The sequence below is a fragment of the Humulus lupulus genome, chromosome 1 (assembly GCF_963169125.1).
Source record: "Humulus lupulus chromosome 1, drHumLupu1.1, whole genome shotgun sequence".
Lineage (NCBI taxonomy): Eukaryota > Viridiplantae > Streptophyta > Magnoliopsida > Rosales > Cannabaceae > Humulus > Humulus lupulus.
In genome coordinates, this window is record NC_084793.1 from 63,073,424 (window position 1) to 63,217,602 (window position 144,179).

Below are 144,179 nucleotides of genomic sequence, written 5' to 3' on the forward strand. Positions count from 1 at the left end.
TTAATAAGTTCTAATCTTCCTGTTTTATCAGATACTATATTGTGCAGTGACATAATATATCAAGTGACCGATTACACACATGCATAGGCACACACTGACACCTATACTTGGATTGATTGATAAAATCTTATAATTTCATTACTTCCAACATAGAAACCTAGAATTACAACTTTCATGCATTTTTAATTAATACAAGGCAATTTGGTTCTGTTTTTTTTTTTTTATAAAAGCCCTAGAATTACCACTTTAAGTAATTGCTGATGTGATTCCATTATTACACTCGAATATTACAGGTGTGTAGATGTGACTGGAGCTTACAGTGCTCTAAAGACGGAGCTTAACATAAGCTTGACAGCAATAGGCCTTTTGTGGACTACAACTGACTTTATTGCAAAGGGGATTACACATGGACCTGTGGAAGAAAGGGAAACAGGTATATGACAAGTGCACAACAAATGGACTCACAACAAAGACAAGTGCACAAAGGATGATGAATTGAAGGATGGAGCAAGTTTCATGCATGGTTTACTTTTGTGTATCTTGTAATTTTTTGTTTTTCATTTTTGAAGTAAAAAATGTTCAAGATTATAAAACTTTATTATGTTATGCTTTCAAACTTAAGTTAGAACTAAGATCTCATGAAATAGACACATTCGGAGTTTGAATTAGTTATTGTTTAATGTAATACTTATGGTTTATCAATCTATTGAGAATTATATTTTATGATTAATTTTGATTTTTTTTATCAAAATACAATAATGAAAATCTTTTAATTAAAAAAAAAACTTCTAAGTACCATTATCACAATAAAAAACCTTAATATGTTATGATTTAGAAACATATTATAAGTGTAATAAATTGTTATGATTTATATAATATAACAAACTAAAAATGCTATCAAAATAATCAAATGTAACAGTTGAAAAGTGTTATGCAAAAAGTATAAGATTAAACTTCAAATTTATAACCAAATACTCTAACTAAATGTTATTATTTGAATATTATAGCAACTAAAAATGTGTTATTGAATAGTTTAAGATAACGTCGAACATAACATTCGAATACTGTTATAGAAAAGACTGGACTTTTAATAACAGGGGCTATGTTAGCATTTTCAGAAGCGTTATCAATACTCCCGGTTAGCAGTTTTTAAGTGTTATGAATACTGTTTTTTCTTGTAGTGATCCACCATGGGCGAAAAATCGCGTTAATAGTTATAACCTATTTAATTATTTGATTTAAATAATATTTAAAAAGGATAATTAAATAAAAAAATTATTTGAAATTCAAATCCCATGGACAGGAAATATCTTAGTGTGGTGCTACTCACTGTGCAATAAAGTGATTGGCATGAGCGACATTAGGGTTTTCCCTAATTTTCTCAGTTGTTTGTTTAATTAATATTTAAGACAATATATTTATTTCGAAATAAATATCAGTTAATTCGAAATTAACTTTATCTTAAAATATCAATTTTAAATAAATAAATAAATATCTTATTATAAATAAGATAGTTATTAATCTCTTATTATATTAATCAAAACTTGATTAATATTTATTTTAAGATATAATTTTTCAAAATAAAAACTATGTGTTTAAATAATTACCTAATTCATAATTAATCAATGGCCCGTAACTATCACATAATTATTTTCTTTTCCTAGAAAATTCATTCATTTGCAATTAATTCATTCTCTCTACAAATATTTCTTTTGACATCTTTACCATTGACAATGTAGGATATAGGTGATCTGGGGACCATTGACCTATAATACGAAGCTCCAATAAACCAGATTATTAATTAAACTCTTTAATCTAATAATCTTATTAATTAATTCCATGATTACTCCACTATAAATATGAAAATGCACTCTAAGTATTTATAGAATTATATTTACAAATATTTCCCTTGTAGTCCATTGATATAATCAATAAATGTAGTTTTGTCCTCCATTTATTGGTTCGTTAATTAGAGCTGGTCAAGATTACCGTTTTATCTCTTGATCCTTTAGTACAATTAATTCACTAGCGAATAATTAATCTATAATCAAATTATACATTTGAGCTCAATAACTATTTAGCTCTAGAATTAACCCTTAAGGGAACCAATATTAGATCCGTTAGGAAAGTATGGATTCCATTATTGTAAATCATGTTCCCAACCATTCATGATATTAAATCTCAAAAAAAAAGTCATTAGCCTCATCATCTTAAGAAACCTTAACGAGCGAATCAAAAGATCCAATAAACACAAACATGACTTCATGAATACTCAGGGTTTAGACTAATCTACAAATGATCATCTATTATGATAAGAATTAAATCTTTATGTCAAAGGACAAGTTTATAAAGATAATTAATTCTCATCAGTCCTATCATATTTAATCTCTATTATATACAACACATTTACTAAGACGTCTATCCACATCAGTAATCCGAATCTAGATCACTTGCATCTCGTATGCTTAGTAAACCAAACTAGTAACCATTCATTAAAGATTTATGACTTTAATATGGTACTGACTATTTTATTCATTACATATGATCTTAATTCTCTCATACTAATATAAGATCATATTCTCATGAATGAAAAAGAAATTTTCTTATTATCATATAATTAATTCAAACAATAATTATAACATTCAAATATAATAAAATTGTACTTTTATTTTAATCAATAAAATATATTTACATGCTTTTAGGGCAATAAACCTAACAATCTCTTACTTTCCCTCAAAGCAAGTGAGGAATCTCCCTTAATTCCATGTTGCATACAAAACGACTTTGCAGGAAGTGTTTTTGTAAATGAGTCTACCAAGTTCTGTTCCGACGCTATCTTCATAACTGTCAAATCATCTCGGTACGCAATCTCTCTAACCAAATTTTATTTCCTTACTATATGCTTTCCTCTCTTGTGGCTTCTATGTTCTTTGGAGTTAGCTACTACTCCATTGTTGTCACAATACAAGATTAGTGGCGCTTATCCATATCTGGAACTACTTCAAAATCAGTGTAGAACTTCCTCAACCAAGCTGCTTCCTTTGTTGCTTCACAAGCCACTACATATTCGGCATCCATGGTTGAATCTGTTATACTGGATTGTTTAATATTTTTCCAGACTACAACTCCTCCACCAAGAGTGAACACTGACCCAGACGTTGACTTACGACTGTCTTTGTCTGATTGGTTTAATATTTTAAATTTTAATTAGTAATTAAATAAAATAATTTTAATATATTATTTAATTCATAGAAATAAATAATAATTTTTTATAAATTAGTTATTGGGTATTATAATGTAAAGAAGAAAAAATACAATCCTTAAAAATATATTTTTTGTTGTTAATGGTTGAAGTTGAAAAACTTATGGAATCTACACCAAATTAGCAAAAAAAGTTGAGCCAAAATGGTATTGACCCTTTGGAGTAAGTCTAAGGGTCGAGTTATAAAGAAATATTTTAAATTGCCGTGATGAAATTATAAATTTTAAACAACAAATTTGTAAAGTTGTTGTCAGAGATATTCTTTTCAGGGGCTAATTATGAGTGAGTATCCTAGGAAATGGGCGTACTATAATTGTCACACATCTCAAATAATCGCTTTCAATTAAACAAATATAAGGATATGATATTCTCGGATTAAATTAATTAAGAATGTCCAATCGTTATTGAAAAGAATTGAACACGATTAAAGCGAGTGAGTTGATTTAATTATTATACCACTAATAAAAGGAAGCGAAGATGTTAGCATGATTTAATAACATCTTTCTTTGATTTTCTTAAGATTATGTAAAACAAATTAGCCTACATTTGTTTATATAAGTATGGTACGTAAATATTAAAAAGTAATCCACCAAATAAATTATATCCTTCTAGCAATCACTTCCCAAATATAATATAAATTATGATGATTATAAATGCTAGTTTTCTATTATATAAAAATATATGTATACTAGGGAAACAAGACCACATATATATACCATGGCAGTAGAAACACAAAGATATGCTCACATGCAGATCAAATGAAAATGAACAAGAGCAAGCAAGAGTAGATAACTATAAGTATATATTCGGGTTCGTAGAAATGGCTGTAGTGAAACGTGCCATTGAGCTTGGAATAGCTGACTCCATCGAAAGCCATGGACACCCCATATCTCTGTTGGAGTTATCATCAGCCTTAGGCTGTGCTCCTCTAGCCCTTCATCGCATCATGAGGTTTTTAGTAAATCGCAAGATATTCAAAGAGTTTAGAAACGACAATGTTCAAGACTCTCAACCTTGTTTACATGCACAAACAGTCCTTTCTCGACTTCTCCTGAGGTCTGGCGAGAAAAGCATGGTGACCTTCATGTTGATGGAGAGCAGCCCTCCTATGATGGCACCATGGCATGGTTTAAGCGCTAGTGTCAAGGCTATAAAAACTCATAATTCTTTGACGCCATTTGAGGAGGCAAAAGGTAAGGATTTGTGCGGCTACGCGTACGGTGAAGCTAATCCTGGCCACAACCAGCTCTTTAATGAAGCAATGGCATGCAATGCCAAGGTCACAATGGCAGTAATATTGGAAAGGTTGTTCATACATTTTTGATGGGATCAGCACCATCGTTGACGTTGGTGGTGGTAACGGAACTGCTTTGCAGATGTTGGTCAAGGCTTTTCCTTGGATTAGAGGCATCAACTTTGATCTTCCTCATGTTGTACCTGTTGCACTACAGTCTGATGGTGTTGAAAATGTTGGTGGTGACATGTTTAAGTCTGTTCCTAAAGCTGATGTTGCCCTTCTCATAGTATAACTATTAAAACTGTAAATGTTTCGCATTGTATACAGACACATGTTATATTATTTTAAATAATATAATATTAAATAATTTGACAAAATATGATTTGTCACACCATGTAACGTATTATTGAGAGTCACAAAATTGGACACATGTGTGTGCCCAAATGTGACATATTTTGGAGTTACAAATTAGTAACTTCCAAATATTATACCATAATGTGTAGATTGTATGTTACACATTTGATTTGGATTTCATAAAGAAATTATGAAATATCCCTATTGGAGACATGTTTTAACTCACATTAGGTGTATGGAAGATAAAAAATCATGTGGGAAAGGGTTTGGGACGTTTTGGAAAAAAACTCAAATTTTATGCATTGAAAATGGCCTGTGGTTGGGGCCACTATTTATCCCTGACCGTGGCTTGGGGTAGAGAGGCCAGTGGCCGCGACCACTGATACTCCTGGGCGCGGCTTGTGAAGCTGACGACCAATGCCACTTTTCAGTTTTTTCAAATTTGAACGATTCTAACACCACAAGTAACTCCCAAATCTCCATTTTAATTCCATAAACATCCAATTAAACATTGGTAACAACAATGGGGATTGGTGCAATTTGAAATTCAAAGGATATCTCAAACTCTATTAATAGGAGCCTAATGCTCACTTGTAAGACATACGGTTTTCTATCCACATAGCACTTGGCTAGAAAATACACTATAGAGGTTTGATAATTCCAGAGAGCTATTTCCTTGAGAGATCCCTTATTGCTTAGAGAATAGGGGGAAATAAGCTTTTGGACAAAGATTTTGAACCTTGTTCATGTTGGTGATCCCCACTACTGTACACTTTGGTTGTGTGAGAGTTTGTGTTCTTATTTATGTTTTCTTCATTCTTTTGTTCATATTGTTCTTATTTACATGTATTATTATTGTTTTGAGTTTGTGTTCTTCCTCTTCTACATCTTTCTATTTACTTGTATTTTGAGCAATAGAGTCAGAAAACTTGTATATCTATCATCTTGTTTTTTGTAACTTTTTGCATAAACTTGTATTTTGGTTTCTCTATTCCCATTGAATATAATATATTCTCAAACAATCAAAAGCTTATTTTTCTTTTCAATGGAAGGATAAACCATAGAAATCTTGTGAGAATCCAAATTTTAAAAGATGGTGAGATAAGGTAATGTTCTTCTTTGGTTTTCCTAGAAGATCTAATTCCTTTCATATAGTAATAGAAATGAGAAGAAGAAAATTTTATAAATGAGGCTTATTGTTTTCTAATCTCCTTTGTTGTGGCAAATATAGTGGTTATATTAGAAGATACTTCATCTGTTAGGAAAACTTATATAAGATCTTTATTTATTTTCATGTAGATCTAATATTAAACAAGTTAATATGAGACAACAAGGAACATGTTTCTAAAATTGAATTCAAAGAGAAATAATAATAAGAATACTTACATTATATGCAGCGGAATGAATGAGTCATTTCTTCAGTTTCTCTAACCCTTGTATCCTTTGTTGCTGAGTATTACAAGAAACTGAACCGTTCTTCAATTTTCTTCACAGTCTTTCAAAGTATCTTTAGAATCACCTAGACTAGGGTGGGCAATTCTCAACACATGAGATAGATATAGAGTGAAGAAGAGAAAGAACAATGAGGCTTAGAAAAGGACTTATGCGGTAGAGAGAATCTAAAACCTAATAGATCTTCTGATCTTCTCAGAAACTTGTGATTCAACTTATGCAATCAACTTATGTTTTCAACTCTCTCTTAGCATTCCTTTTATATACTCAATTAGGCCATTTATTTAATTAAAAAATCAATAAATAATAGTCATTTAACAGCCCTAGGTCAAAATTATCATGGGCTTTAGGCCCGTGAAATTTCTCATTTGATTATAAGCTTATTGGACTTAAAATCAAGGTCTGTATTGGTTTTTATTGATTTAATTAATTAAATAATTATTCAAATTGTTTATCAAATTAATTATTTATAATTCGAAACTTGATCAAAACTTATTTATTAATTTAGATACAAATTTATCTTAATTAATAAATCTGCCTTAATATCTCTTTTCTTCTCTAGATTGTATAACTCTATGAAACTATCCAAAATTGACCTGGTCAACTTTGATAATTGTAATTGATAATTAAATTAATTAATTGAGACTATCTAGATGATTTTATCCAAGGTATAGTGGGGACCATGGGCCTATGAAATCAAGCTCCAATAAGTTATCATAAATCTAACAAATAAATTTACTAACTTATTAATTCCTCGTCACTCTACTAAAGACTCGGAATTGCACCATTGAATTCATAGACAGCTCTACAAGCAATATAGATGCGTTATTAATTATCCATTGTTACAACCATAATTTTCACTCAATCCTCTATAGACGGTCTACAATGAGATGGGACTAAAATACTGTTTTACCCGTCATTGTATTTTATCCTTCAAACACTTAGTTCCTTGTAAATGATATTTCAGTAAACTAATATTAATTACTGAAATGAGATCTCTATCATTTAGCACCTTGAACCAAACTAAAAGGAAACCATCGTTTCACTTTTTTATCAGAGGCTATAGATGTTCATATATATGATTAACACTCCCACTCAATTATACTACCGAGTTCCCAAGATGTAAGTATGGGCTAATCTGTAGGGTAAGTTGGTAATGAATAAGTCAAAGAACTCAAATAATACAATCAGTTAAATACTAACCACTTAGAATTGAGATTGAATTGACCTATGGTCAACTATATCATTTGACCAAAATAGATAATAACGATATGTTTACTTATCCTATCTACTGTCAATATCGGTCCAGTTCGATGTAACAAATACATCTGATCTTATCTACTTTGCTAATGTTCTGGAAAGAACATAAAATTGCGATGTGTAAGTAGATTATATCGTAGATTGGCAAGTCAGTGTAAATCATGTGCACTGACTAATCTGAGGATTAACTTATATTTGAATATAATATTTATATTACACTGTGACAACGTCACTATAAATACAATTAGCTATATGCTCGGGATTTAATAGAAGTTTATATTAAAAAAAATCATTGAAATAAAACATGTGAGCAAAGTGATTGACCAGGTCAAAAAATGATTTCTATTCTTTTATTGATAATAAATGAGATTACAAAGAAATATGGTTTTAATTAGGGCATAAAACCCAAACAAACGCCCACTTGCACTAATTGAATCCAATGCCTTAATTCTAGTAATCCCATTTCCTTGATATGCTTATCAAATGTACCTTATAGTAATGTCTTTGTGAACAGATCTGAAAGATTGTCTTCAGATGCAATCTTCATAACCTTCACATCTCCCCTGGCCACATATTCTCGAATAATGTGATACTTCCTTTCTATATGCTTACTCCTCTTGTGACTACGAGGTTTTTTCGAGTTGGCTATCGCTCCTGTATTGTCACAGAACAACACAAGCAGTTTATCCTTTTTGAGAATGACACCAAGATCCGAATAGAACTTCTTTAGCCAGACTATTTCCTTAGCTGCTTCTTTGAAAGATGAATTTCATGGCGGGACGGTAAACGTCCTTTCTTGAAATTTGTCATCGAGAAACATTCAACCAATTTATCTATGTCAGCTGCTTGAGATAGAGCTAAGAGTCTGTTCTTTCTATCCCTAATGATCTGGATACGTAGAACATAACTTGCTTCACCCAAATCCTTCATTTGGAATTGAGTGCTTAGCCAATTCTTCACATCTGATAATTTCTTAACATTGTTTCCAATGAGTACATAAAGAACCAGGAATACCAATATTTGATTTTCCTTCAGTTGGTAATCATCAACATTTTGTTCAAAGCCATAGGTTTGATTATTTCATCAAACCTAAGATTCTAGGAACGAGAAGCTTGCTTAAGTCTATAGATGGACCTATTCTACTTGCAAACTTTTCCTTCTTGTCCAGCTACTTTAAAACCTTTTGGCTGATTCATATAAATGACTTCGTCAAGCTTTCCATTAAGAAAGCTGTCTTGATGTCCATTTTCCAGATCTCATAGTCGAGAGCGGCTGCTATGGATAGAAAGATGCAAATAGACTTGAGCATGGCTACCGGACTAAAAGTTTCCACATAGTCCACGCCTTCTCTTTGGGTATAACCCTTTGCTACTAATCGATCTTCACTAGTCTCGATATTTCCATCAACACCTCGTTTCTTCTTGTAGATCCACTTGCACCCAATGGCCCTAAAGTCACTAGGTGCTTCCACAAGATCCCAGATGGAATTTGAGTACATGGACTCCATTTCTTGTTTAATGGCTTAGAGCCATAGTTCCTTTTCAAGGCTAGCCATTGCCTATTTGAAAGACAGTGGACCATCATCACTAGTGTCATCAACAACCATATTGGCTTCACCATCCAAACCATAGCGAACTAGGTTCCTAGAAACCCTCCCACTACGATGAGGCTTCATGACCGTTTGCCCAGGAACAGTGGTACTTTCTTCATTTAAAGCGACTTGCGTCGGTTGGACATGAAGAGTGGGAATTTTTTTCATCAATTTGCGTTGATGATGATGGAACATTGGTTGGAATTAATTCTTTAACCATCTCCTCTAAAACTACTTTGCTACGTGGTTTGAAATTTTGGGCATAGTCATTTTCCAGAAAAGTGGCATTCATAGAAGTAAACACTTTCTTTTCTGAATGACTATAGAAAATTTTGCCCCAAGTATCTTTAGGATAGCCAAAAAACATGCAAACTTTAGTTTGCGGTTCTAGGTTTCCCTCCTTTTTTCTCAGGACGTGGGCGGGACACCTCAAGACTCTATAATGGCATAAACTAGGTTCACGACCATTCCAGCGTTCTAAAGGTCTTTTGGGGATTTATTTAGACAGCACGACATTGAGAATGTCGTTCGCGGTTTCAATTGCATGTCCCCAGAACGAAGTTGGTAGAGTTGAGTAACTAAGCATGCATCTAACCAATTCCACTAAAGTTCTGTTCTAGAGTTCTGCTACACCATTTTGTTGTGGAGTACCCGGGGCAGTAAGTTGTGATAAAATCCCAACTTGGAATTGCATATCCAAATATTCTCCACCCCTATCAGATCGCAAGATTTTTAACATTTTTCCTAATTGGTTCTAAGACATAGCTAAGAATTCTTGAAACTTTGAAAATGTTTCTGATTTCCCATGCATTAGGTAAAGACATGAGTATCTAGAGTAATCGTCAATGAAAGTGACAAAATACTCAAAACCACCCCTGGCTTGTACATTCAAAGGTCCACAAACATATGAATGAACAAGTCCAAGTGGTTCTTTGGCCATATCACCATTTGCAGAGAATGGATGCTTGGTTAGTTTGCCTTCTAGACAAGATTCACAGACAAGCAATTCACCAATGGTGAGTTCCCTCAAAGGCATGTCCTTTGTAAGTCTTTGAATCCTATCATACCCAATGTGGCCTAGTCTCAAATGCCATAAATACGTCATGATGTCATTTTCAGTTTTTTGACGTTTATTGGTCCTATGTTAAGCTAGGTAAAGCTACTTTGAATAAATCATTGTTAAGAGAGAGGGGTTCGTTAGGTCACAGAATATAAAGCCCGTTTTCCAAACATGCAATACACAATTGTGATCGATTGAAAGAAATATATATATATATTAAAACTTGTGAAAGTAATAGCAAATTGTTCTAATTGCAACAAGGAAACTGAAATTAAATTTCTACTAAAATCAATAATAAAAAATACATCATTTAAAATTAAAAATTTATTTATGAACTTTAGACGAGCTTTTCCTCTAGCTTGGACTGCAACGAACGCTCCATTCCTAACTCCAAGCTTTATGCCGCCTTCGTCCACTTCCTCCCCCGATTCAAGAAGTTGCAAAGAGTTAGTAACATGGTTAGTAGATCCAGAATCAACAATCCAAATGGATTTATCATTCTATAAAACACATGTTTCTAATATATATGAACTATAATCATTACCTTTGTTTTTAGCTGCTAGAAACTTGGGGCAATCTTGTTTTCAATGCCTCTTCTCTTTGAAGTGAAAACACTTACCTTTACCTTACTTGTTTTTCTTGTTCTTCCCCTTAGGCATCTGTGCATTTGGTTGTGCACTTGTCTTTGCAGCCTTTGCAAGCTTGGGGTTGTTGTTATGTTTATCTTTCCTCTTGTTTCCAGCTTTCGAAGACGAAACTTGGTTAGCTTTAGCCTTAGTTGGATTAGCAGCAGTAGTAGTAGTTGTCTTCTTTTCTCCTCCCTTAGTTGGTCCACCCATGATAGACTATAAAGTCTAAAGCTCGTTCATGAGCTGCGTCAGACCATAGTTGAGTTTATTCAACACATAATTGGTGGTGAATGGCAGGAAAGCTAAAGAGAGACACTTGAGGACTAAGCCAATTTGAGTTTCCTCATCTATGGTTGCTCCATGCAGTTCAGCTTCCTGAAAGTAGTTTGTCATTTTGATCAGATGATCGCGAACATGTTGAGAAGGTGCCATCCGAGCATTGGCATATTTCTTGGTGGCCTCAAAACGAGTCTGCGCTGACTTGGCACCAATCATGTCTTGGAGCTGATCCATGATTTCGTAGGCCGTCTCAACATTCTTCATCTTTGTCTTGAGAGTGTCGACTACACTATTCAACATGTAGTACTGTGCCTTGTTGTTAGCCGCCTGCCAATGCTCATACTTATCCCTCATAGACTTGGTAGCTCCTTCAGGTGGAACTTTCGGGGATTCCTCGGCCATGAGGAACTTGGAGTTGTCACCAATCAATACAATGTTGATGTTCTGGTTCCATTTAAGGAAGTTTTCTCCAGTGAGTTTCTCCATCGAAAGTTGAGAAAGGATGGGAGTAGACACAACCATACTAAAAACTACTTATTATCAATAAAATAGAAATCAATCACTTTTGCTCAATAAAAATCCTATTCACACAAATTTCAAGAAATAATACAACATATACCAAAATATGTAAGATATGAAAAAAAAATACCAAAAACAATCATATCTCTATTTCTTTAGGTTTTTAACTAATCTATGATATCATTGTCCCGGGTTGCAAGAGTAAAAAATAACACTGTGGATGTTCAAAATTCAACATCGGTAAAGAACCCACATCTCATGCCTAAGGTCCTTGGAAGGTCCAAAGCAACCATGTTTGAAGTCCATTTGAACCCTCAAATTAGTACTCAAAATGACCCTGCTCAAATTGACCACTCCACCTTGGACACTAGTAAAGAGCCCAAGTGTCCCGCACACACAGCGCCGTGCGTGCGCACAGCGCCCCACGTGCACAGCGCCCCTGCGCGCCCCGCGCGTCTCGCGACACCACCAGGAGACAAGCGTCTCGCAGCCTCCAAGATGCCACACGCAACAGTCACGCCGTGGTCCTCGTGGTGGCCTCCTCTCACACACTAGCCTCGTCCTTAGGGGTGTCCACGTGGTGACCATGGAGCACGAAGAGTTAGAATACGGATGGTACGGTGTCCACACCAGGCTGGTAGTGGCAGTAAATGTGGTACCAAGACAAGAGCACTTTTGCAGGCCCCTGACATGTACTAGAGAAGACCACCACTCTTCCAACACCACTACCATTCGTACTGCTATCCTGACAGTGTACTCATGTACTATTTTGTCCTGAGGGACCACTATGTACAAAGGAGCCATTAGAGCTCCAATATAAATAGATGATCACCCCTCCAGAAAAGGGGTTGGAAAATTCATTGTATGCAGAGGCTACGAAGCAATATACATTTTTCACTCCATTGTTCATCTATGTTTATCCTTCCATAAGTTCATTCTAAGTTCTTATCTAAACATCGTGTAAAGAACGCCCTAGACTAATACTTATAAAACATTCGCATAACATACTTTATAAAAGAATACCACTCATAATCAAAGTCTCAATGGGGACTTACTTAAAAACCATGCAAGTTGGCGCCATTAGTTTTAAAAGAAAACATAAATTTTTATGCAAAGTTCAAAGAAACAAAAATAAAATTAAATAACTGAGTCCCACTGATAATTAGGAAAGTCTCTTAAAACAAAACATAATTTAAATGGCGTTCTAAGATGATCGTTTTTCCGTCCATAGGATTACCCCACGCCATACACCCCACGATGATAGAACTCCTCACGTCACCACGCATGCCATAAAGAAACCTTATTTGCTACCTGGAAGGAAAGTAAGCGGGTGAGCTAAAAGCCCAGTAAGGAAGTACAAACAATAAGCAAGTAAGGATACAACAAATACAAACACTAACGTTCAACTAAAACATCATGGCATATTATAACATTTTCGTAACATATCATCATAGCATAACGTAAACGTAACATATCATCATATCACATTCATACAGCACACATGATGAGCATGGACTGCTAGTTTTCCATGTCACCCTAATCATATTCATACAGCATACATGATGAGCATGGATCGCTAGTTGTCCATGTCACCCTAATCATATTCATACAACATACATGATGAGCATGGCTCGCTAGTTGTCCATGTCACCCTATGAGGTAAACAAGAGTCTCTGGTCCTTGAATAACCTCGGTGCGTCCGCCCTAGGAGTTACGTCTTTATCTATAGTAACTCGTTGGATGTATCTAACATCCATAAACATATCATTACATTATGGCATTCATAATTCATAACAATTCATTCATACAACAGTCTTACCATTCATAGCATAAAATCATAGAATCTATCTAACTTCCTTACCTCAGGTCCAAGCTAAGAAATTTTCACAATCTTTCAACGAGCCTATATCATAATCAAAACAACATTTCTTAGGTTCATAAAATTACTATTTTTCTCATCCATACAACTCATGTGTGCATGGGCCATGCACACATAATAACAGTTACACATAACATGCAATTATTCTTAACTACACATAAAACCATGAAAGAATAATGCTCATTTTACCTATTTTACATGCATGATCTTTCTATAAAAACCACATAGTTGAATAATAAACATAATTTTGGACGTAAAAGTGGATTTGCATGTAACATGCATACGTGGGAACATTACGTAATTGCAACGTTTTAAAAACGATAATTCTACATTTCTTACTTTTATTGTTTTAAAATTAATAGACATATAACATGCTTTATTAATTTTTCATAAAATTTCTATGTTGATTAAATTTCTCAAAACATTATTCTATTTTATAAAATAATTTGATTTAGCTTAAAAATAAAATATGTGACAATTTCATTTATTAATCTCAAATTACAAAGAATTAACAAAAAGCTTGGAATTAATTAAAATACCTATGTTTAATATGTTTCTTAGAAAAATAAATTTTAACATTGGTTAATTGTGTTACATAAATGATGTGAGAAAATATATTTTTAAGTGTGGGAAAAATATATTTTTATTTAAATTATTTAAGACTTAGTTTTATGTAACATAAATCCATATGTGACAATTTAAATAATCATTTTTTTAAACATTTTAAACCAAACTTTCAGCCACTATTTAATTTCTTTAAAAATCACAAATGAATAGAATCTAAATATTTTTCTCAATCAAAATAAAGGAAAATCATAACTTATCAAAATATGCATTCATACCATTTTAAAATACTATTTTTCAATATTACCATAACTTAGGATAATAATTTTATTCCAAAAACTCATCAAATTTATTTTAGTGAAACACACTTCACATTTTCTTACAAAAATTCCAGCAACTATTTTATCTTAAAAAAAAATCACCATATTCAATATAAAAACCTCATATTTTTCTAAAAATTCAATAAAAATTCTGTAGGTAATTATTTACACACAATATAATTCCAAAGCATAATTAAACTTCACATTAAATTTCTTAAAACATCAAAACATTTGCAAACTTTATTTGAGCACTCAAAACATTAATCTCATCATGAACAACATCATGAACAACATCAGCAAGCACATTAAATCATAAAATTTATTCCTTTCATTATATTCACAAAATTCATGCTCATTTATGCACAATATTTCAACACAAACCCTAGCATGCTTCTAACCTCTTTATCCATTTTAATCACATCATGAGTATACAATAATTCATCATTCACCTTAGAACTTATTCACAAGTCATGAACAACAACCACCATTGATCTTGTGTTACATATATTCTCAATACATTATTACCATGCAATTATTCCAAAAATCACAACCATCATAACTTCATACAAGATCTTGCCACAACCTATCATGTTTCTAAAATTTTCATTGACATAAAACATAATAAAAATAACCATCATGCTTTTGAAAATCCCTCTAGGCCGAAACACATCCAATAAACAAATAACCTATTCTTTTCATGTATTTCAAATACTCATCATCACTACACATATTCTTATTACACAACCATAAAATCAAACCCAACATCATAAACTCATGCATAAAATAATAAGAAAACACTCCATCAATCCATGAACATCATAACATTAGGGTTATAGATTTGATACCTCTCTTGATTGTAAAATCAAGAATACAAAATGATCAACACCCAAACTTCACCACCCCTTGTTCAAGCCTAGGGTTTTTTGAAAACCACCATGAGGAGGAGAAAGAAATCCAATCACACACAACAATTAAACAAAGTCAAAATCATATAATCAAGAAAAAGAGATTGGACAAACAAAAATACAAGAAAAACATACTCTAGACTTGGTTCCTCTTCACCTTCTTCTTCTTTCTTCCTTTCTTTCTTCTTCTCCCTCTCTCTCTCTCTATCTCTCTCTCTAGGTCACGGCAGCCACACAAGAAAATGCCCTCCTCTTCCTTTCCCTTCCCCTTTATTCAACTCTCTCAATAAAGCCTCACCAACATAAAATGGTAAGTTTCCTATTTCCATTATTCCCATTTAATTTTCTCTTAATTTCTTATTATTTTCTTTTATGATAATAGATATAAAAGAATAAAGGGTGATCACATTCCTATCCCAAAATAGCTAGTGTCTTCCAATTTATGATTTTATTGCCTTAAAAAAATAATCCCTTTCCCACTACACTACACGCCCAACACTTGCCTTTTTTTAATTTTATTTATTTATTTTCCTATTTATTAAAATAAAACTACCCAAAAATATCAATAAATGACAATTATAAAATGTGTAGAAAATCCACACATGTGCACCCTATTACCATATACTAGCATACACTAAAACACTAGGGTGCATCACTGTCTACCATGCACCTTAGTGCATTCAACCAAAACTCTCATAATTACCTCAATTGTCACACTTATTTAAAATGTAACACTAATAGTAAAATAAACATGTTACACAATTATTCACTTATTAAATTAATTAACCAAACAAACAACTAACAAATTTAAATTCAAAAGATTATACCAAACAATTCTAACAATTAAATAAAATAATAAAAATCAAATAAAACAAACAACAACTAAATAAAATAAACAACATTTAAATAAAACAATTCATCACACTTAACATTTAAATAAAATAAATCACAAAATTTAAATAATCTAAAAAAAAAATTGGTATACTACACATCGCCACATTTACCTTTGAGTTTTCCGACCTAATTTCGTTGACGAGATTTCACCGTCAACAAACACTAGTTAAATAAAGTTGTAAACTTATTTAATAATGGACACCATTATTAACAACCTACTATTCAATCAAAATAGGAAAATAAAATCTCTTATTTTATGAGCTAGACCCACAGTTTCGATAATCAATAGATTTAATCCTAGTAGTCACCGTAGGGGTGTGTCTAGTAGAGTTTGACCTATAATTATCTATCTTTCAAAATCTAGCCTTGTCAAAATAACTAATGAGCACCTTCCGTAGGGGGACGAATCAAAGTATCTCAATGCCCCATTAAGATATTGAGCTTGTTAAACTAACGATTGAGATCGAATATTATTCTTACAATAAACCTATTATAAAATTAAAAATTTTATTTTTATTATTTATTTTCGAAAATTAATTACTATGGTTCTCCAAAAAATTGAAAAGATTAAATTCTTAAAACCAAAATCCTATAATTTTCTATTAATTCTAAAGTGTCACATTGAAACTACTTCAGTTAATTTAGAATTAATTTGTTGCTAATCAATATTTAGGTTTTACTAATATAATGAACCTATACAATTAAGTCCAACTCAGGTAAATGGGCCTTAACAATTGGATTTGTATGGAGGAGGGTTGGGTCCAATATGTCGTTCCCACTACAAAGGCCTCCATTCTTCCATACAAGGTCCAACATACAAGAATTTAAATCTTCGTTTTATTAATTGATTAGGTCCACTATAGTCATGCAAAGCAAATGGGCATTCACAAGTGGAACCACCCACAAGAGAGAAATTTAAACTTTACATTTTCAAATTTTCTAATGGACCCGAATCAAACCTAAAATTTTATGAATATTATATTTGGCAAAATCCACCCAAACGGGGTAAAGGAACCAATCCTCGAGCCCATACCGAGCCCTAAAAATAGGACTTGCTGAAGTTGACCTAGCCTTGGGGCGCTGCCCCATGTCAGTGAGACCCATCTCCTTGCTCTGCCTAGCGCTGGGGCGCCAGGAGGGGTGTTGGGGCGCCACCTGCAGCACCAGATTTTTCTTGTCTTCTCCTCTGCGACTTCCCTTAAAAACCATGCTTCCAACCCAACCCCAAACATCATTCAAGCATGTCATTTAACCCCAAAACTTCATCCATACCCCAACCTCATCAAAACCCAAGTAAACTTCCTCAAAAACATCCATTGATTCCCAACTAATCACTTCAAATTTCTTAACTAAAAACCATTAGAAAAACAGAGTATAACTAAAGTTTCATGCATGAATTCTTACCTCAAGCTGGATTTGAGTCCTCTTCAATGGATGAACTAAAGTTATAAGCTCCAAACTTTGATTTCCTAGCTTGGTTCTTCAAATAGGGTTCAAAAATCCAAAGAGAAAATTAAGGAAAAAGATGCACGGGAAAAGGGAAAATCTTGTTCTGTTTTTTATTAAGTTGATGACCTTGTACAGCTTACTAAGGTCATATATATACTTAGGTAAAAAGACATTAATGCCCTTAAGCTTAAAATAAAACCCTTAATAACACCCAAAGGCACAAATGTCATTTCTCCTCTAATCCCGCTAATAATAATTAACGTTCTCCAAAATTCTCAAATACCAAAAATTAATATCTCGTTACCCTTTAATTCACAGCAACTCTCTAATCATCAAAATACCCCGAGACTCACCCCGAGCCTCGAACTTAATCACGTTATGACTGAACCGCTAATCTGCACTCAAAGATCGTCTCATGTCGAATGGCTCGAATAAATCCACATTATAATGTGGCCTCAACAATAAATCACTGGCATGCATACAAATATACAATTACGCCCTCAACGGACCAAATTACCAAAATACCCCTGTGATGAAATGTGGACCCATATGCATGTATTTAACATCATATTATAATATAATTCACATAAACATACATGTAATCATTTAATGGCACAATAAATCAATTATGGCCCTCTCGGTCTACTAATCCAGCCATTAAACCGCATTAGGGATTTTGGGGCATTACATGAATTCTTCTTAAATTTTCTTCATAGTCTTCCAAAGTATCGTTAGAATCACCTAGACTAGTGTGGGTGATTCCCAACACATGAGATAGATACATAGAAAATAAGAGAAAAGAACAATGAGGCTTAGAAAAGGACTTATGCGGTAGAGAGAATCTAAAACCTAATAGATCTTCTCATCTTCTTAGAAACTTGTGATTCAACTTATGTAGTCAACTTATGTTTTCAACTCTCTCTTAGCATTCCTTTTATAGACTAAATTAGGTCATTTATTTAATTAGAAAATGAATAAAATAATTGCCAATTAACAGCCCTGGGTCGAAATTATCATGGGCTTTAGGTCGAAAAAAACCAATCCCCGAGCACCCAAAGTCATCCCGAGCCCTAAAAATAGGACTTGCTAAAGCTGACCTAGCGCTGGGGCACTGCCCCAAGTAAGAGAGACCCATCTCCCTGCTCTGCCTAGTGCTGGGGCGCCAGGAGTGGCGCTAGGGTGCCACTTGCAAGACCAAATCTTTCTAGTCTTCTCCTCTACGACTTCCCCTGAAAACCATGCTTCCAAACCAAGCCCAAACATCATTCAAACATGCCATTTAACCCCAAAACTTCATCCATACCCGAACCTCATCAAAACCCAAGTAAACTTCCTCAAAAACTTCCATTGATACCCAACTAATCACTTCAAATTCCTTAACTAAAAACCATTAGAAAAACAGAGTATAACTAAAGTTTCATGCATGAATTCTTACCTCAAGCTGGATTTGAGTCTTCTTCAATGGGCGAACTAAAGTTATAAGCTCCAAACTTTGATTTCCTAGCTTGGTTCTTCAAATAGGGTTCAAAAATCCAAAGAGAAAATGAAGGAAAAAGATGCATGGGAGAAGGGAAAAACTTGCTCTATTTTTTATTAAGCTGATGACCTTCTACAGCTTGCTAAGGTCATATATATACTTAGGTAAAAAGACATTAATACCCTTAAGCTTAAAATAAAACCCTTAATAACCACCCAGGGCACAAATGTCATTTCCCCTCTAATCCCGCTAATCATAATTAACATTCTACAATTCCTATTATTTCCAAAATTCTCAAATACCAAAAATTCATATCCCGTTACCCTTTAATTCCCAGCAACGCTCTAATCACCAAACTTCCCCGAGACTCTCCATGAGACTCACCCCGAGCCTCGAACTTAATTCCGTTATGACTAAACCGCTAATCTGCAGTCAAAGATCGTCTCATGTCGAATGGCTTGAAAAATTCTACATTATAATGTGGCCTCAGCAATAGATCATCGACATGCATACAAATATACAATTACGCCCTCAACGGGGCAAATTACCAAAATACCCTGTGATGAAATGTGGACCCATATGCATGTATTTAACATCATATTATAATATAATTCACATAAACATTCATGTAATAATTTAATGGCTGAATAAATCAATTATGGCCCTCCCGGTGTACTAATCCAGCCATTAAACCACATTAGGGATTTTGGGTCATTACAACTATCCCCTCCTTACAAAAATTTCGTCCTCAAAATTTACCTGAACAGCTCGACATGCTAACTTCGCATATCTGACTCCACCTCCCAGGTCACTTCCTCGACCTTGTTGTTCCTCCACAATACCTTCACCAACGGTATCGTCTAATTTCTGAGGACCTTGTCCTTTCTGTCAAGTATCTGGACTGGCTGTTCCTCGATCTGCCTCAAACTCTAGATCTTCATAGCTCAAAACATGAGTCACATCAGATACAAACCTCCAAAGAGCTGAAACATGAAACACGTTATGCACGGATGACAATGCCGGAGGTAAGGCCAACCTATAAGCCACCTGACCAATCATCTCCAGGATCTCAAATGGACCGACAAATCTAGGGCTCAGCTTGCCCTTCTTCCCAAATGTAGAGTCCAAGAACTTTACTTAGCTAATTTTTTAGTAGTATTATAGTATGTTTAAGTGTTATCTTTGTTACTATGGATTTTTGGTTCAGACCGGGAGTTATTTGGACACTCATAGTAGTACTTATAGATTTTCTAAGTTTAACCTATAGTTTAAGAATATTAAGTATAACCTAAGGTTTGATTAATGTGTCTGATATTAAGGATTATATTATTATATTATAAGGTTTAGACATCAACCAATAGGATTTTAAGCACATGTTTTGAATGGTAATTAAGGATTAAGTATTTTTGAGGATTAAATTAAATAAGGGTAAAAGTTTGAATGTATAGGGTCAGTCAGCAGCTTTGAGCACGTTGAGGGCTTAGTCAAGGCTGTTTACTCCATTCAAACTCAGCTAAAAATGTGTAAATTCGTGTTTAAATATTCAGCGTATGCCGATATATCGCAGCTATGGGGGGCGATATATCGCAGCACGTAGATACGGAAAACACGAATCGATGCACGGTCGCCTCGGGAACAAAGGTCCAGGCGATATATCGCCTATAGGGGGCGATATATCGCCTCCACCAGCATGTTTTCAAATACATTTGAATTCTTTTCCCTTCAGCCATTCAAACTCCTTCAACAGTCCAGCATCTTCTGAACGAGTCTTCAGCGTCTGCTGAACGATTATTCAAATGATTTTCACCTAAAAAGCCATTATTTTTATTCAAGTAAAATCAAGATATTTTCATTCCCAAACTCTATAAATAGGACCTAGTACCCAGCCATTATTCACAATTTGCTCTAAGTTCAGAGGCTGCTAGTGTTAAGTGAGTGTGAGAGTGTAAACCCTTGGTTTGGGGAAAAAACTATAAGCTTAAACATCATAAGCTTATCAAACACTTGGGAAGTGAGTTCTATAGTATTTCGGTGAAGGTTAGATTGATCTTGCAATCTTTGAGGTAAACCCAAAACTATAGTTCCTTTCTGTATTTTATGTTATTTCCTTTCTCAAAACCTTCTACTCAGTCCCCTAACCTTATTCTTATTTTGGTTAGGGAATCCAAGCTTTTAAGCATATAAGTCGGTAAGTATGTTTTCTATGGTTTAGTCTTTCCATCTCTTTCATTTCATCTCCTTTCTTTATACTTACTCTTTCTTATGGTTTTAGGAGTGTTCCAACAATCCCAACTCAGTCCATAATCTCGGTAACTTTGGTAAGGAAAATAGGCTAGAATCAATATGTTATGTGCTTATGTTATCTATATGTTTTATGTTATTAAAAGTGTTATGATATGTATATGTGTATGTTTGTAGGCTTGGGCATATGACCCATATGACTAACAAGACCCCAAATGGGTTATGGGCATATGACCTACTTAGCTAGTAGGACCCCACTAATCCCATGGGCATATGCTTGTTTAGTCTATGGGACCCCAAGTAATAATGGCCATTATAATAAGTGTATGTTATATGTATTATGTTAAGTCTTTATGTTTTCTTATGAAATTATGTATATGACTTTGTGTTAGATTTTCCTTGCTGGGCATTAGGCTCACTCCTTTCTGTTTATGTGCAGGAAAATAAGTTTAGAGGCGGAAAGATTCGTGACGCTTGGAGAATGTGTATCGATGATGAATGGAGTCAAGGGGCCGAGCGTTATTCGATTCGAGGATATAGTCTCCTTTTATGTTTTTATGGTTTTTATGTGTATTTTCCGCATTATTATGTAATGTCTTTTATTTTAAATCATGTTTTATTTTACAAACAATGGGATCCCATAATCCTTCTTAGTATTCTGTTTATTTGTAAATAACTCTTATTTTTTTCAAGTTACTCAATAAATTATGGTATTTTTGTAAAAATGTAAGTTTTATGTATAGTTTTGATAATGGTCCAATTAGTCTAGATTAGTGGGTCATTACAGTTGGTATCAGAGCAAACGGTTCCTTCGCATGAAGTTCTCCTCGATACACATGCTCAAAGCTTCGAATCGGACCGCCAAGTAAGTATTTAAGTTACAAGTTACAAGTTACAAGTTACTTTGTCTATGTGTATAGCTAACAACTTTAGTGTTTGTGTTTCAGTTAAGAATGAACGGAGCCTTAACCTACCAAGATATCCGAGCCATTAAGGCCTTAAAAAGAATAAGGGAGCCAAGAAACACCGTAGGAGCCCTAGAAAGGATTACTCGAAGGTTGCTCTTGTTTCACCAAGCGATAGGTGGCCTTCAAGAGGATAAACAAATAATGCTAAGATCAACCGAGCAATATGTATTAGTAATTAGGTTGTTTAAGGATTTTCATTCTGTAATAGCAGCCTTAGAAGAAATATGGGAAGAAATGCGTGAGGAGGATGAATTGCCTTTAGCCATGAGATACTATTTCCTCTTAGTTAGGTTTATCGCGAAATTTGAGTTTCAGTTCACAAATGAGCAAAAGAATAGGATTCTCACAAACCTTCTTAGAGGGCATTTTGATGCTCATGATAATGATGACTATGAGGCAATAGATGATGATATGTTAGATGACGGATCGGATGTAGAAGATCCCGATTTTTAGAATAGCTAGTTTTTCATTGTTTGTTTTGTTTATTTCTTTACTTTATGATTGTAATAAGTGAAAATTATTTTTTCCAAATTAATTTCATGTTGTTTTTCTATCATGTATGAGTTTGATTTTATTTTCGCAATCATAATAAGTAATAAATAAAATGAATAATGACTAAGTTCAGTGAGGGTGGATACAAATCAATGAACCAAGTTTCCTTATTGAGAGTTAGGGGGCCTTAGTAGTGGGAACGATTTTACTGATCCCAGCCCTCCCTCAATATAGTTAACTTCGGAACAAAGATAAGTTTCGAGCCTGAGAATTAAGTCATATAGGATGATTAGAAACACACTTAGAAAATAAAGATGACTTGTTTTTTCTAAGTTTAGAAACTCACTCTAATAATAATAAAGACCTATATAATCTTTCATAAGAAGTCATAATAAATAGGTCCGAGATATGTTTGTTTTAGAATAAGTTTTTGCCTTAGAGCCTATTACGAAAAAGTTCTAACATGTTTCTTTTAACTGTTAGAACTCTGCTACGATGTCTCTCCGAAGATCTGCTCGCACCAACGGGAATGCTTCCAACGATGTTCCAGCGACCAATGCGGTCCCTACCGTTCGCCGAAGGGGAGTACGTGCTACTGCTCACCGCAACGCGCCGGCACAGCCAGCTGACAACACTGCAGAGATTGCCAGACTGCGACAACAAGTCGAGGAACTTCTGCAGCAACAACGCCAGCAGGCTCAATCTCAGCCTCAGCCTCCGCCACAGCCGCAGCCACAGCCAATGGCCCCAGCACCCCAACAAGTCGGTCCATATGGGGGATGGCCTATGACGAACTACGCTCCATATCCTGTACAGCATATGGAGCCGGTGTACGAGAGGTTCCGAAAGCAGCACACTCCAAACTTCGAAGGGACTACGGACCCCTTTGAAAAAGAAGAATGGCTAAGGAATGTGGAGCCGATCCTAGCCCACATGAACCTTAGTAATGCAGACCGCATATCCTGCGTCTCATCTTTGCTCAAGAAAGATGCCAGGATATGGTGGGACTTGGTCCAGCAATCCCATGATGCTGCCACCATGACGTGGACCCAATTTGTGGAGCTCTTCCACAAGAAGTACTACAATTCAGCGGTACTTGCTACGAGAGTTGAGGAGTTCACCAATCTGAGGCAAGGGAATTTAACAGTGGCGGAATATGCTCGTCAGTTTGATCGCTTAGCCAAGTTCGCGGCAGAGTTAGTTCCGACCGATTATCTGAGGGTGAACAAATTCGTGAGAGGACTCCAACCAAAGATTGAGATGGGGGTGAAGCTAGCAAACCCGGGAAACACTTCATATGCCGACGTTCTTGAGACGGCAATTGAAGTAGAAAGGTTGCAAGCCAACGTGAGCAAAGAAGAAGCCAGCAAGCCGGAACCTAGGCAGCAGAGCCAACCTCAGGCCAGTCGGAACAACAATCAGTCCAGCAACAGTCAGTCCAACAACAACGGTAACGGACAGAAGAGAAGGCATCCTGACAACAAGCAAGCTGACAAAAATAAAAGGGCACGACCAAATAATGGGGGAAATAGGTCGAGCTACGTGGAATATCCGCCACGTGCCAAATGTCAGAAGAAGCATCCTGGAGAATGCCGTGCCAACACCAAGGAGTGTTTCAACTGTGGTCAAGAAGGGTATCGTAAAAGAGACTGTCCTCAGCAAAAGCCGGAAGGAAAGAAGGACGAAAAGATGGTTCCTGCTCGGGTTTTTGCTTTAACCCAAGGAGAGGCGGATGCTAGCAACAAGGTGGTCACAGGTCAGGTTTCCATCCTCAATAAATTATGTCATGTATTATTTGATTCGGGAGCCACCCATTCGTATATTTCGTTAGGAATGATAGATAAACTAGACAAACCTAGTGAAAGATTTAGAACTAGGTTTGCAACCGAGTTGCCTTCGGGCAAAGTAGTTCTATCATCACGAATTGTACGAGGCGTACCAATCAAGATTGAGGACAAGGAACTAGAAGGAGACCTGATAGAGCTGGTGATCAAAGACTGCGACGTCATACTAGGCATGGATTGGCTAGCACGGCATGGCGCAACGATCGACTGCAGACGCAAGAAAGTTTGTAGAGGGCTTTTCTAAGATAGCCACTCCACTCACCAACCTGACCCGGAAGCAACAAAAGTTTAACTGGAGTGATAAGTGTGAGGAAAGCTTCCAGTTGCTTAAGGATAAGCTTTGCTCAACACCAGTACTTAGTGTCCCAACACCCAACGACAAGTTTGTTGTTTACTGTGATGCACCAAAGTTAGGATTGGGATGCGTACTGATGCAAAATGACAAGGTGATAGCCTACGCCTCACGTCAGTTAAAGGAGTATGAACAACGCTATCCAACTCACGATATGGAGTTGGCAGCAGTGGTCTTTGCGTTAAAAATCTGTCGCCATTATCTTTACGGAGAACGGTGCGAGATTTATACGGACCACAAAAGTTTAAAATACTTCTTACTCAGAAGGAGCTTAACATGAGGCAGCGCCGGTGGTTGGAATTAGTAAAGGATTACGACTGCGAAATCCTATACCACCCGGGGAAGGCAAACGTAGTTGCCGATGCCCTTAGCCGAAAAAGTTATGGGAACTTAGCAGCCTTATCCGGAATAGAAAAGCCACTGCAACAGGAGCTTATCAGTGCCGGAATAGAAGTGGTTGTAGGCAAGCTGGCTAACTTGTCTATCCAATCGAATCTGCTAGAAGACATACGGAATGGTCAGAGACATGATGATTCGCTAGCAACGCACATGGATGCAGTTAGAGAAGGCAAGACTACAGATTTCTCAATATCCAGTCAAGGTTTATTGAGATATAAGGATCGGGTATGCGTGCCAGACGATCAAAGTATTAAGAAGACGATCCTAGAAGAAGCGCACAGCACCCCATACTCGGTTCATCCAGGGTCTACCAAGATGACTCATGACATCTAGGCAGTCTATTGGTGGCCAGGGATGAAGAAGGACATAGCGGAGTATGTATCTAAGTGTCTGGTATGCCAGCAAGTAAAGGCGGAGCATCAGCGGGCTGTAGGTTTATTGCAACCGCTTAGCATACCGGAGTGGAAGTGGGACGATATAGCCATGGACTTCGTGACGGGTCTGCCAAAGACAAATAAGCAGCATGATTCTGCTTGGATAGTCATAGATAGACTAACCAAGTCGGCTCATTTTCTGCCTGTTAAGACTTCTTATACGGCAGACCAATATGCAGACATCTACATCCAAGAGATTGTACGATTGCATGGAATCCCCAAGACGATAGTATCAGATAGAGGATCAGTGTTTACGTCAAGATTTTGGAGAAGCTTACAGCAAGCCATGGGTACTAAGTTAAGTCTTAGTACAGCTTTCCATCCTCAGACAGATGGACAGTCAGAGCGTACGATTCAGATCTTAGAGGATATGCTATGCGCATGTGTACTTGACTTTGGAGGATCGTGGAACAAGTACTTACCGCTGATCGAGTTCTCGTACAACAACAACTACCAGTCGACGATCGAGATGGCACCTTATGAGTTGCTATATGGAAGAAGGTGCCGATCACCGTTGCACTAGGACGAGGTAGGAGAAAGGCAGCTTCTAGGGCCCGAAGCTGTTAGGCAAGCTCAAGAAGCAGTAACGCTTATTAGACAGCGTATGCTTGCTGCTCAAAGCCGTCAGAAGAGCTATGCGGATACCAAGCGACGCGATGTGGAGTTCCAAGTTGGAGATCAAGTCTTCCTGAAGATATCTCCTATGAAGGGTGTCAAGCGGTTCGGGAAGAAAGGCAAGCTCAGTCCCCGATTCATAGGTCCTTTTGAGATATTGGACAAAGTGGGACCAGTTGCGTATAGACTAGCCCTACCGCCAGCACTAGCCGATAGTCACAACGTCTTCCACATCTCGATGTTACGCAAGTATGTGTCAGACCCATCTCACGTCCTCAAGTACGACACCATAGCGCTCCAGAAAGACTTAAGTTACGAGGAACGACCGGTTAGCATCCTAGATAGGGGGATGAAGCAGTTACGGTCCAAGAGCTTTCCTATAGTTAAATTCCTATGGAGCAATAGTTCTGAACCCGAGGCAACGTGGGAGTTGGAAGAGGACATGCAGAGCCGGTATCCGGAGTTATTTGGTAAGTAAATTTCGAGGATGAAATTCTTTTTAGTAGGGGAGAATTGTAGAGTCCAAGAACTTTACTTAGCTAATTGTTTAGTAGTATTATAGTATGTTTAAGTGTTATCTTTGTTACTATGGATTTTTGGTTCAGACCGGGAGTTATTTGGACACTCATAGTAGTACTTATAGATTTTCTAAGTTTAACCTATAGTTTAAGAATATTAAGTATAACCTAAGGTTTGATTAATGTGTCTGATATTAAGGATTATATTATTATATTATAAGGTTTAGACATCAACCAATAGGATTTTAAGCACATGTTTTGAATGGTAATTAAGGATTAAGTATTTTTGAGGATTAAATTAAATAAGGGTAAAAGTTTGAATGTATAGGGTCAGTCAGCAGCTTTGAGCACGTTGAGGGCTTAGTCAAGGCTGTTTACTCCATTCAAACTCAGCTAAAAATGTGTAAATTCGTGTTTAAATATTCAGCGTATGCCGATATATCGCAGCTATAGGGGGCGATATATCGCAGCACGTAGATACGGAAAACACGAATCGATGCACGGTCGCCTCGGGAACAAAGGTCCAGGCGATATATCGCCTATAGGGGGCGATATATCGCCTCCACCAGCATGTTTTCAAATACATTTGAATTCTTTTCCCTTCAGCCATTCAAACTCCTTCAACAGTCCAGCATCTTCTGAACGAGTCTTCAGCCTCTGCTGAACGATTATTCAAATGATTTTCACCTAAAAAGCCATTATTTTTATTCAAGTAAAATCAAGATATTTTCATTCCCAAACTCTATAAATAGGACCTAGTACCCAGCCATTATTCACCATTTGCTCTAAGTTCAGAGGCTGCTAGTGTTAAGTGAGTGTGAGAGTGTAAACACTTGGTTTGGGGAAAAAACTATAAGCTTAAACATCATAAGCTTATCAAACACTTGGGAAGTGAGTTCTATAGTATTTCGGTGAAGGTTAGATTGATCTTGCAATCTTTGAGGTAAACCCAAAACTATAGTTCCTTTCTGTATTTTATGTTATTTCCTTTCTCAAAACCTTCTACTCAGTCCCCTAACCTTATTCTTATTTTGGTTAGGGAATCCAAGCTTTTAAGCATATAAGTCGGTAAGTATGTTTTCTATGGTTTAGTCTTTCCATCTCTTTCATTTCATCTCCTTTCTTTAGACTTACTCTTTCTTATGGTTTTAGGAGTGTTCCAACAATCCCAACTCAGTCCATAATCTCGGTAACTTTGGTAAGGAAAATAGGCTAGAATCAATATGTTATGTGCTTATGTTATCTATATGTTTTATGTTATTAAAAGTGTTATGATATGTATATGTGTATGTTTGTAGGCTTGGGCATATGACCCATATGACTAACAAGACCCCAAATGGGTTATGGGCATATGACCTACTTAGCTAGTAGGATCCCACTAATCCCATGGGCATATGCTTGTTTAGTCTATGGGACCCCAAGTAATAATGGCCATTATAATAAGTGTATGTTATATGTATTATGTTAAGTCTTTATGTTTTCTTATGAAATTATGTATATGACTTTGTGTTAGATTTTCCTTGCTGGGCATTAGGCTCACTCCTTTCTGTTTATGTGCAGGAAAATAAGTTTAGAGGTGGAAAGATTCGTGACGCTTGGAGAATATGTATCGATGATGAATGGAGTCAAGGGGCCGAGCGTTATTCGATTCGAGGATATAGTCTCCTTTTATGTTTTTATGGTTTTTATGTGTATTTTCCGCATTATTATGTAATTTCTTTTATTTTAAATCATGTTTTTTTTTACAAACAATGGGATCCCATAATCCTTCTTAGTATTCTGTTTCTTTGTAAATAACTCTTATTTTTTTCAAGTTACTCAATAAATTATGGTATTTTTGTAAAAATGTAAGTTTTATGTATAGTTTTGATAATGGTCCAATTAGTCTAGATTAGTGGGTCATTACACCAAATCTTTTAACCCCTTTCCATAGCGAGACTCTAAGAAAGACGTAGTCTCCCACTTGAAACTCCATGTTCCTACGCTTGGGATCTGCATAACTTTTCTATCTGCTTTGAGAAGCGAGCATCTGAGCTCTAATCTTCTCAATGGCCTCACTGGTCCTCTGAACTGTCTCAGGACCCAAGTATTTCCTTTCACCTGTCTCATCCCAATGAATGGGAGATCTACACTTCCTACCATACAACATCTCATAAGGTGCAACTCCAATGGTAGACTGATAACTGTTGTTGTAAGAAAACTCTATCAAAGGTAGATACTTACTCCAAGATCCACCAAAGTCCAGCACATATCCTCTCAAATTGTCCATCTGTTTAAGGATGATAAGCAGTACTGAAATTCAACTGTGTTCCCATGGCTTTCTGTAGACTCCCCCAGAACTTGGAAGTAAAAGTAGGGTCCCGATCTGACACGATCGACCTTGGCGCTCCATGGATGCCACGATTTCTCTCACATAGAGATCTACATACTGGTCAACTGTATATGTAGTCCTCACTGACAAGAAGTGAGCTGACTTGGTATAGCGATCAACTATAACCCAAATAGAATCATGCTGACCAACAGTCCTGGGTAACCCCACCACGAAATCCATCGTGATGTCCTCCCATTTCCACTCTGGGATATCCAGAGGCTGTAATAACCGTGCTGGCCTCTGATGCTTAGCCTTGACTTGTTGATATGTCAAGCACTTAGCCATATATTCCACTGCATCCCTCTTCATCCCAGGCCACCAATACAACGATCTCACACCCTCGTACATCTTCGTGGTGCTTGGATGCAAAGAGTAAGGTGAGATTCATCCAGAATCTCTCGCCTCATAGCAATGTCTAATGGAACACATATCCGACCCTTTTATCTCAACAAGCCCAAATCATACACTATATAATCTCTAGATGCTTCAGCCAAAACATCCTCTCTGATCTTGATCAGTTGTGGATCACCCAACTGACCTTCCTTGATTCTCTCCAATAGTGTAGACTGTAGTGTAATATCGGCCAACTGGCCCACCAGCAACTCTTTACCAGCTCTGGTCATATCATCTGCTAACTCTCTGTCTATCAGCTTCGCACTATAATTCTGCCTTGGACCCTTCCGGCTTAAAGCATCAGCTACCACGTTGGCTTTTTCTAGATGATACAAAATATCACAATCATAATCTTTTACTAACTCTAGCCAATGCCTTTGTCTCATATTCAAATCATTCTGTGTGAAGAAGTATTTCAGGTTCTTATGGTCTGTATAGATCTCACACTTCTCCCCATAAAGATAATGCCTCCATACCTTTAAAGCAAAGACCACAGCCACCAACTCCAAATTATGAATGGGATGTCTATTTTCATACTCCTTTAGCTGACGTAAGGCATAAGCAATTACCTTCCCTGACTGCATCAGAACACAGCCTAAACCTTGATGCGAAGCATCGCAATAAATCACAAACTTCTCCTGATCTATTGGAAGACACAGAATCAGAGCTACAATCAATCTCAGCTTCAGCTCCTGGAAGCTGTTCTCACACTTGTCTGGCCACACAAACTTCTTATTCTTGCATGTCAGCTCGGTCAATGAAGTAGAAATATTTTAGAACCCTTCCACGAAACGCCTATAATAACCTGCCAATCCAAGGAAATTTCAACCTCAGAAGCATTCTTTGGCCTTGGCCAATCTCTGACTGCCTCGATCTTTGCTGGATCCACTTTAATCCCCTCCTTACTGACAATTTGCCCAAGAAAAGAAACCTGAGATAACCATAACTCACATTCCATGAACTTTGCAAACAATCTATGCTCCCTCAGTCTCTGTAGAACCAGTCTCAGATGCTGCTCATGCTTTGACTGAGAATAAACCAGGATATCATCAATGTAGACAATCACAAATTGGTCCAGATATTCCTTGAACACTCTATTCATTCGATCCATAAAAGCAACTGGGGCATTAGTCAATCCAAAACACATGACTAAGAACTCATAATGCCCATACTTGGTACGAAAAGCAGTCTTCGGTATATCTCCCTCCTTGACCCTCAACTAATGATAACCAGAACGAAGGTCGATCTTTGAGAATACCTTTTTACTTTGTAACTGATCAAACAGATCATCTATCCTTGGCAAAGGATACTTGTTCTTAATTGTTAACTTATTCAGTTCTCTGTAATCAATGTACATCCTCGGAGAACCATCTTTCTTCTTTACAAATAGAACTGGCGCACCTATAGGTGAGAAACTAGGTCTGATAAAACCCAAATCCAATAGCTCTTGCAACTCTACTTTCAATTCTTTCAACTCAGCCTGGGCCATTCTGTAAGGTGCTCTAGACACGGGCTCTATCCTTGGTGCAAGTTCTATCACAAACTCAATTTCTCTGTGTGGTGGCAACCCTGGCAAATCTTTTGGAAACACATACAGCAATTCACAGACTAGTCTAGTCTCTTCTAGTCTCACTGGTGTTACTTGAGTGGTGTCAACTACACAGGCTAAGAATCCAATGTAACCTCCTTGCAATAGATCTCTAGCCCTCAATACAAAAATCATAGGTATGCAAGGTCCATGCATAGTACTGACAAACACAAAAGGATCCTCACCTTCAGGCTCAAAGGTGACCATCTTCCTTCTGCAATCAATGCTTGCCCCATACTTCACCAACCAGTCCATACCCAGAATCATGTCAAAGTCAGTCATAACTAATTCTATCAAGTCCACTGACAACTCTCTGCCCTCCACTTTCACTAGCAAAGATTTGACCCATTTCCTAGAAACTACCAACTCCCTAGTGGGTAATAAAGTTCCAAACCCCATAGCATAATAATCACAAGGTCTACACAGTCTATCAATAATTCCTCTAGCAACAAAAGAATGTGTAGCACCAGAATCAATCAAAACATTATAAGGGGTTCCAGCACTAAGAAGCTGACATGTAATTACTGAGGGAGAAGCCTCAGCTTCTGCTTGTGTCAACGCGAACACTCAAGCTAGGGCCGAGCTTTCTGCCTTCCTGGGTTATTCTTTTCTTGCCTTAGGGAAATCTTTCTTGAGATGGCCCACTACTCCACACAAAACAGGCCCTTGCCCTACATTCTCCCAAATGATGCCTCTTACATCTAGGGCATTCGGGATAAGTCTTCCAGGCCTCACTACCACTCTCGCGGCCCATTGAAATACCACGGGGTCACCTATCAGGACCTGGAACTGGGAAGGTGTCAGGAACCTTCCTCTTCTGATCACTGGGGCCTCCACCCCTACCAGAACCCACAAATGGAGAACCTATTCTCTTGAATTCCTTTCTGGCTGCATTTTCTCACCAAATCTTGTTCTTTGCACTCTGAGTTGTGAGTGCATTCTCAACCACCTGTGCATAGGTAGTAACCCCTGCCATAGTGGTAATGCGAACATCGTGGGCTAATCTAAGCTGTAGTCCCTGGAGAAATCTCTCCCTCCTGGTCCTATCAGTGGGCACCAGCTCCATGGAAAACTTTGCCAATCGATCAAATCTTTCTGGTCTTCTCCTCTGCGACTTCCCCTGAAAACCATGCTTCCAAACCAAGCCCAAACATCATTCAAACATGCCATTTAACCCTAAAACTTCATCCATACCCCAACCTCATCAAAACCCAAGTAAACTTCCTCAAAAACTTCCATTGATTCCCAACTAATCACTTCAAATTCCTTAACTAAAAACCATTAGAAAAACAAAGTATAACTAAAGTTTCATGCATGAATTCTTACCTCAAGCTGGATTTGAGTCCTCTTCAATGGATGAACTAAAGTTATAAGCTTCAAACTTTGATTTCCTAGCTTGGTTCTTCAAATAGGGTTCAAAAATCCAAAGAGAAAATGAAGGAAAAAGATGCACGGGAAAAGGGAAAATCTTGTTCTGTTTTTTATTAAGTTGATGACCTTGTACAGCTTACTAAGGTCATATATATACTTAGGTAAAAAGACATTAATACCCTTAAGCTTAAAATAAAACCCTTAATAACCACCAAAGGCACAAATGTCATTTCTCCTCTAATCCCGCTAATCATAATTAACGGTCTCCAAAATTCTCAAATACCAAAAATTAATATCTCGTTACCCTTTAATTCACGGCAACTCTCTAATAATCAAAATATCCCGAGACTCACCCCGAGCCTCGAACTTAATCACGTTATGACTGAACCGCTAATCTGCACTCAAAGATCGTCTCATGTCGAATGGCTCGAACAAATCCACATTATAATGTGGCCTCAACAATAAATCATCGGCATGCATACAAATATACAATTATGCCCTCAACGGACCAAATTACCAAAATACCCCTGTGATGAAATGTGGACCCATATGCATGTATTTAACATCATATTATAATATAATTCACATAAACATACATGTAATCATTTAATGGCACAATAAATCAATTATGGCCCTCTCGGTCTACTAATCCAGCCATTAAACCGCAATAGGGATTTTGGGGCATTACATGAAATCTTCTTAAATTTTCTTCATAGTCTTCTAAAGTATCCTTAGAATCACCTAGACTAGTGTGGGCGATTCCCAACACATGAGATAGATACATAGAAAAGAAGAGAAAAGAACAATGAGGCTAAGAAAAGGACTTATGCGGTAGAGAGAATCTAAAACCTAATAGATCTTCTGATCTTCTTAGAAACTTGTGATTCAACTTATGTAGTCAACTTATGTTTTCAACTCTCTCTTAGCATTCCTTTTATAGACTAAATTAGGTCATTTATTTAATTAGAAAATGAATAAAATAATCGCCAATTAACAGCCCTAGGTCGAAATTATCATGGGCTTTAGGCCCGTGAAATTTCCCATTTGATTATAAGCTCGTTGGACATAAAATTAAGGAATGTATTATTTTCTATTGATTTAATTAATTGAATAATTATTCAAATCCTTTATCAAATTAATTATTTATAATTTGAACCTTGATTTAAACTTATTTATTAATTTAGATACTAATTTATCTTAATTAATAAATCTGCCCCAATTTCTCTATTCTTCTCTAGATTGTATAACTCTATGAAACTATCCAAAATTGACCAGGTCAACTTTGATAATTATAATTGATAATTAAATCAATTAATAGAGACTATCTAGATGATTTTATTCAAGGTACAATGGGGACCATTGGCATATGAAATCAAGCTCTAATCAGTTATCATAAATCTAACAAATAAATTTACTGTTGATAGATTAGGGAAAATCAAATCCTGTGTGATCTGTAGTTTATTATATAAATAAGGAGATTAGGTGTATAAACTCTATAAATAGGGCTTTATTTTACTGATGAATATACAGAAAAGAAGAAATAATATTTCTCTTACAAACTTCTATATTTACTAACTTATTAATTCCTCGTGACTCCACTAAAGACTCGGAATTGTACTCTTGAATTAATAGAACGCTTTATAAGAAATATAGATACGTTATTAATTATATATTGTTACTACCATAATTGTCACTCAATCCTCTATAGATGGTCTACAATGTTGTTGGACTAAAATACTATTTTACCCCCCATTGTATTTTATCATTAAAACACTTAGTTCATTGTAAATGATATTTCAGTAAACTAATATTAATTACTAAAATGAGATCTCTATCATTTATAACCTTGAACCAAACTAAAAGGAACCCATCGTTTCACTTCTTCATCAGAAGCTATAGATGTTCATATCTATGATTAACACTCCCACTCAATTATACTACCGAGTTTCCAAGATGTAAGTATGGGCTAGTCCGTAGGGTAAGCTGGTAATGAACAAGTCAAAGAACTCAAATATTACAGTCAGTTAGAATACTAACCACTCAGAATTGAGATTGAATTTACCTATGGTGAACTATATGATATGACTAGAATAGATAATAACGATATGTTTACTTATCCTATCTACTGGAAATATCGGTCCAGACAGATGTAACAAATACATCCGATCTTATCTACTTTGCTAATGTTCTGGAAAGAACATAACATTGTGACGTGTAAGTAGATCATATCGTAGATTCGCAAGTTAGCGTAAATCCTATGCACTAACTAATCTTAGGGCTACCTTATATTTGAACATATAATCATATTTATATTCCACTGTGATTACACCACTATAAATATGATTAGCTATATACTGAGGATTTAATAGAAGTTTATACTAAACAAATAATCATGAAAATAAAACATGTGAGCAAAGTGATTGACCAAGTTAAAAAATGATTTCTATTCTTTTATTGATGATAAATGAGATTACAAAGAAATTGAGTTTTTATTAGGGCATAAAACCCCAACATCATCATCTTGAGTTTGTGCTATATGTGATTAATTAACATATTGTGTTAATAATCTTGTAGATTATTGGGTAATATACTAGCATGTTATATAATTGTCTTATTATGTGATCATGAGAAATTATTAGAATGAAAATTTTATGAGTTTTATCTAACATGCATAAATATATTGATTTTGTGAATCAATAGAAATGTGAAATCATATGTGTATGATGTTTGAAATTTATGTTTACATATTAATAAAGAGTCATGTTAGTATGATTTAAGTCATATGTGTTGACAATTATGTAAAATTATATTAAAATATAATCAGGCAAACATTTTTGAGATGTTAATAGGTTTTATCCTATATTATTATTAGAATGTGATTTGTAAATAAAAGAATTATTTGAAAATTTGAAAATTTTCTCATTTAAAAGATGACCATCTCGTTTTGTGAGATAAGAAAAGATGAACCTAAAGGGGTAACATCTTTTAATGGTTGTGTGTTGCTATTGGAAGAAAAATGGACCAAGGTGGATCCAAAAATTTGAGATAGCATATTGTCCAATAGACTTGGAGTCTAGAGTTCGGTCAAATGACATATATTTGATAATTATTTAGTGACAATAATTCTTAAATATTCAATGTCTCGATGAGGAGACATTTCAAAATTGGAGAAGCAATTTTGATTCTTTACACCAATTGTGAATAGATTAAAGTGAACTTTATTCATTTTGGTTATAGATGGTGGTATGTTTAAATTAATCTCAATGAGGAGATAATTTTAAACTAAAGCATAAGAAATTAAAGTGTTTAAATAAATCAATGAGGGTTTATTTTCTTTGATTTAAAGTGTTAAAAAAATTTTGTCACCTTCAAATTGATTATAATGAGAAAATCAATGAATGTCAAAGTGCTGTTTTCAAAAGAATCTCAAAGAGACTCTTAGAAAATGCACAAAAGTTGTTTAAGTGATATTGAGATTATTTAGACAACTAAAAATGAAAACTAGTGACTATTTTTCACATTGTATTTGTGTTCACATATTTCATCTTGTAAAATATATAAAGGAAAGCAAACAAAGTGAATGTTACTTTCAAAGAAGTTTGCCTTGCTTTTGCAAGTAAATGAGTCAAAATAAGCTAACATTGAGGTTTTTTTTTTTTTGATATTTTGTGAGCTTATCATGTGGCTTGAGGACTCATGATGATCTCTGAGAATTATATGTCTAGATTTATCTTGGAGGATAAAGGGCTTTATGAAAATGAAGAGTTTTCTATTTTAAGGGATTTTATTATCACTATGTGAGAAATGTGGGGGTGATGCTCCAAAATTAATCAATTCATTTTGTTGATTATATCTGATTAATTTGATCATCCTATCAAATAGGTGATTTAAAATTCCACATCCTAAATCACTTTGGCTATATGTGTATGGAATGGATAAATCTAGACATGCTTGGTGTCTAAAGTTAATGTTTGTAATATTTTGATTCAAGAAGGAATCAATTTAAAACATAAAGGAGAATTTTGGAAACAAAGAGGTTTCTAGAATTAATATTCAAATGTTTATAATGGATATTGAACAATATAATAGTGGGGGTGTTGACTATGGTCAAAATGACTATTTTAAAGTGGCAACTATTTTAATCAAACTATAACTAGCAACAAAGTTTGAATAAAATAATGAGAGTGTTTAAGTATGTATACATGAGAAAAGAAATAACTCAAATTAAATCATTTTTACATCTCAAGGGGTGGAACTTAGACTCCCTAAGGATATTCAAGGTTGATGGTAACCTATCTTCTTACTAGTCACCAAACTAGTATTAAGTTCAATAGGTAATAACAAGTCAATCAAGTGAATAATAATAGTATTCAAAATATGTCCCAACTAAGATATGAGTACTAGTGTGTTACCAAAATGAGGGTTAAAACTAAAAGGTTTTTTAATAGAACTCAGACGTGAAAAGACAAGTATTTTAGGGTAACAAAATACTGTGAAATTCCGAATTTTGTAATTACCAACTTATTATTTAATTAATCAATTCATTAAATGTGGAATAATTAAGTTGGTACTGAAATAGATATTCTGTAGCTACAGACCAAGGTTCTGTAACTACATACCAGAAAACTAGAAAAGAACTAAAGTCTAGAAAATAAAAACACACAAGGTTTTTATACGTGGTATCAGCAATCCTTGCAGATTGCTACTAGTCCACGGGGCCACGCCCAGAGACAATATTCATTAGTAAGATCTAAAAAATACAAATTTTTTGACTTATGCATAAATAGACTCCCTCTTATTATATGTCACAAGCTTGATGTATTCCAGCTTGACAGATGAACCTTGCTGAACCTTCAAGAATACGAACTCCCTTCAATCTACTTGAAGTGTGCTTGCTTCCTCCCGAAGCAAGACTTGAACCACCTTCTCCCGAAGGTTTGCAATTTGTTCTCCTCCTTTGTAGAACCATTTGAAGACTTAAAACAATTACAATGACACTCAAAGACAGAGGTAGAGTCGAACTCACTCACCTCTACAAAACAAAGACTCTCTTTTACAATAAGAATGAAATACAAAAGAGGTAACTAAACCCTAGCAGCCAATATGAGTATTTATAGTCATTATACTCATATTGGGCAGCTGATACACGGTCTAAACCGACCTAAGCCCACAAGGAAACTTTCCTAAAAGAATTCTTCAATTTGACAGGATTTCCTGATTCTGTAGCTACAGAATTATGAGCTATATATGGTAACAATCCATCATTTGATGTAAGAATCAAGACTTCCCTTTTATAACCTGATCATGCAATAAAACTCAATTATATGGTCAGATACAATGACGCAATCAGCTGGAAAAGGACAGCTCGAAAAGATTTGTTTTTATAATAATAAAACCACAGTATTTTTGGCAAACTTTCCTAATATAGAAAAGTTTTCCATCAATTATACCTTTATAATTTTAAACATATATCAACAATATATATTTATATACAGTTGAACATAATAAGAAAATAAAAATATTTTTTTCAAATTAAATATGCAAAAAATGGAATTAATAATCTCCCCCTTTGGCACTTTGATTGACAAAATATTTTTAAGAAAACAAACAAGGATGAATCTTCAAAACAAAGTGTTAGAACCAAAAATGAGAGTATAAAAATACTTCCCCCTACATGAAAGCTTACTAACACATATAACAAAAAACATGATTATTTTTTAAACGGAAAAAGTTCAACGAAACCACAAACAAACAACTCCCCCTGAAAATAGGAACCAGAGTTGTAACCAAAAAATAAATACTACTCCCCCTTTTTGTCTATCAAAGGAGTCAAACACCACAAAAGACAATAAAAAATGACATTAAAGTTCAACATAAACATAAAAAACAATAAAAACATAAACATTAATTCAACCAGCCATCCTAGTCACTTTGAAAGTACTTCATGATGCTGTCCATCCTCCTTAGAAGTTGTCCTTAACTATTCTCCGTCCTAGCCAAACGAGCATTGATTTCTACCAGTTCTGCAGGTGAAGCATCTGGTACTCCAGGAGAAGCAGAATGACCCGATTTCTTGGAAGACTTTCCTTGAGAAGGTTTTTCTAAGATTTTGAATGTCTGACCAACAGTGGGAGGCTCAATTGATTCATTGTCAAGAATCAATTTCCTTTGATCAGATAAGATCTTATAAATCAAATTGGGAAACACAAGGTTAAGTTTGGGCTTTTTACCCTTTCATAAGGACATAATTTGTTCCCAAATAAGATCAGCCAAATCAACTTGAGCACCAGTAGTGATTTTGTATAATAGAAAGGGAAGGTCATTAGAAACATTTACCAAATTGGAGTAAGGAAACCAATTGGACAAGGCAAACCTCATAAGCACTGCATGTTGATAAGAGAGTTGAGAGATGTGCATAGTATCGGTGAGCTCGACTTCCTTGTCTCCAGTGAGTTCAGAAAATACCTCATGACGATCAAACATGATATCAGATGGCTCCACCCTGATTGGTAATTGAAGAGCTTCAACCACAACATTCACTGTAAAGGAATACCAGTAACCACGCACATACACATTGCCAAACATGAAGGAGTTTTCATCTAGGCACTCATCGGTGATGTTGGCATAGAATTCCTTTACAACTCAATCCACATAGCAAGTAAAACCAATCAAAGTGTCCATCCACTGTCTTTCTTTTAACAAGCTAACAACTCCAAATTGCTTATAGGCAAGCACATTATAATTATTTTCAACAATAAAATTTCTTGCCTCATAAAATTTCATATCTCTCTCATGATCATTACAGCAATAGTAATGTGAATGAGGTTTGAAGTTTTCAAGAGAGATGCCAGATGTTATTTTCCTTTTCAGAGGAGGAGCAGACTTTGGAGGAGCCAAGGGACGTTTTCCTTTGCTTTTGTCTTGACCAGTAGGTTTCAAAACAACAGCAACAAGTTCTGTAACAACAAGTTCCTCTTCTGATGCAGCACTTTCAGAACCAAAATCTCCCAAAGATTGTTTTTTTTCTTGAAATTCTTCACTAGGATCAGACTCAGCCTCTCATTCTTATTCCAAATTCTCAGTTTCTTCTTCTGAATCAGATTCTGAAGAAGATGCAGAAGGGGGTGATTTTTGAAAATTTTCACCTGAGAAGAAGAACAAACTTCCTTGACTTTGGGAACACCATGGGGATGAAGCACCTCAGTTTGCTTCTGAGTGGAGGTCCGAGAACGTGTTCGAGAACTCACCATTGGCACAGGAACAATGGCCCTTGCAGAGTTTTTTCTTGAGGAACCACCTTTTTTAGAAGAAGAAGACTTGGAAAAAGATTTTTCAGACGAAAGAATTTCATCATGACCACTAAAACCAGGGGTGGTCGAGGCGATTGGAGAAGCTATCACAGGTGGAGAATTCGGAGTGAATGTCTTCTTTCTCACCTGGGTTTTTAATTTCCCAGAATGTTTCGCAGGAGCAGGAACCTACACTGGAGCTGCGGTCGCTGGAGCAGGAGGAGCAGTCAGAGGAGAAGTTGGGACAGACGGGGAACCACGAACAGGCCTCTTCGAACCACCTCGGGCATTCTTGGTTTTTTCCATTGAAAAGCTTGAAACTTTGAAAACCCTAGAGAGTAACTTATACATGCTGAGAGAGAATTAAGAGGGAAAAAAAACTGAAGAGAGTGTGAGTGAGAGGATTAGATCGTGGGTTTGGGTAAATATAAAGAGAAGGAATAGAAAGGGAAAAGGGGAAGTTACCTAAACAATTTTTCAATTAATGCAATAACTCCCACAATATCAAAAAATAAAGAAAATATTTCCTTACCTTTGACTTATCCGAAAAGGAATAAAAAAAAAAGGAAACAAACATTATAATTTTGCAATTAAATCAATAGTTTCCAAAAAATACCAATCCCATGAAAATAGGACACCCCAAATCAAATAAAATGAAAAAATAATTAAAAAAGTAAAAGACCAGCCAAAAAATAATGCCCCCCATTTTTAATGATTTTTTCAATTTATGAATTTTTTTATTATAAAAAATGAAAAAGAAAATAAAAGACAAAACACTAATAAACACAAGATAAACAACCAACAGTTTAGAGAAATTTTTTTTGTCTAATAATAGAATTGAAATAAGACAAAGAAACAAATATTTTTAGTTAAGCTCAACATGAAAATCGGTCAAAATTTATTTATTTAAAAAAAAAAAACAAAATCAACCCTTGATATTTTTGGTAACAATATGAAACACCATGTGTGCTTTTCCTTTGTTCCTGATAAAAAAAAAATCAAACTCGAAAGAATGCACATATATTATTTTACCAAGCTAATTTCTTATTGCAATAAGACCATACAAGTTACGTAGGAAAGGAATTAACTCAGTCACCAAAAATATTTTAAGAAATTCAATCAGTATGTAACAGCTTTTTAAAGCCTTTTTTTTATTTTAATTCAATTGTTTTTTCTTTCTTTTTTTTTTCTCGAAAAAATGTGTCAAGCGTTTGTGTGTGAAAGTGTAAGTAAGGAACATTGCCCAATTTCTCAAATACACTTTTTTTGAGTATTTGTAAACAAAAGAGACACTTTCACACTACCTCAATGGTTGCCCTTTTCAATGGTAGCGTATCCTCTGCATAACTCCAAATTACATAGTACCAACTTACTCAGTGACGACTTTCACACATTGAGATAGGTAGCTCTATTATTCCAATGGAGCATGAACACACATTTATTTTTTGAAAATGATATTTATAGAAGGAGTGAAAATCTTTTCCTAAACAAAACCTGTATGAAAACATTGCACCAAAAAATTAGCAATAAAAATAATAATCAGCAATTCTCTTAAGTTTGAAACATTCTTCTGGAACAAAAACAAAAACAACAACATTATGTACATCAAGTCAAAGAAAAATATCAAGAACCATAAAGAACACAAAATTAAATGGTACGAACCCCTAAGGATTTCCTTAGAGAAATAAAGCGGACCGAATCAAGAGCTTTAGTAAAAATATCTGCTGCTAGTTTGCTTGTTTCAACATATTCCAAGACAAGAATTTTGCTTTCTACAAGCTCTCTAATAAACTGATGACGAATGTCTATGTGCTTAGTGCGAGAGTGTTGAACATAATTTTTTTAAATATTTATAGCACTAGTATTATCAAAGAAAATGGTTAAAGTTTTCAAATCAAACCCATAATCTTCCATCATTTATTTCATCCATAACAATTGGGTACAATAACTACCCGCAGCAATGTACTCAGCCTCTGCCAAATTTTTGCCAAAATCCTTAGCCTCCTCCATTTCTAGCAATTTCGTGTCAAACCTATCTAGAAGCACATGAACTATTTTTCGAATCAAAATAGATTCATCTAGTTTTTCTCCCAAGGCAAAAAACTCATTAGCAATATCAGACAACTTTTCATAAAACTTAGATAAAGTTTCAGTTTCCAACATTCTTAATTCATCAAATCTAGTTTGCAACTTGGTAAAACGTGATCTCTTTACATCAGTGGTACCTTCAAACTGAGTTTGAAGGATTTGCCATGCCTCCTTTGCATATTCACAAGATTATATCAATTTTATAAAGCCTTCACCAACACAATTAAAAATTGCATGCAAACCTTTATTATTATAACACGATAATTTTTCATCTTCAATGGACCACTCAAGTTGAGATTTTACCTTTGAATTACCTTTATTATCTTTTTCAATTGGTGGAGTCCAACCCGAGAGTATAGATCTCCAAGCCCTCTCATCTTGTGACTTGATGAATGCCCTCATTTTGACCTTCCATTATGGATAATTAGTATCATTCAATAGAGGTGCCCGAGTGATGGAGCTTCCTTCTGCAAAAAATGACATCTCACACAAAACAAATTAAACGAAATAATATAACCTCAAGATCTCAATAAGAGTTTAGTGACTAGCTCTAATACCAATTGAAATTCCGTATTTTGTAATTACCAACTTGTTATTTAATTAATCAATTAATTAAACGCGGAATAATTAACTTGGTACTAAAACAGTTATTCTGTAGCTATAGACCAAGGTTCTGTAACTACATCCCAGAAAACCAAAAAAGAACTAAAGTGTAGAAAATAAAAACACACAACGTTTTTATACGTGGTATCAGCAATCCTTGCAGATTGCTACTAGTCCATGGGGCCACGCCAAGAGATAAGATTCATGAGTAAGATCTCAAAATTACAAAGTTTTTGACTTATGCATAAATAGACTCCCTTTTATTATATGTGTAACGTCCTGCGTTTTCGGGTACCTTTAAACAACTCGGGTTGGGATTTTTTCCTCGAGTTAAGAATATTATTTTAAATAATATTATATTTGTTTGGAATTTATTTCCATGAGTTATTTCTAGCCAAATTATGAATTTTTTGATTAAAAGCCAAGATAAGACTTTCGGTCTTGGACCGACACAAAAACCCTGATCGGGTAAAAATCTTGGAAAATAAAATGAAAAACTGTGAAAAATATATTTTGGACATAAAATACATTCATAAAAATTAAAGTTTGGTAAAAAATAATAAACCTAAGGGAAAATGGAAATTTTAGGGCATTTTGTGTTAAATGCTTAATTTTACCGAGGTTGGGAATTTTATTCCATGAATGGACCTTAGGTTAAATTTTATTGTATGATTAATTGAATTAAATGAGAGAGAAATTTAATTTAATTATTTAATGTTAAGTTTTGTGTTTAAAACTTAATAAGAGTGAAAAAGTTATAGGAAGTCAATTTGGATTTTTCTTCGTGGGAAATATTTAAATATTAGGGAAAATAGACAAGCTGATAGGAAAGTAAAAACACTTGAGTGTTTTAGATATTAAAGAGCTGTATAAACTCTTCTAACCCTCCCCACAACTAACCCAAACTCTCTCTCAAACACTCTCATCTTTTTTTTCTGTTTGAAAACTCTCTCAAAGTTTGCTCCCCACCTTCAACCTCAAGAACATTAAGGAGGCTTGGAAGCTAAGCCTTGGTCTAGGAAGAGTGTTCCCTAAGGTAAAGTTTCAAAAACTAGATTTTTGTAAACTTTTAACCATAAATTTTCAAATAGCTAATTATCTATTTTTTTGGGGGGATTTGGTTAGGATTTTTGAAAGGTTTTGAAGGAGCCAAAGCTAATACGAAGATCCAAACCTTGAACAAGAACAACAAAGAGGTAAAAAGTTTACTTTTTATTATTTTTGTTGTAGGGTTTTTATTGTTAAGCATTATTTTGTATATTTAATTCTTAAAGTTTCTTATTGGTGATGTAATAAGGTTATGGTAGTTTTTTTTATAATTTTTATGATGCTTGTGTGTTGATTTTTGAAAATAGGGACCAAAACCCCAATGGTTTTGTTGGAAACTCTAAAACAAAATACATATTTTGAGCTGTGACTTCCAAGGGGTCAAGCATCTACTGTATATTGATTTTGTAAACGTTAATTGTACGGTAATGTTGTTCAGATTGAGTACATAAAATTAAGCTTTTGAAACACTGAAAAATGTTTAAAAATAAGTGAGTTATGCTATTTCAAAGTTTAGGTAAAAAACAGTTTTTTCGCCTTCTTAATTTCGGGACTAAGTTTGGACAGACACTGTATAGGGCAAATGAACCCAGTTTTTTCTAAATTTGGTGGACATATTATTGACACAACCTAATATTCCACTGTAAAATTTGGTAAGAAAATACTGAACGGTTTGATAGTTATTAAGGGTCAAATTTTGGAAAAAGTAAGGACTTGAAAATAAGGTTATTTTTACCACCTTGTTGGAAAATAATTTCACTAATAAAAGATGCTCATTTTGACCTAAAATTTTACAAAGAGCTAAATGGCATATCAAAACTGGAATTGGGAATTTCTATAACAATTGGTAAGTAAATTTAATGTTATGAACTAACAAAGTATGTAGATAAAAATGTGAAAAAAAAAAGTTTTTCACACTTAGTGTAAAATATGAGATTTTGGAACTGAAGCTAAAAACTAAAATTTTGCTTATTGTAAGATATAATCTTGGTAAGTCTTGAAAACATATTTTGACTAAAATTCCACTTTGTGTTTAGTGTGAATTATTTTTTTTTAAAGAATTTTTATTTATTTTAAAAATAAAAGATTTAATTTATTAATAGTTAATAAATTAAAACAGGATTTAAAACCCTATATTTTGAGAAAATAATTAAGTGAATTATTTTTCTAGTAAGTAAACTTGATTAATTGATTTTGAAAAATTGACTAGTCAAGATGGGAAATTTTTAACAGTTTTCCTAATTAAGACAAATCAGGCTATTTTCTTAAAATGGTTTTTAGAGATTAAAACCTTAAGAAAAATAAAAGAAAAATTAAGATTTTACTTTCTTGAAAAATAATTACAGAATTTAATTAGTATTTTCTGGATATAATACCGGCTAAAATCTTCTATATATATTTTAACCTACTTGTTGAAAGTACGGGTTAATAGCGACACCTTTAAATAATAATATATTTAGCGCATTGTGGGAAAATACTATTGTAATACCCGAGCCTAGGTATCGAGACTATAGGATAGGTCTCCCCGAGACTTAGGGTTTAGTCTCAAATATTTTTGTATGAATTTCCTTAATGGGTTTAAATCCAAATAAGGATCATTAATCCTTACAAATGATTTTTATTATAATGACCAAACTGCCCAAAATAATAATAATGAATTATGAGTGTAATAATTAATCTGAGTATATTGTATGGATAACTATAGTATTGGCTTGTGTAACTGGACTGAACGTTGGAGGGTGAAAACCTGCTGAGTGCTAAGGACTCCAAGTAAGTCAACTTGTATTGTGTGGCTGGAACATGAAATGACTGTGTATTGTATGTTAGTATAGGGACACATGCACATATATACATTGTCGTAGAAAGTTGCTTAGAGACGTTAGTCTAGTGAGTGCTGATTTAGAAAATATGAACAATACATATCCGTCATATCCTAGCGGTTGATCCCCATCTCACTGCTTGATTTTATTAGGTCCGGTTCATTACTGTGACGAGTTGCCAAGAGGTGAGGATTGCTGGTTAAACCTAGGGGCGCGAAAATAAATGGGACTTAGGGGCCCTCATGCTTACTTAATCAGTGAACAGTAAGAACCCAAGTAAGTGCTCTGATAAGTTATTCGCGGATAGCAGCCATGAATATTGGCCATTCAGTGAGAGTACCTAGAGATACTAGGGGTTGCCAAGTTTGAGTGAGGTTGAAGACCCTAGGGGCAACTGCTCACTAGCACCACTGATTAACATAGAAGTCTCTATAAACTTGTGTAAATTCGACTACACTCTTGGATAAGTAGTGATGCCCTAGGTAACACGATAAGTAGTGATGCCCTAGGTAACATGATAGTGATGGGGATATTTATTGGCTAGATCTTAGTGTTGAGACTCAATTCTCTCTTATAGATTAACATTTATGTTGGAGGGCGTGTTACGCCCAAATTATTGGAAATTGTCGAGCGTTGGTCTAGAATTATAAGGTGATATAATATATATGCTTGCTCTGGGATTTTCTGAGTGCAGGGATATATTTGTCGAAAAGATATAGTTGTAATATAATATATCTGCTTGCTCTGGGATTTTCTGAGTGTAGGAACATATTTGTTGATAAGATATTATTGTGATATAATATATCTGCTTGTTCTGGGATTTTCTGAGTGCAAGAATTTATCTCTTTATCGGGAATAATTTATCATTGGTTATCAGGCATGACCATAAGTTTGCCAGGGCACTTTTGCATTCTTCAAATTAATTGTGTAGGGTCCGGATGGATTCGGAACCCTAATTCTCTACATGCTTTTGTTTTAAAGTTGAACTTACTATGCATTTTCGCTTACGTAGTTGTTTCCTGTTGTAGGTATGAGCAAGGGCAAGGAAGAGCAATGAGCGCTGGAGTCTACCTTACAAATGTACATGTGGACCGACCTTTTGGGAAGCCGTTTTATTTTTGGAAATGTTGTGTAATTTTCCTAAACTAGGCTTACTCTACTCTTTATAAAATATGTCGTTATTAAATGTTAAGTACGACCATACGACTTTTTAAAAAGTTTTTTTAGAAGGGTTTTTGAGACATTTTGTCAAATGAAAACATTTATATTTCTGCATTATCGAGTCTTGAAAATCCGGGTCATTACAGTTGGTATCAGAGCTTGAGTTGAGCCAGTTCTTTAGACAACCCACATGTACATTTCACAAAGATAGATCGGCACTCACTGTAAGTATTGTCTTTTCATATCTGTTTCCCTTGCTTTCTTTTATTTACCTTAATTCTATAAATTGTAGGTTTTGGTTGATATACTTGAGATAGATGACCCTGTGATATAGAAACTACCCATGATCCCTACACCTAGGATCGATTAGTATAGACTCTTTAATGATGAGTTTCCTCGACACTTCAAGTACGATTAACGACATCGGTGTGTTGTTTTGGCAATGTATGCAGTACATGACGGAAGTCTTCGGTAGAACCAAGGGAGAATCCCGAGAAGTCGGACGAGGATACTAACATAGAGATGGATATGTTGAGGGATAAGCTTGATTAGGTTATGTTGTGAGAGTCTTATTGATAGTTTTGTAAAGACCTTGCAAACCTACTAGGTTGTAGGACTTTGGTGTAGTTGTAGCAGGCAGATGTAGAAACCCGACGTGTAGTTAGGGTTCTCTTTTGTGTACTTATCATCCTGCTAACAAAAATCCTATGGCATGATCTTTCATGATCATTTTGTATTTCTAGGTTATATCCTTGAATATTATGACTACCCGTTTTGAGTCGAATCATTATGGTTCTTCTTCCTTGTTTATGAGCAAAACTGGTATGCTCATTTATTACTAGGTTAATATTCTTCCATACTATACATTGTGGTATAAAGACTTGCGATGGTGCCTAACACTCGAGCCGGGGGAAGTCGAGCTATTAATCAACTAGACCCAGACGAGAGAGCAGCAGTTGATTAAGATGCAGGTCATGGCCGAGGTAGAGGAAGGGGTCGAGGCCGAGGACAAAGTGTACAGTCAAAACCAAATCTGGCATCTCAAAGAGAGGATCTTTGACTTTGTGGTGGCTACTGAAAATGAAAAGGTAATCTGTGTTGGTATTTACTTCTCATCCTTATGCGCTTAGGAGTTTTTTGATTTTACATCAAACAAAAATGGCATGGACAATAGCTCAAAAAGGAAGGGGTGCTGCTGGCCGGGCCGTACCTGCTGCTAGAGCTCAGAACGCTCCTGTCGATAGAGCTCCAACCCAAGTTGCTAGAGCTCGTGAGATAGTCGAGTTGATAAATAATCTGCAAAGGCTAGTGGAGACGCAAGGAGCCCAAATTAAAAGAGGGCAAAAGATACAGGAAGACGTTGATGCCCTCCAAGCTGAAAGGTTTAACACCCTTTTGGGACAACTCCCCATGCCACCCAATAATGCTCAGAACAACGAAATACCACTTGAAAATAATGAAGAACAGAACCCTGGCCCGTATGTTGTCATTGAACAACCAGTACTACCGGTAGAAGCACCAAGAGCTGCCCGAGCAAAACCTGTATCAGAAAGGTTCGACAACCATAATTCAAATATATTCGAGGGGAGCAGTGGCCCATCAATGGCAGAGGAATGGATCATTATTTTGGAAAGGATCGTCGACTTCATTGGAACTACCGAGAGAGAAAAGGTAGTTTGTGCGACCTATATGCTGAGAAGAGATTCCTGGATCTGGTGGGATGCAGCAAAAAAGGGCATAACGTTGCCGAGATGGAATGGCTAGAGTTCTTGACCTTGTTCAATGGCAAGTACTTTCGTAAAACATTGATCGAGCACAAAGTGAATGAGTTCATTAATTTGAAGCAGGGAACATCGAGCATGCAGGACTACGTTCGAAAATTTGACCAGCTGTCTAGGTTCGCGAAGAACCAGGTTAACACTAAAGAGAATAAGACCTGTAGTTTTATGAAGGGCCTACACAGAGACATTGCCAGGTGTGTAGACACTGGTAGAACAGGCCTGGAGATGCATGCCGAAGTGGAATGGGCTCCTCGCCAAGAGTCTTGGGCCGTGTCAGACAAGCCAGAACCATAGAAGAACGAAGACAGAAGGTACACTCCCAACAACCCCAAACAATTTCAGGCTAATCACAATGGCCCAAGGGGAAAGTTCAACCCGAGGTTCGGCCAGAATTCGACGCGAACAAACAATCCAAGAGGCACAAGATTGATTTTTGGGGGAAATAACAAAAGAAAAGTGGGACCTCCCAATCAGGCAATGGCTAGTCCCAACAAACAGCCGAGACATGAGTTTGAACAATGGCCACTGTGCAACAAGTGTAACCGACGCCATCAGGGTGAGTGTGGGGTATGTTATAATTGTTGAAAGCCAGGGCACTTTGCTAAAGAGTGTCTAATGCCAACCAAGGGCAACATAAATGACCAGCAGATACAAATTGGAGCTCTGCCTTGAGTTTATGCGCTTACACAAAGCGACAAAGGAGCTGGACCATCTGATATGGTGTTAGGTCAGATCTCTATCGCCCAAACCTCAGCATTTGTATTAATGGATACTGGTGCATCACATTCTTTTGTATCTACATCCTTTGTGGAAAAACTAAATAGAAGTCCTAAGCCTATGCCTGTTATTTGCGGGAATCCTTGCCTTCGGGAGAGGATATGCTGGTGCGGACACGGGTTAGAGCCATACAAGTTTGGGTTGAAGGTCATGAGCTGACGGTGGATCTGTTAGTCTTGGACCTACATCAATACGACGTCATATTTGGGATGGATTGGTTAACCAGATATGGAGTCGTTATCAATTGCAAGCGCAGAAAAGTGGTCTTCTCCCCAGCAGGAGAAAGAACCACTCGAGTTCAAGGGTACGGCAAGAGAAAAGAAGTGTCCCCTAATTTCTGCGATGAAGGCGAGAAAAATGTTAAGTGATGGATGCATCGGTTTTCTGGAAAACATAGTGGATAAGGATAAAGAGACGAGTCAACAACCTTCTGATGTACCGGTTGTGTGCAAGTTTCCCGACATATTTCTGGAAGATCTCCAAGGGATTCCACCAGACCGAGAGATCGTGCTTGAGATTGAGTTAATTCTTAGAACTGCGCTGATCTCAAAGACTCCTTACAGAATGGCGCCAGCTGAACTCAAGGAGTTACAGTTACAACTACAAGAGTTACTGGACAAGAAGTTCATAAGGCCAAGCCATTCTCTGTGGCGAGCCCCGATCTTATTTGTGAAGAAGAAACACGGCTCAATAAGAATGTGCATTGACTATCGGGAGCTGAACAAAGTGACGATCAAGAACCGATATCCATTTTTGAGGATTGACGATCTTTTCGATCAACTACAAGGAGCGTCATTATTTTCCAAAATAGACCTGCAATCAGGCTATCATCAACTCAAGGATAAGGAGACAAATATACCAAAGACGGCCTTCAGAACGCGCTACAGTCAATACGAATATACCAAAGGCGGCATTCATGGATCTCATGAATTGCGTATTTCGTGAGTATTTGGATAAGTTCGTCTTCGTGTTCATTGACCATGTTCTAATATACTCAAAAAGCCAGGAAGAGCATGCAACGCATCTAGAATTGGTCCTCCAGTGTCTGCGAGACGAAATGCTTTACGCTAAGTTTCAGAATTGCAAATTCTGGCTAAAGAAAGTAAGTTTTATGGGGCACATAGTGTCGGGAGATGGAATTTCAGTTGATCCCGCCAAAATAGAAGCTGTTAAGAAGTGGAAACCTCCAAAAAATGTTCATGAGGTTAGAAGTTTTCTTGGGTTAGCAGGATATTACCGGCGATTTGTGGAAGGATTTTCCAAAATAGCCGCACCAATGACTACCCTCACCGACAAAAACATCAAATATGAATGGACTGACAAGTGTGAGAAGAGTTTTTAGGAGCTGAAAACAAGATTGACAACTGCCCCAGTGTTGACAATCCCTAATGGCACAGCGGGATATACTATTTATAGCGATGCCTCAGGCCGAGGGTTGGGAGCAGTGCTGATGCAGCATAGCAAAGTAATTTCTTATTCTTCTCGGCAACTAAATAATTAAGAGAAGAACTATCCTACTCATGACCTGGAGCTCGCAGCAGTGGTTTTTGCACTAAAAATATGGAGGCACTACCTGTACATGATACACTTTGACATCTACACTGATCACAAAAGCCTGAAGTATTTCTTCACTCAGAAGGAATTAAATATGAGACAACATTGATGGTTGGAGTTATTCAACGACTACGACTGCAACATTCGGTACCACGCGGGAAAAGCAAACAAGGTGGCAGATGCATTGAGTCGAAAACCAAGTGCTTATGTGATGACAGTGAAGGAGATTTAGCCACAGTTACAAGACGACCTTGCTACCTTGGATTTAGAGATAGTAGTTCGTCAATTGGCTAACCTCTTTATCGAGCCTACCATTATGGAAGCTATAAAAGGCGGTCAGTTAGTCGATCCTTGGGTTCAAGGACTGATGTACGAAGTGAGGAACGAGGGGTGACCAGGATTCCATTTCTCCGAAGATGGAGGATAGGGGTTTAAGGGCAGAATATGTGTTCCAGAAGATGACGAGATCAAGAAGCAGATCTTTTTCGTGGGACATAATGCTCCATATGCCATGCATTTGGGTACCATGAAAATGTACCAAGACTTGAAGAAGTACTTTTGGTGGCCTAGGATGAAAAAGGAGACGATAGAATATGTGGCACACTGCTTAACTTGTCAGCAGACAAAGGCCGAGCATCAACAGCTAGCCGGATTGTTACAACCCTTAGAAATTCCAAAATGGATGTGGGAGATGGTCACTATGGACTTTGTTATAGGTTTACCAACCACTCCCAAGGGGCACAATGCAATTTGGGTTATCGTAGATAGGCTGAGTAAGTCTGTTCATTTCTTGCCGATCAAGGTAACTTATGGGGCACATAAGTTAGCATACATTTACATTGCAGAAATAATGAGACTGCATGGTGTACCCAACTCCATTGTATTAGATCGCGATGGACGTTTTACCTCGAAATTCTGGAATAGAATCGAAACGAGGTTGGGTACTAAACTGAAGTTCAGCACTGCTTTCCACCCACAAACAGACGGTCAAAGTGAACGAATAATTTAGACCCTGGAAGATATGCTAAGAGCCTGTGTGCTCGATTTCAAGGCTCATGGAATGAGAAGCTTCCACTGATAGAGTTCGCTTACAATAATAGCTATCATGATTCCATCAAGATGGCTCTGTATGAGGCTTTGTACGAAAGGAAATTCCGATCTCCGATTCATTGGCATGAGACCGGTGAAAGAAAGTTTCTTGGATCGGATGAGGTTGATCAGATTACTGAGGACATCCGACAGATAAGGCAATGCTTGCAAACTTCGGTTGATCGACAACGTAAATATGCTGACCGTCGCAGAAGATCCCTGGTGTTTGAGGTTGGCGATAATGTGCTGCTGAAGGTAGCTCTGCTACGAGGGGCTATGCGGTTCGGGAAGAAAGGAAAGCTTAGCCCAAGGTTCATTTGACCTTTCGAAATCATAGAGAGGATCGGGGAAGTAGCTTATCGTTTAGCTCTTCCGCCCATTCTGTTTAAGGTGCATGACATGTTTCATGTATCCTTGTTGAGAAAATACATGCGCGATCCCTCACATGTACTCAACTTGAATAGCTGATCATTGATACTCAACTCGTCTATGAGGAGAAGTCGGTGATGATTTAGACAGAAAAGAAAAAGTGTTGAGGAACAAGACGGTGCCGTTGGTAAAGGTAAAGTGGTGTAACCATGGCATTAAAGAGGCAATCTGGGAAACAGAAGACAATATGAGGGAGCAGTATCCTCATTTGTTCTAAGTTTCGAGGAGGAAACCTCTATAAATTGTAGGTATTGTAACGTCCTGCGTTTTCAGGTACCTTTAAACGACTTGAGTCAGGATTTTTTCCCCGAGTTAAGAATATTATTTTAAATAATATTATATTTGTTTGGAATTTATTTCCATGAGTTATTGCTAGCCCAATTATGAATTTTTTGATTAAAAGTCAAGATAAGAATTTCGGTGTTGGACTGACACCAAAACCATGATCGGGTAAAAATCTCGACAAATAAAATGAGAAACTATGGAAAATATATTTTGGGCATAAAATACATCCATAAAAATTAAAGTTTGGTAAAAAATAATAAACCTAAAGGAAAATGGAAATTTTAGGGCATTTTGTGTTAAATGCTTAATTTTACCGAAATGGGGAATTTTATTCCATGAATGGATCTTAGGTTAAATTTTATTGTGTGATTAATTAAATTAAATGTGAGAGATATTTAATTTAATTATTTAATATTAAGTTTTGTGTTTAAAACTTAATAAGAGTGAAAAGGTTATAGGAAGTGAAATTAGATTTTTCTTCTTGGGAAATATTTATTAACCTTTATATATATATAAATTATATAATCACATATATAATGAAGGGTGGCCGGCCATGTGGGGGGGATTTATTTGGGTAGATCAAATTATTTAAGTTTATACCCCATTTTAAATATTAGGGAAATAGACAAGTTGATAGTAAAGTAAAAACACTTAAGTGTTTTAGATATTAAAGAGTTGTATAAACTCTTCTAACCCTCCCCAAAACTGACCCCCACTCTCTCTCAAACACTCTCATCTTTTTTTTTTAAAACTCTCTCAAAGTTTTCTCTCCACTGTAACGCCCTACTACCTTAGAGCCATTACTAAGTGAGTTTTAAAAAAAGAAATTGTGCATTTAGTTGACTCTAAGTGGTTTCTAAAACCAAAAGCGTGAATAAATCAGAGTTTAAGGCTGTACTCTTCGAAAATGATTAGTTTCATTGAAAACGTTAAATGTAAATCATCTGGGATCCCAAAATAAGGTTTACAAAATATTTACAACTCAAAAATAGATTTACACTTGATCAGTTATCAAAAGAATGATTTAATACAGCCATATACAAAATGCCCCCAACCAAAGCAGTCGGGCAGGCCGAACATGTACGCGCCGCCCCCACGCTCTCCATACTCATGGCCGGTTGACTGACTCCTTGCTTTTACCTGCCACACGGAGCACCCGTGAGCCGAAGCCCAGCAAGAAAACCCAAATAGTACATAACATATGCAAATCAAATAGCTGGCATAATTCACTGATACATAGGAAAACCATCATAATAAACAAGTACGGCCATGCCGCCCCTGAGGCCTTACCAAAGCCTGGGGTTTCGGTTCTCACCGTGAGGATAACTCATGTATCCCTTGGGTCCCACCCTGAATATAAGCATCCCATGTGCTGTGTGTTACTTTCGGCCCCACGGCCGTACCCGGCCTACGCCGCACTCGGCCCTTGCCGTTCATTTCATCATAATCACACATATAGTACATTCGAAATAATCATTCACACACATCATGATTCATTTAAGGTTAAACATTTGCACATAATACAATCTGGGGCCATGCCCTGCAATCACACAGTGGGGCCATTCCCTAATCTTGGGTGTTACGGTTTTCTTACCTGTATCCCTTGCTTTCCGATGCACTAAGGTCACGAGCACGGTCCACTAGCACGAGCCTCCCCGAAATCCTAGTCACAACACACAAAAGACACTTTTAACAACCTTAAATGAGCTTCCAGGCCAAGTTCTAGTACTCGGAACGTTGAAATTCACCAAACATGGTAAAAGACTCAACCCCGAGCACCCTAGGTTAAATTCCCAAGCCTAAAATCCTAAAATCCCAAAATCCCTTAAGCGCCGCGGCATAGGCCACCCATGCCGCGGCATGGCCCCCAAACAGAACCCCCAAAGGCCCAAAAAAAGGCAAGGGCCGCGGCATTGCTTGGGCCATGCCGCGGCCCGCCCTTCTCCATCAGCATACAACTTCTTCGAAGGGCCGCGGCTCACCAAGAACCATGCCGCGACCCGACCCTTCGAACCCAGAAAAACCCACCATTTTACTCTCTAAACCTCACCTTAAACCATCCCAAACACATATCTCAACCACAAAACTCAATTCCAAACTTTATATGAACAATCTAACAACCTATAGACACTAGAATCAAGATCAAAACATCAACACACCCAAGATCCACACCTTTGTTCTTAAATTTCAGCAACTAACCCAAAACTTAATAATGCTTAGCTTAGGCATTAAATTCCTCAAATCAAAACAGAACCCAAACTTAAATGTGTATAAAACCCTTACCTCAAATGGAGAATCCACACAAAGCTTCCTTGATCTCCTCCTAGACTCCCACTTCTCCTTCTCTTCTTCTTCTTGCCCTAACCTTTCTTTCTTCTTCTTTTTCCTTTCTTCTAATTTTATCAAAACACCCAAATGCCCAATGTCCCAAACCGTGCCCCCCTATATCCCAGCTTCCTTTTGTCTATTACCCTTGCCAAAAGACCATTTTACCCCTTCTTAATAATCCTTCCTAACTAAACCTTCAAGGGCACTTAAGTCTTTACACTTTTATTTCAATTCTATCACTTTCTATCTTAAAACTTGTTACCCACAGCAGTTACAAATGATTACCCAAGTTACCCAATTACCAGTAACTAACCACTCATTCTCAACTCAACTTATAAGATTCCCGAAGTACCCCTAGGCTCCTCCCGAGCCGGGTACAACCTCCCGTTGTGACTTTTAGACTAGTTGGCTCACTAGGACCGTCTCGATGCGTGCATACTGATAATAACACCACACTCACATGGCACAATTTACATAGTACAATTATCACAGTTATGCCCTAACATGGCCAGATTACAATCATGCTCATTCTAAGACAATCAGGTCTACATGCATACTAACTCACATAGTCATGCATCTCAAATAATCAAATAGTCATATAACGTGCAATAAGTCATAATCATGCATTAAACTCATAAAAGTCGCACACAAATTCCCATTATGCCCTCCAGGCACACTTCTCCAGGCCCTTAAGCCTAATAGTGAAATTGGGGTCGTTACATCCACCTTCAAAGTCAAGAACACTAAGGAGGCTTGGAAGCTAAGCTTTGGTCTAGGAAGGGTTTTCCCTAAGGTAAAGTTTCAATAAACTAGACTTTTGTAAACTTTTAACCATAGATTTTCAAATAGCTAATTTTCTATGTTGTTGGGGGGAGTTCGTTAGTGTTTTTGAAAGGTTTTGAAGGAGCCAAACCTAATAGGAAGATCCAAACCTTAAGCAAGAACAACAAAGAGGTAAAAAGTTTACTTTTTATGATTTTTGTTGTAGGGTTTTTATTCTTAAGCATTATTTTGTATATTTAATTCTTAAAGTTTTTTATTGGTGATGTAATAAGGCAATGGTAGTTATTTATACTCTTTATGATGTTTGTGTGTTGATTTTTGAAAATAGGGACCAAAACCCCAATGGTTTTGTTGGAAACGCTAAAACAAAATACATATTTTGAGCATCTACTGTATATTGATTTTGTAAAAGTTAATTATACTGTGATGTTGTTCAGATTGAGTACATAAAATTAAGCTTTTGAAACACTCAAAAATGTTTAAAAATGAGTGAGTTATGATATTTCAAAGTTTAGGTAAAAAACAGTTTTTTCGTCTTCTTAATTTTGGGACCAAATTTGGACAGTCACTGTATCGGGCAAATGAACCTAATTTTTTCTAAATTTAACCTAGTATTCCACTGTAAAATTTGGTAAGAAAATATTTAATGGTTTGAAAATTATTAAGTTTCAAAGTTAGGAAAAAATAAGGACTTGAAAATAAGGTCATTTTTACCGCCTTGTTGGAAAATAATTTCACCAATAAAAAATGCTCATTTTGACCTAATTTTTTACAAAAACCTAAATGGCATACCAAAAATGGAATTGAGAATTTTGGTAACATTTGGGTAAGTAAATTTAAAGTTATGAACTAACAAAGTATGTAGTTAAAAATATAAAAAAAAAGAAGGTTTTTCACACTTAGTGTAAAAAATGAGATTTTGGAACTTAAGGTAAAAAGTAAAATTTTGCTTATTGTAAGATATAAACTTGATAAGTCTAGAAAATATATTTTGACTAAAATTACCACTTTGAGTTTAGTGTGAATTATTTTTATTAAAGAATTTTTATTCTTTTTAAAAATAAAAGATTTAATTTAGTAATAGTTAATAAATTAAAAGAGCATTTTAAACCCTATATTTTGAGAAAATGATTAAGTGAATTACTTTTCTTGTAAGTAAACTTGATTAATTGATTTTGAAATATTAAGTAGTCAAGATGAGAAAATTTTAACAGTTTTCCTAATTAAGACAAATTAGGCTATTTTCTTAAAACAATTTTTAGAGATTCAAACCTTAAGAAAAATTAAGAGTTTATTTTATTGAAAAATAATTAAGGAATTTAATTAGTATTTTCTGGATATAATACCGGCTAAAATCTTCTATATATATTTTAACCGACAGGTTGAAAGTACGCGTTAATAGCGATACCTTTAAAGAATAATATATTTTGCAGATTGTGGGAAAATACTATTGTAATACCCGAGCCTATAGGATAGTCTCCCCGAGACATAGAGTTTACTCTCAAATATTTTTGTATGAATTTCTTTAATGGGTTTACAACCAAATAAGGATCATTAATTCTTACAAATGATTTTTATTATAATGACCAAACTTCCCAAAATAATAATAATGAATTATGAGTGTCATAATTAATCCGAGTATACTATATGGATTACTACAGTACTAGTTAGCGTAACTGGACTGAACGTTGGAGGGTGAAAACCTGCTGAGTGCTAAGGACTCCAAGTAAGTCAACTTGTATTGTGTGGTTGCAACATGAAATGACTATGTATTGTATCTTAGTATAGGGACACATGCATGATGGACCCAAAATGAGTATGTTTTAAAAATTTATACTCGCAAGCGCACGAATCGTATATGAAATATAGTTTTCGTGTAAGCATGAGATCGAACCCAAATGAGTTGTCTAAAATCGAAAAGAAAATTATTTTAAACCAAAATAAATAAATTCTAACCTAGCATCAAAGATTGATGAAAATTTGTAACAATAAAAATAAAATAAAAGATAATAATAAAGATATTAAAGATAATATAAATAACTAAATTAATCATTTTAAACAAGATAGTAAACGAAGGATTATTAAGATAATAGAATCTACAAAATATAAGTTCAATAATATTTAAAAGTACATTAATTCCCAAGTTTTAATAATAGTAGAAATTAATCAAACCATCACTTATTCAAATTAGATATTCTATTTAAGCACAAGTTTTTATAAAAATATAGGATCTATCTTCACATTTAAAAATTATAATTTCAAAGCATTTAGTGTAAATCAATCTAATGAAATATAAATAAATCAATCAACATTATTTATAAGGCAAAACATAATATTTTTGTTCTAAGCATTGGATGTGTACAATTTAATAATACATCTTACACAAAGAATATTATGTTCTTGCACTAATGAAGAACAAAGTGTAAATATGTTCTAACAATAAAAAATACATGATATTTAAGATGAAAGAAGATATTTGAAGAAGAAAATTCCATAGAATTTGTTGCACAAATGGGAAATCAACATACAAAATAAATACTATTTAGTTACGTATTGTTTCATCATCACCTTAATAATCTTAAAAAGATTAGAAACTCATAACTACAATCGAAAATACAAACAAAAAAAATTACAAACATAACTTAGGAAAATTTGGAGGAAAACCCCCAAATTGTTCCTCTAAAATACATAGAAAATAACCAAAAAAAAGAAGACAATGAAGAGAATAGAGAGGTTTTGAAACGTGGTAAGTGTGTAGTGTAAACTCTCCCCTAAGCTTAAGCACTCCAAATTGTCTTGAAAATTCCTTATTTATTGCGAAAATGAGAGTATTAAAATAATCAATTTAAATTAATTAAATTGATTAAATTAATAATAATATGTAAAATAGGGGTAAATTATAGGGTGTAATGATGATGTTATAGGGTAAATGTATAGAAAAGTTTGGGTAAAAAATGGCATTTTTGGGCATTGTAGGACAAGGGAACATTGGTGCTTTGTGGGCTGTGGCAGGTGGCTGGGAAGGAAGAACTGTGGGGTGCAATGGCTGAAGGCAGCTCGATGTTGGGGTGATTCAGTTGGGCCTTTGCTGAGGAGTGGGAAGCCCAGGCGGTTGAATGGAGGCACGGGCCTGTGGGCGTGGGCTTGGAGAATGCAGCAGGCGGCTGGGAAGGAGGCCACTGGTGGGCTGCATGGGAATTGGGCCATAGGTGGAGGTTTCCTTTTAATTTCTCAAAAATACCACTTTTTTTTTTCTCTTCTCTTCTTGGATTTCAAGAGCAAAAAAAAACAACATAATTCCTACAAAATAAATATAAATTAAGTCATGATAAAATATTTTCAATTATAAAATAAATCATATTAATTCTTTGAAAATATTAATTAAAACTTAATTTAATTTAACATTTAGTTTCCATAAAACAAAATTTTTTACCTCAAATTAAATAAGAATAATTCAAATAACTCACTACAATATTTTACAACAAAATAACTATAAAAACACACAAATATATATAAAATCAAAATAAACCCAATAAATTCAAAATTACTTAAAATCTTAACAAATAAATTAAAAACTCAAGAACTAAGCAACAATTAGCATATAAAATATGGTAAAATAACTCTATTTTGCAGAGTTATCAATGCACACATATACACTGTCGTAGAAAGTTGCTTAGAGACGTTAGTCTAGTGAGTGCTGATTTAGAAAATATGAACGGTAGATATCTGTCATATCTTAGACGGCTGATCCCTGTCACACCGCTTGATTTTATTATGTCTGGCTCATTACCGCGACGAGTGGCCAGGAGGTGAGGATTGCTGGTTAAACCTAGGGGCGCAAAAATGAACGGGACCTAGGGGCCCTCATGCTTACTTAATCAGTGAACGGTTAGAACCCGAGCAAGTGCTCTGATAAGTTATTCCTGGATAGCAACCATGAATATTGGCCATTCAGTGAGAGTGCCTAGAGAAACTAGGGGTTGCCAAGTTTGAGTGAAGCTAAACACCCTACGGGCAAATGCTCACCAGCACCACTCATTAACATAGAAGTCTTTGTAAACTCGTGTAAATTCGATTACACTCTTGGATAAGTAATGGTACCCTAGGTAACACGATAGTTACCCTTGATGGGGATATTTATTGGCTAGATGTTAGTGTTGAGACTTGATTCTCTCTTACGGATTAGCATTTACGTTGGAGGCCGTGTTACGCCCAAATTGTTGGAAATTGTCGAGCGTTGGTCTCAAATTATATTGTGATATATTATATCTGCTTGTTCTGGGATTTTCTGAGTGCAGGGATATATTTGTTGATAAGAGTTGTGATATAATATATCTTCTTGCTCTGGAATTTTCTGAGTGCAAGGACATATTTGTTAATAAGATATTTTTATGATATTATATATCTGCTTAGTCTGGGATTTTCTGAGTGCAGGAATTTATCTGTTTATAGGAAATAATTTATCATTGGTTATCAGGCATGACCATAAGTTTGCCAGCATGCTTTTGCGTTCTTGAAATTGATTGTGTAGGGTCCGGATGGATCTGGAACCCTAATTCTCTGCATGCTTTTGTTTTAAAGTTGAACATACTAAGCGTTTTCTCTTACCTAGTTGTTTCTTGTTGTAGGTAAGAGCAATGGCAAGGCAGATCAGTGAGCGCTGGAGTCTACCTTGCGAACGTACATGTGGACCGACCTTTTGGGAAGCCGTTTTATTTTTGGAAATGTTGTGTAATTTCCCTAAACTAGACTCACTCTATTCTGTATGAAATATGTTGTAATTAAATGTTAAATACGGCCATACGACTTTTTAAAAAGTTTTTTCATACGGGTTTTTGAGACATTTTGTCAAATGAAAACATTTCTATTTCCGCATTATCGATTCTTAAAAATCCGGGTCGTTACAATATGCCACAAGCTTGATGTATTCCACCTTGACAAATGAACCTTGCTGAACCTTCAAGAAAACGAACTCCCTTCGATCTGCTTGAAGAGTGCTTGCTTCCTTTCGAAGCAAGACTTGAACCACCTTCTCCAGAAGGTTTGCACGTTGTTCTCCTCCTTTGTAGAACTGTTTGAAGAATTAAAATAATTACAAGGACACTGAAAGACAGAGGTAGAGTTGAACTCACTCACCTCTACAAAACAAAGACTCTCTTTTACAATAAGAATGAAATGCAAAAAGAGGTAACTAAAACCTAGCAGCCAATATGAGTATTTATAGTCATTATACTCATATTGGGAAGCTGATACATGGTCTAAACCGACCTAAGCCCACAAGGAAACTTTCCTAAAAGAATTCTTCAATTTGACAGGATTTCATGATTTTGTAGCTATAGAATCATGAGCTATATATGATAACAATCCATCCTTTGATGTAGGAATCAAGGATTCCCTTTTATAACCTGATCATGCAATAAAACTCCATTATATGGTCAGATACAATGAGACAATCGGCTGGAAAAAGACAGCTCAAAAAGATTTGTTTTTATAATAATAAAACCACAGTAATTTTGGCAAACTTTCCTAATATTGAAAAGTTTGTCATCAATTATAGCTTTATTATTTAAAACATATATCAACAATATATATTTATATACAGCCGAATATAATAAGAAAATAGAAAATAGAAAATATTTTTGTCAAATTAAATATGCCAAAAATGGAGTTAACATACTGTAAGAGTTCTACTTATATAAACCTAGGAGTGGTGTCGCCCCTAATGAGAATTGAAAGTCATTCTCAAGAAAAGTCTATGAATGGAATGTGCACATAGCCATTAACGGTGCAAAAGCGAGACATTGGGGTCACAAGTGAACACATCAAAGGTGTGTGTGTTATCATCAGTTTGTTATCAAGGGATAGTGGTTCAATGATTCGGCAAACAAAATTTCAACAAACTTTGTTGTAATTACACTAAGGTAAAATTCAAGTTGAAAGATATTTTACTTTATGCATTAATGCAAATGTTTCTACAGAGAGTAATTATTTAATCAAGTGGGGGAATATTATATTTTAATATAATGTTTGATTGATTAAATAAGTGTTACAAAAAAATTATTATTTAATCTAGTGGGGGAATGTTATATTATTTTAAATAATATAATGTTAAATTAAATAATGTGACAAAATGTGATTTGTCACACCTTGTAACATATTATTGAGAGTCACAAAATTGTACACATGTGTGTGCCCAAATGTGACATATTTTGGAGTTACAAATTTGTAACTCCCAAATATTACACTATAATGTGTAGATTGTATGTTACACATTTCATTTGAATTTCACAAAGAATATGGCTATTGGAGACATGTTTTAACTCATATTAAGTGTATGGAAGTTACAAAATCACGTGGGAAAGGGTTTGGGACATTTTGGACAAAACGGAAATTTCATGTGCTGAAAGTGACTTGTGGCCGCGACCACTGTTTATCCCTAGCCGTGGTCTGGGGGACAGAGGTCAGTGGTCGCGACCACTGATACTCCTGGTCGTGGCCAGAGAAGCTGACAACCAATACGACTTTTCAATTTTTTCCAATTTGAAAGGTTCTAACACCCCAAGTAACTCCCAAATCCCCATTTTAATTCCATAAACATCCAATTAAATATTGGTAACAACCATGGGGTTGGTGAAATTTGAAATTCAAAGGAGATCTCAAACTCTATAAATAGGAGGCTAATGCTCACTTATAAGACACACCATTTTCTATCCACAAAACACTTAGCTGAAAAAATACCTGTTGACGCGGTTCTTCGGCAACAGATAATTAAGAAAATAAGAGAAAGGGATTAGTGCTGGATGATGAACCGAAACAGATGAATGATCTTCAAATGAACAGATGACACGAATACGTTTTTAGGTGGTTCAAAGGTTAAAATCCTTCTACTCCACCAGCCAATATTATTGGTATATTTCTGGTATTCTTTATAGGGTATTTCGTTACACAATTGAATCCAACCCTTTGCAACTCCCAGGGTCTCCATATTTATAGGAGAGGGCACCTGGGAGTTGGTAAGGGGGGGGGGGGTCATCCCGTGACCTCCTTACCCATCATGTCACTTCTGTGACATTCATGATTAATTCCTAAAACCTGACAAATGAAGTGTGGTCTAATCAATAGGTAAGGGGGATAATGGGCCGCACGGCCCAACCTAATCGTGGGTGCCTGAACACACACGTTCATGCAGCGTGTCCGAGAATTCAGGGACATATCAGACACGTGATGTCTGATATATGCACATTTACATTGCCTGGTTGACTTTATAAAGGGTCACAGCTTCCAACTCCAGCTCGTGCCTCGAGCTGGATGCCTTCTTGACCCGCGGTCTTCATATTTCTGATTCGGCCCTTGAATAATCTTGATAAACCTTTGGCTACCTCGAGCTAAAGAGGTGGGACCTAACAACAGCAGCTCCGGCCATGTGGTATCCATGTGGCTGATATAATTATGCCATATCTCAGCTCACTAATAGCCTGTGGAAAATTAGGGTGTACATTTTAACCTATAAATATGGAGACCCTGGCAGTTGCAAAGGGTTGGATTCAATTGTGTAACGAAATACCCTATAAAGAATACCAGAAATATACCAATAATATTGGCTGGTGGAGTAGAAGGATTTTAACCTTTGAACCACCTAAAAATGTATTCGTGTCATTTGTTCATTTTAAGATCATTCATCTGTTTCGGTTCATCATCCAACACTAATCCCTTTTCTCTTATTTTCTTAATTACCTGTTGCCGAAGAACCGCGTCAACAGTTTGGTGTTTTCATTGAGAGCTTGTTAGATTGGTGCTATCGCACATATCCAACTATGGTGATCACTCGATCAAGACACGGTAACGAGGCGGACCAACATGATGGGCAGGAGGCCCATCATGCCGCCATCTCCGGTGAGCAAAACCTCGAAGTTCAGCAGCGGCCGGGCAAGCAGCCAATAGGACAGGATGACACCAGAAGTTCGGCACCCCGGCCACCTAATCCAAACCCGGACTTTTACACGGTGGTAGAGATGGAGAATGCTCAGCTGAGAAGTCAACTGGCGAAAGCTAACTAGCAGATTAAGGAGGTGTTGGCCCGACGACCCCCTCTTACAACCGACGCTAACATCGGAATGAGGCAAGGCGAGACTCATAAGTCCCGCCGGGGTAATCGGTCTAGGCCTAGCCGCTCGGCCAGACCTCTGACATCCAACTCTACTCCCTCATCGCACCGCTGAGAGGAAATCTTCGAAGAACTACCCAGGGCCGAGCAACAGTATAACCGCTCGGTCCGAACTTCAACTCCTAGCTCACTGCCAGCCTCGAACGCGCCCAGGAGGGTTAAAGGGAATTCTAGAAGGAGATCCAGGGAGGGCTCACAGTGACAGCCCATCCCGGCCAGCCATCTTACGCTCCGCTCAGATCGCCAGGCGCAAGGCGTGCAAGTTGGCAGGGCCGAAAGGCCCCTACCTAGCCTGATCCGCCCTGACGGAACCAGAATTGCATCCCCGGTCAGGCATCCTCCTTCACCGATAAGATATCTGTCTCCTCCTCGACTCGTCCGAGATATTCCAGCTTATGGGAGCAGTAGGAGAAACCTGCCTTCCACAGGACCTTCCCATCGTGGTAGGACGCCTAGAGAAGTCCCGGATCCTCAGCCCCAAAGGCGGGCTCCGAGCTTCTCTAACGGGAGCTACTGGACTGGAAGTCGCCGAAGTGACCTTTCTGGCGGAGACCTGCGCCAACACCTAAGCTCAGCGGAAAGTCCTCAAGCCACCCCGAGGGGCGACCTACGAGATCGCCTTAACTCTCATAGGGGGGACCCGGTAGGAAGTGGCAGCCATGCTCGCTCAAGGGGAGACCTGTCCGAGGTACGTGACGGCGGGAATGTCCTAAATAACCTATCTCAAGATAGGAGGGGCAATAACCCACCAAACGTATATAATGGATCCGGAGCTGTTGAACAGCTCTGGAATAACCAAGGAAATCAGGACAAAACCCTTGAGCGCCTGGCTCAGATGGAGGAGCTAATGAGGAAGCTCCTGTCAGAGAAAGAAAAAGATGAATATGATTCGCGGGACGAGCTTGAGCTCTTCGCCCCCAGCATAGCAGCAATGACATACCTGCCCAGTTTCCGTATGCCGCACCTGTCCAAATTCAACGGAGACGGAGATCCGTCATATCATCTGGGTATGTTCAATACCCTGATGATGGCCCACAACATTGGCCCCGAGCTGAGGTGTTTAATATTTCCATCCACACTGACTGGGCCGGCTAGGCAGTGGTTAAAACAAAGCAAGAACAGTCAATCAGCTCCTGGAAAAATTTCTCTGCTGACTTCAAAAGAGCATTCCGAGCCTCCCAGGCTGCCCGCGTCAAGGCCGACTCCCTGGAAAACGTGAGGCAACAACCCGACGAGCCTCTGAAGGCTTACCTGAGCAGGTTTGTGAACGTCACTGCTCGGGCCAGAGATGCAGATGACAGCTCCAAACTCATGGCTTTGAGGACTGGAATCCTCATCGGAGGGGGACTCTGGAATGAGATACAAAGGAAGGGAGTCAGCTCAGTAAATGAATTCCTAAATAGGGCCCAGGGGTGGATCAACTTGGAGGAGGCCCAAACCTCAGCTGCAGGAACCAGCCAGGTCCCTGAGCAGCCCGCTGGAGTGGGAACGGAGGTCATGACGGTGACCCAGAACGTTACACAGAATAACCAGTTCGGTGGAGGAAAGAGAAAGGGGAACGGCGAGGGCAACTAGCACGGCCTCAAGAAGAATAAGTCCATGAAAAAATTTAAGCCGGTCTACGCGACTTATACGGAGCTCACCCACTCTAGGGAGAACATCTTCCTAGCAAACTCTGCTCGCCTCCCCTGGAAGAAGCCGGAGCCGTTAAAGCACCAGAAGGGGAAGCGAGACACCTCCAAGTTTTGCCATTTCCACAACGACGTTGGCCACAATACCGTTGATTATAGACACCTGAAAGATGAGATCGAGACTCTCATCAGAGCCAGCCCCTTAGCTCAGTATGCGCGGAACAGGGTTCCAGTAAGCCGACCTGCTCCGGAAGCCCCGGTTAGTCAGCCCGGGTCCCGGGTAGATCAAGACGTCCCTCCTCTAGTGATAGGAGGAGAGATCTCCACACTCTCCGGGGGTCCTCATTTGGCTGGCACGAGCAGAGGTGCCCAAAAGAGGTACGTCAACAAACTCAGGGCTCATAATGGAGTAGAGTTTGTCCCCGAACAGCATCAGCCAAAGCAGCAACGATTGGAGAGGCAACCAATCATTTTTACTGAAGAAGATGCCAGCCACATTTAGTTCCCTCATAATGACCCTCTGGTCGTAGTAGTGCAGCTCACTAATCGAAGGGTTAGGAGAGTGCTGATCGATAATGGAAGCTCGGTAAACCTTCTATTCCGGTCCACGCTGGAGAAGATGGGTTTGGCTGTCGCTGAGCTGAAGGCGACCTCCATCGTGCTTTATGGTTTCTCGGGAGGAGGATCAGCGAATATAGGGATGATCGAGCTGGTGATCACCTTAGGAGAGGGACCTCGGACAGTCTCAAAACTCCTTGAGTTCGTGGTAATCGACTATCCCGCCGCATACAATGCCATTTTGGGTCGACCTACACTTATAGCTTTTGAAGCCATCACCTCCGTCCCCCACCTCGCGCTGAAATTCCCTTCTTCCACAGGGATATGCACGGTCCGTGGTGATCAGCTTGCTGCCAGGGAATGCTACAACATTTCCATGAAGGGAAAATTGAAACCCGGGCAGTTAACAATTGCCATCGAAGGTGGAGAAGAGGAATCTCAGGAACCTTTGCCTAATCCTGAGATTGAAAAACCTCAGAGCGCCGAAGGGGAAAGTATCATCCTAAGTGAGGATATTAACCCCCGAATAGGCGAGGATAAGTCCGAGCTCCAAGCTATTGAAGAGCTCGAGGAAGTAAATATCGATCCACAAAATTCCTCACGGATAGTTAAGCTCGGGAAAAACCTCTGTGGCAAGAGGAAGGCGGAGCTGATTAGATTTCTGCAGAAGAACCTGGATGTGTTCGCATGGTCACACGAGGACATGGTGGGAATCAGTCCAAATATCATCATGCACACCCTTCATTTGGATAAGAGCGTTCCTGCAAAGTCCCAGAAACTGAGGCGCCTGGGAACAACTCGGGCTGAGGCTCAAGAAATGCAGCTTTATCCGTGAAGCCAAGTTTTTGGTTTGGGTCATCAATCTTGTGCTTGTCCCGAAGCCCAACGGGAAATGGCGAACCTGCATCGACTTCTTCGATCTGAATAAAACCTGCCCCAAAGATTGTTTTCCCTTGCCAAGGATCGACCAATTGGTGGACGCCACGGTGGGGCACGAGCTCATGTCCTTTATGGACGCATACTCAGACTACAATAAGATCGCCATGAATTCGGCGGACCAGGAGCACACCAGCTTCATGACCCCAACTAACGTCTATTGTTACAAGGTCATGCCGTTCGGACTGAAGAACGCTGGTGCTACATACCAGAGATTGGTGAATAGAATGTTTGCCAACCAGATCGGGAAGAACATGGAAGTGTACATTGATGACATGCTGGTCAAGTCAAAGACTACCGATAACCATGTTTCCAACCTGGAGGAATGCTTCAAGATACTAAGGGAGTGCGGCATGAGGCTGAACCCGCAGAAGTGCACTTTTGGGGTCGCATCTGGAAAATTCCTGGGTTTCATTGTCAACACTAAAGGAATCGAGGTGAACCCCGATAAGATTAGGTCATTGCTCGAGCTTCCCTCACCTAGGTCGCGTAAGGACGTTCAAGGCCTGACAGGAAGGGTGGCAGCCCTTAATCGGTTTATTTCAAAATCTACCGACAAGTGCCTGCCTTTCTACAACCTGCTCCGAGGAAATAAGAAGTTTGAATGGACAAAGGAGTGCGAGAGTGCTTTCCTCGACCTGAAGGCACATCTGGCTGAGCCGCCCGTATTGTCCAAACCAAAGGCAGGAGAGCCTCTTTTCCTTTACCAAGCTATCACAGAAGATGCAGCTAGTGTCGTATTGGTCCGTGAAGAAGACCGGGTTCAGAAACCGGTCTACTACATCATCAAGAGACTTCTCAGAGCCGAATCCCGATACCCATTGATGGAAAAATTGGCGTTCTGTCTTTTCACGGCCTCCTGAAAGCTCAGGCCGTATTTCCAGTCCCACTGAATACACGTCATGACCGATCAACCTTTAAGGCAGGTTTTGCAAAAACCTGAAGCATGGGGACACCTGTTGAAATGGGCTATCGAGCTCAGTCAGTTCGAGATTTTTTACACCCCACGAACTGCTATAAAGATTCAGGCCCTAGCTGATTTTTTTGCAGAGTGCACAGAATTCAGGGAGGATCCTGTGGAAGGGTCACCCCAGGTCACCTCGACCCAAGCGTCATGGAAGATCTTCGTGGATGGCTCATTAATGAGAACGGCTCCGGGGCTGGAATCATTTTGATATCCCAGAAGGACATAGATTCCACTCGGTGTTGAGATTCGGATTCAAGGCCTCCAATAACGAGGCCGAATACGAAGCTTTGCTAGCCGGGCTAAGGGTAGCCCAGGAGTTGAAGGCCAGCTCCGTTCAGTGCTTCAGCGATTCCCAGCTCGTGGTAAACCAGGTGCTAGGTGAATATCATGCACGGGGAGCCAAGATGGCGGCTTACCTAGCCAAGGTAAAAGTTGAACTGTTCGCATTTGAACGAGGCTCAATCGAGCAGATACCTCGAGAGCAGAACGCTAACACAGACGCCTTCGCCAAGCTCGCTACCTCCGGGGAGACGGAGGCTTTGGGGTTAGTACCAGTAGAGTTCTTGGGGAAACCAAGCATAGAAGAGGTCGGGGCGGAGGTCGAGATGATCGACGCCAGACCGACCTGGATGACCCCCCTCCTCGAGTATCTCACTGAAGGAAAGTTACCCGAGGGGCGTAATGACGCACGGCGGGTACTGTACCAGGCTCCAAGGTATATGATAGTAGATGGGGTATCGTACCGACGTGGGCATTCCCTACACCTCTTACGATGTGTTCTGCCAGGCGAGGCAAAGGCCATCTTGCAGGAAGTGCACGAGGGTTTTTGCGGGGATCACACTGGGGGGCAAAGCTTGGCCCTAAAAGTCTTAAGGAAAGGGTATTACTGGCCCACACTATCAAAGGACTCGATCTCATACGTCAAGAAATGTGACAAGTGCCAGTGAATCGTCACAATTTCCCGAGCTCCCCAGTCGAGCTGAAGATGATCTCATCCCGTGGCCCTTTGCGGTCTGGGGAATCGACTTGGTTGGCGCCCTCCCTACTGGAAAGGGCGGGGTCTGCTACGCTGTGGTGGCTATCGACTACTTCACAAAGTGGGCTGAGGCAGAACCTTTGGCAACAATCACTTCCAAGAAAGTCCTCTACTTCGTGGTCAAGAGCATTATCTGCCGGTTCAGGCTGCCGAAGAAAATAGTATTCGACAATGGGACTCAGTTCGACAGCGACCTCTTCACCGAATTTTGTGAAAGGTACGACATTGTGAAAAGCTTCTCCTCCGTGGCCTATCCCCAGGCAAATGGCCAGGTCGAGGCTGTCAATAAGACGCTAAAGGCGAGCCTTAAGAAGAGGCTAGACGAAGCGAAGGGGGTCTGGCTAGAACAGCTCCCCCAAGTACTGTGGGCATACCAGACCTCGTATCGGACTCCTACGGGTCATACTCCTTTCTCCCTGACTTTTGGGAGTGAGGCAGCCCTCCCTGTCGAGATTAAGGTATCGTCGCAGTCCAGGCGTATGACCAGGACCGGAACCACGAACTACTTTGTGCGTCCCTCGACTTGATTGATGAAAGACAAGAAGATTCCCAGCTTCAGCACGCGCATTACCAGCAAAAAATCACTCGTTATTTCAACTCAAAGGACAAAAAATGCGCCTTTAGCATTGGCGACCTGGTCCTCAGGAGAGTCTTCATAGCCGGTAAGGATCCCAAAGATGGAGTATTGGGACCAAGCTGGGAAGGGCCATATCAAATCACCGAGGTCATAAAGGAAGGAACTTACAAATTAGCTCGGCTCAATGGAGAAGCAATCCCATGAACTTGGAACACCATCCATCTGAAGAAATATTATCAGTAACACCCTTGTAAGGCTTATCCAGAAAGGCCATTTTTCTTTTTTTGTTAAGCAATGAAAATCAAATATTTTGTCATTATTGTGTATATTTTCAAATGTAATCTCAAGTAACCACGAAAGACCCTTTCCTAATTACTTGGGGGGCATATGGTGCCTGGATATAACTAGGTTGCCTTAAAGACTTAGAAGTTAATTCAAAATTGATTGATCGTTGTTTTTCTTAAAAAGCACGAGATATTGATAAAGGATTAACGCGAACTAAGTCTTGTCCTGGATATAACCAGGCCGCCTTAAAGACTTAGAAGTTAATTCAAAATTGATTGATCGTTGTTTTTCTTAAAAAGCACGAGATGTTGATAAAAATTAACGCCAACTAAGTTTTCAAATTAATGTCCTGGATATAACCAGGTCCTAAAACTTGGAAGTTAATTCAAATTGATTGATCGATGTTTTTCTTAAAAAGCACGAGATGTTGATCAAAATTAACGCCAACTAAGTTTTCAAATTAATGACCTGGATATAACCAGGTCCTAAAACTTAGAAGTTAATTCAAATTGATTGATCGATGTTTTTCTTAAAGAGCATGAGATATTAATCAAGAATTAACACGAACTGAATTTTCAAAGCAATGTTCGAGGTACAACCAGGACTTATCTTAGAAGTTGGCTCAAAATTGGTTATGTTTTCCCCTAGAAAAGCATAGAATGTCAATCGCAGCATCAACAAAAAATAAGATTTGCCAATATGCATAAAGATAAAGTGATGCCAATCAATTAAAAGCAAAAAAGTTGGTATAGCTAATTGTCTCGAGGTGAGAAAACCTCATACAAAAGTTACAAAAAAATATATATGTTAAAAAAAGTAAAAGAAAGAAGGCCCTAGGCTCCACTGGGCTGCTCCGTTGAGGTCGCCATCTCGCCCTCCTGCTCGGCCGCTGTGGAGGTCTCCCTAGTCTCAGAGGGCGCCTCTTGCTGAAGATGAGCTTTAAACCCCTCCCGGAAGGACTCCCAGGCATCCGCTCCTAGAAAGGAGAAATCGCTATCTGGGTTGAAGACCCAGCAATGGTATAGCATATCCTCCATGGCGGAGCTGGAAGCTGCCTTCTTCGTTGCCAAGGCGGCCTTAGCCTCCTTGGCCTCGGTTTTCGCAGAGTCTAGCATGGCCTGGGCAGCCCTGGCCTCCTCGAGTTCGGCCGTTACAGCGGCTAGAGCGGCCTTGGTAGCCTCGGCCACTTGCAGCTTGAGACGGGACGCGTCCAGCTCAGCCCGCGCGGCCGCCAAGGCATCCTTGGCCTCCTGTTCCTGCTTTTGGGCAGTCTTCAGGGCGGCCAAGGTAGTCTGCTGGGCGGACAAAACAGCCTGATGCTCGCCCCTCATGTCCTCGAGCCGAGCCTTGGACCTGGATATGCTCCGGTGAAGAGCCAAGGCACCCTACAAAACAAAGAGGCAACTACCTTAGAAAAAAAGAGAGGAGAGAACGTGCGATGCATGGTAACCAAAGAATACAAAATGCAAAGCCAGCTTACCGTTAGAGCCATTCCCAGTGAAGACTCCATCACGCTCTTCGAGCTCCTTGTTTCGATCGCCCGCAGGTCACTTTCGGTGGCATTGTAGTAGTGGTCGATGGTGTAGGTCGCCGTCTCGTACACCGTCCCCCGAAAGACATCAGGAATTTTCTCCAAGGCCTGGGGGTCCACCGGAACGTGCACCTTGGGGACTACAGTTGCCAAAGTCCCGGGCTCCATCTCCATATCCCGAACAAAGGCGGGAGCTCGTGGAGGGGGCGGGGGCATCTTTGCCACTGCTGCAGGAGGTGGAGGTACCTTGGCCTGGGCAGCTGGGGTCTGGTCTTTCCCCTTTGCAGGGGACTTGGATGTTGTCCCAACGACTTTCTTCGCCACCCGGAGCTTCTTCACCATGGTCCCAGAGGCCCCAGCAGAAGAGTTCCCTCTGGTGAACATAGCTCGCAGGTCTTTGTTTCCAGGCTGAGACATCTCCTCTGGAAAAATAAAGACCATTAGTATACAAGTAAGCATTTATGCAAGAACAACAAAAAAAAATGAGGGAAAAAGCGGAACTCAAGTATATATCGAAAGGGATCCTACCCCCGGAGCTAGAAGAGGAATCTATGGTCATGACCATCGGCCCCGAAGCTTCTGTGGGGGAATCTAAGACAATGACTTCGCGGGCTGGAACAGTTTCTGGGTCCAAATCTGGCTCGGGACTAGACTCTTCTACATATTGCCTAAGGCCCGGAGCTACAGTACCCTCCCGAAGAGAGGGCCACGAACGGAGATTAGTCCCATACTCCTCAAAGAAGGCCGACCTAAAGGCTAAGGTGTTGTCTACGACTACAGTACCCCTAGGGCAGCTACTCTCGTAATCCATCACGAGCCGGTCGACACACTAGAGTAGGGTTATGTCGAGGTCTGGGTCGTTTCGATGGCGTTGGACAGGCTGGTTAGGATTAAACCTAGTTAACCGAGAATCGGCGGTGGCCCTATCTAAGCCCCTGAACATGTAAGGATTACCTTGCCCAGAGGGACCTGCGGCTGCTCCGGACCGGACCCTCTCCTCTTCCGTTTCTTGGGCGACCTCCAGCGCCCGCTTCCTCATCGTCCTTACGAGGGGCACCTCATCCTCCTCGTCCTCATCCTTTCTTCCCCCGCGGCCTCCTCCTCGGGGATGGGTGCCATCTTGCAGTATGGAGGAAGACCCCGGGGTCTCCTCAGGGCCAAAGTCTGGCCTGGAGAGATCAGTTTGCATGCCAACATCGTCTCGTTTGTCATGAGCTAGCGATAGTCCTTTTCACTGGGGGGAAGACCCGCCAGTGTCTCGTACTAACTCCTGAGGATCACTGACTTGTCTGTCCTCGCGAAAATGGCTGCAGAATTGTTCTAAGTCAGAAACTGATAAAAGGGAGCTAATCAATACTCAACTTACGAGATAAGAGTAAAAGGTACTTACAAGGACGATTGAAGTAATGAAGTTCGCAGTTGTGAAACCCCTTGGACATAAAGAACTGGTCTTTGAAGTCGTTGGGGTGGCTGGGCAGCTCGATGACCGCAGCCGTGTTTGCAAAATCGGGTTAGGTAGTAGAACCCGTCACCTCGCCCCCGCTGCTCCGGGCTGGTCTTGAGGTAGAAAAAATATAAGATATCCGACAGGGTGGGGATCTCCCATTCCTGCTTCAGGAACAGATATCTCAGCCCCGCTAGCAAACGATACAAGTTAGGGGGGAGCAGGAAAGGAGCCAACTTCACGTAGTTGAGGAAGTTGACAAAGTATTGGTCCAGCAGAAGGAAGGCCCCAGCCTTGAAGTGCTCGTCACTCCAAGCCGCATATTCCTCGTCGAGCGGCGCGCAACTCCGCTCACCTTCTAGGGGAGGTCGGGCGATCAGGGCGCCCCTCCCCAGCTCGATATTGTGAGAAAGGAATATTTTATTCACTTTCCCCTGGTCAGTGATCTTCGAGACGATCTTCTCAGCCTCGAAGAAAGCATCGGCCGCCACCTCGAGCTCCCGCTCCATGGTCGGCCCAAAAACGGGGATTTGGGAGTCTGTCACCACCTCATTTCCTTTGGATTGTTGGGAGGACGAGCTGCCTGCAGTCTTCTTAGGGGCGTTCTTCTTGGTTCCCATCTGGTCGCCTAGCGAACAAAAGAAGAAATTTTAGAAGGGGTGACCTAAGCATAAGAAGGAATCTGAAGAGAAGTGTTTCCTTTGCACGGGCTGAGGTAATCTCAGCCCGTGGAGAGTGAGACCACGCAGTTCTATGAACATGCGCCTATGCTCCCAATGAATCCCCGATTACTCGAAATTCGTGTGTTAGGAGGGTCAGGATAAAAGTTTTCCTTGGAAGGAAAGTTTCAGTAGGCAAGAAGTGCAAACCGACTGTGAAGCGTGTCCCCTAAGCTACCCGGTTTTGCACCCAAAAGGCTGGATATTTTAAACAAGCATATCGAAAATCCTACTTAGAAGATATCCCCAGAAAGCGTACCCTGTGAGCCATGCTCCTAAATTGTTTTCTTCTATAATCGATGCCCTAAAATAAAAACCTACACCCTTCATACCCACAAAAAACCAACAGAATGTTGCATGCAGCTACAGGAACTATTTACCTAGGCTGCAATGAAAAGAAAATTTAAAGCATGCACAGTCAGAAAACATATGGAGTGTTTTGCTATGGAGGGGTTGAAGGGATCGTCTGGGTTAGAACCTCGTCGGTGTAGCTGGTACCAAAGCCTCAAAGGAGCCCTTGCACCTGAACTTCTGGAATGCTGGGAACGGTAACCAGGAGAAAAAGAGGGTTTGTTAAGGATGAGAAGAGAGAAGAAGATGGGAAATTTAGAAAATTTTCAAATAAACGGGTGGCCCATGCGTAAGGTGGCCACCCCTTTTATATGCGTGAAAGGCCATGTGAGGAGGGCCGTTGGATTGCCCTGATGTGGGATCCGAGGCTCTCTACTCGAAAGGTGAAACGACGGCCGAGTATAGGCTAGGCCATTTAATGCGGTTCTCGGAAGACGTACCATCACCAACCACGATGCTCCACGTATTCGGCGCCTGTGTAATGGGTGGAGTATGGAGAGTCCATGGAGAAGCCTAAAAGCCCCCACTGTGGCCCCAGATGACGTCGTGTGCCACGAGCAGAGGCTTGGGGGTCAAATGTACGCCCTAATTTTCCACAGGCTATTAGCGAGCTGAGATATGGCATAATTATATCAGCCACGTGGATACCACGTGGCCGGAGCTGCTGTTGTCAGGTCCCACCTCTTTAGCTCGAGGTAGCCAAAGGTTTATCAAGATTATTCAAGGGCCGAATCAGAAATATGAAGACCGCGGGTCAAGAAGGCATCCAACTTGAGGCACAAGCTGGAGTTGGAAGCTGTGACCCTTTATAAAGTCAACCACGCAATGTAAACGTGCATATATCAGACATCACGTGTCTGATATGTCCCTGAATTCTCGAACACGCTGCATGAACGTGTGTGTTCAGGCACCCACGATTAGGTTGGGACGTGCGGCCCATTATCCCCCTTACCTATTGATTAGACCACACTTCATTTGTCAGGTTTTAGGAATTAATCATGAATGTCACAGAAGTGACATGATGGGTAATGAGGTCACGGGATGACCCCCCCCCCCCTACCAACTCCCAGGTGCCCTCTCCTATAAGTATGGAGACCCTGCGAGTTGCAAAGAGTTGGATTCAATTGTGTAACGAAATACCCTATAAAGAATACCAGAAATATACCAATAATATTGGCTGGTGGAGTAGAAGGATTTTAACCTTTGAACCACCTAAAAACGTATTTGTGTCATCAGTTCATTTTAAGATCATTCATCTGTTTCGGTTCATCATCCATCACTAATCCCTTTCTCTTATTTGCTTAATTACCTGTTGCCGAAGAACCGCGTCAACAATACCATAGAGGCTTGATAATTCGAGAGAGTTATTTCCTTGATAGATCCCTTAATGCTTAGAGAATAGGGGAAAATAAGCTTTTAGACAAAGGTTTTGAACCTTGTTCAAGTTGGTGATTGGTTGTGTGAGAGTTTGTACTCTTATTATTGTTTTTTTTCTTCATTCTTTTGTTCTTCTTGTTCTTATTTACTTGTATAATTATTGTTTTGAGTTTATGATCTTCCTCTTCTACATCTTTCTATTTACTTGTATTATGAGCAATACAGTTGTAACACTTGTTTATCTATCATGTTGTCTTTTGTAACTTTTTGCATAAAGTTGTATTTTGATTTCTCTATTCCCATTAAATATAATATATTATCTAACGCATGTAGCATGGAGCTCTTAGTAAGACTGCTTAGTAAGTTGATTTCTGACATTTTCTTTTTATTAAACATGTTATAGTCGGTTCTCCATGACTAGGAAGATGATTAGTGTATCCAAATACTGAAGAAGTGTAGGGAAGTTGTTCCAGAGGATAAAGAGACGGTGATAATGATAGAATGTGTTATTGAAAATAAAATGGAGGAAAAGCATAAAGACGAAGAGCTAGAGCTAAAAGATGTGGTTTTGTTTCTTGACATGGCGATGATTGCTCATACTAACAAAGGCGAAGAGAGGACGTCAGAGGAGTGGGCCTACGCTTTGGGCCAGGCCGATTTCACTCGATACAGTATCAGAACCATCAACGCTATGTACTCGGTCATTGAGGCTTTTCCATCTTAATATTGCAAGTCACGTAAAAATTAATATAAATAAATGCGTGCTGTTTGCCTACATATATATTTATGTATTTGCGCTATGCAGTGTAATAATCTGGTGATCTTTTATCGTTTCTATTTTTTTTATGGTGCGATGGTGATGTATCAGTAAGGTGGTTTGATGTTAATTTAAATTAAAGCAAAATAGTGTTTTAATAACTTTTTGAGAATAATTTGAATCAAGACAGGTGTCCCAATTTATGTTACTATAATGAATCATTACAACATTTTTACCATTTGGTAACAGTCAATAATAAAATATTTTAATTGTCAAAAATAAAATATTTCAAAAAAATGTAATAAATATAACCTAAAAATTAAAAATAATTTGAGCACAACTCTACAACTCTACAACTCATGGGCAAAAATAAAGACTTTTCACTTTTTATTCAATTTTAGTGTCCCAATTTATGTTTAACTAATAAATCACTATAACATTTTTATCTTTTAAAAACAGTCAAATAATAACATATTTTAAATTTTTTTTACAGATTTATCTTAAATATAATTTTTTTTAAAGGAACAACATTTTCGGGGAGATTTTCGCTATACAAGATAATTTAAGGCACAACTTTATAATTGCCATAATTTAGGAGGGGTTGGAGGAGTCAATTCCATAAGAGAATTCAATATTAAAGTACTTAGGAGAGTTATTAGCCAAAAAAATAAGACTGCAGGATGACTTTCAATATTTGTGGTCGTAATACAAAATTTAATATTATTCAATTGGCTTGATCGCTTACTTGGATTGTGGAAGTTCTCCAAGTGTGTTTTAGTAGCCAATTGATCATTATTTATCCTCTCTAAAGTAGACACACAAAGATGGGTGTGATGTTTGATGGATGTTGTAATCTCGTCAAAAAAGAAAGACACATCATTTGCATTACAAATTACAGATTGTGGAATAGCTTTACTTCCAAAATGATAAATCACCTTTAATTTAAGACAATAATGAGAGATTTAGCTCCAATTGAAGTTACAAATGATATACAAGACTACCATAAGTGATACTTTTTGGCACCTTCATCTATCTGTTTTGTTTTGCACTAAATGATCACATTGATTGACAACTTGTTCCCACTCTCAATCAAATAACACAATAATTTTGTATATGATTAATCTGTATAACATATGACACGAGAAATTAATTAGGTAAATGTGAAAAAAATATTTAGGTCCTGGTTTGAACATATGTTCGAACAACATTTGAACCTATAGTTAAACTAAAGTTCTAATCAGTGTTGGAACTAGGGTTTAAGGTGACAATAACCCTAAAATGTAAATTTTTGGTGAAAATTCATAAACTAAATGTAAATTCATTTTTCTCTGCTCATGAGAACTTCTAAAAATGATAAAAATTATTTTATAACACATCCATAAATTAAAAATAATATATTTATTTATACATTATTAATTTCTTGATGAACTCCTTCACTTTTGTAAAAATTTGCCAACGGTGACGAGAAAACTTGCAATGTAAATTGTTGTGAGTTTCAAAAATAAAGCTTTGTGAATTTCAAATGTGAATGTGATGATTTGTGAGAATTTATGAACTTCAAATATGAGGGGTATATTCCTTTGTGTTTTTGTGTTATATTTTTGGGGGTAATTACGCTATTTAACTTGATAGAATAATAGTTTTGTTAGAAATATTAAGAAGAGTATAGAGTTAGTAATATGTGGTATATGAGATATATTTCTTGGAGTTTCCCTTTATTAATAACTTTATTACACTATTACAAAAAAAGATGTTCACATAACTTGTTAGCGACACTTAAAAGTGTTCGATATTGTAGAAAGGTAGAGGTTTTAGGTGTCATTTTTTAGCTAGTGCCTAAGATCTCCACCTTTTGGTTTTGGCATAGGCTAGGAGCCAACACCTAAAGTGGTTTTGGTGTCGGCTCCTAGCACACACTCATACACATTTATCAAACCTAACACAAACATTCTCGAACAACATAATTCTCTTATCTCTCTCTTCTTTTACTTTCATATTTGTCTTCATCTCCCTTTCCTTCTCTTTCTAATTATCCTCTCCCTCTTTCTTTCCCTCTTCCTTTCTCTTATAGATCTAGGCACACGTTAAACGAAAGCTTCTTCCCCAATGATGGCAGACGAGAGGGGGTGGGCATGGTTGCCTAGTGGCCTCTTTCCACAAAATATAGTTTTGTATTTTTATTTTGTTTAGCTTTTATTTTGAGATATGGTCATGAATTTGGAATTTGAGTTTTGATTTTTCAAATTTTTTTTATTAATTCTTTTTTGGCTTTGATTTGTGTAATATGTGCAAATCTTTAATATATAGGTTTGATTTGTGAAAATGTTCGTTTGAAGAGCATTTGGTATAGAATCTGGATTTGTGTGAGTATGATTAATTGAAGAAGCTAAGGATCGTACGCTACAATCTATTTTTTTCTTTCTTTCAATCTATTGGCTAATACTTATAAACTTTTAGTGTAAACTAATACCCATCATCAAACCCTCTACCTAAGGCGTCACTCGATTTGGGTTTGGTTGCTCAACCAAGGTTGGTAATCAATAAAGACATTTTTAGTTTTCACCGAAATTGCTTTTTTTCCTAGTAGTGCTAACAAAGAGCCACCATTCAAGACTGTTGAGGATTGAAATATATTTTCTAGATGTACATGAAGGCATCATGTTAGAAGATAAATATGGATTAATTGATGGTTACTTTATGCCAAAATGTGAGCATTGAAGATAAGAAATATTTGAGTATTATAGGAGAATGACATGGCAGGGAGCTATGAAATGTCAATTTTATAGGTTTTTTTCATGTGGAAAAACACATTATTTTGCGTTGATGAAAGTCGCAAGGAAAACCGACATCTACCCCCAAATTTTTCACACTACGATTTCTCATCTTCACGTAATATTCCTAGCACGTGAGGGGTTCTCCATAGAGAATATTATGGTGGTTCCTATGTGAGAATTGACATAATAGTCCAGATATCATGTTGATTATGACACGTGATAGGTATTGCGTACTTAGGAATTGTTATATCAATTATTCCACAAAATCGATATGAGCAAAAGACCACCATATTTATTGCTAGAAGAAACTTTCTTAAGAAGGTTTTGATCCTTTTTTCTTCTTCACAAATTTTATCAATATGAAAGACGCCCCTGTGAGCCACGCGAGGTTCTTATGATGTCAGTTCTTAAGTGTAGGATCTTGGAATTTAAATATATATTCATGCTCCTATTATTTTTCCAAAAACATAATAGAAATATAAAATAATATGACATACATATGAACATCGGATTTGTAAATTATAAACAAACACAAAGATGTAGAAACTTACAAATACGTTGCGGAACAAGAACTCTTTCCTTTAGATTCTCTATCCTTTGATTCCTAGTGGTAGCAAAGTAATGTCAAGAATCTAAACTGCTTAGATTCTGCCAAAGTCTTCCAAGTTTATCTCTAAATCAAGTCTAACAAAGAGTGTGCAAGTTCTCAAGACATGAGAAAGAATTAGAGAAGGAAGAGCAAGAAAATGAGTGGCCAAGAAATGATTAGACTGTCTAGGTTTTCACTTACCCAAATGAATCAATTCAGACTTACTCATAAAAACTCTAGACATCACATTCCTTATATTAGGAAACTTAAAGGTCTTTATTTAAATTTAAATTTAAATGAATTAAAATAATAAACAAAACATCATAGTCTTGGGCTCCAAATTTGGTCTAAATTCAAAATCTTTTTATTTATTTATCTTTCAATTAATTAATTAAGAAAATAATTAAATCCTTATTCAAATTAACTAATTATAATTTGAAACTTTATTTAATATTATTTATTTATATTGACACAAATTTATCAATATTAATAAATTTTCCCAAAGATTATCTTTTATTCCCAAATTCTTATTACATGTAAATATCACTAAATTTACCTAGTCAATTTGATATTTCTAATTGATAATTAAATTAATTTTTTGAGACTATTAAACTTGATTTGATAAGACGACAATAGGACCATGGATTCATGAACTCAAGTTACAATAAGTTCCCATGAGTTTATTTATTACAATAAATTATCTCACAATATATTAATTCCTCGTTACTCCACTATAGACTCGGAATTGAACTCTTGAAGTCATAGAACGTATTTTCCAAACCACAAACACATTATCCATTGTTATACAATTATAGTTAGTCAATCATATATCAATGACTTACTAACGAGCTAGGTGAAAATTACCATTTCCCCCGCATGTATATTTTATCCTTAACTCCCACCAAGTCCTTTGTTAATAATAAATCCGTGAACTTAATCATAGATATATGAGCGCTCAATCATTTACCCTTTTTGACTAAGCTATTAATGAAGTCATCTTTTCACCTCTCATACAGAAGCTATAGATTTCATATCTATGAATAATACTCCCACTCAATTACACTACTAAATCTCCAAGATGTAAGTATGGTCTAGACCGTAGGGTAAGCTGGTAACGAACAAGTCAAAAGATTTAACCAATATAATTAGCAGAATATTATCACTCAGAATTAAGATCAACTTGACATATGGTCAACGTTGTGACATTGATTAGATTTGATAACAACGATACTTATTTATCTATCAATAATCAATATCAGTCCTAGTACAATGTACCCATATACATCTCATCTTATCTGCTTGGTTAATGCCTTGGATAAGACATCACACCCCAAACGTGTAAGTAGATCATACCATAGATTACAAGATCTGTGAAAATCTAATGCACTTACTTAATCTTAGGACTTGTTCTTTTGAACATATAATTACAATTATAATCCAACGGAACCTAGTCACTATAATTGTAACTATTTATATGTTCATGATTTTATAAATGTTGGTATTATTCTAATAATCATGTAATAAAATAAGAAAGCAACATGGTTATCAAACTAAATAATTTCTACATGTTCGTCATGGTTTTATAAGGGCATAAAACCCAACACACTCCCGCATGCCCTTTTAAAACAAATGAGACATGTTTCTAAAAACCATTCATTGTACATGCTTCACAATTATGCTTTCTGCTTATTTCTTTGTAAAGGGGTATGAAAGATTGCCTTCCAATGCTATCTTCATCACCTTCACATCACGGCTTCACCACACATCCTCGATAATGTGGTACTTTCTCTCTATATGCTTTGCTATTTTGTGGCTTCGAGAATCTTTCAAATTTCACTATTGCCTCATTATTTTCACTAGACAAAATGAGTGGTTTATCCATTTTGTAAATAACACTGAGATCCGTGTATAACTTCCTCAACCTGATTATTTCATTAGTCGCCACAGACGCTGCTATGTACTCAGCCTCCAAGGTGGAATTTGAAATGGCATATAACTTGCTTTTCTTAATCACAGGTACTAACATGGCAGAAAACCTATCGCTTGTCCAAATCATAGGTCCAATCCCAAGAGTAAACATATTTTTCAGAAGTAAACTTCATGTCATCAACATCAATCTAAAATTTGAATCTGTGTAGCCTAACAGGTTAACAGATCCACTCGATGAGACTGCACATATAGTCTCTAGTCCGTCTAAGATACCAAATGCTATTAATGTTCATTTCCAAGGTTTCACTGACACATGCTCACCACTCCCATTGCATAGCAGATCTCCGGTCACAACACACAACATAACTTGCATTAGACTTCTAATTGGAAATGCATAAGGAATTCGTTTAATCTGTTCTTTCTCTTGAGGAGTCTGTGGAGACTTTTGCTTAGAAAAATAAATTCCATGTCAAAATGCTAAACATCCTTTCTCAGAATTTGTTACAGAGTAACGCCCAAGCACCTCACCTAAGTTGGTTGCTTGAGTTAGAGCCAAAATCCAGTTCTTTCTATCCCTAATGATCTGGATACCAAGAACACGATTAGCTACAACTAAATCTGAAATTTTGTTTCCAGCCAGTTCTTTATATATGAAAATTTCTTGTCATTGTTTCCAATGAGTAAGATATCGTCTACATAAGGGATTAAGAATACCACAATAACTTTTTCCATAAATTGGTTAAACACACAACTCAACTACATTTTGTTCAAAACCACAGGTCTTAATGTTTCAATTAAACCTTAAGTTCCAGGAGCATGAAGCTTGTTTAAGTCCATAGAATGACCTACTTAGCTTGCCGACATTCCTTTCAAGCTACGTTAAATCCTTCTGATGGATCAATTTTAATGGTCTCATCAAGATAGCCATTAAAAATGCTTTTGTGATGTCTGTTTGCCTTGTCTCTCAATCAAGAGTTGTGGCTATGGACAAGTGTATACAAAATGAATTTTAACATGGCTACTGGAGAATTTTTTTTCTCTAAGTCAACATTCTCTTTTTGCCACGAGTCGAGCCTTTAAATGTCTTGACCTTTCCACTAGCTCATCTCTTCTTCTTAAAGATCCACTGTACCCCATGGGCCTAAAACCCAATGGTACATCTACAAGATCTCAGACAAATTTAGAGTACTTAGACTCAATTTCCTGATACTTGGCTACGAGTTAATGATCCCTTCCAGACCTACCTGTTGCATGTTTAAAGGCCAACAGATCATTGTTACTTGTGTCCCCAACGATCTTGTGGGTTTCACTATCCATCTCTTAGGTACCAGGTTCTGAGAAACCCTCCTACTACGATGAGACACCATAATATTCTGACTTGGATTAGTGGTTTCCAAATCTACCTTGTTTTCATCAACTTGCATTGGTGAGGATGGAACAATAGTTTATCATTTTCATCTAATACTATCTTGCTATGAGGCTTGAAATTCATTATGTAGTCATTATCCCGAATAGTAGCGTTTGTAGAGCCAAACATTTTCTTGTCTACTAGACTATAAAACAAACCACCCTGAGTACATTTTCTTGTCAGTTCGTTGTTCTAGCTTTCCTACCTTTTCCCTCAGGATATGAGCAGAACACCCCCAAATTCTATAATGACATAAAATAGGTTCACGATCATTACATAATTCTAGTGGTGTCTTGGAGACAGCTTTGATACGACATGACATTAAAAAAAAATGCCAGATGCTTTCTAGGTAGTATGTCTCCAGAAAAGATCTATGTAAGAAGTTGAATAGCTTATCATAGAACACACATTTTCTTAAACGAGCGATTCACGCCGCTTAGCAACACCGTTCTATTGCGGAGTACCCGGGGTAATTGCTTTAGATAATTCTCCAAGTTCAATTAAATGATCTTGGTTCTGATTATCCAAATATCCTCCACCCCAATCAAATTGCAAGATCTTTAACATCTTACCTAATTTTGTTTTAAAGCCATAACAATGAACTTCTTACTCAAATTCTCAAAATTCCTATCCTTTAGGTACTTACATGAGTCTCTAGAGCAATCATCAATGGAAGTGATGAAATACTCATAACCACCACTCGCTTGAACATTCATTTGTCCCCAAACATCTGAATATACTAGCCCTAGTGGTTCTTTGGCCCTTTCTCCTATCATAAAGAATGGACGCTTTGTCATTTTTCCCACGAGACTAGATTCATAAACAGGTAGGAAACCCTAGGTAAGTTCCCTTAAAGGCCAAACCATTGTAAGTTTTTGAATCATATCATAGAAATTATGACCAAAGCGAAGATGCCAAAGGTACGTCATTTATAATGTTATTGAGCTTTTGTCGTTTAATGGTCTTAGGTTTAGCTATCTTAAACAACTCATTATTTAGTACATATGGTTTGTTTGGTTGAAATAGGTATGTCCCATTTTCCATACATCTACCCCATAATTCACATCCATTTAAAGAAATAGGATTTTATTACTTGTGAAATTAACTAAGAATTGTTGTTAATGTAATAAGGAAAACTAAAATTAAAATTTCCACTGAAAATTGGAATAAAATAAATGTTGTCTTAATACAATAAATTTATTCAACCTTATCCTTTTGCCTTGTTTGATATGAACAACCCTTGTCGGATTCCAAGCTTTAGCTTTTCATCCTTGACGGCTTTCCCAATGCTAAAAAGTTGTAAAAAAACACATGCATGTTTTAGTAGATCCCGATTCAACGATTTAAAACTGAAGAATCATCCTCTAAAATTACATGCATCCAAGACATATATTTCATTATCTTGGGTTCCATATGCCTTGATTATCTGGCAATCTTGTCCCAATTCCCAGTCTCCTTGTAGTTGGAAACATGCCTCTTTAGTGTACTTATAATCAGGCCTTCTTCCAAGATATTTTGAAGCATTCTTTGCCTTGCCAATGGTATTCTTGTTCTTTTTATTTGACTTTCTTCCTCATTTTCTTTACGAAGAAGAAACTTAAGGTAACTTTTCCTTGAGCATGTTTGTTAGGATAGCCTTATTTCCTTTGCTCGGTCCACCATCAACAATTCTCTTTGAAGGATTTGGTGATTGTTGCATAGGAAAAATAGGAATATATTTGATTATCACAAACTCGATACTTTCCATAATCAACACCATGTTGATGTTGGACAAACATTTCGTGAGGTTCTCATCATAGAGTAGCTTTTTAGAGATTATAGTAAGTATGGGGTGAGAAGCCTAGAGCTACAATTATCAACTATGTAGAAATTAACACATTGCTTGACAAACATTTATTCATCAAATATTTAGAAATAGCATAACATAAAAAATGTTTTGAGATAAGAAAAATACTAAAACACTTATCTTCTATTTCTTAGGTACTTTGACTAGCCATGAACCCATGTGTCCCAGTAGGCGAGAGTCACAAATATTCACTTATTTAAATAGGGAAACATCTCAATTAATAAAACATCCTAGACTTTTATTAACTACCTATTCATTCTATCAAAGTAACAAAAACCCACGTGTCCCGATAGGCGAGAGTCACAAATATTTCTTACTTTATGAGTTTGACCCATGGTTTTGATTCTTATAGACTTAATTCCTATAGTCACCGTAGGGATGAGTCTATAGAAGGTCCATTTATAACCATCTACCCAAAAGAAATTAATCATGTTAAGAAATCCAATGAGCACCTTCCGTAGGGAGATGAAATCAAAGCACCATGAGGCCCCACTGAACTCTAACCTTGTTAAATCAATGGTGGAGATCGAATTTAAATCTTAAAACTTGTTATTTATTTTTTCTCAATTTTGTATTTTATTCTTTAGAAAATTACCAACTTTGGTTTGCCAAATTATTAAAATAATTAATAAACCAACTTAGGATTGCCAAATTATTAAAATAATCAATAAACCATATTTTATAATTTTCCATTAATTCTAAAATTACCCATTGAAAATTAATCCAAAAATAAAATTAATTTGTTTCTAATCAAGTATTAGGTCCAACTAAAATGATTAACACAATACAATTAAGTCAAACTTAGGCAAATGAGCCTTAATAATTCGAACTTGCATTAAGGAGAGTTGAGTTCAGTATGTCGTACTAATAAGGCTCCCTAACTTCCATACAAAGCCCAAAAAGACAAGAATTTGAACATTTGTATTATTAATTGTTCAATTGATTATGCTCAATCTACTAATGCAAAGCAAATAGGCATTCACAAGTGGAGCCACCCACAAGAAATGAATTTAAACTTTACATGTTCAATTGGGCCCAGACAAAACCTAATATTTTCTAAAAGTTTTATTTTAGTTTACCCACATTTTTCAAAACAAAAATTGATTCATCATTATACTTTTATTTAAAGCCCAAATTTAAAAAATAACTTAATAATGATGCATGACATGTTAACAATTGGATGGACCTAGGATATAAATCTATATGACATGTTAATCATTTAGGACATTTATTTCCAAAATAAACAATTTTGCCAAAAAAAATTATTAACTAACCAACAATAATTATGCATTTATCAATTTAAAAAAAATTAATTAAATACAAGAATTCATTAGAAAAATTCAATTAATTAATTAAATTTAAAATTGATTGTTAAGTTTAGAAAATATCTCACAAAATAAGGAAACTAAAAACAAATTCATTTATTAACCATAAATAATTTAAAATTTAAATTTTTTTAAAAAAATATCAATTTTTGAAATTTATGGTTTCTAAAAAAAATAATAACTATTTTTTCAACACCACACGTGTGCACACCCCATGCGTGCCAAATCACAAAAATTGTCCAAAAACGCAAAAAATCCATTTTTTTGTGCAAACAAATCATTCCAAACTTGTTCTAATAATTTTTAGGGGTTTTATAAAATTAATAAAACACATAAAAATTAAAAAAAAAACATGAAACACAATCAATTTTGTATAGGCAAAAACACATAAAGCCTAACGCATGCTTCTAAAACATGCAACCATCCAATTTTTTAAACTTGTCAAAGTTCATAAACATAATCATGCATTCAAATCTAGATCTACGCAACCTAGGCCCTTAGACCAAGTGTAGCCTTTTTGAGTAAAATCTAGATACATGCTCACTATTATTTTCTCAAAAACATAATAGAAACATAGAATATCATGTCATACATATGAACATCACATTTGTAAATTATAAAAAAACACAAAGATGTAGAAACTTACAAATATACAACGGAACAATGACTCCTTCCTTTAGATTCTCTAACCTTTGATTCTTGGTGGTAGCAAAGTATTGTAAAGAATCTAAACCGCTTAGATTGTGCCAAAGTCTTCCAAGCCTATCTCTAAATTAAGTCTAACAAAGAGTGGGCAAGTTCTCAACACATGAGATAGAATTAGAGAGGGAAGAACAAGAGAATGAGCAGCCAAGAAATGATTAAACTGTCTAGGTTTTGGCTTACCCAAATGAATCAATTTAGACTAACTCATAAAAATCCTAGACATCATATTCCTTATATAGGCAACTTAATGGGGTTTAATTTAAATTAGTTAAAATAATAAACAAAAATCAAAGCCTTGGGATCCCACAAATGGACTTGCGCCCAATCTCTTTATTTTGAATTTAAATCCCAATTGGGCCTTATTGTACCCAAAAATACGAGTTGAATTACTCAACATGGGGTAGTGCTGGCAGACAAGCATATGAAGAAAGTGTACAGATAGATCATCTAGCTAGCTTTGGAGTAAACAGTTCGAGTCAAACATGACAGCTTACAACAACTAGATAGTCTCCAGATCGCCTCTTGCGCCAAATACTTAGTTCGAGATGCGCGAGAGCCAGATCGCCTTCATGAAACTCTGAACGTGACGCATGCCAGTTCAAGTTAGTTCTTCGACATCCAGCTCGAAGGAAGTGTTTAGCTCGCGGAAGCTTGATCATGACACATAGTGAAGGATCCCAAAAGACTCGAAGATTCCTTATACGTTCATTAATGCTCATATATTATTTTGTATTTATTACCTCATAATGTGTGCATCGAAAAAATAGGTATTAATGAATTTATGTAAATGGGATGTTACTCAAAAATGTATGTTGCCATATTTATGCATTGTTACCCAAAACTATCCAGGCATAATTCCCTATAAATACAGGGGATAAGGGACAGAAAGGCGAATTGATATTTTGTACACTGAAACTCTACTGAAATTTTCACAGACAATCTCATGGAGAGAAATAAAACATATTAATAAAAGTGACTCGTGGACTAGGTGCATCTTAACCACTAATCCACATAAAAAATATGTGAGGGTTTTTGATATTTCTTACTTGTCCAATTACGGTTAGCAAAAGCATAATATCTCTATTTTTGGATTCCTTAACCCTATTCATTAATTCCATGATAACTAGTGATATCTTTGTCCAAGTATTCCAATCTTTGAATCCATACATTCCAAATATTGATAAGAAACATTTGTGGAATGTATTCTTTCTGCATCATAGATTAATAATTTTTCAACCCAAAAAAATCTCTAGGACACCTATCTCATGTATATAGACCATAACCTACAATTTATAAAGTTGAGGTAAATAAAAGAAAGCAAGGGAAACATATAAGACAATGCTTACAGAGAGTGCTGGTCTATCTTTGCGAAATGTACCTGTGGGTTGTCTATAGAACCGGCTCAACTCGAGCTCTGATACCAACTGTAACGTCCCAGATTTTCAAGACTCGATAATGCGAAAATATAAATGTTTTCATTTAACAAAAAGTCTCAAAACCTCGTACAAAATTTTTTTTAAAAAAAATCGTATGGCCATACTTAACATTTAATTACAAACATATTTTATAAAGAGTAGAGTGAGCCTAATTTAGGAAAATTACACAACATTTCCAAAAATAAAACGGCTTCCCAAAAGGTCGGTCCACATGTACATTCGCAAGGTAGACTCCAACGCTCACTGCTCTGCCTTGACCTTGCTCTTACATACAACAGGAAACAACTAGGTAAGCGAAAATGCTTAGTAAGTTCAACCTTAAAACAAAAGCATGCAGAGAATTAGGGTTTCAAATCCATCTGGACCCTACACAATCAATTTCAAGAACGCAAAAGCGTCCTGGCAAACTTATCGTCATGTCTGATAACCAATGACAAATTATTTCATATAAATAGATAAATTCCCGCACTCTGAAAATCCCAGAACAAGCAGATATATTATATCAAAACTATATCTTATCAACAAATATATCCCTGCACTCAAAAAATCCTAGAGCAAGCAGATATAATATATCACAATATAATTCGAGACCAGCTGGACCATTTCCAACAATTCGGGCGTAACACACCCTCCAGCATAAATCCTAATCTGAAAGAGAGAACCGAGTCTCAACACTAAGATCTAGCTAATAAATTTCCCCATCAAGGGTAACCATCATTTTATATAGGCCATCGCTACTTATCCACTTGCTCGGGTTCCATCATAAGGGAAACCATCAAGTTACCTAGGGCATCACTACATATCCAAGAGTGTAATAGAATTTACACGGTTTTGCAGAGACTTCTATGTAAATCAGTGGTGCTGGAGAGCAGTTGCCCCTAGGGTGTTCAAGCTCACTCAAACTTGGAAATTCCTAGTATGTCTAGCCACTCTCAATGGCCAATATTCACGGCTGCTATCTAGGAATAACTTATCAGAGCACTTGCTCGGGTTCTAACTGTTCACTGATTAAGTCAACATGAGGGCCCGTAGGTCCCATTCATTTTGGCGCCCCTAGGTTTAACCAGCAATCCTCACCTCTTGGCCACTCATCGCGGTAATGAACCAGACATAATAAAATTAAGCAGTGTGATGGGGATCAGCCGTCTAGGATATGACAGATATTTACTATTCATATTTTCTAAATCAGCACTCACTAGACTAATGTCTCTAAGCAACTTTCTACGACGGTGTATATATGTGCATGTGTCCCTATACTAACATACAATACAATAGTCATTTCATGTTGCAGCCACACAATATAAGTTGACTTACTTGGAGTCCTTAGAACTTAGCATGTTTTCACCCTCCAACGTTCAGTCTAGTAACGCTAGCCAATACAAGAGTTATCCATACAGTATACTCGGATTAATTATGACACTCATAATTCATTATTATTAATTTGGGTAGTTTGGTCATTTTAATAAAAATCATTTGTAAGGATTAATGATCCTTATTTGGTTTTAAACCCATTAAGGAAAATCATACAAAAATATTTGAAATGAAACCCTAATTCTCAAGGAGACCTATCCTATGGTCTCGATACCTAGGCTTGGGTATCACAATAGTATTTTCCCACAATCCGCTAAAAAATCTTGTTCTTTAAATGCAACGCTATTAACCCGTACTTTCAACAAGTCGGTTAAATATATGGAAGATTTTAGCCGGTATTATATCCAAAATATACTAATTAATTATTTAATTATTTTTAAAGCAAATAAACTCTTAATTTTCCTTTTATTTTTCTTAAGGTTTTAATCTCTAAAAATCATTTTAAGAAAATTGTCTAATTTGTCTTAATTAGGAAAACTGTTAAAAATTTCCTATCTTGACTAGTTAATCTTTTCGAAGTCAATTAATCAAGTTTACTTATTAGAGAAATAATTAAATCAATTATTTTCTCAAAAGATAGGGTTTTAAACCCTCTTTTAATTTATTAACTTATTAATAAATAAATTCTTTTATTTTTTTGAAAGAATAAAAATTCTTTAATAAAATATAATTCCCACTAAACTCAAAGTGGTATTTTAGGTCAAAATATGTTTTCAAGATTTGCCAAATTTTTACCTTGCAATAAGCAAAATTTTACTTTTTACCTTAAGTTCCAAAATCTCATTTTTACATTAAGTGTGAAAACCCTATTTTTCACATTTTTAACTACATACTTTGTTAGGTCATAACATGAAATTTACTTACCCAATTGTTACCAAAATTTCCCAATTCCATTTTTGGTATGCCATTTAGGTCTTTGTAAAATATTAGGTTAAAATGAGCATTTTTTATTGGTGAAATTATTTTCCAACAATGAGGTAAAAATGACCTTATTTTCATGTCCTTAATTTTTCCAATCTTTGACACTTAATAACATTCAAACTCTTTAGTATTTTCTTACCAAATTTTACAGTGGAATACTAGGTTATGCCAATAATATGTCCACCAAATTTTAGAAAAATTGGGTGCATTTGCCCTATACAGTTGCTGTCCAAACTTTGTCCCGAAATTAAGAATACGAAAAAACAGTTTTTACATAAACTTTGAAATAGCTTAACTCACTTAGTTTTATACATTTTTGAGTGTTTCAAAAGTTAAATTTTATGTACTCAATCTCAAAAACATGACAGTACAATTAAATTTTACAAAATCAATATACATTGGATGCTTGACCCCTTGAAAGTCACAGCTCAAAACATGTATTTGTTTTAGGGTTTCCTACAAAACCCTTGGGGGTTTTGGTCCCTATTTTCAAAAATCAACACACAAGTATCATAAAAATTATAAAACAAATAAAATAACCTTATATCATCACCAATAAGAAACTTTATGCATTAAATATACAAAATAATGCTTAGAACTAAAATCCACACAATAACAACCATAAAAAGTAAACTTTTTACCTCTTTGTTGTTCTTGCCTAAGGTTTGGATCTTCCTATTCGCTTTGGCTCCTTCAAAAACCTTTCAAAACCTTAACCAACTCCCCCCAACAACATAGATAATTAGCTATTTGAAAATCTATGGTTAAAACTTTACAAAAGTCTAGTTTATTGAAACTTTACCTTAGGGAAAACCCTTCCTAAACCGAAGCTTAAATGCTTCCAAGCCTCCTTAGTGTTCTTGAAGTTGAAGATGGAGAGAAAACTTGAGAGAGTTTTCAAAAGGATGATAGTGAAAGTGAGAGAGAGAGTGGGGTCGGTTGGGGACAGTTAGAAGAGCATATCAACTTAAGAAAATATCTAAACACTTGAGTGTTTTCTTTACCATCCACTTAATGCTTTAACCCTTATATTTAAATTGGGATTAAAATAAAAGAAACATTTGGTCAACCCCATTAAATCGTTCACATGGCCGGCCACCACATATATTATATATGTGATCATTTTTTTATAAAGGTTAATAAATATTTCCCAAGAAGAAAAATCTAATTTGACTTCCTATAAACTTTTGACTCTTATTAAGTTTTAAACACAAAACTTAATATTAAATAATTAAATTAAATGTCTCTCACATTTAATTTTATTAATCACACAATAAAATTTAACCTAAGGCCCATTCACGGAATAAAATTCCCCATTTCAGTAAAATTAAGCATTTAACACAAAATGCCCTAATATTTCCATTTTCTCTTAGGTTTATTATTTTGACCAAACTTTAATTTTTATGAATGTATTTTATGTCCAAAATATATTTTCCATAGTTTTTCATTTTCTTTTCCTAGATTTTTACCCAATCAGGGTTTTCGTGTCGGTCCAAGACCGAAAGTCTTATCTTGACTTTTAAACACAAAATTAATAATTTGGCTAGCAATAACTCATGGAAATAAATTCCAAACAAATAGAATATTATTTAAAATAACATTTTTAACTCAGGGGAAAAAATCTCGACCCGAGTCATTTAAAGATACCCGAAATGCAGGATGTTACAAATTGTGTCCTTTTCCTCCCTTATTCATACTTGCTCCATCAAGTAAGGTGCTCTTAAGTCGTCGTTGTCTCTAATGAAATTTTAGTAGCCATCTTGGTCCCTTCCACATAGCTATAGCTCCTTAAAAATATTTTCAATGATCCTTTTTGATGATTCATGCCGCCTTCATGCTCCAATGTTTTACTAATAGTCTTCCAATTTATCTACCATATTAGCTGAAAGTGTGGCACCTCCATTGTCGAGCATCCATTGTATTGTCAAATTTATCATGTTGACCATTCTTTACTTAGTTGCATCTCTCGTACACCTTCCTTTGTCGAGTTCGTCTAGTCTTCTCCATCTGTGTGTATTCGTCCATTGTCTCCCATGTAAATGGAATTTTGTTCTTGCTTAAAAAAAATCATACCATTCTCTCCTAGTTTGAGATTGTTAACTTCCTTTTTAAGACCTCATAAAGCTAATTCATTCTGTCTCTCATCATGCTGCTAATGATGGACTTGCATTCCATATTCGACTTCACTAGTGTAAAGGCTAGACATTTACCCTCACTAATCACTTGTCCATACCAAAAATAAACGTGCTCAATTCCAATTTGTGCTTACTTTTCTATTCGTTGTCTGGTCGTCTTGCTTTTCACGACATAGACTTTTTAATTCTAAGATTAAGACTTGTATTGAAGTTTTTCCCCATCTTATCATGTCTGAATTTCATGCTTGACCATCAAAGAACCTAATGGTTGTTCTTGTCCTCCCAGTTTGTGCTATAGTCCCTTTAGAAATATGTTCTCCTTCTTATTTTTCATTATAAATAATCTATCAGCTCCATAGCATTTCCAAAGCTTGAGTACATATTGTAACACTATCTCCAATCATCCATAAATCTCTTAAAACTCTTGGTTAGCCTTCTTGTGAGTTAACTAACTCTCTTAGCCTTGCCTGAAACATTCATTCAATTATTGTTTGATGAACCTTTCTAATAGGTTTACAAACTTGCCAACATCTATCATTTGAATAATCATGTATGAGTACTTGTTTGATCCTTATACCATTATTGTGTCATATCCCACACTTACCATATCTTGTCATTGCACAGACACATGTGTCCAACATATGTGTGGTGTAAACTTTCTTATCTTACCAACTAGTCCTTGTGACATAACCTATGGTGGCCATCATTCAAACCTATCAGTCAGCTCTAATAGTTCGATACCATACTCGAATGTTGGTAACTATTGTATTCAAAACCATTTTCAATTTGCTTTCAAAAAATTCCTTAGGGCTTAAATTAACATCTATTAGTGCCATCACATCCATGCTCTGCCTATGCCTAAGGAGTAGGTTGCTTCAGATGATTCAACCTCTCATCCTAAGCCTTGACAGTTCCTCATCACCGGAACAATTCCTCCTCCTTTTTCATGGTCGCAAGAGCTTTGTGATAACCTGACACACCTCCTGGGTTGTTTCCTCTTAGCAGAACATACGTATTGAATCTACATGATCCCAAATTTGTTGACAACTAATCAACATAACTGACAAAATAGTCTACTAGACTATCTACGCAAAAGCCGACCAAAGTTGGTGAAACAACCAGCACACAAGCACTAACACATAACAATAAATATACACATAAATCACAAACCACATACATACCTATCAATGCATGTTATAGGAATAAGGTGATAAAAGGGATTACAATTATCCTTAACCAGTTTAGTCAACCCAGGACCTCGTGGTAATACTACATATGTCTAACTTCCTTATAACGTCATCTAACGCATTGATATTAGATAAACACTTGCAAGTACGCTCCCACTATGCCTCAAGATACTCACGATGTAACCATAACAACGGGTCTCTTCTTCTCTTCTACAATGTGCCTCCAATATTCATAATTTCCTTAAGTCATCCAGTTAGGTTTCCAATGACCCCTAAACCAATTACTTAATGTTGATGCGATTTTTTGCCAACAGTGTATTAAGAAATAATAAGGTTGATTAGTGCTTAGTAATAAACCGTAACGAAAGATGAAATGAATTAACAAGAATACAAATCTTTTACATGGTTCAGTGGTTAAAATCCACCTAGTCCACGAGTCTATATTGTTGTTGTTTCTCTCTCTATTTTGGCAAAGTTCAGTATTACAGAATAATCAGTTCCTTTTCCTGTCCAATATTCTCAGTATTTATAGATAAATTCCATGGACAGGTGTGGGTAACCGTGTGAGTCAATGATGGATTTACATATTTATTACATTTAAAACATATATTTCCCATTTATAATGGGATATGATTTGATCATAAAGTAAATGTTCTCCCAATATCTAGGACATTAAATATGACACGCTGGTCATAAATAATCGTATAAAAATACTCGAGTCTTTGGGGATCTGCGGATACGCAATATATCAGAGATACCACGAGCTGAGTATCTCTTCTAACTCGTACTTCGACAACTGTTTGAATATTCCGAGCTCACGCTTCACAACCTTCATGTTTGTAGCTCGGGTTAAACCCACAACGCCTAACACCACATGTGCCTAAGTGAAATTGGAGTTACTTATGTGGATAATAAGCAGATATCATTCCCTTGGTTATTTCTTCATATATTTATTTGCCAGCTATACCCGAACTGAGTGAATGACTCGAGCTAAAATTAGGGTACAACATTTGCCCCCCAAGATCCTGCCCGTGTTTGACGTCATCATTTTCTGACCTACACAGTAGGGGCTTTTAGTCTTCTATTACACAAAACCATGCTTGCCCACTACTCGAGTACTGGACACGTGGTGTACTACAATTGGCATCTGTTTTGGTTTCGAAGATTGCTATAATTGTCTTGTCACCTTTTTGCCCCCGTTTTGTCTTTTTAACCCTATCCTTTAGATCTTGTTCTAACCAAATCGGATGGCCCAAATTAATTTACACAGTTTACGTATAAATAGGATACGAAATTTTCAGATTTCACCACCTTTCATTTGAAATTTTTCCTCTTCTGCATTTCCGAATCCCTCTTCTTTCTCAGAAATCTCCAAAACTCATTCATTGCATCCTGCTACTTAGGAGTTTTCCAAGAACTTTCCTCTTCAAAATCTTACGTCTTACCATTGAAGAACATACTGTAGGTACCTCCAATATCTTGGTATGGAAATATTTTTTTTACTGGTCTTTGTTGTTCTTCACCATGCTTATCCGCACTATTCACTGTAGTCAATATTAGGTTATTTCTCGAATGTTTTTAGTGAATAGTGTAATGACCCAACTATTTCTAAGACTTAGATCATTAAACCTACTAGACATAACTACTACTTTGAAGAGAACATACATGAGAAAAATTCATAACCTTATTGAAAAATTTAAAATAATAGTTGTAATACATAAATGAGCTCATTGTCTTAAAACAAAACATATCTTTAAATGAAATTGTTTACAAAGCTAAATGCAAAAAATACAGAAAAATGTAATTTTAAGAGACTAAAGAAAATAACGTCGTCCTCGAATCGACACGCAACCCATCCACTCCATTCACCTCAACACACATGCCAAGCTTCCAAGAATCCTTCGGCCTTTGTATCTATTTTCCTTACATCAAACTAAAAGTAAAGGAGTGAGCCTAATGCCCAGCAAGGAAAACTACTAACAACATAAAACATATACATAAATTATATCATAACCACATATACTATAAACATATGTCATATAATACTACAATGGCCATTATACTACTTGGGCCTTGTTAACTAGGCAAGTCATATGCCCAATAGATTTGTGGGGCTTACTAGCTAATCAAGTCATATGCCCATAAATTATTGGGGCTTGCTAGCTGGACAAGTCATATGCCCAAGGTCTATAAACATACTATACATAATGTTTAACATACAACATAAGATGACATAATATATAACATAACATATAATACAAGCATACAAGATCTATCCTATTTTCCTTACCAAAACCAGGATTTTTGAGAACAAATGCGTGACTTGGAACACTCCTAAAACCAACAATAAGAATGGTGAGAATTTCTAAAGAGTAAAGAATAAATGTGGGAACTAAGCCTTCAAAAGAAACTTACCAAGAAAGATCCTTAAGTTTCAAAAACCTAGTCAAAAACCAATATCAAAAGTTAGGATCTGAATAAAAGGAACTAAAGAAAAACCAAAGTAGTTTAAAGAACTGGACTTAGAGAATAGAAATACCTTACTTAAACTTATGAATTGGTCTAACTTCAATATCAAAATACACTAATCCTCACTTCCGAAGTATTTTATAAAGCTTAAGAATGGCAAAGCTTTTTCCCAACCCAAGTGTTTATCACTCTATGAATCACTAGCACCTTGGAGTCTTTGATCACAGCTTGAAGAGTGAGTGGAAGGGCTGGGTACTAAGTCCTATTTATAGAGGTAAGGAGTGAAACTAACCCCATTTTGATTTGAATAAAATAATGATTTTAAAATGAAAAATAATTGAATTTTCGTCAATCAGAGGCTGAAGACTCGGTCAAAACGTTCAGAGGCAAGTCTAAGTAGTTAAGGTTTCATTTTAAAATTAAAAATAAAAAAAATATAACTTAAGGCGATATATCGCCCCTATGTCGCGATATATCAGCTCTACTCTAATCCCGAGCCTCCGTTCGTACGTTCGTGCATCGCCAATGTGTTTTTCGTATTCTTCGTCAGGCGATATATCGGCTCCCAGCTGTGATATATCGACATATGTGAATATTTTAAACACGTAATTGCACTTTTTCAACATAATTAAGGTTGGATAACTACTTTGATTGAGTCAAAATACGACCCTAACAATTTCTGGTAGGTGCTAAGGCTGCTATTTCTTTATTTTATCATTAAAATACTTAATTCCTTAATAATCATGCTGATGACAAGTGTCATATTCCTATTGGCTCTATCTAAACCTTAGGTTATAATAAATATCATATTTATGGCCAGCAATATTAATCAAAACTTATGTTATAATTAATATTCTTAAACTATAGGTTAAACTTATAAAATCCATAACAATTGCTAGGAGTTTCCAACTAAGTCCCAGTTTGAACCAAAATCCACGAAATCTAAAATACTACAACTACTACTATCTAGCTAACTAAGTAAACATTATGGGACTCTACAAATAGGCCTTGACTTTGGCTCAATGGGAGGTCCTAAAATATCTTTAGAACTACGACACTCATAAAACTGGGTAATTTCTGGGTAAACTTGGGTAATCTCCATGGTGAATTTAGAAAATACCCATTCGGGATATAGGAGGTGAAGATTTTTTAGGGTTCAAACTAGGTTGCTTAGGGGTCACGCTTCTTGGGTGGTTTTGCACTAAACCGCCTCCCAAGGAAAGTGGTGGTCTGATTTTCTGACACACAAATCCCTAAATATCAGGGGTCTTTTAGGAAACCGAGGCGCGTGACTTAGGGTAGTGCATGGCATCACGCGATGGGGCTGAGGCTAACTCAGCTAGTATATCAAAAGTAAACCATTCCCCCTCCGTACTTCTGCGCTGTAACCTTTAAATCCTTTTGGATCGCTTATTAATTAGGTCGTTCTATTCATTAGGTGTTCTGATGGCTCCCAAGAAGAACGCACCCAAGAAGAATGCAACAAGCTCGTTCGCCCAGCAAAAGAAAAAAGGGAAGGAGGTTGCCCCTAAGTCTCCCATTCCCCACTTTGGTCTGGTGGTGGAAAAGGAGGTGGTGGTTGACCCCAACGCATTTTTCGAGGGTGAACACATTTTATCCAAGATCACGAACCAGGGAGGGTGAACAAGATCATGCTGAGCCACAATATTGAGGTCGGGAACGGAGTTCTCATTGCCTGACCTACTTTTTAAGGGGAACAAACCTCCCCTCTCCAGGACGACTTCGCGGCCTGAAGTGACGAACACGTGAAGGCAGGAGCCTTTCTCCCCTTCGACCAATACTTCGCGGACTTTTTGAACTTTGTGAAGTTGGCTCCATTTCAAATCCCCCCAAATTCTTATAGGCTTTTGGCAGGGCTGAAATATTTATTTTTGAAGCATGAGTGGGAGGTCTCCACTCCGGTAGACATCCTTTATTTCTTCTGCCTCATGGCTAGACCGGAACAGAGAGGTCGAGGTGACGAGTTCTAATATCTCACCAGATTTCCCAACTCTGCTCATGTCATCGAGCTTCCTAGCCACCCCAATGACTATAAAGACTTGTTCTTTAAGTCGAATGGGATCCAGAATTGCAATCACTGATACTTCAACCGTCCTCGTAAGTTCTTTATTCTTTGTCCTCAGCTTGTGAAATTTTATTCTTTCCAAGATATTTTCCTTGTACATGTATTAACTGACTTTATTTCTCATGCAGCCATATTTTCAAGGACGGCGAAGTCCGTGACTCGTGGGGATTAGTACGAGAACTTGTCTGGGATGCCCCCCAGTGAGAAGGACTATCGCCAGATTGTGAATGACATCCTGATGCTGGCATGTCAGTTGATAGGCGAAGGCCAAACATTGGCCTTAAGGACCCGAGCTACCCTCCCGATAATCCATGAGTTCCCATCCTCTCAAGAGGAGGCCTGACCAGCCATCGAAGCTGAGGATGAGGAAGAGGACGAGGTGCCTCTTGTGCGAAAAGGCTGGTTCCTGAGGTTGTTCAAGAACCTAATTTAGATCGTCCTACGTCAGGGGCAGCAGCCAGCCCCTCAGGTCAAGTTAACCGATACCCTTATAGGGAACTAGATAGGGTTGTTGTTAATTTTAGGTTAGTTAGCTTTAACCCAAATCAGCTCATCCATCATCATCCTCATAACCCAGATACCCTACTTCAATGTGTAGACCACCAAGTGGTGCGTCATGACAATAGTTAGGTCTGCCAATGTGTAGATAGGGACAGTTGTTGTCAACAATTCCTTAAATTTTAGGTCCGCCATTTTTTAGGAGTATGGGACCAACTGTAGGTCCTGGTCTTCTCTACTCCAAGGCACCTTTGCCCCTGGATTTAGACAATATGTAGAGGAATCTAGTCCCGAGGAAGAACCTGAGCTTGAATCTCCTAGTATCCCAGAAATACTAGTCGTAGACTCCCCCCTTCTCCAGTAGTCCCAAGGTCGGAGGTCATGATTATAGACTCCTCCCCCGGCCCAGAAGGTAGGATCTTCATTTACATTCTTTCCTTGTATATGTTTTTGACTTTATTTGTGAAGTAATCCCCTTTTTGCTCTTTTCAGGCGAAGAGATGGAATAAACCAGAGCTCCTGATCTCCGTACCGCCTTCTAGGCTAGGAAAACCAGCTTGGGCCCCCTTTTGAAGAGGCCCAGATTTACGAAGAAGGTCCATCTGACAGAATGAAATGTCTCAAAATCCCCTGCTAAGGGGAAAGGTACGAGCTCGATAGCTCCGGTGTCTACTGTTACTGCTAGGGTTCTTCCTCCTCCTCCTCCACCTCGATTTTGCGCCTCCTCGGGACCAAGTAATACAAGTTGATCCTCCAACTCCCCCTGTCCTAGCTGCAATCATTAGAATACCAGTAGATCCTCAGGATCTAGAGAAAATCTCTGAAGCCTTTCGGGGGATCATTTACGAGACGACAAGCCATATGGTTGGGCATGCCTATAAGGCCAGCTCAAAGGACTTGAGGACTATTGAGGAGCGAAGCCCGGAGAATGTCCTGGAGTCAGCCATGGGGATGAACCTTACAATAAGTTATCCATCCTTGGTGACATCTTTCTTTTTATTGCCTCTAAGGATATATCTGACTTGCCATGTTATTTTGCAGTCTTTATAGGCTCAATATCGTAGTATAGCCCGTGCTAGGGCTAGAAACGATTAGCTCCAGGCCAAAGTAAATGCCGCTAATACTGCCTTGACAGCCGCTCAAGAAGCCGAACAGGTCGCCAAAACTACCTTGGAGGCTGCTCATAAAAATGAACATGAGGCCAAGGCTATTCTTGTCGCGTCCTAGGAAAGCGAGCTGGCTCCGAAGATCGCCTTGACTGCCCCCCAAGCTCAAAATTCACAACTTCAGGGCGAGGTTTATGGAGCCAAAGCTAAACTGCTCGAGGCCAAGGTCGCAGTCAAAGAAGAGAAGGAGGCCTCACTGTCATCCATGGAGGGTATGATGTACAACTACTAGGCCTTTAACTAGGATGGGAACTTTTCTTTCATGGCTCCCGCGCTGTGGGATTCGTACCTTGAAAAATTCAAGGCCCGAATTTTGCAAGAACCGTCAGAAACAAGGGAAGCTTCTGCAGTAGGCGAGCAGGATGGCGAGGAGGTTACATCCGCAGAGCGACCTGGAGGAGCTTAGTGACACCCTTTTTCCTTTTGTTTTTGTTTTTTGTTTTTTTATTTGTTTGTAAACAATTTTCCTTTGGGATCAGTTCGGGACTTTTCTCCTCGGGATAATTTTATTTTCAATTTAGATATCTAACTTTTAGTCTATTTATCTTTCCTTTATTATCTCTCATGTTTATGCCTCCTTAGACTTGTACATTTGAGATTTTAGGAATCGATTTTTAGATCGGGATAGATATTTTGAGCTCGGTTATATCCAAACTTTATATATTGATTTATATCATACCTGTTAAGAATCAGGCCTTGAACCTGGTTATATCCGAGATTTTAAATAATTTAAACTTAGCTCGTGTTAGGTTTATAGATAATTTGAGCTTTAAAAAGCTATTGATTTCAAACAATTTTCCCAACTTTCCATGTGTTTGGACCTGGTTGTATCTAGGGTTTTAAGTAATTTAAACTTAGTTCGTGCTAGGTTTATTGACATTTCGAGTTCTTAAAAAGCCAACGAATAATCAATTTTCCAAGCTTCTAAGTTTTGGACCTGGTTGTATCCAGGGTTTTAAGTAATTTAAACTTAGTTTGTGCCAGGTTTATTGACATCTCGAGCACTTAAAAAGCCGTTGAATAATCAATTTTCCAAGCTTCTAAGTTTTGCCCCTGGTTGTATCCAGGGTTTTCAGTCCTGATTGTGTCCAGGGTTTTAAGTAATTTCAACTTATCCAGCGATCTTACTCTGACCCATCTTTGGTTATATGCCCCCCAAGTAACCCGAATGTAGAAACTTTCTCGGTTGCTTTTGCAAACATTAAATATGCGAGCTAATACAACCTTAACAAGAAAAGTTATTTAAAATTACCTTAACAAGAAAAATTAATTAATAATCCATCTATTATTTAATCAAATGGCTTTTATAGATAAGCCTTACATGGATGATGGTACCACTGATAATACTTTTTTAAATGCATGGTGTTCAAGGTCCGTGGGACTATCTCCCCATTCAGCCGAGCCATCTTGAAGGATCCTTCACGCAGAATCTCCACAATTTGAGACACTCCCTCCCAGTTCAGGGCCAAGACACTGTCCTTGGGATCCTTATTCACCATAAGGACCCTTCGGAGAACAAAGTTGCCCAATCTGAACCTACGCCTCTTGACTTTAGAATTAAAATAATGTGTGATTTTTTGTTGATAATGGGCGAGCTGTAACTGTGAATCCTCTCATTTCTCATCAATAAGGTCGAGAGAAACATTAAGTAATTCATCATTCTATTCCTGGCTAAATGTCCTTTGCCTGTGAGTGGTTACCATGGCTACGACTGGAAGGATGGCCTCGCTTCCAAAAGTTGAGGAGAAAGGAGCGTGTCCCGTGGAGGTTCAGTGAGAAGTTCGGTATGCCCAAAGTACTTGTGGGAGCTGTTCGGGTCGTACTCCTTTAGCCTCATCTAATCTCTTCTTAAGGCTTGCCTTTAGGGTTTTGTTCACAGCCTCGACCTATCCATTGGTTTGTGGATACACTACTGAGGAGAAGCTCTTAATAATGTTGTATTTCTCACAGAAGTTAGTGAAGAGGTCACTATCGAACTGTGTCTCATTGTCTGACACAATCTTTTTAGGAAGCCCACACCGACATACAATATTCTTCACCACAAAGTCCAAAACTTTCTTTGAAGTAATGGTTGCCAAAGGCTCGGCTTCTACCCACTTCGTGAAATAGTCGATTGCCACCATTGCATAACGAACTCCTCCCTTGCCCATAGGTAGGGACCCTATTAGGTCGATTCCCCACACTGAAAATGGCCACGAGGATGAGATCATCATTAGCTCAACTGTAGCATCTCGAGCAACTATGGCGAAGCGCTGGCATTTGCCGCATTTCTGAACATACGAGATGGAGTCTTTTGTAAAGTTGGCCAAAAATAGTCTTGCCTCAATATTTTCAGTTCTAGGTTTTGCCCCCCAGCATGATCTCCACAAAAGCCTTCATGCACTTTCACTACAAGAAAAAATGCTTTTAATAACACCAAAAATGTGTTATCAAAACCTACGATAACACTTTCTGATGTGTTAAGACAGACTATGTTATCGTAGGTCAGGGTACTTTACATAACACTTTATCAGTGTTATAAATATGTGTTATTGTACTGTCAACGATAACACAATTTTTGTGTTATTTTAATATATAGATAAGTGTTGAATTATGTTATTTATAGTCGATACTATAACACTTTTTTTGTGTTATACTACACTTTAGTATAACACTTTTTTTGGGTTATACTATACTTTAGTATAACACATTTTTTGTGTTATACTACACTTTAATATAACACATTATTTGTGTTATACTACACTTTAGTATAACACATGTGTTATATTAGCTTAGAGAAACATAATTTTTTTTTACTTACACAAAACTAGGAAAACAAATATGAAAGTTGAAGCCAAATAAAGTAACATAAATAGATTTTTATTAATTACTCAAATGTAATTACAATATTTAGTCTACTAGTCTAGGCTTAAGAAATCATATTATAACATAATTTATGCCAAATTTAGATTCCTTTATCACCAAATACAAAACAAGAAATGTATACAAAAATTAGTGAAATACATTCTTCCATTCTTTGCATCAATATCTCGATGGCTTTGCAGTTTCCATTCTTTGCAACAATATCTCGATGGCTTTGAAATGTCTAAAAATCAATTAGAATTTTACATCAACTAGTTAGGTTTATAGTAAGGTATATAAAAAAATGGAAAAACAGAGTACAGTGTTAGCATTAAGACATTCAACAACAACATAAACCAAACTTACCTGCATGAGGGTGTTGAGAACATATTTACAAGATCTAGATGATGCTCCTGTCAAGCTGAGCCTCTAATACCTTGGAAGTACTGGGCCAGAGACAGATCGTGTAACCTCTCCACTTTGCTCTGCTACATCCAATCTACAATAAATCAAAATAAATAAAAGTTCAAAGTTAGTAGTCTAATAGGCTTGTATCAAAAGGACTCTCTAGATCCTGGTGACGAATTTTTTTAGCTATAAAAATAAAGTAAATGCCCTCAAACAAGTTCAAAAATATTGGACGCAATGCAATGCAATGCAACAATTTGAAAACCAAATAAGTGCAGCCCAACAGCAGGAATGAAGAAGCACCAACGTGACCTCTGTTTATGTCACAGCTAACTATAAAGAGACCTTTTAAACGCATCAGCAATCAGCATGTTTTTTTATTTGATAGTCGTCGAGCCTTAGTCCACGCCTGAGGGACAATCGGAGTAGCTCTTGCGGCGGAGCAGAAGAGGAATCAGAGAAACCATCAAAATTCAGAACCGGATCATGAAAGAAAAGAAAAACCATAAAAAAAAAGGAAACGAAACAGGTAAGGACTAAGAATTATCTAATAGCTTTACAGTAAAAGAACCAAACAAGTAGATAACAGAGAAAAGCATGTTTAACAACACATGTTAACTTTTTAAACCATGTCCTTTGCTACACACAATGAAACAGGGCACAATGAACTCATTTTAACGTGTAAGCTGATTTTATAACTTCTTTTATTGATTAATTTTGTTCCCGAGTCCCCTAGATGGCTGGTATGAATTGGATCAAAACTAAGCTTAGAAAACATAGAAACTTTAAAAAATTTGATAGCCCCTAAAATATACAAGCAAATAGAGCAAAGTCAACCTAGACATACTTTGGCATCAATGAGTTATCATAAAGGTTTATTTTAACGAGATTAAAAATGATGGTAATAAGCATTATTACACAGAAAAATTATGCTCTACCACAGTGAGCAAGACAAACCTGCACTAAAGTAGTGGGTCTATGTGTACATATAATCAAGTGGTGGTAATTGGTGGTTATTAAGTAGGAGAACACACCTGGAGAACACTCACATTTAGGTAGGTAAGTTGAGGACCACCTCTTGGAATGGCCATTATTTCAGCATCATCAATTTGATGACAGCCACTAACGTTTAGATACTGTAGGGAGTTACACTTACCAATGGCAACAAGTGCCTCGTCCCCAACCCTAATAATTAATATGCGAGTGAAGACAGAAATCAAAGTGTAATTCATATTCAAATATTTGTAATTCTATAAACAATGAAAAGAAGAATTCACCTATCACAAAATCGGAGGCTAAGAACTGTCAGGGACTTGCAATTCTCTCCAACAGCTATAATTCCTCTGTTTCCAATCTATAACCACAAAGAAGGATATATATGTTGTCACAAATAATTCACATGGTAACTACCAGACCGACCACTAAAAGAAAACTTTTTAACAGAAGTCAATCAAATAAATCATTTAAACAATGAAGCATTCTTCAGTAACAATGATACAGTATTAAATATGGAAGAGTGAGTAAAGAGAATCAAAATTCTACTCTGCTAATACCATTAAAACCAAACACATAAAACACTGTCTCTAAGAGAAACACATAAAACACTATCTCTAAGAATCATTATTAATTATTCATTTATTTTTATTTATGATTAAAAAAATACAAAACATAGGGAATTTATAGATAATTATTAATATATATATATATGTGATGAATTTTCTAAGAATATAGTCACTGGTCTGGTCTTATAGCAATGATATATAAAGTAATCCATGGTCAAATTTAATGAATAGGTTTAATGAAAAGGCAAACATACATGCATGGAACAACCTGCATACTAAATTCTGAGTAAGCCATTAATAGCAGAATTAACACAGATTAAATAATACTAGTCTGTGCTCTGACTAAATCATTGGTAGCAGAAGCAACACAGATTAAATTAAATAATACTAATGTAGTCACGATGATGAACAATAAGTTTTAAAGATACATAAAATATGCTTTCCAAGTCTTCAATAGCCATTAGTTCCATAACCACCACAACTATACATGCAATTTTTATAAGAAGCACGTTGCAAATTCTAAACTTTTGTACATGGAATTGAATAGGAACTTCCAGAATCCTTCATAGTAAAGAGGAAGAAAGTAATAAAAACACCAATTTTAATAAATAATTAAAAAGAAGGATCACAGTTGCATCTTATTTTCCTAATTCGGATTAAAAGTAACCAAGTTTGGTAAAATCTAAAAAAGATAAAAAAAAAGTTCAGCCTTCTGTGGGAACTAATAATGTGTTTCCCAGCCTTCCTCAGGACTTGTATAAAACCAGCAACCAAAACGTAGTGGAAACGTGACATGGATGTAAGGTGATATGGAAATAAGTTCTACAATGCTATTCATTTTCATTTTTATTTTATTTTATGTTAAACTACATACAGGGGAGATGGGTGAGGACATGTGGGGGATGGAGCTTATTTGAAAAGAATAATAACAATACAAGAGATTTTGCATAGTTATGTATATTAAAAGAAAGCAGCTATAAAAAGAACCTTGAATATTATAAGATTGCAACCTCCTGAGTAGTGTACATCCTCCAATTCCCCAAAGGGGGAAGGCAAAGGGGCGATGGGAATCTCACCAAAGTAGAGATATGTGCTTCCCTCACTCCTTTCGAATAACTCAGGATGATTACAGACCTGGCACCACACAGTAAAAAATAAATAAAAATTAGCTTCCTCACTTGATTGCTTGTAGCAATTAAATTAATTTCAGGAAAGGAGGTGGAAAAGCATAGCTTACCTTCCTTAGCTGAATGACAATATTCATTAAATTCAGGAGTTTTTTGTCATGAAGTTGTCCACGATTGTTGTCAAATAACTCAGAAAGAGATATCTTGTTCTTGATAGCTCGATAAAAAGCTTGTTGTCGTGAACTCAATTTGCAGTGCACTGTGATCTCTGTTTTCCTGGTAAGCTCTGAAACTACATATGTTTTAACTCGATGTAGTATGAAAGGTTTTAATATTGAATGCTGTGAGAAGAATCAAAAGCACAATACAAGTCAGAAATCAATTTTTATATGCATTCACTCGTACATTTAAAGGCAACAATGATTGCATCATCTCTTCATTAACAATATGTAAACACTAATAGCAGCAATATTGAAGAATTCAAATAAGAAGAACATCTGGGAATTGAAGCTAATTCAGAGAATGATTATGATAACTAAAATGTAATAAAAGCCAAGAGAAGACAGAAGAGTCAACAACATTGTAAGAATAAAAAAGAATAGTACTTGAAACAGGAGTAGATTAGAAATATATTATTAAAATGATATCTAGACACCAGATGAAATTGATGATGGTTCCACTATAACAGCTAACAAAACAGTTGCCCAACATCAAAATTTTAGCATATCTAGAAACTGTAGCTACTTCAACCTCTCCACACATAATTAAAGATGCCAAAAATAATCAAATAGAACATAAGAAATTCAAATTTAATAATTCAATATTTCTGCAAATTTAAACATTAAAGGAATTACTAAGCACAGAGTTTAAACCCATCCAACAGCTAAAAGATTTGGTATATGTGCTCATAATCACAATTGGTGGAGGGAAAAGAACAAAAATTATTCCCATACTTCCCACTTCCCAGGCACCATAATCAGCTCTAAACATAAAACTCCAAACAAGCTGGACTGTTTTGTTAAATGGGTAATCACATGCATGTATAGCAAATTAACAACAATGCAGAACACACAAAATCTTATATGTTTGTGTTAGTGAAAAAGAAAAATTATTTACCACAACTCTTCCACACTGTTCTGTAATGGAGTACCAGTAATCAACAACTTCTTCTGCAATTTCCCAATTTCCCCTGTACAGAAATTTCAGCCTACACAGTTTTAGGCTTAGTTAAAAAACAAAATGGACCTTGCAACACTGTCACAGATCAATGGGACACAGTTTTGGGCACAAAAGAAGAATTTCTAAGGAATGCAACAGCTACATTACAGGGCTATTTTCTATTCTTATAAGAAAGGAGAGGACCAAAATACTAGTTATAAAGACCCGTTACCAATTAGAAATAATATGAGCATCCTATGCAAACATAAGTGCTAAAGTCCAAAGATAAGAAAATTAAGAACCTCATTTCTGAAAGCCTGGCCAATTTGAGAAACAGCAAAAGGAAGCTTGTTCCCATTGTAATGGTACAAGTTTTTGAAGTTAACAAATATGCCCTGTGCAGTTTCTGGCCGCATGAACCTACAGCAGAGGAGATTTAATTACATATCATTATTGACCAAACAGGAGTCTTAATAATAAAGAATCGCTAAGAAAGAAACAGTACCTCACTTGCCGCTGCCTTGAAACGAACATATATAACAGATGCCTCTACACCCTCAGCAAGAGATGCCTTGCTGCTACTATTGCTCCGGATTGCTGACTGAACCTGATGAAGAAACAATAACCATATAGAACCAGAACGTTTTCTTTTTTAGGTAACAAACAGAGCACTTGATTTAAGACCAAAAGGAGACAAAAACAGAGGTCTACCAACCCAACAAAACAGCACAAAACAATGGAGCGCATTAATTCAACCCCTACATTATTTTACCTGAGAAGATGCACTTTTGAGTACAGAAAGTACATGAGAGCGAATCATACCCAATGCTCGAGACTGTCATAACAAAAAAATTACTCAATTATTGGAAATGGAAACAAATTTTATTGGAAGAATGTGCAAAAATGTAACGTTATCTAATCAGCTATCTGCATAAATTTGTTTCTACCTGCAGTTGTCGAAATTTGAGTAAGTAAACGCCGGATTCAGCATACTGTGGATTGTTTTCTACATACCTAATATAAAGTAGATAATGTTTAAGGTCATCAAGTTGATTGAGAAAATAAATGTCTCAACAAAATATGCTAGTAATTCCCTAAATCAACATATAAATTAATGGTACAACACAAGTAATATTTAATGAATGCAACTAAAGCAGCAAAAATAGATACATAAATATATATGATGTAAATAGCATCCCCTTACGCTATGCAGTCATTAAGGCGTTTGAGCAGAGGGAGGAAGTTCTCATTGACAACATTCATATTTGGAGAATAAAAATTTGTAGAGATCTGCACAAGGATAGACAACAGCAAATCATTTTGTAATGATAAGAACCGAATAGTTTAGTATAATACACTGTCCAAGTTTTGAATCCAACAAATTGCAGTTCAGCTTATATTTCAATAATCAGCTCTCCAATTAAACTTTAAAGACTGGACACTAAGACTAATCTGACAAATTCAACTTTTACACTAAAAAAATTCAAGCAAAGAAAATGTTAGATAGTTCAAATGCATTACTAAATTATATTCATATTTCATTGCATGCATTTAAAAAAATCCAAACAGAAAAAATTACAAACGGTATCATTATCAAAGCCTACCAACCTGTTAAAATGAGCTTAATTTATAAGGTTTTAAGAATGGTCTATTTTTCCCAACCCAACAACCAAAAAAATATTTTAAACCATTCAAAAGATTCTGGAAAAAAATCATTATTATTTGTATAAATCACCAAAACAAAATACAAGCAAGAGACCCAAGTACCCAACAGCCTTACCTTGAAAATTACCATAATGCTTCAAACGTCATGAACAAGAGCTAAAGCTGGTCCCTAAACATCCCTAAGAAGCTTCTCAACCTGAAATAATACATTCAAACAATGTGTTCATGCACTAACTGACCAATGAGTCAAAATAGTACCAAAATTTACTAGTGCACTTACAGTTTCTTGTGTACAAACTCTCAAGATTTCAGCAATGCATGTCTCTGCTGCTTTACGAACATCTGATGATTTATCCTGGATGAAAATTTCATAAAGTCATAACCAGAAACAATGGAAAGGGAACTGGCATCATGATTCTTACATCTCTATGCACATTATTGTTAGCATGGAAATATTCTAGCAATGCAAACAAGTAAAAAGAATATTTCACTGTTTTTGACAAGTCAGAATTACCGTCAGAGCAGAGGAAGCTGGCTTTAGTAGCTATACAGCATCAGGAAATTCAGTTAACCCAGATAGTTGTTTTGACAACCACTCAAAAAGATCTTTGCGCCCTTCCGCACCAAGTTTTGCATCTGTCCAAGCTGCTGCAATGTAAGGAACCTGCAAGAAGTATACAATCATGCCACCTGAGACAAAAAAACTAAACAGCTTCCACAGCGTAGAGCAAAAAAAAAACTTACCATTTTATCAAGATGAACAGCAGAGAGCCAAGAATCTAAAGTATTCAATGTGCATTCCCTCATATGCTTTTTATTGTCACCCAAACATTTCAAAACATCCGCTAAAATGCCCTGAAAGAAATCAATACACTCACATTCAAATTTAAAGAGTACACTACATAAAATTAGCGATCATGAATTAGAAATCAACCTTGCTTGCTTTCTCAACAGCTGGACCCATTGCACATGCAACATTGCCAATGCATGTCAATGTTGCCATGACTAAATTTTTGTTGCTGTCACCTAGACGACCCCTTAGAGCACCAAACAATTCAGCTGAAAATAAACATTAAACAAGAATTAACAAATGGGAGGATATAAAGGAGGCTGAATAGCATGTACAATAATAAATAATAACAATAGAGGGAGAGAGAATTTAAACACATGATAGAGTGTACCAGTTCCTCTGCTTTTACTCTTCTCATCAATAAATCTATTTAGATCCTGCACCAAGTCATTAAATAAATAGTCAAATCCCTGCATATTCAAACCCAGCCAGCAGGTTGTCTGCAATTTCAAATGTTAAATAACAATTGTCAAATCCCTGCATATTCAAATCCCTGCATATGCTTTATAAAGACTTCAGTTCATGCTAGCAGAAAACCAACATAGAAGCAGACATTTATATTGGCTTTGGTACTAAATCTATCCCAGAACAGAGTAAAAGTTCTTGCCACCACTTTCATTTGTTATCTTGAAAGAAAAATAGTTTATAGGTTAATGAAAATATTATAATCAATGTGCCATCTCATCCACCAGAATTATTGTGGGGAATAAACTCACTTACATGCCTGCTTAAAGCGTGTATGTGTGTGTATATGTGTAATTATCTGTGTACTAGTTTCTCATACCGCAGCACACAAATTACTTTTCTTCTCTTCATTGCAAAACAAGAAATATATGGGGTCCTTTTATCTACTGACCAAATAAGACATAGGGAATAGTAAATAGAGCAGTGTTGTAAATATAGTGTTGGGTTATTCGAAGACATTATACTTATGGACAGAGCAGCTACTAGTTATTTTCATGGGTTTTGTTGGCTATAACAGTACTAGAAGACCCTTCATGGAAGAAACAAGTGTCCTCAACCATGTATTTAAACACCATTTTTAACAAAAACAAGTGTCGTATATCTCACATTTCAATGCCAAATTAAGAAGCATACAAAGTCAAATTAAGAAAGGATTCAAGGCCAAGAATCCCATTTACTCATTTACTAGCAATTACTCATATATCTCATTGAAGTATTCTGTCAAACACCTTTAATGCATTATTTAAAGCTTAGTAATATATACTTTAAAACAGCAAGCAAGTCCAGATAAGTCCTATATTCACTCTTTCTCTCTCTTTCTATATATATATATATGAGTTTAACTTATATGTAAACATTTTTTCTTATCCGAAAACACACCAAAAAACGAATATATATATATATGAGTTTAACTTATATAAATTAATTAACAAAGAGAAAATATGATTGATGAATAATTAAATCAATGATGAAAAAACCAAAAATGAAATTACAGTAAAAACTTAGAGTGATGAACAATTAGAATCAGAGACTGTACCGTAAAGCACCTTCGTTGTTCTTCGCGGATTGAAACAAGAAATTTCAACTGTAGTAATTTCGTCTTGAATCAGAGAAACCCTTGACTCGAATGTGGTGAAGCCCTTCTCAGGATTTGTCTTTCGTGAAGGGGAGTGAGAGACCGAGAGAGCTACTAGCCTACGGGAATGACCGAGAGAGACCGAGAGAGCTACTAGTACTAGCCTTCGTGAAGAGAAAGATTGAAGAAGAAGAAATGGGTGAGGGGAAATGGGTACACGGGAAACTAGAAAAAACTTAGTCATTTTGGTTGGCGGTATTTTATTTTACTTTGCCGCCCGAAATTTTTCACATATACAATAACTCATTTTAAATACTATTATAATTATGTGTTATGGTAATGGGTGTTTGGTGTAGTGTTTCTACAAAATGGTTTTAGCCTCCTCGGCCGGAACACACCGTAGGAGAGGCAATGAATGACCACGTCGGTACAATATCCCATCTACTATCACATACCTCGAAGCTTGATATAGTGTTTCTCTTACATCATTTCTATCCTTAGGTAACCTTCCCAGTTGTGAGGTATTCCATTATGGGGGTCATCCAGGTCGGTCTTGGGTTGATCATCTCGGCCTCTACCATTTTTTCTGTCATGCTCGTAGTCTCCAAAAACTCTTTTGGCACTACATTCAAGGTCTCAACTTCTTTGGTGATGGCAAGCCTTGCCAAAGCATCAACATTAGAATTCTGTTCATGAGGTATCTATTCAACAGTACTGTACTCAAACTTGGATAGCTCTCCCTTCACCTTAGCTAGGTAAGCTGCCATCTTGGTGCCTCGAGCTTTATAATCTCCCAATACTTGATTAACCACAAGCTGGGAATCACTATAGCACCGGACGGCCTTCGCTTTGAGCTCCTTTGCCACTCTCGGTCTAGCTAGTAGGGCTTCATATTCGGCTTCGTTGTTAGATGCCCTGAATCCAAATCTCAGAGTTGTATGGAATCAATGCCCTTCTAGGGAGATTATTATGATCCCAGTTCCCGATACATTCTCGTTCGATGATCCATCTACGAATATCTTTCACAACTCCTGCACTGGTTCCTTCGAAAGCTCCTCTTGCAATCTGGTGCATTCAGCCACAAAATTAGCAAGGGCCTGACTTTTGATTGAGGTCCGTGGCACGTACAATATCTCGAACTGGCTGAGTTCACCTGCCCATTTTAAAAGACATCTCGACGTTTCAGGTTTCTGCAACACCTGCCTTAAAATTTGGTTGGTCATGACGTTGATTAAATGGGACTGGAAATATGGCTGGAGCTTCTTGGAAGCCAATATCAGACAAAATGCCATCTTTTCTATCAATTGATACCATGAATCAGTTCCGAGAAGTATCTTGCTTATATAATATACCAGTTTTTGAGCTCGGTCTTCTTCTCGAACTAACACGACACTGACTGTATTTTCTGTCACAGCCAGATAAAGGAATAAAGGTTCTCTAGACATAGGCTTAGATAATACTAGGCTTCGGCCAAGTGCATTTGTAGGTCGAGGAATGCCTGCTCACACTCCTCAGTCCATTCAAACTTCTTGTTTCCTCTGAGCAAGTTGTAGAATGGCAGGCACTTGTCAGTAGATTTCGAAATAAAACGATTCAAAGCTGCCACCTTTGCAGTTAGGCTTTGAACTTCTTCATGCGACCTGGGCGAAGGCATTTCTAACAATGATCTGAATTTATCAGGATTTATCTTTATTCCCCTCGTATTGACTATGAATCCCAGAAATTTTCCCGATGCTACTCCAAAAGTACACTTCTTGGGATTCAGCCTCATGTCATACTTCCTTAAGATCTCAAAACATTCTTCCAGATCGGATACATGGTTCTCGACAAGCATATCATCGACATATACTTCCATATTTCTCCCAATCTGATCAGCAAACATTTTGTTGACTAATCCCCAATATGTAGCTCTGGCATTCTTCAGCTCGAAGGGCATGACTTTATAACGATCTGTAGTTGGGGTCATGAAGCTAGTATGCTCTTGGTCTGCAGGATTCATCGCGATCTGGTTATATCCAGAATACGCATCCCTGAAGGACATGACCTCATGAGCTACTGTGGCATCTACCAACTAATCAATCCTTGGCAGTGGAAAGCAATCCTTGGGGCAAGCTTTGTTCAGGTCGGAGAAATCGATGCAGGTCCTCCATTTCCCATTTGGCTTTGGGACCAGCACGGGATTGGCAACCCAGATCTGGTATTTTTCTTCATGAATAAACCCACACTTTAGCAATCGAGCTACTTCTTCCTCCAGTACTTCAGCTCAGACTATTCCCAAACGACTCTATTTTTGGGATTTTGCAGGCACGTTCTTGTCCAAGTTTAGAGTATGCATGATTACACGCGAGCTTATTCCCACCACGTCTTCATGTGACCAGGCGAAGACGTCTAGATTATTTTGTAAGAAATTGATCAGTTCCTCCTTCCTTTCATCATCTAGATTTTTTCCAATCTTAACAACTCTTGAAGCTTCCTTGGGGTATATACTTACTTCCTCGAGCTCCTCAATGGGCTTGATCCTTGACCTATCTTCACCCATTCGTGGGTCAATGTCATCCCGTGGTACGATGTTACTATCCTTTGCTTCTTGAGGTTCTTCCGTCCCACATGTAACTTCAACTTCCTGGGACTCCTCACCTCCATCACTTATGGCCACAACTTGCTGCCCGGGTTGTGATTTTCCCTTCATAGAAATGCTATAGCATTCCTTGACAGTGAGCTGATCACCTCAGACGGTGCATATTCCCACAACCGATGGGAACTTGATTTTCAAGTGGCAGATAAAGGTTATGGCTTCAAATGCCATCAACGCAGGACGACCCAAAATTGCATTGTATGCGCCTAGATAGTCGATTACCACGAACTCAAGCAGCTTGGAGACAGTTTGTGAACCTTCTCCCAATGTTACTACTAATTTGATCGTTCTGATTGAAGTTGATCCTTCACCAGAGAATCAATATAGAATCATCGAGGTCGCCTTCAACTCGGTTACAAACAACCCCATTTATTCCAAGGTGGACCTAAAAAGTAGATTCACAGAACTCTCGTTATATATTAGTGTCCATTGTACTATCCAATTTGCGAGCTGAACGGTTACGACCAAAGGATCGTTATGTGGGAACTGGACATGGCTAGCTTCTTCTTCCATAAAAATGATTGGTTGTTTTTCCAACTGCTGTTGTTTTGATACCACTGTTTCGGGACGAACTCCACTCCATTATGGGATTTCAGTTCATTAATGTACCTCTTTTGGGCACCTCTACTAGGGCTTACCAGATGAGGTCCTCCCAAAATGGTGGCTATATCTCCCCCTATTATCGGAGGAGGGTCGTCCTAATTCGCTTGAGCTCCGGCTTGATTCATTGGAGCTTCAGGTGCTGATGTAGGGTTATGTCCAGTGGGTTGACTAGGGACCACTCGTTTTAAGGCGTATTGGGCAAAAGTTCCTGCACTGATGACGGTCTCGATCTCATCCTTCAGCTGTCTACAGTCATCAGTGTTATGATCAATATCATTGTGTAATCAGCAAAATTTTGAAGGATCTCTCTTCGCACTTTGGTTTTTCAATGGTTCTGGCTTCTTCCATGGAAGGCGACTAGAATTATCTTAGAAGATGCACTCTCTAGTATTTGTGAGGTCAGTATAAGTTGCGTAAACAGGTTTGAATTTCTCCCCAGACTTATTTTTCTTTGTTCCGCTCTGGTCACCCTCACCATTTCCCTTCCTCTTATTATTTCCCCCTTGGTTATTTTGGGCAACAGTTTAAGCCGTAGCCGCAACATCCATTACCGCTCCAACGCGATGGACAGGGATTTGGTTGGTTCCTGCGATAGAAGCTCGTGCCAAGAACTCATCCACACTATTAACTCATTTTCTCTGTAATTCCTGCCACAGGTCATTTCCAACATGGATTCCTATCCTCATTTCCATGAGCTTGGAGTTGTCGTTAGCATCTCTAGCTCATGTAGCGACATTGACAAACCTACTTAGATATGCCTTCAATGATTCGCCAGGTTGCTGCTTTACATTAGCTAATGAATCAGCCTTAACCCAAGCTATTTGGGAAGCCTTGAATGCTCTCTTTAAATCAACAGAAAACTTCTTCCACGAGCTAAATGAATGCTTCTTGTACAGTTTAAACCACTGCTTGGCTGGCCCAATCAAAGTTGAGGGGAATAAATGCACCTCGGATCAAGTTCGATGTTGTGGGCCATCATCATGGTGTTAAACATCCTAAGATGATTAGACAGATTCACATCTCCATCAAACTTTCACAAATGTGGCATTCTGAAGCCCACCGGATATGTGGCCACCGCAATATTTGGAGCGAAAAGGTCGAGCTCATCCTCTGAGTCACAATTGTCTTTATCTTTTCCAGATAAAAGCCCTGGTCCCTAGGTTATTTTTGGGTTGTTCAACAGCTCCCACCCTATCATACATGTTTGATGGGTTGTTGTCCTTCCAAGCTCGAGCTTGGGTTTTTTGGGCACTCCCATGATCATGTACTTCGGAAGGACCTCCCTCTTGATGAGTATAACTAACACCCTCATCTCGAGCTGAATTTCTTCTCTACAAATTTAGGCGATCACGCAGACCAGGCTGGATCGTACTGAGGGCTTTGTGCTGATCTTCGATGATTTCTTATAGCGCCATCAGATCTACCACTTCGATGACTTTTAGTCCAATAACTTCCATTTGCGAAGCTTACATCTCGCGGTTGAGACTGAGGATCTGGATATTTGACACGTGTCTGTGGGACATAAGTATGAGAAGACGGAGGAGGATTTCTCCTGCTGTCTCTATAAGCAGGAATGTCTCATGTAGGATGAGGTGGCATCGGATGTCTTATGGGTGACGGGAGATACCTAACTGGCGAGGCAATCCTTGTCCCATCGTGACATAGGAGGGTTTGTTGGAACATTTGTCTCTGTGAGCCTGTCCCAGCCTCTCCTCATTGGTTGCCATGGGCATTCATAGGTGCTTATGAAGGAGGCACCGAACTTGGGGTCTCGGTTCTAACCGATCGACTAATGTGCTAATGACCCCTATGAGGGCCACTATGTTGACCATTTTGGCGATCTCGCACTGTAGGCACATAACTTGGGGTGGCAGTTCTGACTAACCGACTTGGTTTGGATCAGTTATTCCTATGGGACTTATGAGACCCACTTTGCCTCTATCCGACATTAATGTCGGTTGCAAGAGGGGGTAACTGAGCCAAAACCTCTTCAATTTTCCTATTTTCCTTAGCAAGATGGCTTCTTAACTGCATATTTTCCAACTCAATTGCAGTTAAGTAGTCTGGGTTTGGATTCGGTGGCAATGACGCCAAACTCCCAATATCACTGTGACCCACCAGTTGCTTTCCCGGACATTGCTGGACTTCAGGGCCATGCTCATTTGAAACAGCGGTATGATGGGCCTCCTGCCCACTAGGCTATTCTATCTCATTGTCGTGCATTGAGCGTGTGAGCACCATGATGGGATTTGACTGGGATTTTGATGAAAACACTAATTTCCCTCTCAATGAAAGCACCAAACTGTTGATGCAGTTTTTCACCAACAATGTATTAAGAAATAATAAGGTTGATTAGAGTTTAGTAATAAACTGTAACGAAAGATGAAATGAATTCACAAGAACACAAATCTTTTACGTGGTTCAGTGGTTAAAATCAACCTAGTCCACGAGTCTAGATTATTGTTGTATCTCTCTCTATTTTGGCAGAGTTTCAGTATTACAAAATAATCAGTCCCTTTTTCTGTCCAATATTCTTAGTATTTATCGGGAAATTCCATCGACAGGTTTGGGTAACCGTATGAGTCAATCACGGATTTATATATTTATTACATTTAATACATATATTTCCCATTTATAATGGTATATGATTTGATCATAAAGTAAATGTTCTTCTAATATCTGGGACATTAAATATGAGAGGATAGTCATAAATAGTCGTATAAAAATACTCGAGTCTTTTGGGATTTGCGGATACGCAATATGTTAGAGATACCACAAGCTGAGTATCTCTTCTAGCTCGTACTTCGACAACTGTTTGAATATTCTGAGCTCGCGCTTCACAACCTTCGTGTATGTAGCTTGGGTTAAACCCAGGATGTCTAACAGCACACGTGCCCAAGTGAAACTAGAGTTGCTTATGTGGATAATAAGAAGATATCATTCCCTTGGTTATTTCTCTGTATATTTATTTGCCAGCTGTACCCGAACTGAGTGAATGACTCGAGCTAAAATTAGGGCACAACACTTAAGTTAACCTAAAAGTTTCCTCATCCTTTTCCATGTACAAAACCAAACCAAAATCATAATCCATTAAAATATATATATTATTTTCTCCTAACATTTATCAAAAGTTCAATAGCTCACAAACACTTATTACCCATCACCTACCATGACAATGTGCCATTTTAATACTACAATTTTCCATAAAATGTGTCAAAGTTGAACTTCGATATCTCTCATAAACTTGCATATCATCACTACCTATCTTACTATCCTCGTTACAAATATTTCCCTACACATGCTAGTGCGGTTGCGCTAACGATTCACAATGCTGTTGCGCTTAAGAAACGCGGCACGGATGCGCTTTAATTCAATTCGTAAAAATACCAACTTGTATTTCTCAAAACATGCAAAATTATATCCCATCTATAGGATTCCATTTTGAAAACTCTTATCTTATCCTTTTAAATTCCTCTAAATCAACCTTATACTTAAACAACTTAATTCTCACTTACAACCTTTAAATCATGAATCAAACTAATTCCTCATAACATATAGCAACTCCTCAAAATTTTCCTCAAGTCTTCCATATTTACCACTTATAGTTTGAATCACCAATTTTCCAGACTTATCTACAAATATACCCACTCGGCGTACACAAGAAATAGAAAACATAAAACATACAAAAAAAAAACAGACTAAAGGTAAACCTAGTACATACAGTGCGATGATCTGAGTCCTTTCCAGCCTTCATATGTATATCATGAGATCCAGATGAGAGTACAACCTGTCTTTGATACCAATTGTAACGTCCCGTAATCCTAACCCTGAGACCACACCAGGCTACTAGTCATTTCAAATCATTTTAAAGATCGAAAACCAAACGATAGACTAAATAATGCATCAATCTTCATTAACACATTCTTATTTAAAACATGCAATATTCGGATATTTGTAATTTAAAATGAAATAATAATTTAAATGTCAGTAAATAAACAAAACTATTTCTGGTATCAATTCACATTAAAACATCTTTAAAACCATATGAATAACAATGTAAAGTAAAACTTTTGCACTAACGCCCTTTGATCGTAACAAGGTTGAATTGCTATCATGATACACATTCATTTCTAGATAAACTTCACTCGTCGCCATGATACAAATCAACATATGGCACCTACAACGCAGAGTATCCGTGAGCTAACGCCCAGTAAGAAGAGTTGTGTAGAACACAACCCTCCAACCCATACTAAAACAACATATAACAAAAAAAATATTACATTATAAGCAATACTAGACATACACAATCTATTTATAAAATAAGATATAACTATAACATAAAATGTTCACAATCAAAATAAATCATATCAAAAATATAATTGACATAACATATCATACCATACCGGAAACACTCCAGCCATAGACCAATACTGTTCTGGTCAAGTGTGCAACTAAGCATGAAAATGTAAGCATGCATTTCAACTTATCATAAGCATGCAATTTATTGTAACGTAAACATGCAAGTCACCATACCGTAAGCATGTCACACAAAACATACAACATACACTTACATATCACGAATACACATATCATGCATAGCTTAAAACATAAGCATACTTATGACATATAAATAAACCATTCTTAAGAATGTCGAGCATACACCCTGCTTGCAGGTGTCAACTCTTCTTACCTTAGGTCCAAGCAACAACAATAGTTCCATTCCCTTCAAGTTCCCTTGCCGAGCCCGAGTCAACATAGAACACCAAAATCTTAAGTTTCATATCAAACCAAGACTATGTTAAAAATGTAACCATGCCCCTCTTAATGTTGATTCATACTCAAAATTTCCTCACAAAAGTCTCAAAACCATTCTACACAGAACCCCTAATCGGAGAAACAACAATCAAAACCAAAACATAAAGCAAAACGAACTCCCTTTTCTAGGTGAGAAGCTTGGTCGCGCCAGGGTCTGGGCGCGATCGCCCTCACATAGAGTTTTGACTTTTTGGACTTGTATCACCATTGCACTAGGCCTGAGCACGACCGTGCTCGACGAGAATTCAGAAATCGCAGAATGCAATTTTTAACCCATTTTCCCCAAGAACACGAACTTAAACATTATCAAACCCGGATTTCCACCTACAACAATTCCATAATAAAAAAACCACATTCCTAAACCTATCTAATCATTAATTTATCACCATTTTATGTATTCATTCAAAATTATCTTAAATACATTGTTAAGGTTCAAGAACCCTAACTTCATCTTCAACCTTTACCCAACTATTACCCATAGATCATTCCCTAGCATGTTTCTACCATTGAATCACAATCATATGCATCATAATATGAAATTATAATGATTAAATCATGACCTCTACCTCCAATTCCCAAAAACAATAATAATCATATCTTTTAGTCTATAGATTAATTGAAACATACCTCAAAGTCGATTCCTAATTCACCTTCGTTCTAGGTCTGAATGAGAGAGTGCAGGATTCCCTGCTTTGCTTGAGAAAGTGGCAGCCATATTACGATACTCTTCACCTAGAGTCTCTTCTTAATCTGCTTATACAATCCTTAGAACGAAAAGACTTTTTACCCCCAATTCTAACTTTCTCATAACTAGGATCAAGTCTATTTAGTAATTTCACATAATGCTAGTAGTTTTCAATTTCCTTAATTAACTTATGGCCCAAATATCCCTTATATTAAATTAAGGCGCTTAATTAGATACTCTATGACACTTATGCCCTTATAACTTGAAGGAATTATTGTTGTTACTCATAAACGTACACAATTTCGACTATTTCTCACATAACATATTCAAATCATAAACATAGTCAAATAGGCACATAAACATGTATTCACTTAAAATTACGAAAATACACCTAATGGTTCACCATATTATGGAAATACCCCTCAAGGGTAAAATTACCCGAATTTTCCTCTCAAGCCATATTACCAAATTCCATGACATGTTTGAATGAATATTACAACACCATCCATGTATTAACCAATCAACCTTTAAGGTAGGTCTAGCAAAATCCTTAAGCATCGGGATGGTTTCTTAAGTTGGCCATCGAGCTCAGTCAGTTTGAGACATTATATAAGCCATGAACAACAATAGAGAGTCAAGCTCTCACTGATTTTGTGGTAGAATGCATTGGTTTCCAAGACGAGAAAATGAGAGAACCAGTGCAAAAATTGTAGAAAATCTTCATTAGTGGATCATCTAATGAAAATGGATCTAGAGTTAGGATAATTCTGATCTCGCCTGATGGACATCGATTCCATACAACCCTGAGGTTTAGTTTTGAAGTAGAGTATAATGCTCAATTGGCGGGAATACGAGTGGCAAAAGAACTGAAAGCAAAGGCAATTCAAGGTTATAGTGATTCCCAGCTTGTGGTTAATCAGATATTCGAGGAGTATCAAGCTTAAGGTATAAAATAGCAGCTTATCTTGCTATAGTTAAAGATGAGTTGTATGAGTTTGAGTTATGCTCAATTGAGTAGGTACCTCGAGAGTAGAATCGAATGCTGATGCTTTAGCCTTACATGCTACTACCAAATAGGCAGATATGTTAAACATAGTCCCAGTGGATTTTTAGAATGACAAAGCATAACGAAATGATCAGTTGAGGTAGGAGTGATTGACAAAAAAGTTGACCTAGATATAACCATAGTAGAATACCTCACAACCAGTAAGCTACCAAATGACCAAAAGGACAAAAGAAAATTATTAAATCAAGTTCCACGGTATGTTATGGATGAGAGAATTCTCTATCGATGAGGGCATTCACTACCCATCCTACGGTGTGTTCTACCTGAGGAAGTACAGACTATCCTACATGAGATACATAAAGAATTATGTGGAGTCCACGCTGGGAGGCAAAATCTAGCTCTAAAGATATTGAGAGAGGGTTGTATTTGGCCTACGCTCAAAAAGGACTAGGCCTCATACGTCCAAAATTGTAATAAGTGTCAGCGCTTTGCCACGATTGCTCAAGTAGCACCCATGGATCTTGTTGGGGTTTTATTCCCTAATTAAAATCCAAATTCTTTGTAATCTCATTTTATTATCAATAAAAGAATAATAAATAATTTTTTGGCATAGTCAATCACTTTGCTCACATGTTTTATTTTCATGATTATTTATTTAATATAAACTTCTATTAAATCCCGAGCATATAGCTAATCTTATTTATAGTGACGTAATCACAGTGGAATATAAATATGATTATATGTTCAAAATAAGTTAGTTCTAAGATTAGTCAGTGCACAGGATTTACATTGACTTGCCAATCTATGGTATGATCTACTTACACATTACAGTGTTATGTTCTTTCTAGAACATCAGCAAAGTAGATAAGATCAGATGTATTTGTTAGATCGATATTGACAATTGATAAGATAAGCAAACATATCGTTATTATCAACTTTAGTCATATCATATAGTTGACCATAGGTCAATTCAATCTCAATTCTGAGTGGCTAGTATTCTAACTGATTGTATTATTTGAGTTCTTTGAGTTGATCGTTACCAGCTTACCCTACAGACTAGCCCATACTTACATCTTGGGAACTTGGTAGTATAACTGAGTGGGAGTGTTAATCATAGATATGAACATCTATAGCTTCTGATGAAGAAGTGAAACAATGGTTTCCTTTCAGTTTTGTTCAAGTTGTTAAATGATAGAGATCTCATTTTAGTAATTAAATTAGTTTACTGAAATATCATTTACAAGGAACTAAGTGTTATAAAGGATAAAATACAATGAGGGGTAGAACGGTATCTAAGTCCTATCTCATTGTAGACCGTCTATAGAGGATTAAGTGACAATTATGGTTGTAACAATGGATAATTAATAGCGTATCTATATTTTCTATAGAGCGTTCTATGAATTCAAGAGTGCAATTTCGATTCTATAGTGGAGTCACGAGGAATTAATAAGTTAGTAAATTTATTTGTTAGATTTATGATAACTTATTGGAGCTTTATTTCATAGGCCCATGGTCCCCATTGTAACTTGGATAAAATCATCTAGATAGTTTCAATTAATTGATTTAATTATCAATTAGAATTATCAAAGTTTACCAGATCAATTTTGGAAAGTTTCACAAGGTTATGTATTTTTTAGAAGAAAAGATAAATTAGGGCATATTTATAAATTAAGATAAATTGGTATCTAAATTAATAAATAAGTTTAAATCAAGGTTCAAATTATAAATAAGTAATTTGATAAAGGATTTAAATAATTATTTAATTAATTAAATCAAAACAAAATAATACAGGCCTTGATTTTATGTCCAATGGGCTTATAATCAAATGAGAAATTTCACGGGCCTAAAGCCCATGATTATTTCAACCTAGGGCTTCAAATTAGCTATTATTTTATTTATTTTTTAATTAAATTAAATGACATGATTGAGTCTATAAAAGGATTGCTTAGAGAGAAGTCATAAGTTCAGATTTCTGAGACGACAAAGGTAATGCCCCAAAATCCCTAATGTGGTTTAATGGCCGAATTAGTTGGTTGGGAGGGCCATAATTGCTTTATTATGTCATTAAGTGATTATATACATGTTTATGTGAATTATATTATAATATGATGTTAAATGCATGCATGTGGGTCCAAATTTGATTATAAGGGTATATTGGTAATTTGGCCCGTTGAGGACATATTTGTATATTTTGGTGCATGTTTGTGATTAATTGTTGAGGTCACATTATAATGTGGATTTTTTCGAGCTATTCGGCGTAAGACGATCTTTAAATATAAACTATCAGTTTGGTCATAATAGGCTTAGGCTCGGGGCGAGTCTCGGGGTGTTTTGGGTGATTAGAGCGTCACCGGGAATTAAAAGGTAACAGGTTATGAATTATTGGTATTTGAGAATATCGAGAATAGCGGGAATCGGAGGGTGTTAATTATGATCAACGAAATAGGTGGAAAAGGGCAGTTTTACCCTTGGGAGTCTTTAGAAACCTTTAAATGACCTAGGGGCAAAATAGTCATTTCACCCCTAAGATATATATCAGCTTTGTAGACTGTAGAAGCTTACCAAACCAGAGCCAAGTTTCCCTTCCTCACGTTCATCATCTTCCTCTTTTTTCCTTTGGAGTTTTTTATCCTAATTTGAAGTACTAAGCTAAGGAATCAAAGATTGGAGCTTAGGACTTTAGTTCAACCATTGAAGAGGACTTAAATCCAGCTTGAGGTAAGAATTTATCCATGAAACCTTAGTTATACTCTGTTTTTCTTATGGTTTTCAGTTGTGAAATTTAAGGTGTTAAGTTGAGAATTAATGGAAGTTTTTGGAGGAAATTTACTTGGGTTTGGATGCTTGTATGGTGGGTAAGTTGTGGTAGCAATTGGGGGTTTTGCTTGGTGATATTGGGAGAGTTTTAATGAGGTTTTAGATTGAGTTTGAAGGGAGGAAAACATGGATTTTGGCTGAGTTCCAGGTGTGGCTGCGGTTCTATTCTAGAGCGCTGCGGCCCAAGCTTGAGAAAGTGGGAGGAAGGGGTTGAAGGGCCGAAGGGCCACGGCCCGTGCTAGGGAGCTGAAAGGGAGCCGCCTCTGGTTGAGGGGTGGGCCGCGGCATGGCCAGGGAGGGTTGCGGCCCTTAGTGGCATTTTGTCCAGAAATAGGTTTTTGGCTTGGGGATTCTAGCCTTAGGCCTCAGGATCGATCCTACTACCTGGTTTAGTAGAATTCGATGTCTCGGATGCTAGGTTTTTATTTGGGAAACTTTATTATTCATTTTATTGATGGAAGCCCATATTTGGTTATGACCAGGTGACCGTCAAGGAACCAAAAGGGTTGATCTTTCTCCAGGGTCGTTCTTATGCTAATTCTCGCTCGAACTAGAGGCAAGAAAACTGCACCCTGTGTATATGACATGTGTGATTTTTGTTGAGGCATGTTGGTTATTAAATGTGGATATTGATTGCATATTAAATGCTTAGCAAATATTTCTTACTTGTGTATGGCACTGACTATTCAGAATAGGCACTGGTCGCGTATTACTGACCTGGGAGTCAGGAACGGCAGAAGCGTCATGAACGCAGAGCTGATAAAATATTAGATCTAATCGATATCAGCGTTGAATGACTCTAGGAGCATTAATGCTGGACCGACCTTAAGGTCGATGAAAATTATAAGCGCTTGACTAGTCTAAGACTAGTTACTCAGAGCCAGGGCCTAAGGCCTAGGTGACTGTTTGTCACATGGCTAGGGAGCGAAATCCTATGGTTTTGACTCTATGGTCACGCGGTAGGTTAAGTTGGTGACTAGTTCATCAAGCACCTATCATGTTTAAGCTAGTGAAAGGATAACTTATTTGTAAATCCCAGGTGACCATATCAACACATGGCTAATGGGAATGAAACCCACCTTAATGACTTTTACAACTGTCACTCCTCTATTTCGAACTGAAAGTCCTGAATGATTATTATGATCTTTGTTGATATTATATTCATGCAATATTCTGTTTTCTTGCTGGGCTTTGGCTCATGGGTGCTATGTGGTGCAGGTAAAGGGAAAGAAAAGCTCACCCAGCCTTGAGTGGTGATCTTAGGTGGTGGTGTGTACATTTGCGGCAGCTTGACCACCACGGCCAAGGAGTTCTCAGAGGTACTAGGGGGTTTACCCTATTTTTGCCGCTTAGGTCGGCTGATTGTAAATTTAAACTGTAATGACCATTTTGAGTTGTAAATAACTTGTAAATGTTTTGATGGGCCCATGAACAGTTTTATGTTTAAAATAAAATATATCCCTTCCCTTTTGATTGGTTTTCAACCTTAACCTATTAATAACACCGAGAAGCACGTTTTTAACCAAAGAACTCGGGTAGCGAGTTAAATTCACGGTTCAACGTTCACAGTAACTGTCCTAGGTTAACCAGGGCGTTACAACAAATAAGTTTAATCATTGGTTTTCTGATAGTTTTAGATTCTCTCTAAACACAAGTCATTTTCTAAGCCTCTTTGTTATTTTATCTTCTTCTCTCTGTATTCATCTCATGTGTTGAGAATTGCCCACACTAGTCTAGGTGATTCTAAGGATACATTGGAAGACTATGAGGAAATTAGAAGAACAATTTAGTTTCTTGATAATACTCTACGACAGAAAGGATACAAGAGTTGGAGAAACTGAAGGAAGGACTCTTTCATTCCGCTGCGTATACTGTAAGTATTCTTGTCTTTGTTTCTCTTTGAATTCAATTTTAGAACCATGTTCTAGGTTATCTCATATTAATTTGTTTAATATTAGATCTACAAGAAAATAAATAATGATCCTATACAAAGTTTCCCCAACAGAGCTAACCGTGATTTCATTGCCCTGGCCATTTGATGTATGGGGGATTGACCAGATTGATTCACTACCACCGGGAAAAGGAGAAGTTTGCTATGCAGTTGTCGCTATTGACTACTTTAAAAAGTGGGTCGAGGCCGAGCTTCTGGTGACCATAACCTCGAAGAGAGTCCTGGATTTCATCGTGAAGAACATTATATGATGTTTTGGGATTCCAAAGAAGATTTTATTTGACAATGAAACTCAGTTCAATTGTGATTTTCTTATGAAATTTTGTGAGAAGTACGACATAATCAAGAGTTTTCTTCAGTGGCGTATTCACAAGCTAATGGCCAGGTCGAGGCTAATAAAACCCTAAAGGCAAGTTTAGAGAAACGACTTGATGAAGCTACGAGATTATGGCCCGAGAAGCTCCCACAAGGACTTTGGACCTATTGGACCTCACATCGCACCTCCATAGGGTACACTCCCTTCTCTATAACCTTTGAAAGTCAGGCTATTCTCCCAATTGAGGCACAAGTGACGTCACGTAGGCATAAAACCTTCCATCAAGATCAAAACCATGACTTGCTCAACGCATCTCTAGAACTAATTGAGGAAAATTTGAGGACTCACAATTATAACTCGCCCATTATCAGTAGAGAATTACTCGTTACTTTAACTCGAAGGTAAAAGGACACAGACTTGGACTGGGTGACTTAGTGGTCTGAAGGGCGTTTTTTAAAACAAAGATCATGAAGATGCTGTATTGGGACTGAACTAGGAAGGACCATACTAGATCGTGGAAATCTTGCGTGAAGGAACCTTCAAACTGGCTCGATTAAGTGGAGAGTTGGTCCCACGAACCTGGTATGCTATACATCTCAAAAAGTACTATCAATAATATTTTTAGTATTTTTCCTCTAAAGCTTATTTATAAAATTCGTTCAATTTTAATAACATTGGATTGCTACGTAATTTAAACATAAAATGAATATCTTTTTCTTATTGTTGTATCACGTGCTCATTCTGTAAAAGCGACCAAGAATTTTGATAAATTCTGATCGCTTGGGGGGCATCATGTAACCCTCGAAGGGTCTTTAAAAGTAATTAATAAATTTGGATAAAATTTACGAAACTTAAAATCTGGAAAATTGATTATTCTACGACTTTTTAAAGCTCGAATTTTAAAAGAAATTCTGAATATGAACTAAGTTAAGAAAAATCAAAGAAACAAAACATAGAATTCAACTAGAAATGTAAAGACTCATAGTTTTTTTTATTAAATAATTTGTTTTTTAATATATGTGGGACCCACTAATTCAAAGAGTCAAAGGACTCTATCTTTTTTTTCTCTTCTCCTTTCTCTCTCCCTGACACTCTTCTCTTTCTTCTCCATTTCCTTCATTGTTTTTTCTTTTTCTTCTCTCGTCTAGCCACGAAAAGGGCCCTAGAACCAACCACCACCGACCACCATTTCTGACACGCGCTAGAGTTGGAGCACTAGTGGTCGGTGACAACCCCATTCCCAAAATCTCAAGGACATCGGAGTTAAGACGAACACGAACAGAGGTGTCAAAGTTTCGTCGTCAAAGCTTTCACTATGTTTTTCGGCCAACTCAGACCACCGTTCAGTGAGTGGGTAGCACCATTGGAACCAACATGAAGGCAGGAATGTCACTCACTAAATCATTTCGGTCAACTCACCATTTTTCTCAGGTGAGATTTCGGTTATCTTCGCCACTTTCTAGCAACTTTCCGGCGAGCCTGAGCACTTTTTGGACCGATGGTTGGCATGAACGTGATCTAGTCACTGACGTGGTCATTTTGATATATGCCTTGCCTACCTTCTTCAACAACTCTGACACACCGCTCACTGCCGCCACCAACCCCTACTATGCACCGCTTGGGTGAGGTTCCGAAACTTGAAATTTTAAATATGGTCATATTATATGTCGTTGGACACGACCTTGAATAAGGAATGCAATGATGATAATAATTTTCTCATTTGGTGGAGTAGGAAAAGTGTGGTATAAAAATCATATTAAATCACTCTAGGATCATCGTTAAGCTTTGGAGCGTCGCTTTGGGCTCGGATTGAAAATTCTAAGGAGGTAAGGCCTCAACTTGACTATTGGACTTATTTTACTCTTATTGAATTGCATTAAACATATTCCAATTTTGATATTTATAATAAGTTTGAAAAATTGAAAACATAATCTGCATGTTTTCTGTTCTGTTCTGAGGGCACTCAGTGCCGAATATATTTTTGTTCACTTATTTATGCAGGTTATGATTTTTGGGTTTTATTTAAATGCAGCTGTTATGCTGCCCAATTTTCTAAAATATAAAGGGAATATGTTTCTTTCTTTTCATGTTCACCTGCATTTGGTTATACTGATGACAGCCATCGTGATCATGATCTATGCATGTTGTTGTTTCACGACCTAGTCTCTGTGTCATCATAGGTAGATTAGGTGTCCACTCACGTGTAGGTGTAAAGACCTAGCATTTGTATAGAGGATGTGTTCTGAGCCCCCCCCCCCCCCCTTGTGGTGGTTATCAAGTCTGACTACCTGATTTAGGATGTCGGTTTTTCTATGGTGTGTAATGGGAACTAGGGATCTAGTGGACCGTGTGATGTGCACTTGTAGCTATGCTCTTATGATTATATGTGGTTTCTCTCTATTTTTGTTTATACATGATGATATATGTTTTGTTTTCAAAGCTAACCATGCAAGGATTTTATTTAACTTTTTGGGTCCCATGATATTAGTTGCTTTCCTACTGAGCTTTATAAGCTCACCCCCTTTATATCTCCCATTACAGGAACCAGTCATGTGAGTGTGGAAGGTGAATTATTAGTGAAGCCAAGGTGTTTAGCCTAGTTTTATTTTGCCTTAGTCTTATCCTTCGAGCAATGCTTTTGTATTTGATTTGGAACATTTTGTTCTGTATCGCTTATTTAGTTATGTAATAGTTAGGAATAAGTTATGATGGATGCTAATTATTATTTTGGTGATTTACAACTTATTAAATTTAACTATTTGGTGACTACATAACTGTGGGAATATTATTGTTCTAAGTATAATGATAGATGATCCTTCTTTTATCACTGATATTTTTATATATAACTATAGAGTTATTCCATTATTTTTTTACTTATAATTATGGTACTATTTAGTATAAACAAAATGATCATTTATAATGGTTATTTTTCAATAAGGGTCTAAGTTTGACCTTTGACCACCCAAGTTATGGATATTAAAAATCTGCCACATGCTAGGGCTTGGGTTGTGACAGAAAAAATGGTATCAGAGCACCGAGTTTAAATATGTCGGAGTGTGTCACACAATAGATTAAATTTATTTTCAAAGTAAATATTTTGATATATAAATGCATATGTATGTAGAAAGTATCCATTCCTCACTAACTGTTTAGCTTTATTTCTCAGACCTGAGATAATGGTTCCGAAAGGAAGGCAGCAAGGTGAAGCCTTGCAGCTGAAATCCCTGAGGTCGAGGTTCCCCCTTAGCCAACTGAATTCCCAATGAATGCCATTCTTGAGGCTTTAAGAGGCATTCCTTCCCAATACATGCATCTAGCTTCTTGGCAGAGTCATCACTTCAAGATTTTCCACCGGATTCAAATGCCTGAGTTTGAGGGTGGGCAAGAACCTATGATGGCTGAAATATGGTTGAGGCAAATTAAGTAAAATTTCAACACCATGGGAACACCTGAAGAGTATCAAGTGACTTTTTTTGTATCCAAGTTAGAGGGTAGTGCAGCGGATTGGTGGGAAACCTTGAGTAAGACCACTGAGACAGGAAGGATGACTTAGAGAGACTTCGAAAGGGTCTTCAAGGAGCAATATTTTAACCCATCTCATCAGAGGACCTTAATTGGGTCATTTGACAACTTAAGACAGGGAAATATGACAGTAAATGAATTCTACATGAAGTTTGTAAAATTATCTTCCTATGCTTATGTCGGTATGGTCGATTAACCTCTTTTGATTGAGCAGTTCCTTCATCGCTTAAACCCTTAAATATTGGGTCCACTTGACCCTACGACCTTACGGACTGAGGCTCATCAAGAAGGAATTGAAGGAAAGAATCCAGCCCGAGAAATAGGAAATGATAGGAAAATGAACAAGAAGAACCAAGAGAAATGATTATCCCAAGGACAATAACTTAGTAGGGGTAGCAATAGTAGCAGATCTTCAGGAAAGACTCGAATTGGGTCGTATGAGTGTTTCAGTTGTCGCCAATAGGGTCATAAGAAGAAAGATTGCCCACAACGACAACAGATGTTCCAACAATCACAAGGAGGACTCATAGGGAGTTATGCTAGGTCTACTCCTTTCACAGGACAATCTAAGAGTAACCAATCTCAAACTTCATCCTATGGTTTTACACCCGCACCTGGGCAACAATCCCAATATCAACATCAGTTCAAACCCCAAGGTTCAGGATTCAACCAAGGGTACTCAAAGAGTTTCCAAACTCCTATTTCTGCTGGGCGTCAGAGAGGGTTCAATCAAAGACGAGGTTCTGATGCAAGCATAAGCCATCCTAGTCATGGAAAAGGGAAAGCAAAGGAAAAAGCCTCTGGTCAAGCCTATGCTCTTGGTGGTGATGATGTGTAAGGAGGATTATGCCAAGGAGTTGTTGATGGTATGGTTCGTATCTTGCACTCTTGGGCTCATGTATTATTTGATACTGGTGCATCTCATTCTTTTATATCATTAATGTTTGCTAGCATGTTGGGTTTGAGTTGGGAAACTTTTACTCCTATATTGCAGTTGAGTGTACCTATGGGAGGGCATGGTGAAGTAGTCAACCATCTGCAAATCGGTTTGTATTATGTTTGAAGGGCATAATTTATTAAGAAACCTGATGGTGTAACCTATGGGACAATTTGATGTGATTCTTGGCATGGATTGGTTGTCTAAGTACCAAGACAATGTTGATTTCTCACGCAAAAGGGTGACTCTTTTAACTCCAAGTGGAGATTTCATTGTATATCGAGCCAACATGAATGCAGTAAGGCAGAATCCTATCTTTAAGGAATGTTTAGGTGGGAAAAGAAACTTAGAGTGTTATGAGAGTCTATTACAATTGAGAATAAGTCTAGGCCTCTAGACAAGTTTCCTTGGATGTCAGTGGTTAGTGGCTTTCCAGATGTGTTTCTTGAGGATTTCCAAGGACTACCACCTGATAGAGACATCAAGTTTCACATTGATTTGATTCCAGAGACTCAACCAGTTTCTACTACACCTTATCTCATGGCACCGGCAGAGTTTGCTGAATTGAAAAAGAAATTGGGTGAGCTAATGGAAAAAGGTTACATTAGGAACAATACTTCTCCATGGGGAGCTCCAGTTTTGTTTGCCAAGAAAGCTAATGGATCCTTGTGACTATGCGTCGATTATCAAAATTGAATCAGAATACAATTAAGAACAAGTATCCTTTGCCAAGGATAGATGAGTTGTTTGATCAGCTCGGAGGTTCAAAGTGTTTTTTCAAGATCAATTTGAGGTCAGACTATCATCAATTGAGGATTAAGGAAGATGATATTCCTAAAACTGCTTTCAGAACACGGTATGGACACTTTGAGTTTTTGGTGATGCCATTTGGATTAAGGAATGCACCTACAGCATTTATGGACCTTATGAATAGATTCTTTAAACCTTATTTGCATAAGTTTGTGGTTGTTTTTATTGATAACATTTTGGTGTATTCCCAGACACGTGAAGACCATGCAGAACATTTAACAATTGTGTTGCAAACCTTGAGGGACCATCGATTATATGCTCAGAAAGAGGAATGTGACTTCTGGATGATCGAGGTCAAATTCTTAAGGCATGTAATATCTCAAGAAGGCATTACTGTGGATCCTACAAAGATAGATTATATCTTTCAGTGGGAAAGACCAAAGAACGTTACGAAAATTGAAGTTTTCTTAGGTTAGCATGTTACTATCGTTGCTTTGTGGATAATTTTTCTCGAATTGTTATGCCTTTGACAAGGCTAACAAGAAAGGATTTAAAGTTCATGTGGGATGACAGTTGTGAAGAAGCTTTCAGGGAACTTAAGCAAAGATTGACTATGGCGCCTGTTCTCACTTTTCCTAATAGTGATGAACCGTATGTGGTATTCACTGATGCTTTTGGTACTGGTTTAGGAGGAGTTCTCACGCAAAATGGAAAGGGTTGTTGCCTATGCTTTACGCCAATTGAAGCCACATGAGAAGAACTACCCTACACATGACTTGAAACTTGCAGCAGTGATTTTTCCCTTGAAAATTTGGAGATGTTACTTATATGGGATAAGTTTGAATTATATTCTGATCATAAGAGTTTAAAGTATCTCTTTACTCAAAGAGACTTGAATTTGAGGCAAAGAAGATGGGTCGAGTACATGGAAGATTACGATTTCACTTTGCAATATCATTCTGGAAAAGCAAATGTGGTCGCTGAAGCATTAAGTAGAAAACCTCATGGCACTTTGGCTTGTGTGGCTCTTGAGGTTGGAAAAAAGATCACTATGGGTGATTATAAATTAGAGTACTATGAAGGAAAATATGTTGCTTGTGTTTCAAACGTAGTGGTTACACCAGTGCTACTTCAGCAAGTTAAGCAATGTTAGTGGCAAGATGAGAAATTGAGACTTATCTGGAATCAAATCCGAAATGGTGAGCAGTTAGATGGATGGACAGTAAATGCCGAAGGATTCTTTTACCATAAGGGAAGATTAGTCATTACAAATATCCTTTTTCTTAGAGAGTTTGTTATGATCGAGACTCATAGGTCTAAATTTGTTGTACATCCTGGAAGCACAAAGATGTACCAAAACTTGAAAAGACAATACTGGTGGGAAGGTATGAAGAGAGATGTGGCTAAATTTGTAGCTAAGTGTATGGTTTGCCAGCAAGTTATTGCTGAGCAGCAGAGACCTTCTGGGTTGCTTTAACCTTTACCTATACCCAGAATGGAAGTGGGGCAGGATCACGATGGACTTTGTGACTGGATTATCATTAACACCATGAAAGCATGACACTGTCTGGGTGATTGTCGATCGCTTGACCAAATCTGCTCATTTCATTCCAATTAGGAAGGATTATAAGGTTTCTGACTTTATGTGGATAATATACTTCGATTGCATGGGTTGCCTTCCAACATTGTCTCTGATAGAGATCCTCGATTTACATCAAGGTTTTGGTGAGCATTGCAAAAATCTTTAGGAACTGAACTTAACTTGAGCACCGCTCACCACCCTCAGACAGATCGACAGTCTGGGAGGACTATCCAAACTTTGGAGGACATGCTTCGTTCTTATATTTTGGATTTTGGGGATAGCTGGGGAGAACACTTGTCATTGGTGGAATTCATTTATAATAATAGATACCAGGCTAGTATAGGCATGACTCCATATGAGGCCTTATATGGGAGACCAAGCAGACCACCTCTGTGTTGGGCAGAACCAAGTCACAATTGGACCTCAAATTATCGTTAGTGCCACTAAGAAGATCAAAGACATCCAAGAGAAACTTAAGGTTGTTCAGAGTCGTCAGATTAGTTATGTCGATCTTTATCGGATGAGAAGTTGAGTTTGAGGTTGGCGACTATATGTTCTTGAAAGTTACTCCCATGCGTGGTGTGACAAGATTTGGAGTGAAGGGTAAGCTAGTCGCGAGGTATATTGGACCTTTCGAGGTTATCGAGAGGGTTGGGGAGGTCCCTTATCGATTGAACATACCTACGCAGTTGAGGCATTTTCACAATGTGTTCCACGTGTCGATGCTGAGGAAGTATACTCCAGACCTATCGCACATCATTGAGTATGAGGCTATCCCTCTTCAAGAGAACGTGACATATGAAGAACAACCCATCATAATCCTGGTGATAGAGTTAAAGGTGCTAAGGAACATAGAGATTCCAGTAGTCAAGGTCTTATGGCGAAACCATAGAGAAGATGAGGACACTTGGGAGTTAGAGTCGCAGATGTATGAGAAGTATCCTCATTTGTTTAATTTTCAGCTTGAGGTTGTACTTTGAAATTTTTGGGGCGAAATTTCTTTAACGAGGGGAGATTGTAAAGACTCATAGTTTTCTTTATTAAATAATTTTTTTATATATGTGGGACCCAATAATTCAAAGAGTCAAAGGACTCTATCTTTTTCTTCTCTTTTCATTTCTCTCTCCCTGACACTCTTCTCTTTGTTCTCCATTTCCTTCATTCATTCTTTCTTTTTCTTCTCTCAGCAAGCCACGGCAGGGGCATCAGACCCAACCACCACCTGCCACCATTTCCAGCATGTGCCGGAGATGGAGCACTAGTGCTTGGCGACAACTGCATCCCCAAAATCTCAAGGCCATCAGAGTTAAGACACACACGAACGGAGTTGTCAAAGTTTCATCGTCAAAACTTTGATTGCATTTTCCAACCAACTCAGACCCCCATTCAACAAGTGGGTGGCACCGTTGGAACCGGCGTGAAGGGAGGAACGTCGCCCACTAAGTCATTTCGGTCAACTCACCATTTTTCTCTGGTGAGATTTTGGGTATCTTCGCCAATTTCCGATGACTTTTCGGCGAGCCTGAGCACTTTTTGGACCGATAGTTGGCTTGAACATGATCTACTCGCCGATGTGATCATTTAGATATATGCCATTCCTACCTTCATCAACGATTCTGATACATCGCTCATTGCCGCTACCAACTGCTACTACGCACCGCTTAGGTGAGGTTCCAGAACATGAAATTTAAAATACGGTCATATTATATGACATTAGACACAATTTTGAATAAGGAACGCAATGATGATAATCGTTTGCTCATTTGGTGGACGTAGAAAAAACGTGATATAAAAATCAGATTAAATCACTCTAGGATCATCGTTAACCTTGGGAGCGTCGCTTTGGGCTTGGATTGAAAATTCTATGGAGGTAGGGACTCAACTTGACCATTGTACTTATTTTACTCGTATTGAATTGCATTAAACATATTCAAATTTTGATATTTATAAAAAGTTTGAAAAATTGAAAACTTAATCTGCATGTTTTATGTTTTGTTCTAAGGGCGCTGAGTGCTAAATATATTTTTGTTCACTTATATATGCAGGTTATGATTTTTGGGTTTTATTTAATTGCAGCTATAGCATCCCAATATTTTCTTATAAGGCTTAGGGCCTTGATTAGCGTGTCTGGAGGGCAATAAGTGATATATTACATTAATATGTGAATTTGATGAGTATGTGATTAGAAATGCATGTTATTAGGAGCATGTTTGTAATTTTAGCCCATTGAGGGTATAAATGCAATATTTGTGATTATTGTGATCTTTACCACGTGTGAGTGGTGATTTATTTGAAATGCAAGATCCGAGACAGTTCTAGGTCGCGGTTTAGCTAGGAAAGTCACAACGAGGTCGAATACCCGGCTCGGGAGGAGCCTAGGGGTATTTTGGGAATATTATATGTGTTTGGGAATTATTGAGCAACGGGTAGTAATTTAGTAATGGTTGAGACATGTTGGGATTTAATGGGGATTTATAGGAATACTCGGGGACTTAACAGGGTTTGGTAATGACTAAATTACCCTTGGGTTACTTAAGGGTTAAGGATAAGTTTAAAGGGCAGTTTGGTCATTTGGCAGGGGTAGTACTTAGTGGAACAAAGCAGAAGACTCCCTCTCTCTATCTCTCTGTTTCTCTCTCTCTTTGGGTGCTTGAAGGCGGAAGAAAGCTCTGAGGGAATTTAGCTAGGAATTCAGAACTCAAGGCTGGAATTTGGGAGGCTAGAAGTTTGAGGATTTGGGAAGACAGTTCAAGGCTTGAAATATCATTGGGGTAAGAGTTGTTGTTGACTGTTTTATTAGAATTATGGTTTTAACCTCATGTATGCATGGGTGGAAGATTTCATCTTGGCCTTATGTTTTGATGAGGCTTTAACCTAGCTTTTTGTTAGGTTTTGTTGCTGGGACTATTCTAGAACTACTGTGGTGATTAAATTGAGTTGTTAGATTGGTTTTGGGGTAAACTGGCTGGGTTTTGGTTGTGAAAATGGCAGATTTTTTCTGGGTTCGAAGGGTCGGGGCGCGACATTGTTCTTGGTGAGCCGCGACCCTCTAGAGCGGAAGGGAGTTCAGGAAGAAGGGCGGGCCATGACACCCTATAGGTTGGGTCGCGACACATATAGAAAAAAATGGGAGGTTGGGCTTCTGGTTGAGGCGGGCCACGGCATAGGGCCTTGGGCCACGACACTCAGTGTGGTATTCGACCCCAAGAAGGTTTTAGGCTCGGGAATCCAAAAGTTAAGGCTTGGGATGGATTTTATCACCCGAATTGATAGAATTCAAGGTCCTGAAGACTAGAATTATAACCCAAAGTTATTTAATGGATTAGAACTTGATGGATGGATATTGTTGATACGTTGTGACTAGGGTTTCAGCGAGGCTTGGAGTAGGGGACTGTGCTCAGGATACCGGTGCTCGGAAAGCTTGGGACACTGGTAAGAAAATTGTTGTACCCGTAGAGCAAGGCGTGGCCCTATAGTTTGTATTGTAGGGCACGACCCTATGTGATTGTGTTACAGGGCATAGCCCTATTGATTATGTTTGTATTTTTTTAAGTATTTGTTAAATTTATGCCATGTGTTGCAGATCTATAAATGTACGGCAAGGGACGGGAATGGTGAAGGCCAAGAATGGCAAGGGCCGAGAATGAAGAAGGTCGAGTACGACAAGGGGCGTGGAGCAGGGTTAAGCATGCAGAGTGCAAGTTGCGAGGGTGAGACCCTTCTTCGATCCCTGGGACATCCTCACGGTGTAGACCGCGAACCCAAGGCCTGGCAAAGAGCATGGGACGGCATGGCCATTATGTGTTTAGCCTGTTGGCTACATTGTTACATGCAGGTTGATATTTATGTATAAGTTGATTGCTTGTGTGGAGTTTTCTTGCTAGGCTTCGGCTCACGGGTGCTCTATGGTGCAGGTAAGGGCAAGGGAAAGGTCGATAACCCATGAGTACGGAGAGCGTGAAGCGACGTGTACATGTTCGGCTTGCCTGGCTGCCACTGCCAGGGGTATTTTTTGGAAATGATATGTATTAAACCTAATTTCGTCGTTTAGTCAACTTTAATCATATTTTGAGTTGTAAATATTTCTAAACAATATTTTGGGATCCTAAATGTATAACGTTTAATAATTTCAATGAATGGTTACATTTTCATAGTATATGACTTTTATTATAGTTTAGCTAAACTTTTAACTTAAAACCTAGATTAGCGAGTTAATTTCATGTTTTAAACTCACTTAGTAACGACTTTAAGGAAGTGAGGCATTACCGCAGCTATTATGCTGCCCAATTTTCTAAAATATAAAGGGAATATGTTTCTTTCTTTTTCATGTGTTACTTGCATTTGGTTAGATCGATTGTAATGCCCCAAATTTCCTAATAAGGTTTAGGATCTTGATTAGGAGGCCGGGAGGGCCATAATTGATTTATTATAGTATTTAATGATTATATGCATGTTTACCTGAATTATATTATTATATGATGGTGGGTGCATGCATATGAGAGAATTTGTTATTGTGAGGGTATTTTGGTAATTTGGCCACTGTGGGCGTAATTGTATATCTTGGGTGCATGATTGTGAGTAATTAATATAGCCACATTATAAGGTGGATTGGATCGAGCTAATCGACATGAGACGATCATGGGATGTAAGTGTTCGGTTTAGTCATAACGGGTTTGAGCTCGGGGCTCGGGGTGAGTCTCGGGGTGATATTAGTAAATATAGCATTACCGGGGATTTTAGGGTAACGGGTTATGAATTAGTGGTGTTTGAGGATATTGAGATTAACGAGAATTGGAGAGCGTTAATTATAGTTAACGGTATAGGTCGGAAAGGACAATTTTACCCTTGAAGTGGCTTTTGAAGCTTTGGAAGACCTAAGGGTATTTTGGTCTATTAACCCTAAGGATATATATGATATAAAGGCTGTAGATTGATATTAAAACAGAGCCTATCTTCCTCCTTCTCCTTCCATCCCGTACAAGCTTCCTCCCTCACCTCTCTTTGAATTTTGAGAGCTCAAATGGAGGTGTTGAGCTAGGGGATTAAGGGTGGCAGCTAGGGAACCTGTAACAACCATCAAAGGGGACTCAAAACAGGATTCAAGGTGAGTTCTAGTCACTTACTTCAGGTGGTGCTCTGTTTTCAAACTTTGGTTTTCAGCTTTTGATCTTTGTTAGAAGCTTGTATTCAAAGGGGTTTTGATGGATTATAAGATTGGGTTTTGATGAGGGGAGGTTATGGGTGTTGTCTAGGGGTTTAATTATATGTTTGGAGAAGGTTTTATGTGAGTTAGAGGGACTGGTTCGAGAGGAAATAGCACAGGGGAAATTCTGGTGCGTGTGGCCGACTTGGCTGGTCTGGGCTGGGCGCCGCGGCGCAGCAGGGGTGCGCCGCGGCCCTTGGCGTCTGGCAGTTGGGGAGCCTCTCTGTTTGGAGGCGCGCCGCGGCGCAGCAGAGGAGGGCCACGGCTCTTATGGCCAATTTTGCTAAAATGTGGTTTTTAGCTTAGGGATTCAAACCATAGGCCTCGGGGTTAGACCTAGTACCCGGTTGGGTAGTATTTGAGGTCTCGGGGGTTGGGATTTGGTTTGGGAACCCTCAGTTATCATTTTTTATTGATGATATCTTATATTTGGTTATGACTAGGTGACCGCTAAAGGACTAAAAGTTGATCGTTCTCAAGGGTCGTTCTTTTAATCGTTCTAGCTCGACTTTGAGGTAAGAAAACTGCACCCTGTGTATGTGAGACATGCATGGTTATTATGATGCATGTTGGTTGATTAATGAGTATGACATGCATGGTTATTATTGATGCATGTCGGTTGATTATTATGTGTGACATGCATGGTTATTCTTGATGCATGTTGGTTGACTATTTAACGTGACATGCATGGCTGTTACTGGTGCATGTTGGACTGTTGGATATATTGCATATGATGCATGAGAAACATGTGATTAGGACATGCTTTGTATACTGGGTGTGATATCGTTCAGAGTTTGAGCCTCTGTGTTAATGCATTGTCCTAATTGTACTAATATCTGTTAAGTAAGCATGCTGAATACCTTGTTTATGGATATTGGACATGTGGTATATGTTTGGTGGCATGGCTTACCTGTGTATGGCGCTGACTTATTAGTCAGAATCGACAATGGTGTCAGATCCGTCTGTGAAGCTGTGACTTATCAGTTAAGTTCACCACGGGCTGAAAACTGGTCGTGTTTTACTGACCCAAGGGTCAGGGGTGGCAGTGCGTTGTAAACGCCGGGCCAAATAAAGATTAGATCTGATCGAGGTCGGCATTGAATGACTCATATGGGGTATTAGTGCTGGACCGACCGGAAGGTCAATGAGAACTATAAGCGCTTGCCTGGTCTAAGACCAGATGATTATAGCCAAGGTATATGACCCCGGTGACTGGTTGTCACATGGCTAAGGGACGTTGTCCACCGTTTCGACTCTAGAGTCGTGAGGAAGGTTATGTTGGTGACTAATCACCTTGCACCTGTCCTAATCAAATCAAACTTATGAAAGAATCACTTATCAGTTGAGCCCTGGTGACCCTATCGTCACATGGCTAGAGGGAGCGATGCTCATTATTGTGACTTTTGGCTATTGTCACCTATCTGGATGGACCGTTGGTTCCAAACGGTTACTATGGTTATAGTTGATATCATATCATGTTATATTGTGTTTTCTTGCTGGGCTTCGGCTCACGGGTGCTACGTGGTGCACGTAAAGGCAAGAGGAAGCTGGGCCATCCCTGAGTTGGAGAGCTTAAGTGATGACGTGTACATATGCAGCTGCTCGTCCGCCACGGCCGAGGTTTAAAGTGGAACTAGGGTTAAACCCTGTTTTGCCGCTTAGAACGGCCTGTTGTAAATATTTTCTGTAATAAACTCTGAAATTATATTTTCGGGATCCCAATGTATATATATTAAACGTTCTAGTGAGACGTTACATCCTAACCAAAGTTTTTAATCCCTAAACCGCTAATCATACTTAGTTCACGATTTTGGCCAAATGACTCGATTAGCGAGTTTAGCACTGTTTGCAAGGCACATCGTAACGGTCTCAGGGGTTGGGGCGTTACAACTTGGTATCAGAGCGAACCAAGGTTTATGGTTCCTGAAGACAAGCTGGGCATGTACACTCATCACTGAAGATAGCTTCACTCAAGGAATGGTAACTATTTCTGTAGCTATGTGTATAGCTGTTTGAATAAAATGTGAATGATCTACCTGCACATTGTACTAGGGAGCATGAGATTCTGATAGAGCCTGGCTCTTGACTACATGATTATATGCTCCGTGAATATAGATGTATATATGACCGTGATCATATGATTGCCTGCTCCATGAATATATATATATATAATTGTGTTATTGCATGCTGGAATTAGAAGCATGGTTTGAGTATGGGAAGAGCAGGGATTATGAGTATGTATGAATGCCGTGGGCATGTTTGCAGCACTGCAAGTGGTTTATGATTTGTGGTGTGGTAAGATTTATCCCGTGGGAGAAAGCCCTTGACACGGTTATTGTGACTAATAGGTCAAGTTATTGACTGCAGATTCAATCAACAGGTTTATTCAAGGAAGATTATGAGGCCTGGTGATAGTTATACAGGAGCTAGGAGTTACAGCCAGGGTATCAGTTCTTCGTCTGCATCTCTGAATGTTCAGCAGATGCTTACAGATTTGCAATTAAGATTGCAGAGGTAGGAAGAAGAGATCAGGTATTTGAAGCAACAGCGGAGTCTGTTGGGTGGTACCTCTTCCTTTCCTATGCCAGGGGTGGCATCAGTTTCAGCTCAGCCTAGGGTTGAGAACAGATGGGAATTTCTATGTGGAAGATTCCTGAGGTTCTATCCTCCAATCTTTGAGGGAGGCCTAGATCGATTCAGAGCTAAGCAATGGATGGGTATGATCAGCTCCATTATTGATAGTATGGGACTGGTGGGTCATGATAGGGTGATTTGTGCTATATGAGCTGGAACACCACCTGAAAGGGGGTTGGAAATTTTACTGTAGCAAAGGCTTGAGTGTGAATGAAAGACTGAATTCTCCATTATTGTTCTATCATTGTTCTTGAGTGATTGTTTAAGTTTCTACAGTTTTTCCATTAGAGACCTTGACTTGATAATTTTTCCAACTCAACTTAGTTGACGAGTTCTCACCGTCAACAACTGCTAATGTATTTGTTATCCAAAAAATAGGCACGGGTGACGTGGTAGGCGTTTTTAAACACGTGGCTGACAACTGGTAGAGTTCTGTTCGACCATAGACCAGTAAGATCCTCCTGGCGTAGCAGTTGAGTTTTCCTTACGACCAGCATGGTCGTACACTCCGCATATTTCAAGATGATCTTGTGGAAATCATAATCAATTCCGAGATTATCTCCAATGATTCCTGATTATCCGATTAATTAGGAGAGAATATCTGTAACAAATTCATGTAATCCTCCTTGAGCCTATAAATAGAGAAAGATAGCTCAAGGAAGGGACTTTTGGCTTTTTGTTAATTGAAGTTATACACTTACGAGAGAATTAGAGCTATTGTATTACGATTATATTGCTTATCCCTCTCAAGTTTGTGAAACTCAGAGAACCCTAGTTCTTTGATCACTCCTTTGAGATCTCATATCAAAAATAGCTTAAGTGGACGTAGGTCATTACCATTTCCTGGGGCCGAACCACTATAATTTCTTGTGTTCTTTACTGTTTTTGTCATTATATTCATTCCAACACATCTATCCACATCAAGCATTTTGACTCCGTGTCAGTTAACCAAAACAAGGGTCAACATTCTGGTGCTTTCATTGAGAGCTTGATACGAAATTGTTGAAGCAGTAATGGAGAAAACAACAAAGAAAACTGGGCAGACAGCTGGCGCTGCACCATCTCAACCGCCTCCTCCTCCAAACATGGCTGAAAATGAGCCACATTTGGAATTTGATGAGGAAGAACTGGATTCCAAGACGCTGAGAAATACCCTGGGGGTATTGCAGGATGAACTGGCCAATCTGAGGGCCAGCCAAGAGAGTGCTGCGGAGATTATGGCGCGGCAGCAACAAGAGATAGAGTGACAACGCCAAGAGCTAAGTGAAAGACAGGCGGAGATGGACCGTCGTCAGAGGGAGGCCATGGTAGCCCTTGAAGCAGCTCTGCAGTTTGCTAGGAATCAGGCTGTACCTGCCTCACAGCCTGATCAACCCACAAATGGGCCACCCCAAAGGGGTCCCAATCCTAGCCAGTCGATCTAACCGTCGAGTCCCCAAAGGCCCGAGCAGCCGCCAATGCCTCAGGATGATGTCCCACCAAGGGATCCTAAAGTGCAGCCTCCATCCCAGGCTGGTCGAGGAAATCCCTTGCAGCCAAGGCAGAATAGGGCTGGGCAGCAGCCCCGTAGTCCTAGACGCCATAGGGGCGAAGAGCCGAACCCACTGAGCAGGGGGCAGCGTCCTTCTAGCAACAGAAGGAACTCAGAGATAAGCTCTGCGGTCCAAGGCCCCCCACGACATGATAATGCACAGGGACCTACCGACCAACGCAGGCCACCCTCTAACGCTCGGGAAGTTCTAGCACGAGGAGGCAACCGAGGGGACAGTCGATTGCACCATAGCCAATCAAGGTTCAGAGATGGCCATGGTTACAATGAGGCCGACTCAGGCAGAGGAAATTTCGGTCAGAGAAATGAAGAAAGGGGTGGGGGCAGAAGCCCACCATCTAGGGAAGACCAACCCGAGAGACGTAACGCTGGGGGCAGCCCAAACAAAATAACGTCTTTAACCGGCTTGGAGCAAGCGAGCAACAGTGAAGAGACGAAGACTTAAGAGATGTACTCAACGACCGCCGGGAATGGCATGATGAGTACATTCCCCCAGTAGCAGAGGCCCCGACGATTCTTGATGCCGTGCAAGACCAAATAGATGCCCTGAACCAGGCAATACAACAACTAGCCGGGGGAAGGACGTCTCATATCGAGTACGGCAGGAGAAGGGGCACTCCTTTTGTTCACAGGATAGTTGTGGCAGAAACTCCCAGCAAGTTTAAGATGCCCACACTTCCAAATTTTGACGGGTATGGTGACCTGGTATCTCATCTCAACAAGTTTGAGATACAGATGGACATTTAGAAAGTGTCCGAAGATGCTCGGTGCAGGATCTTTCATGCAATACTTTCAGATGCTGCATAGGAGTGGTTTTTCAAATTCCCTCCTGCAAGTATTGTTTCTTGGGAGATGTTCGTAAAGGAATTTTACAGATAATTATATGCGAGTCGTGTGCACCCAACTGAGGCGAATCAGCTGGGGGAGATACGCCAGCAAGAAGGAGAGCCACTGAAGGATTACGTCCAGCGCTTCATGCGAGCAGTGGCTGGAGCTAAAACAGTGGGAGATGAGGGCAAGATGATGGCCCTAACTGCAGAAGTTAGGCCTCGCACGCCTTTGTGGAGTAGTCTCAGAAAGCATGGAGTTAAGACTACTCAAGAATTCTTGGATCGAGCTGATCGGTACATCAAGCTCGAGGATTCCATCGCCAGCGAGGGAAAGCCCCCAGGCAAAGATAAGGCGACTGTCGAACCCGCCAAAGCCGCCAATGGGTCAAAACCCAACGGCAACGGGAATGGCAATGGCAATGGCAAGAATGGGGGGAAGCAGTCTCATAATGAACCTTGCACCTCTGAGAACAAACGTGCTAAGGGCAATCGTTATGAGCCACGGTTCACTAACTACATTGCCCTTGTCGAGTCTCGAGGAGAGGTGTATCAGGCCACGAGTTCTAGTGTGCCTTACAAAAGACCCGCTCCCATTCGAAAGGATTTTTCGAAGAGAGATACTACCAAATTCTGTAGTTATCATAACGACTACGGACATGATACAAACGAGTGCAACCAGCTAAAGGATGAAATCAAGTTCCTTATCAGACAAGGACACTTGAGGAGATACGTACGGGCCTCAAGAACCTCCCAACGAGAGGCTCCAGGTGGCAACGAGCAGGCGCCCGCACGCCAACGCTCGCCACCTTTGTAGCCTGATCCCGTAGCTGGCAGTTTACTCACCATCTGTGGAGGCTCGCACCTTGCAGGAAGCAGCGGAAAGGCAAGGGATCGATATGCTCAGACCCTACTCCACGACCAGGACATCGAGATGATGACTGTGGAGGACCGGGCATCAAAGAAGGCTCGGCCAGAGGATGGTGAAATAACCTTCTCTGATAGCGACGCCCAGCATGTCCGGTTCCCACATTCCGATCTGCTCATCGTGGATGTTCAAATTGCCAACATGATGGTGAAGAGAGTGCTAGTCGATATAGGAAGTTTAGTAAACATCCTGTACAAGTCTTCGCTGGAACGGATGAAGTTGTCCGTCAAGGACTTGGAGCCCTGTGGGGTCAATCAGGGCTCGCCCAAACGTGGCCAATCAGACTTTTGGTAACAGCAGGTACAACGCCTACTACCAGGACATTACTCACTACTTTCA

General features: G+C 37.7%; 3 protein-coding genes and 1 pseudogene across 3 annotated transcripts; 2 read left to right on the forward strand and 2 right to left on the reverse strand.

The window, feature by feature from the left end:
* The first annotated feature begins 4,001 nt into the window (after positions 1-4,001).
* On the forward strand, positions 4,002-76,051 carry LOC133815595 (acetylserotonin O-methyltransferase-like; annotated as a pseudogene).
* Positions 76,052-107,370: 31,319 nt separating this feature from the next.
* Positions 107,371-108,402, reverse strand: LOC133785905 (conserved oligomeric Golgi complex subunit 3-like). Its single transcript, XM_062225138.1, has 5 exons — positions 108,230-108,402; positions 107,973-108,039; positions 107,798-107,860; positions 107,531-107,632; positions 107,371-107,445 (listed from the first exon to the last, which is right to left on the reverse strand). The coding sequence occupies exons 1-5, from the start codon at positions 108,286-108,288 to the stop codon at positions 107,407-107,409; spliced, it is 330 nt and encodes a 109-aa protein (XP_062081122.1). The 5' UTR covers positions 108,289-108,402; the 3' UTR covers positions 107,371-107,406.
* Positions 108,403-108,968: 566 nt separating this feature from the next.
* On the reverse strand, positions 108,969-109,744 carry LOC133785969 (protein MOR1-like). The gene is made up of 4 exons (XM_062225206.1): positions 109,625-109,744; positions 109,435-109,545; positions 109,205-109,354; positions 108,969-109,045 (listed from the first exon to the last, which is right to left on the reverse strand). Exons 1-3 carry the CDS (start codon positions 109,691-109,693, stop codon positions 109,235-109,237), a joined length of 300 nt encoding a protein of 99 aa, XP_062081190.1. The 5' UTR covers positions 109,694-109,744; the 3' UTR covers positions 108,969-109,045; positions 109,205-109,234.
* Positions 109,745-133,271: 23,527 nt separating this feature from the next.
* LOC133815607 (uncharacterized) lies at positions 133,272-133,679 on the forward strand. The gene has a single exon (XM_062248426.1). The coding sequence runs from the start codon at positions 133,272-133,274 to the stop codon at positions 133,677-133,679; it is 408 nt and encodes a 135-aa protein (XP_062104410.1).
* The last annotated feature ends 10,500 nt before the right edge of the window (positions 133,680-144,179 follow it).

Bases quoted from the DNA above. Each gene is read 5' to 3' on its own strand.
- LOC133785905 (XM_062225138.1), bottom strand. From the start codon at position 108,288: ATGAATGTTGTCAATGAGAACTTCCTCCCTCTGCTCAAACGCCTTAAT. The intron at 107,633-107,797 runs GTAAAATAATGT...TTTCTTCATCAG, and splicing joins TCAAAAGTGCATCTTCTCAG to GTTCAGTCAGCAATCCGGAG. The intron at 107,446-107,530 runs GTACTGTTTCTT...CCTCTGCTGTAG, and splicing joins TCAAGGCAGCGGCAAGTGAG to GTTCATGCGGCCAGAAACTG.
- LOC133785969 (XM_062225206.1), bottom strand. From the start codon at position 109,693: ATGGCAACATTGACATGCATTGGCAATGTTGCATGTGCAATGGGTCCA. The intron at 109,546-109,624 runs GTTGATTTCTAA...GATTTCTTTCAG, and splicing joins CTGTTGAGAAAGCAAGCAAG to GGCATTTTAGCGGATGTTTT. The intron at 109,355-109,434 runs GTAAGTTTTTTT...TACTTCTTGCAG, and splicing joins CTGTTCATCTTGATAAAATG to GTTCCTTACATTGCAGCAGC.
- LOC133815607 (XM_062248426.1), top strand. From the start codon at position 133,272: ATGCGTGGTGTGACAAGATTTGGAGTGAAGGGTAAGCTAGTCGCGAGG.